The sequence below is a fragment of the Blennius ocellaris genome, assembly GCF_963422515.1.
Source record: "Blennius ocellaris genome assembly, chromosome: 21".
In the NCBI taxonomy this organism is placed as follows: domain Eukaryota; kingdom Metazoa; phylum Chordata; class Actinopteri; order Blenniiformes; family Blenniidae; genus Blennius; species Blennius ocellaris.
In genome coordinates this window covers 11,506,310-11,625,244 of record NC_137670.1, presented here as the reverse complement: position 1 = coordinate 11,625,244, position 118,935 = coordinate 11,506,310, and the positions used below count along the sequence as shown (strand labels likewise).

At 42.7% G+C, this 118,935-nt stretch overlaps 4 protein-coding genes and 1 long non-coding RNA gene across 5 annotated transcripts in view; all 5 read right to left on the bottom strand.

The window, feature by feature from the left end:
• LOC308145787 (melanopsin-A-like) overlaps positions 1 to 15,954 on the bottom strand; it is a gene marked incomplete at both ends in the record, with an annotated part of 23,846 nt that extends 7,892 nt beyond the window's left edge. Inside the window, 5 exons of the mRNA XM_080517348.1 lie at positions 1,068 to 1,239; positions 6,364 to 6,567; positions 10,055 to 10,188; positions 10,814 to 10,950; positions 15,832 to 15,954. Of these exons, the coding sequence (XP_080373474.1) occupies positions 1,068 to 1,239; positions 6,364 to 6,567; positions 10,055 to 10,188; positions 10,814 to 10,950; positions 15,832 to 15,954 (770 nt within the window). The remainder of the gene's footprint in view (positions 1 to 1,067; positions 1,240 to 6,363; positions 6,568 to 10,054; positions 10,189 to 10,813; positions 10,951 to 15,831) is intronic.
• A 34,383-nt stretch (positions 15,955 to 50,337) lies between these two features.
• LOC308145326 lies at positions 50,338 to 52,904 on the bottom strand. The gene is made up of 3 exons (XR_013937079.1): positions 52,791 to 52,904; positions 52,433 to 52,572; positions 50,338 to 50,549 (listed from the first exon to the last, which is right to left on the bottom strand). It is a non-coding gene; the product is annotated as an uncharacterized lncRNA (long non-coding RNA).
• A 290-nt stretch (positions 52,905 to 53,194) lies between these two features.
• Positions 53,195 to 54,779, bottom strand: LOC308145589 (uncharacterized protein; the record flags this gene model as incomplete). The annotated part of the gene is made up of 4 exons (XM_080517054.1): positions 53,195 to 53,218; positions 53,262 to 53,389; positions 54,183 to 54,709; positions 54,754 to 54,779. 4 exons carry the CDS (start codon positions 54,777 to 54,779, stop codon positions 53,195 to 53,197), a joined length of 705 nt encoding a protein of 234 aa, XP_080373180.1.
• A 92-nt stretch (positions 54,780 to 54,871) lies between these two features.
• On the bottom strand, positions 54,872 to 98,542 carry usp54b (ubiquitin specific peptidase 54b). The gene is made up of 15 exons (XM_080517527.1): positions 98,336 to 98,542; positions 89,059 to 89,151; positions 82,159 to 82,293; positions 78,965 to 79,078; positions 78,767 to 78,849; positions 76,835 to 76,940; positions 72,977 to 73,123; positions 68,166 to 68,315; positions 67,314 to 67,503; positions 66,896 to 67,078; positions 66,350 to 66,566; positions 64,761 to 65,141; positions 64,319 to 64,446; positions 63,953 to 64,111; positions 54,872 to 55,003 (listed from the first exon to the last, which is right to left on the bottom strand). The coding sequence occupies exons 1-15, from the start codon at positions 98,489 to 98,491 to the stop codon at positions 54,972 to 54,974; spliced, it is 2,274 nt and encodes a 757-aa protein (XP_080373653.1). The 5' UTR covers positions 98,492 to 98,542; the 3' UTR covers positions 54,872 to 54,971.
• Positions 98,543 to 111,624: 13,082 nt separating this feature from the next.
• On the bottom strand, positions 111,625 to 117,350 carry myoz1b (myozenin 1b; the record flags this gene model as incomplete). Its single annotated transcript, XM_080517856.1, has 5 exons — positions 111,625 to 111,859; positions 112,664 to 112,850; positions 112,965 to 113,034; positions 113,116 to 113,282; positions 117,266 to 117,350. The coding sequence occupies 5 exons, from the start codon at positions 117,348 to 117,350 to the stop codon at positions 111,625 to 111,627; spliced, it is 744 nt and encodes a 247-aa protein (XP_080373982.1).
• Positions 117,351 to 118,935: the final 1,585 nt, after the last annotated feature.

The window sequence follows — 118,935 nt, the reverse complement described above, 5'->3', positions numbered from 1 at the left end:
TTCTTCTTCTTCTTCTTCTGGGTTTAATGGTCATTTGCATCCATAAAATTGCGTTACTGCCATCGTCTGTTCTATCGACATTGTTTGCCAGCGCTCTCGTCATCCACGATGACTGTTTCCCTCTCTCCTATCAGCAGCTTATTTATCCCTGATGACTGTGTCCCTACTTCTTCTTCATTTGGGTTCAATAGCAGCTCGCGTCAGTGAAGTTGCACTACCACCCCCCTGCTGGTTCCAGCTAGTCTCATACAGACTAATTTCTCCTGGCCAACAGTTTCAATCGCACTCTTTAAGAAAAAAACTCCAACATAGAATTTATTCAGTGGTTTTAGTCCAGAAATGACTCTAAACAGCTCATCTTGGCTACTGCTACTGCCTGACTTTGTGTACTAATGACCACCATGATGGGGAGCTGCCAGGCTATTATGGCGCTGTGCATGATGTTGGCTAAATAAATAAACGTGATCCAAACACAAGTCAACAGTGAAGAAACAGAGAGACAGAAACAAAGGTATCTTAAGATAATTTTGGGTTCAGCAACTAGTCCTACATGCATGTTTCTGGACGAACATGCAAGGGCTACACTGAAAGCCACACAAATGTGGCACCATATAAATAGGAAACAGTCAGACTTTGCTATAATATGAGATTAAATTCCAAGAAGCAATGTTACTATAAAGAAATATAAAAAAACAACAACCCACAAATACTGTTAGTTTATGTGCATGGTTTTCCTATGAATGTGACATAAAAGCATAATGATTGAATGGGCCAGTAATGAAAGTCAAATCCATCCCTATGTTCGTTTTCCTCTAAGTTTATTTTCAACCTGACTGACGCGGACATGTTTGGCTCTAGCGTGGTGTTTTCATCACAGGTACTGACAGGTTGTTTGAACATGAGGCGCTGCCGTTTACGTTGGGCGCGACATTAGTGGAAATCGATGGAAGAGCCCAGACACGCCGTTCATCAACGTGACAACGTGTCAACGCAGCGCGCAGTTCTGACATTCATGTCTTCACTGATACAGACGAGAAAATGGTGTGTGTGTGTGTGTGTTTACCAACCGCGTTGTGCGTCGGATGGCCCTGAAGATGCAGCAGTAGCAGAAGATGATGACTGACAGAGGGATAAAGAAGACAAAGGTGAAGAGCAGCATGGTGTAGGAGCGGACAGAAGGGGTGAAGGTCATGTAGTCCCAGGAACAAGACGTCATCAGACCCTCGGGGACGTAGGCACCTGTGGGAGAGCAAACACACTTTGGTGTCCCATTCAACTGAGGATGTCACATTTTGTCATTGTATAGCATCCTGTTCTTCACTCGCACAACAGCTTTCGCCTACTCGCTCTTTGTTTTCCCAACACTTGTGCGCCTACTGCCATATCTATTCATAACCTCGAAACTCTACTGCTTGATAAATCTGTATGAAAGCTATTAGACCAGTGTATGGCACAAGAAAAGTAGATTAGTAGATTATCCAAGTATCTGCAGTATCTTAGATTTATTTCCCTTTATATAAATATTGCACTTATAGTAACAAAAAAAATGTCTCATGTCTTGTTTTGATGTGGAGGATGAAGAGTTAGAGTGAAAGGATTAAAGCATTTATCCATCGCAAGGCTGCTGAAAGTCACAAATACTAAAACTTCCTGTTTTCCGTCCTGAAAATAAAGGTTTCGATGAGAATTCATGGCGTTTCTTAAAAAGTCCAGACAGTTACCGTTTGTTCCAATGAAAAAAAAAAGTATAACTCTTTAATCAAAACATTTTTAACTGAATATTAATAACTATAGGGGCTACACAGCAGTACACTAGTGAGCCCACCAACCACACTCAGAGTAAGTCTGTCTCATCGCATTGGTTTTACATAATGTTTAGTCTTTGATTCACATTCTGAAGAACAATTGTTTTTTTGGGGTTTTTATACCACTTATCTCTTGTAGTTCGTGCTTTCATGTCATAGCAAGATTATCCTCTTCCGGAGTAAAGTATTCATATTATCGTCTCTGTGTTTGGTTTGCATGTTCTGCCTGTGTTACATTTTTCTGGGCGCTCTTATTTATTGACACAGTGAAAAGATTTGCATTTGAGGTAAATGAGTTACTCTAAAAAGCCCGTGAGTGTGAATATGTGACTGTTTGTCTCTCAGTGAAGCACTGGTGACCTGTTCAGAATGTAACCTGCCTTCACTTAACCTCCTGTGACATTCAGCTGGATAAAGCAGTACAGAAGATGGAAAATGGAAGGATTAATCCTCTTTTTTTGTGATACTTTTTCAGTTTTTTTTCTTTTAACCTCATCTCATTTTCACTGATTTCTTGTCCTTGCTTTTTGTGTCTTACCACTGCATGAAAAGTGCTATCAACAAAGACAGATTTATTGAAGTAATATGGATTTGTAAAGAGTTTGGAGGTCTATTATCCTGCTCCAGTGTCGACTGACAGCCGCCTTTAAAAAAAAAAAAAAAAAATTGTTCCCTTCAGCTGCAGGTATGTTCCTCAATACACTTCTCGCTGCTGATATGTCACATATTGAAAAATGAAGTGGAAAAAACATCAACATTCCTTCAGTAGAAACCTTTTTGCACCAGATATCAATCCTTGTAAGATTTCTTTTTTTTTTTCAATTTGTACACAGTGTGCAGCTGTGGTGAGGCTTTGCTTTGGAACCCATTGTGGGCAATCGGCCATCTTACATCCTTTAAGATCTCACTTGTGTGATATTCACATTGAAATCAAGAAGCCTTTTTTACTGTTTATTTTGCTCATTTTTGTGCATTGAATGTGCAAATAGTTAACCTGAAGCCTAAAGACTTGCTACTCATGCACTTCACACACAGAAAACACAGCTGCACAAGAAAACTGAGACACTGACTAGCAGCCCGTGCGCACAAGAGTCTCTCCTTTGGGACAATAAATGCCTATTCAAATTTTTATAGCAACATAATTGCCTTCTGAAGAAAAGAAAGGGTGATTAACATGTGCATTTCTCACGTATATGTAACACCACCTGACAAATGCAGGCTTCCGTATATAATAAAATGGGCTTCAAGTGCACTTGGAGCCCTCTCATTGTTTTTGTTATGCACACCACGTGGTTATTCTGTATGAGAACGCATCCCTTGTTCCACTTAAAGTCCACAAAGAAAACACAGGAAGACACACACACACTTCACTGTCTCCACTTATACATTAGCACACCTCTAACTACACACATCGACTCTGAGCTCTGAGGATACACTCCCTCACCTTTTCTCCAGACACGGAAGGAAGCTATAAGTCACTTTTATTACATGTTACTTTGGGTTTTTGTGCCTCTGGAGGTTCAAAGCCTCCAGAGGTTTCTTAGTGGAAGGCAGTCACTGCGACAGACACGATGCAAGGTGACAGACAGAAGAAAGAGCCGTGACCAGCTTGTGAGCAGCGGCGTTTCTGTTCGAATAGATACAAAACAGGGCCGAGCTTCTAACAAGGTGAATCGCTGTCGACACCAAAGTGGTAAGGAAAGGCCTATTATATGAGATGTATATAAATAGAAAGAAAAACATCACTAATTGTGTAAAGCGAAGTACTGAATTACACAGCCTGCACTGTAATGATGCTGCACATTATACAGTATCATTCGTTACTGTAATGCCAGATAATAAGGTAAATGCCGGAACCCATTTTTTGGGCACTCGCTGAAAAACAAAAATAAAACATGTACACAATCATGAAACATTTGCTAACCATAAAATATGTAGGGAAAGTAGAAAACTGTGCAACATCTCATATTTCATTATTTACAACTTGGCAATTTCTTACTGTAGTTTTTATTGACACATCTTCTACAATGTAGAGGATGTGTAGAATCTACATGATTCACTCACATCCTGTGATATGTTTGTCATCTGCAACACAAGTTGCTAAACTTGCCCCATTGTATCTCCTGTCACTTAGTTTTACTGTTACGATGATAAACAAAGTGTCAAAATGTTTAGACTTGTGTGTTCCAGTATAATAGAATTACAAATGGAAAAAAAATCCAACGCAAACAGCACCTTTTTTTTTTTTTTTATGTAATTATCTTCTTCAGAGATTTCCATTAAGGCATTCATTGTTAGTGAAGAAAAACATGTTTTTGTCATCAGGTGAAAATACGTTGGCTGCCCTTATTGTGTACGAGTTTCTTTCTTCTTTTTTTTCTTGCTTAGTGTCAGGTTGCATCGATTACTCTGTCATAGAATAAATTAGACCATTCTTTTTTATTGAATACTCCTGTTTTTCCGTTTCTGCAAAACTGATTGCCACATAAAAGTATAAAAGCAGTTATGTTGACAAAGTTTTAATTTTTTCCTGCATATTTAAAGCATAACCAAGCCATTAGGGTGGATGTTTATTAGATTGCAGCTAACTACGTAGGCAGGATACACATTGCTAATCTATGACATGGCAAATATGTGGGATATATACAGGGAGTATTCATAAGATACCCATATTTACAGAAGTAGTTGGCCAAGTTCAGCTAGGGAGAACTGGCTTCAGGTTCATTCCAAGCAATCCCCAATGGGGAAAAGCAAAACCAGTGCAGAGGAGACATATTGACATGAAAGGAAAAAGAAGACAAAAACAGGCAGCACAGTTTACAAAAGCTGCGTCCATTGCCAAACAGGCCAATGGACTTCCTGGGAAAATATAGTGACGAAGAAACTCAGCTGGAGAAACAAAGATGGAAGGACCTGGAATGACTTTCATCAAAAGAGGCACGCACAATAACCTACCCACCCGCCAGAACTTAAAACAATGGCTTGGAGGAGACCCAAACTGTTCATTGCGTCAATCTCCAGGATCAATAAAGCACATCCTATCAGGATGCACGATAAGCTTCTCTCACGGATGGTACAACATGGCGTCACGGCCAAGTGCAGAAACAGCTGGCCTCAGTGTTGGAGCAGAGGTGAGTTGTGAAGATGAGACTGAAGGATCAGAAGCTGAGAGGGGTTTACCTGCTGTAACAGGTGTCACCGCTGAGTCCTGCACTCCTACTGCTACAACCATCATTGCTTCCGACTCACAATCATTTGGCATTTTGCAGTGTTCAAAAACACAGATAGGTATAAAGAGAACCAATGGGAAGCTCCTTTTTCTTTCCTGGCGACCATCTCCATTCCCATGCCAACATCAGGTGTTCTGACTCAACAAAGGGACTGAAGCGTCGAGTCCGATTGGCTCCATACATGCATTGGAAGAATGTGCAAAGCTCTCAACGTCCACCACAGACATACATTATAACACACAAACGCAAGAAAAACACGAAAGAAAGATCTTGAAAATGCAGAAACGTCTGCAATTCATTTGCGTCTTTGTATAGAACAGACATGATTGGGCCATTGTAAAAGCAAATGAAAAAGAAGCTAAACAAAACACATAACTTTAAGAAAAGCAGAGAAAAAAGAAAATTTGACCTTGGGTTGAAGGCATCTAGTGTTTGTGATGTTTGTGAAAAGGAGAGCTTTTCGCCTCATGGCTGAAAGGAATCCAGATTACCCTGGTGACAGAGCAGATTCACTGAAGTAACAAGCTCTCCATATATGGGCTCAGTTATCAGAAATGTTGAATACCCATCCAAAAATCCAAAGTAACCTGTGGGAATATCCTTCAATGGCCACTTTTTCAGGACGAGTGCAGTTGAAGCAGTATGTGATTGTATGCATTTTATTATTAAAAGTTCATATTGTAAAAATACTCATAGCTTGTTTCTCTACGCTTATTTTTTTACTTGCTGTTCAGATTTCTGTCTGTTACTCTCATCCTCACTCTCCATGCATATATAGGGAATCCATCAGGCTTTTCTGCAGGATTAATGACACAGGTTATGGCTCATATGTTGGACTCACTGATCCCCCGTGGTTAAGGTTAAGCCCTGTGTGGACTGGTGTCCCGAGTTTTATAAAGTGAGGAGCTGTGTCCGCTGAGCTGCATCACTTTAAATGATGTGTTTTGTGATTTGAAGTAGATAAGAGGACTGACCTAACAGATGCTGAATTTGTAACACCGGCAATCACTTCCATTTGGGAGCGCAACCCGAAAAGGAAAGCCTGAAATCTCCCACCAGAACATGACTCCGGCTCCTTTTCAAACATCGCTGTGCTGTATAAAACAAATGAGTGGACTTCCCTCTGAAATCAGATTTTATGTGATGTGTTTTCTCCTGTGGGTGAAGGAAAAGAAATGTGGGATGTATTTCCCTTTGCTGTTAACTTCTCACCATGAGTCTGACATGCAGACACAACCAAAAACAGAGGGAAAGACATGTTGAGGCCGAGCTCAAGAAACTAAAAACCCTCAGGAGGAATCAGGCTGATGAATAAAGACTCGACTTACTCCAACCGAAGAAGGGGGGAAGGCTCCAGCCCATGGAGTAGACCCAGGCCGCAGCCACGATGCTGAGAGCTTTCTTGCGAGACATGACCCCGAGAGAGGCCAGAGGCCTGGTGATCACGATGTAACGGTCCACCGCGATCACCATCAGTGTCATCATGCTGCAGATACCGAACAGGGCGCCGCAGAAGGCGTACATCTCACAACCTGGGGAGAAGAGGCAGCGGCACACAAGAAAGGTTTGTTTGTGGTATCACTGGCCGAGCGCTTCAAGATAAACACCTGAAAGTGGAAACTGTGCTGTGCAGATCACTTTATGGTCCTAGAGAGACATTTACCTGCAAATGATCCCCATGAATTGTAGACAGAGACAAAGTGCATGCCGTGTTTGTATGTACCCATGTGGCATTCATTAAGATAAAACATGGGGCATATGTTTAAACATGCTTATAATTTATATATTGTGTTTTCAATGTAGATACATCAATTAGGTGAAACCAGCAGCAGCACTTATCTCATTGTTAAGCATCACATTTAAATTGTGTATCATTTGATTGACACAAATGTGCAATTACTGATTTATTACAAGACATGGTCGCATAATTACCAGATATGGTGACTTGCCTGATAAAAGCGTTTACTAGCATGTCAACGCGGCCACAAGCCATTAACTGAATTGCATTGATGGGCACTGATTTTGAAGTGGAAAAAGTCAGCCGAGGAAAAGATTCTGAACAAAAGCAGATAGAGACATCACAGATCGGTCTATACTTTGAACATTCACGACTGAAGCAAATGAAAAGTAATCCCATCATTTGCATGTGTTTAACGTGGCTGTTGATGTGAGGCCTCACAGTTTACAACACTTCTTTGATTCAATCACTGTGCTTCAGAAGTAATACTGAGGCAATACACTGGAGCAATACATTGCTCAATAAAAAGTTGATGGATTTCTGACTTTGATCCACGTCCTCTCCAACAGTGTGTGTTGAAGTTCAAAATAAGAAGAAGAAGAAGAAGAAGAAGAAACACACACATCACACCTTTAAGGATGAGTGAGAATATGTAACGGAAAGAGTTGAAAGATTAAACAAAAAAAACAGATGGAAATTTGAAGGTAAGGTGAAAGACACCAGAAGAAGTAAAGTGTGTGTAAACATAATTTATTTATTGACCCTACTGGAGTACCGCTGATGCATGTTAACATGATGCACATGGATTTCTTCAGAGATTGATGCACACACACACACACACACACACACACACACACACACACACACACACACACACACACACACACACACACACACACACACACACACACACACACACACACACACACACACACACACACACATCAGCTGCTTCCCCTCCAGGCTCTTATTGTTCCGTCACCACCAGCCCTTCACACTTCTCGTAACCACAGCACAAGACGCAATCTGAAGCGTGTCACCTTAGTGAAGGAACCCAAACAAATACTGCTCAGGCTATCAAATGTACTGTATCTCACAATTCCTGGATGTGTGCGTGTATTTGACATTTATGGTACTGAAGCTAATTAAGTCCAGGCTGAGTCATAAAAACGTCAGGATACTAAATTATGTTAAAGTCCAGGGACATTTCGTTGTAACATCACAGTTCCTTATCCACAGTTCTTTGTTTTAGGAATGATTCTCGGGAATGTCTTGAAGTGCAAATGGAAATCCTGGATGTTTTGTAAGGAACATGCAAAAGCATGCATTATGTGGATTTCGCCATAGAAAAATTGGCAAATTCTGCTCTGCTACTGTCAAACAGTTCGTACAAATAATCTACCAATGAAAAGATAACTCAAAACCAATCCAACAGTATAATCGTATCATAGTATTCCTTGCCAAGAAACAGTCTGATAACAAAGAGATGATTCCTCAAACACAGTCTTTTTAATGTACTTATGTACCTTTTTGAACTCAGCAGATCATTTTGCAGCAAGAGGAAAGGACTCTGGAACATGCAACACATCAACTCAAATGGTAGGATCACAACTAAAGGCAGGCTTTCTCTTTTAACCAACAACTGTGTTGATATCTTTGATCATAGCTTAAGTTCTCTGAGCTTATGTATGAAATACTTTTCTGATTTTTCTTATTCCAGAAGAGGTAAAACATTACTCAGATTCAGATTATCCGTCTATTGCCATAGCAAGCTGTTCCTCTTACTGTAAATGCTTTAAGAATCGCTTGATTCAATTCATTTATCTTGCTCCCTGCAGGCACCGCTGGTGTACATAGAGGCCTTCCAGGATAATAACTTTTTCTTTGATATTAAAGTACAATGTAGTGAACGTTACCTCTGATTCAGTGGAGAACAACAACAACAAAAAAATTAGTTTCTGAAACCCAAACTGCACAGGTAACAAGTATTAAACTAAGCTTATAATGAATACTTATAACTGAGACACTAATCTACACTGGTGATATTTACTGAATGAGTGAAAAGACACCAAAATGTTGCAATTCTCCTGCCATTTTTCTCGATGTTTTAGAAATTTTAACAAAAACATTTTTTACATATCCCAACAGCAAATAAATTCCATGTTTATATTATATATACTACATATTCTATAACATGCATTTGAGGTTAATTGGCAACCTTAAATTCCCCCTCGGTGTGAATGTGTGAATGTGTGTCTGTCTCTGTGGGTTTGTCCTGTGATGACCTGACAGCCTGTCCAGTGTGTCTCTTGGATTGTCCTCAGCGCCCCCCGACCCTGCACAGGATTAAACACTATAGAAGATGGACGGATGGATTGATGATGCTGCATTTGTTGTAATAAGCTTGTGTTTCTGCATCAGGGAATCAAGAAAACAAGCAAATGTAAACTAAGTGTTCAATGGAAAAGAAAAAGTGATACTGAAGCAATCGGCGCTTGGTATAGTCTGAGTTGCAAAAGCAAGAAGAGAGGTCAAACAACATATAACAGGTGGTCTTGCTTTGTAATCTTATGTTCCTTGCTTTGTCTGAGTGTTCTGAGAAGGATCATTGGTCAGGGCGGACGGCAGCGCTTAGTAAAAAAGGTGAGGGTGTTCTTGCAGCAAGCAACATTGAGACTGGAGCTGCAGATCTGACAGCAATTGGCTGCCTTCATCAAGGTCAGGACAACTCCTGAAGGAAAACACAGCGCACCGACTATCAGTGTTTGATCAGCCGAGTGTGGAACCTCTTTTATCGCTTCTCTACGTCAGCTCCCCATAGGCTGTGCACTGATGGATGGTATGCACTGGAGTAAACCCACCTTCAAATGCACATTGGTAAAACATGCCATTCTTACGCGCCACTTATGATCGATGGAATTAGGATACTGCTGGGTAAGTACTCTCTGCTCCTTTTTCCCATTGTGGTTAAAAGCAATGAAAGAGGATTGTAGGTGTGTCGGTGTGTGTGCAGAATCTCTATTGAGTTGTACGTCACGGTCGAAAGGGTCGGTCAAAGATACGCGTCCTCGTGGAATTGAAAGTGTGCGTGCATAAATGTTAATAACCTGTGTGCGTGCATTCACATGTAAATGAGCGTGGAAAAAAAAAAAAGATTAGGAGACTGCGCTCCGTTAGCGGTTGCATTAGGAACTAATAACTGGTACCATTACAAAACCGTGCAACTTGTGGTTTTTCTGAGTTGAAAAGTTGCTTAAACAAAGTGCGTGTGCACGTCTTACCTTTCTTTCCAAAGATCCAATGTTTGTGCATGCTTGTGATGAAGAAGATGGGTGTCTGGGTGAGACACATGAGGAAGTCTGTGACCGCCAGGTTAATGATGAAGATGTTGGACGGGGTCCGTAAACTCCGGCTCCTGCACGCAAGAGGCACGAAAACCTTTTCAAATATTTTGAGAATAAGTCAGTCCTGCCATCATCCATTTTAGTTTCATCCTGTACTTATTGTCTACGTTTTATGTTTGTTTCACTATAAAATCTCTTTTTTTTTCCTTTCCTTATATAAAATTAGCTCACTCAGTCATGTCACATTGAATCCATGGTTACCAAACTTTATCAACTGGCAATATCCAGGGCTATGCATTTTTACATTCAAACTCCACAACTTTTCTTTTCATTTAAATGTTTCATAAAAACTACATATTAAATGGTTCAAGCAAAGTTCAACAGTTTAACTATTAAAAGTGAATCATGACTCACACTTTTTTGTGACTTATCAAATTTCAACTTTCAGTTGCATTGCAAGATTCATATCTGTGTGAAAAATTGGCTTTTAAAACACAATTAAAGTCAAAGTCCGGATCTTGACCATTCCAAAGACCCTCACCTTGTGCTTACCTGGACTATGATGCTTTTACCTTTGACCTTTGCTCTCGTAATATTTGTTAATGGCCACTCGATGTCACAACAGTCGATTTAATCCATCGAGCCATAACTCACTGTGCACATGTGAAATCTTAACCCCAAAAACAAAGGAGTTACCTGCAAAAGGCGTATATGACGAGGAAGTTTCCCAGCATGCCTGTGATCCCGACAGCCAGGATGACAACACCGATGGTGTAGTGAGCGTGATCTGGTACGTCCACTGTTGGAAATGGGTGGCTTGGGACTGTAGAACCCTACCAACATTTAAAAAATGAAAAAAACAAAACAAAACAAAACAAAATCAACACAATATATTCACAGATAGCATTTATATCACAATATCAAGCCGTATAAACGTATTGCTCCAATTGTCAATCTGTCAGGTCTTCTTCTGCTTTTGGGTTTCCCATTGATTCATGACAGAATCACAGTAAAAGAAATGTCTTTTAACGGCAGAAAACTTCAGTAGTCTTGAAAAGTGGAGTGGACACATTTTTCCAGAATTAAGGGTGGGAAAGGAAAATAATAATTGAACATGACGGAACACTGGGTTCTTCAGATCTTATCGCCACGAGCAGATGAAGCTAATGCACGCTAAATATATGTGGCTGAGTTGGAAAAGCCTTGTGCTTCATTTCTTCCTCTTGCCATGTCCATATGTCAAAGAGACACTGAATCCCTGAAGGCAGCCGTTCTGGTTTCTGCGTGAGTGAATTGGTGAGTGTGACAAACAGTGTAAAGCCTACTTGATTGAGTGAAAATGTGAAACGTACACTGAATTTATGTGAAGTCCATTTACCATGAAATCTGGAATAAATTAACACAAGGAGTTAGTGAAGTAGTAGTGAAGTCATTCTATGCAGATCTTTGTGCTGCATTATTTTTGTATGTTAAGTGCTATAGAAATAAAGATGGGATGGAATCAGACGTTGAATAAATGAATGTAAATTCCTTTGATGATGCACTTGGAAAGTGTTGAATTGTTCGTCCACTAAGAGAGAAAAAGGAAACATCTGAGGAAACATCGGCCCTTTACATCCAGCAAAGTCTAAGATAGATTCCTGACATTCGAAATAATCTACCTACTTCATATAAACTGCACAATAAATAGCTAAAGGAAGGTTCAGTGCTCCTGAGGGTCAAAGGAAGCAGAAGATATGCATGTGTTGTTCATTAAACAACTGCTAATTGTGACGATTAAACTGAGAAAAAAACGAATAAAAGGCACATCAATCCCAAATAAAGTGTTTGCGTAGGCTGGTTTTTAAAAAACCCGAAAAGACAGCATTTTCTGAGAATGAGAGTTCTTTCTCTTGACAGAAGGATATTTCCATTTCCTTGAAAAGAGCGGCTGCACCTGAGAGCACACGGCTCCCCGCCAGAATTCATACAAGAAATCCTCACATGCTTTCTCGATTTTCCCTGTTACTTTCAGGCAGAGGCATACCCACCTGCCCACTAACGCACAGGATCACCTCTTCAGCTTGAGCACATACACTCCATTCATTAATCCTGTGTGCTGCATAGAAACGTGTGTGTGTGTGTGTGTGTGTGTGTGTGTGTGTGTGTGTGTGTGTGTGTGTGTGTGTGTGTGTGTGTGTGCGTGTGCGTGTGCGTGTGCGTGTGCGTGTGTGTGTGTGTGTGTGTGTGTGTGTGTGTGTGTGTGTGTGTGTGTGTGTGTGTGCGTGTGTGTGTGTCCCACATCTGCTTCAGAAGTCCTACTTTCCTGCAGAGTCACATTCTCCTCTTGCTGAACGGAGGTCATTTCACCAGAGCTCTGACAAGTGATGGAGTGGTTACGTAAGTAACTGAGTGAAAAGGTCGCGAGGATGTGTTTCCTGAAAGGGGGACAGATGCAGATGTGGAGAGTATTTGTGCGGAATGTAAACACTCTGAGATCAGGTCTGACATCCACTGTCACCAGTAAACCTCCACCCTCCCCTCCCGGCCCGAACATCCTCCAGCCAGGTTTCCTTCACTACCTCTGTTGATCTCCTTCCGTGATTAATTCCTTTCTTCACGTCTTTTCTTCCGCTGACTAAATCTCTGGATCGCCTCCTCCTTCCACCTCTGATGTCTCGGTTCAACCAGCTCGGGAAAGATTACTGACAATCACATGGCAAGGACGCAGAAAGGGCGCCACATCGAGCGGTGTGGCATGGATTTTAAATCTGGAAATAGCAGGTGATAAAATCTTCCCATACTTAATATCTTTCAGTCTTTACGGACTGTTGCCAGGTAGTTGTTTTTTTTTTTTTTTACCTGGCAAGTAGAGAGCAAGTAATACAAATGTAAATAGATTAGTGGTTGTTTTATGCAGAGCAACATGCAAACAGGCAAACAAATGGAGTGAGAGAGAAAAGTGAAGATTAGAAATTAAAAAAACACCAACAAACAAGTGCATAAGAAGACAAAGACCAGAGGACATCCAGTAATTGGATTTGAATTAAATACATGCACAAAACCATGTAAACAAACAGAAGGGCCCGTGTACTGTAATTGGTGGGACTTTGTTTTGTTGGCAACATATGTGTGCAACATTACCCTGGACCAGCTGAGACAAATTTAATAAACATCACCAAGAGGGGTTTCCTCTGAAGGGAAAACACAGAATTACTACAATCAGTGCAACGACTCATTTAGGATGGACATTTTCTTTATTGACGCGGCTTATTTTTGGGAGCCTGTCGTCACTCAGATATCCTGTTATTGAGCAATAAATATTATTCTGAACAATAAGAAGCTGAGATTCTTGGTGCAGGTTGGTTGGAGGGTGAAAAACCAAATTATTTCCCGTGCTTTCTGTTTGTTAAGCTATATATTTTCCAGTGGAATCATAATGCCATCAGCGTTTTTTATGATATGCTAGGTACCAAAAGATGTTTTTTTTTTTTTTAATAACGCTTGCCTAACACTGTTTTGAACAATGTGTGGGACATTATATACCACAGTCAAACCTGTGGCATCACTACAGATAACAACTGATTGCAGTGCAGTGGTTCGCCCCGCAGTGATTGGGCTTAACTGTGTGGCGTTTGCATGTTCAGCATGGGATTGTGCATGATCACGTCTGGTGAAGGATTTCTGGGTAAAGCAGGTAAAAAAACAACACATGAGTAGAGGGCTGCTGTTAGCTGAATATTGTAATTGAAGAAATGGCCGGACAGGATAAAGTGAAGCTTCCTTCAAGATTGACGACAGGTGTTAAATTGTTACAAGCTGCATGGTTGGATAAACCCTGTTCTCCGAAACCGACAAATTAACATCAGAATAGATTAATGTATGAAGATTTGATTACCTCTTGGTTCAATTGAAACCTTTTTTTGTTTGTGTTTGTATCGTCTTACAGTTTTACTATGCCTCATATCAATCACGTTCTGTCACTCAGCCGATCAGCAACTGCTTGTATTGTTTGTCACTCATTTTCTGAAGCGACTCAGTGAATTAACAGCACGGATGAAAGATGAATTAGCTGCACCAAACTTCCACGCCTCACAAAGCCGAACCAGCTTATCAGTGTGTCGGCAGAGGAGCGGCTGTCTGAAAAATTCAAAGGAAAACTCCTTTATTTACCATCAATGTCTAATCAACCTTGCAGGACCCTCAAAGGGCCACCCACTGTCTCAGACCGCAGGGCTGACACACCCCTACACGGTCCTATGCAAATACGTTCATAAAGACAGAACCACATGTTTAATTACCGTGCAGATATTACAAATTATAATGCGACAGTAAAGGGAATGAGTGCTCCAGAGGAAATCTGGAGAGTTTTAAAATGAAAACCAGTCTTATTCCAAAGTGGAAGATCCCATATGTCTTCGCAGAAGCTGCCCTCAGGCGCCTCCATGCTATCAGCTTTCCCAGCACTTCCACCCTGGACACCACACCACACAAGCTCCAATGACTTGGGCCTGCAGGTCTCAGCTTCAAAGACAGACTCCGAACTGAACCATTTGCACTTGTTGAACTCCATTCACAGTAGCGGTGCACCCATATGTTTCTCTGCCTTTTAAACAGCTTTTTCTTCCTCATATCACACTTATTCGTGGTTGTGCTCCTCCAGGGCAGTAAGAGATGAGTCTTTTGTTCTCCTGCTATTATTCAACATGGACAGGGGTGAAGACACCTCTACACATCTGCAAGAACGATCCCCCACATTCCCAAAAGGCTTTGGCTGAACTAATCCCCCTCTCACACAAAGAGGCAGACAGAGATAGACTCACCTTTCTCTGTCACAAGGAATTATCAAACACGCACGTTGGACTTAAAATAAAGTATTGGGGCACCAGAAAGATGGGCTGGAGTTTAAACTGACCTGCTTATGTCACTTTAAATCGGAATAAAGACATTTTCAGGCAGAGAAAGGGTTTGTTTTAAGATGGAAATATGATTTTCACATGAGCTGCTGTAAAAATCCAAATTTAGATCCCTCTTGAGACAAAGTGAGGATATGGCTTTCATTTAATCGTTTTTATTACACACATTTTAACAATGTTTTGAATGACTACCATAAAAGTCAACACATATTCCCTGGGTTGTTTAAGCATTCCCAATGACAGGAGCGGATGTTTTCCCAAACTCCCCATAAAGACTCCATGAAGGCTGAAGTTGACGCACGAATAATGACAAATCAAAGAACCGGTTTGCGCACACACGCGCAAAAAAATAAATAAATAAAAATCTACGCATGATTATTCCAACTGCAACGATCAACTGTCTTCATAAAACATGATGAAAAAGCAGCAGAGACGACGGGATTTGGACTCCCGCACTCATTCAGGTCTGGTGCTGAATGAGCGGAGCGCAGATGCGCAGCGGAGTGTGGCGCGGTTCATTCATTCACAGAGTTACCGTCTCCCTCACCGACATCCACACACAGTCATCATTTGGTTGGGAACGATCCGACGGTGCAATTCACAAAAAATTTAAATAACGACCCACCCCCACACCACACCCACCCACCCACCCACCCACCCACCCCCCGTTTTCCAGCTGTGGTGGTTGAGGTGGATCGGAGTTTGCTGCATTTACGCATCGCTGCAGCGCACAGAAACTCCCCGCTCGCAGCAAAGCGAAGTCTTCCAAGCATTCAAAAACAAAAAAAATTATATATGTTCTCGGAGGAGGCCACTTACAGTTGTGGAGACTGGAGACAGTTCCATGAGCCGAGGCGAGTTGATGGAGCTGATATTCCAGGGTGCGCGGGTGGTGGGGTCCACCGTCGGGATCCCCGCTCCATTTAAGAGCCTTGAATCCATCCCGAGGTCCTGGTGGATACAAGTCGGCCGTATTGGGCAGAGGTGGACTTGAAAGATAGCAAGCCTTCCGTGAGGGATCTAAGAGTCCAGGTGGTCAGTCATCATCGACGCCCTGCTCTCATATCCCACCACACGTCCTGAGCTACTGGTGGTACAACGTCTGTGGAGGGGTGGGAAAGCCTTGCGCGCGCTCTCAATATTTCTCGTCCAATCCCTGCTCCGGGGAAGCCTCAGAGTGTGTCAGTGGGTTTGTGCATGTGTGCATTGATAGAAATGTTCTTTGCTTTTGTCTGTTTTTTTGTTGTTGTTTTTTTTAACTAGAATGAACCACTGGAGCCGTTCATCCTCATACCAATGCCCACTCACCCCCCGCCCCTGCATGAAAAGAGATAAAAACCGATATTATTTTTATTGCTGAGACGTGACTCATTGGGGCAGAGGACCAGATTTCTGACTACATGTGCAAGGAAAGGTCAAACCCACAGTTAAATGTGCACTGCTGCTAAATCTAAAGGACAGAAAGAATGGATGGATAATGGAAGGCTTAAAATCTGTTTACTTTTTGGGTTGATTTGGCCTGGAATTTGTGTGCATTTGCGTAATGTCTTAATCCTTCAGGCTACAAAGAAGGACAGACAGAAAACGAGTTTAAAGAGGCAATAACACACACCAAAAAAACACCTCAGTACACTTCTAGGAGAAAAACACCCATGGAGTTGGTAATGTTTCCTGATGAATCTCAATGAAGCAGCTATACGTCTGGTTTGCACTCATCCATCTGTTTTTCTTCCACTGCTTGGTGCAGCTGGAGCTGATCCAAACTAAATATGACAGAAGGCGGGGAACACACTGGAGATGTCACCAGTCCATCACAGTGGCCAACACAGCAGGGAGATAAACTCCAGAGAAAACTCCACACAAAAAGGCCCGAAGCCGGATTTGAATCAGTCTCGCTGTGAGACGCGAGCGCTCCACCATATGTCCTGGTTTGCATTCACTCCTCGATAAAGCTTATATATGCACCAAACTGTTCAACTGTTCACTTCAGGTTTTAGTTTGCTTTGCTGATCGTGTACAGTGACGTTTGAGAGCTCGCTTAGCGAAATCAACAGGCTGTGATAAAATGAGACAATTGAGGGGGTAATAGGAGTGAACCAAAGCAGCCATTTATTTCACTAGAAAGCTGAACAGCTGACAGAAATATGTATTTGAGCTTTGCAGAGCTGGACAGAAATGCAGAAAAATGTATTTTATGGCAAAGGCAATTGTCTCAATGAAAGGCTGTGGACAGCCACTAGGTAGGATCTATGTGTTGGCAGAAACACTAAGTGAAGCCAAGCACTGGCAATCACAACAGCACTTGTCTTGATAAGATCCAATAGTAGACCATTTCTGTCTTATTATCTGGCATGTGTACATTTATCTTGACTTTTTGACAGATCACCTCCCATCTTGTGGTTTTGTGCTTGCAATTCAATCAGTAGTTGTGATTGCATGCAAATGAACGTGGAGGCAATATAGTTTCCTGCAGATCTCCCTCATGTGACCAGGGTCTAATGCATGCAAACACCTAATTTGAATATTCTTGTATGGGCACATTTCACCTGCAAAAATACATGCAGACTGAAAGTGTGATGTATTTGTATGAGCCTGCATTTTGGCTGCAGGATCTTAGGAAATCAGGTGATGGAGCCAATCCCAGCTGATTATACTGAGCTGCTAAAAGTGTGCAAGAAATGGGCGCTAACTTGATATTGTGTGCAGAGTCATGTGGAAGCTGATCCGCTACTGAGATACACCGAGGATCAAATCTGAGAGATGCAAAATATATTCCATTTGTAAGGTTTGCTTTCATGAACATGAAATATGTGGCCTGTTTATACCAGAGTATGCAAAATAGTGGGAGGAGTTTATGTTAATGAATTAATGTACAATGTGCCTTACGACATCTGAAAACATCTGTGTTATTTATGACGCCGTCTGGTTTGAAAGCTTGTGAAAAGGAAGTGCACATGGGCTCATCCTTGAGCAGAGACACTGCTGTTATCGGGATGAGAGGCGTTTCCTCAGGTCAGTCGCAAAATGTGCACAAATGAAAGCGACATCTATTCCCGTGAGCATGCAGCTTAGCATGCTCTATACACAATATTAGTAAATCGGGCCGTATGGCTGAAAGCAGGACGCATCCTGCACAGGTCAAACACACACAGGGAGAGTCGCATGCAATTGCATTCACAACTAGGATCGACCATAGTCGCCAATTAATTTCAACTGCATGTTTTTAGACTATCAGAGGAAGCCAGAGTCCCGAGAGAAAACACGGACGGAGAAAACATGCAAATTCCAGAAAAGCGCCCAAGAACCGAGGCTCGCTGTGACATGATGACACCGTAAACACATAACATGGAATAACCAACGTTTGAATTATTCTCTTATTCGATCCATTTATTTAATTTTCCTCCTTAACTCCTAATTTATTTCCCTTAATAGTTGTCTGCTGAGCTGCAGGTTGCTTAGAGAAAAACGCGTAATGATGGGAAGTGGTAATGAAAAACCCGCACAGCACTGCAGCAGCAGGAGTGCACTGATTACTCTGTCTGATGATTTCCAAGAAGGTACAACGAGTCGCTTCAGACGCTAGAGGGGGAAACATAGAAAGAGAGAGAAACGCTTTGCTGAAACATGTTTGTGACGCCGAACGCTCCCGGGTGCAAAATAAAGCATTCCTTTGACCCCCCACAGATCCAAGATGACATTTAGCTGAGAGCGTTTTGGCCCGAGGATGGAGGAAAGGGCAGTGACGCTCCATGATAGATTGGGAATAATGGCCGATTGTCAACAGAAGAAGATGGATGTAGAGGAATTTAAGTATGACTGCTTTCCAGTTCTGGTTCAGTCCAGAGAGAGGTGGATGGTCTTATGATGGCTCTCTTACTGCTGATAAAGCGTCTTTGTTTCTCTAACCTCATTTCATTCTCACTACTCTATTTGACTCTGTTTGCCTTGAGGCTTGAGTTTGGTTTTTACACGTTAAAGCACATTGACCCAGTCCCTCATAACCCATTTCATTGTTTACATAACACCCTATTACACAGTCTTCAGTTTTCAACAGCATGTTAATAATGGTGTTTAATGCTCCACATTACAGCCCGACTGCCACCCCGCCTCCTTCAATTTCAGGTTAACAAACTTCAGGAATGCTAAATGTTGCTGTGAGGAAACTCTGGAAGACATCAGCTCGAGTTTAACCCCGTAGGAATTTTCCTTTTCATCCTGTAAAAACATGAAAGGCTGAAGTGAAAATTTGAGATTGTTTGTGAAAAGTATTTACCACCTTTTCTGGGCTTGACCTCTGCATATTTTGAGTCACCATGTCTTTATGCACCAGCCGAATACAAAATCAATTGTAAGTCGCAGATTATTCAAGTATTGAACTTTTATCCTTTTTCCTTCTCAATGAACTCTAAACTAAATGAACACATTCTTCCTGCACAGCGATGCATATATTGATTTTATGTGCCCTGGATGTACTTATAAACGTCATTGCAATCAACGCTGCTGCTGCAAGACCCACAAACGACTGGTCCCATGATGGGAGGGCCTCTGTGATTATTAAGAGGATCAGAATCTGGGTCTGGGACTTACCGTACACAACAGTAGCATTATACAAACAGTGCAACTAATACAAAGGCCAAAACAATGCCACTCTGTGTGATATGATCCCCCTCATCCCTCTTCCATATAGGGACCAGATTTCAATCCAGAACATCCACATAGCTTGTTATTGCTGAATATATGTCAAGATACAATGTGTTTCATTATAGAGCTAAATGAGGCTAATAAGCAACTTTTCGTAAACTTGTATTAAATTGCACATAAACCAACAATATCTCGGCTGGGTGTGGTAACAGTTAAAGGAACGTAATGTGAAAAGGGAACAAAAGGAAAGGAAATGTGATAAAAAAGGAAAAAAAAGAATAGAAGAGGTCAACTGTATCGAAACTAGAGACTTACTGGTAGAAAAAGAAAAACCTGTTGGCAAACAAACACAATATGGGAACCCGCAATTTAATAATCGGGAGGTGATGATGCAAATGAGAAATGTCTGAAGGTCAACGATAACATCACCAGGAGCAGGAAGCAACCAGTGACATGAGGTTAAACGGTACGATGACAGGAAGCTTGAGCACGAAGTCAAAACCAGGTTGAGTTTGCTGCGAGACAAAGGAACAGTATTCTCGTGTAAGCACTGACTGACAATCTGCATCTCCCTCAAAACACTGGTGGGAACCACACATTGTGCATGTGAGGAAATAAAGAGCTCTGAGGGCACAAATTCAGAAAGAGGTTAGATTTTGGTTAATGGGCCAAGTACATTCCAGTTTGATCTTCACTGACACTGTGTGACTGCGGTGAATAAATCAAAAAAAGTTGTTACTACCTTTTGTTAATTGCCCTCACTGGAGCCACTACAGTTATTCTCCAAGCAACAATTTTACTTCCTCTTTCAAAACCCCGGAATCTACAGAGGAACCAGATGATGGAAACCAAAACAAGACTGCTGTTGATTGTATTGACTTGTGACTTGTGACGTGTAGAAAAACCCTGTGGATGTGTGACAGCAGGTCAGGTTGAGGGACATCATAGGGAGACTTCATAGTTAAGTAATACTCAATTCAATCAGTCAGTCAGCTATACATCGTAATTGTATTACATACATCCGGCCCTGAAACTTAATTTGGTTCATTAACCTGGCTGACGCTGTGCTCTGAGTGTGCATCTCCATCAAATGTAATTGTTCTCGTTTTAAAATTACTGCACACAGCTGTCAGACAATGAAGCTTCAGGTGAAGAGGCGAATGCGTTTAATTAATTTACACACATAACGATTTTATTCTATTTATACCTCTTGGCTAGAATTCAGCCAAGTGAATATAATTGCTGTTTATTATCTAGAATAAAAAAAAGAAAAAAAGAAATGACAACAAGAAATCTTGATGGTCCTGACATTAAATTAAATTATTGTGCTTTATGTTTATACTCCAACATAGTGTGTTTCTCATGTCTCCACATATTAATCATTTACGGCGTCAGACAACAAAAGCAGCAAAGAGTCTCGGCAGCTTAACGAATGAGACGAGAGCGCGAGGGTGGACGGAAAGTTTCTGTTTCAAATATTGGATGGGTGGATGGATAAGAACGCGCCTGTGTGCAAAACGTGCAACAAATATTCTACATTTCAACAAATCCAGTCTTTGATACACCCTTAACACAAGTGCAAATATAGGTAACCAGTTTCAATTGAAGCCTTGAATCAATTTACTGAGAAGCAATTAATTACTTTCAAAGTACGAATTAGAATGTAACTACTCATGTTGTGTTTGTTCTGATTTCATGAAACATCGTCGACATTTAACCACCCCCCCAAGAACAAATTGTTCTGCTAACATCTGATTTAGATGTGATAAACCATGCTAATGTGAAGTTCTGTGCAGATCCATCCTGGTATTAGGAGGGATTTTCATGATGCAACCACTCAGGACTTCTAATATCCAAATATGCAAATCAGAGTTTAAGTCAATTGACCTTCTTTTGCAGAATAAATCTGTTTTCAAGAAAAAAAACCCCGAAAAAAAACCCAACTAAATATTCTGGATTTCTACTTTTTTGAATGAGACAAACACAACAGGTTGAACTTACACTGTAGTGGGATGCTGCGCGTGTCCGTATGGTTACGCAAGGGAGCTGGCAGAGGCAGCAGGTAGATGCTGACACTGGTAAGCTGCTCTGGGACCTGGAATCTCTCCAGAACAACCAGCTATACAACGCACCAGTAATAATGTCCAAGTTTCTAGGACACGACAGCTGACACAGAATTTCCTGTTCAGCTCCACACATGTGCGTGTAATCTCTCTATTCTGGCCCCAAACGCAAATTAAAATATGCTTTATTTATAGAAATAAATCACTGCTGTGAAGGAATGCGCTCTGAATTTAAAGTGGCGGTCTCCCTCTTTGTGTTCTAATTGGTGACATTTGCAAACTGCACCTTCTGTTCCTCGGGCAGAAGTTTGGTTTAGTTTTTTTGTTTTTTCTTTCCCGTAAATGTCAGTCAGTTGAGCAAAATATCCAAGACGTCTGGAGGTTTCTTTAATCTTTCATTGCAAACAAAATGTTGAGACTGCAGTAAACAGACGGAGCATTGTGGTCAAACTGAACTGAACTGCCAACAGGTGCATTGTTGTTTTGTGGTTTTAAGATGTGCCGTCATTACAGATTTGATGAAAATCTCTTAGGAGGCCAAAGTTGATCAGCAGCTTTCAATAGCTGTACCACATTGCATTATTGACTTTTTTCTTGTGTAAATAGATGTTTTTGTAGTGACGGGAAAGAACAAGAAAAGAAAAAAAAAAACATTCACAGACTGCAAACTCTGTCAATGAAAGCTCTGTCGGTAGTTCATGAAGTTACATGTGCAAGAAACGAAATATTGCTGTTTAGTCTTTTGTGGACAAACAGATGAAGTTTACCGTTCACAAAAAAAATGGCTGAATTTACCCTCACAGTGAAAATATGTTTGGTTTATTTAGTTGACAAATGTGATATTAGTTATTTAAATTAGACTTTGAACATGATGCACTTCACTAAAATACCACATTATTCAGAGTTTAGGATGACTGGGGTTATAAGAGCAACTCCTCTTTTTCAAGACAAGGTGTCAAAACGCTCAATATTTGTTTTATGTTCAGTCAAGGTATTAGAAACGCATGGAATTGAACAGTCATAGTTACTATTGTTTACTAAAACAGGGGGCATGCACATGATAACGTGAAGACGCGTCGTTTTTGCTTTTTCGATTTGGAAAAGTTTTGCGATTTCCATTTACATGGAAACGGCAGAAACGGAAACGGATGCAGTTGGTGTTGTTAGTCACTTTTGTAATAGAACCACACGCACACACACGCACGCACACACACACACACACACACACACACACACACACACACACACACACACACACACACACACACACACACCCACGCTCGTGGTGTAAGTGAACATTATGTTATGAACATTAAAGATGTTGAGACTCTCGACGATAAAACTACCAAGTCTCAGGAGTCCTGGACAATAACAACAATGGCGGCCATTGTTGTTATTGTCCATCTACTTGTGCATGTGAAGAATAAATATTTACTAAGGCCATAGTAGACGTGTGCAGTCGCACCGTTGCATTTCCCCCCGTGTGCATGGAGACGGAGTTAGAGAACAATTGAAAAAAGGTGTTTTCAGTGGCTCCAATCACCATTGTTGTGTAACTGGACACTAAACACAATATTTTCTCTTTTCACGTAAACAGAGCCATATTTGAAGTTTTCTCGATGCTCCCTGCTCTGGTTCCACCTGCTCCTCCCATTACACATCATCTTCACTTCACATTTGAGGTTCTTCACCCTTTATCGGGATTCTCATCTCCTCTGGTATGATCACCAAGACACCACTGGAGGGTTTCCTGGCTCAGCCAGAAGTTCACTGAGTATATTCACCATCTTGCTCTTGTTTCTGCTGCTGGTATGTAGAACGACAAGAACCCACAGTTTCACTTTTCCAGAAAGAAAGAAAAAAAGCCTGTCTGATACTTGCACCAGTATTGTGGTGCTTAAATTAGGAACAGGACACTTTGTACAGTTATAGACAGAATCTGAACAAGCTGAGGGAATCATTGTTTTCTTCTTCCTGGTGCCACACAACACACGCACGCACGCACGCACGCACGCACACACACACACACACACACGTACATTGTTTGAAGAAATTTAGTTCATCTTTTAAAAAGCAAGCCTCATTCCTTGTCATTTTTGGTACATTCATGATAATTATTTTTTTTCTTTTTCTTTTTTACATTTTAATTGTGGGATTGAACTAATAAACTATCAGACCCACACTTAAAAAAACAAAACAAAACCCCACCCTCGTCCCAGAAATCCAATTACAGGCCCATATCTAACCTTCCCGTTTAGAAAAAGCAGTTGCAGACCATCTGTTGATTAACCTCAAAAATTTCAATCTGGTTTTTTGCGCAGCTCACCGATCTGGTCTGGGTTATAGATGATAGCTGCAGATTATTATTATTATTCTCATTATCATCATCATCTTCGATTAAAGAATCAAATTCCAAATGATAATTGGATTAAACTGATAGTGTGCTTTTATTTTTATTTTATTTTATTTTTCTTTTTTAAATAACTGGGGCAGCAGTGGCCTCGAGGCTCCAGAGGCAGACTGGGAACGGAAGCTCGCAGGTTCCATTCTCACAGCAGACAGGTCACCACTGTGGATCCTTGAGCCAGACCCTTGACCCCCATCAGCTCCCTGGAGCGCCCTAATGTGGCTGCTCACTGCATCCTGGAAATACAATGGCGACATGTGGAAAAAGCAATTTTCCAAAGGGGACTAATAAAGTATGATTTGTTTAGTTTTCACTGCTTCAGGAGTCCCAAAGCACTTCATGTTGTTGGTGAAATTCAAATATTGACTTGTGCGTGATGCCTGTTCATGCGCTGCCACGATTAGTTGTCTGTCAGTGTCGTTTTGTTTTTTAACGACTCTCCAGTATCACAAATGTATTAATGAAAGTACATCTTGAAATATTCTTTAACAACACCAAAGTGTACATTTTTTATGCAGTGTCTCTGCTCAAGGATGAGCCCATGTGCACTTCCTTTTCACAATGTTGCATTTACATGGTGTTGACATAACTAAACATCTCAAGTAATTTTCGGGAAGCAGAAAGTGTGTGTAACCGCTGCACAAATGCACAGCTGCTTCATAATATGTTTCACGGAAAATAGACAAACAACGACCCATCGAGTTATTTATTTTGGTAACTGAGAAAAACATGAAACATTCAGCGGGTTTTTCAACTCGGGAGATCCCGACGTGGGAAACAAGCTTTCTCAATGCTCTCATTTGTTTTAAGTTCTTTCTCTTTCTTCGGTACGAAACTTTTACATCATCATTAACTTGATTACAAATGTCTTATTTTTAAGAAACTTAAAAATCAAAAACTCATGAATGTGAGATTTGAATGATGAAATTCAGTCATGGAGACGTGTTCAGCAATGTCCATGAATTTTGACATTGTGTTGAATATATAGAATAGATAATATTGTACTTGTCATTTTTCATGAAAGCATGTGCGTTATTTGATTAATTGAATTGAATTCTGACTTAAAGTGTTACGATACAGTTTCTCTCACAGATGTTTTGGGATAAATATAATAACTTCTGTTTTCAGAAGCAGAAGGATGATGACAAACTGATCAATATCATCTGGTTTCATTGATAAATAGATTTGTGTATTATCTGCATACAATTCATAAACGTTTTCTGATAATAAAGAAAAAAAAACACGTTTTCTGATAATAATCCTCAAGCATGCCATTCAGAACTGAAGTGTTAACAAAGTCCAGAAGAAATGTCGTAATTAATCTTGTATTAACCCAAATCAGAAACTAAGGAAGTACCTTGCATTTTGATGACACATGCAGCTTGAGGTGGTTGGTGTTGCCAGATTGGGGGGTTTTCCCTCCTTCAAATTAAGGCAAGTTTACGGTGTGTTTCAGCTGTGCTTTCACCTGGAGGGCTCTTTGGAAATCCAGCACCGCTCTTGGAAATAAAGAGAAGCCGTTGAACGGGCGCTCACAATAACGCTCATCAGACAGAAATACGGTACGTTCACTTCACGTTCGCCCAAAACATGAACAAGTTCAATGAAGTCGTTCAGGCACGACACTGAATATGACCGAAACCAGTTTATTGTTGTACCTTTAATCCCAATTAAATGCTACAGGCTGGATGTAATGATCAATAGTATTAAATATCAAGAGAGAGATCAGGACAAAAACAGAGAGCAGAATCTTGTTTCGTTGTCAGTCCGGCCATAGTGCTGATGAGAAACCTGGGGTTATTTTGTTTTCTTCTGTTAAGGAGGAATAGCATGTAGTTTTTTGTGTGTTTTCTTTTAATATAATAAGAAATTGAGTTCGATGCTATTTCTGCTACAGTTTTCACAACTTGAGAGGAAAAACTCACAGAACGAAGTAGAGCGAGGACTCGCTCGAGCGCATGCCTTCGCCGCCATGGAAACCAATAGAGTACAAGGTTATTTGATCCACCACACCGCTCCTTCCATCATTTGGCATGATTGTTTAAATTGCTTCATGTTGTTGCAATGTTTAGGTTAAATGTTCTGTTGGTGTAAAAGAGTGTGACAGTAGGAACTTTAATATATCGCTGCCACCAGTGTACAAAAAAACCCCTTTGGCTGCATTTTATCGATAAAATGTCCTTTCTTCTGGTTTTATCAGAAATCCCATCGGGTTTAATCGGATGCTGGTGTTACTTACAGTCAGAGAGCTTTCATGCAGCAGAAAAGAGGCCTGTTCAGTTGAGGATTTTCACTCCATTAAGCAAGAGTTTATTGTGACAGTATCCGATTAGACGATATGTTTGACTGGTGTTAACGTTAACAGTTGGCCAAGCAAGACAGAGGCAAAGCAGCTGCATGAATGTTTGCAAATGGAAGAATTTCACTCAGATATTAGTTAGCGGTTGCTACAATTATCAGTTTGAATTCGTCTTTTTTTTTTTTAAACAGCGAGTGGCGATAAACAGCATAAACTGAAAATAAAGAATGGGAATATCGGTGAAGCCGACAGGAGGTGAAATGTACGAGAGGAAGAGTGAGGAAGAGTTGGGAATACATGTGAATCCCGCTGAGGTCTCCGGGCTCGTCACCGGGAGCAGCAGGAAGGATCGGGAACACCACGGATTATCCAGCACAATGGCAAAATGGGATGTCTGCGAATAAACAATAATCCAAAGCTAAAACCCTCAACATGTCTGCACTCACATCAAGCCAGGCATACACACACACACACACACACACACACACACACACACACACACACACACACACACACACACACACACACACACACACACACACACACACACACACACACACACACGCTTAGATTTAGTATGAAGTGCAACAAGTACAATTAAATTAACAGGTATGAGGAAAATGTGCTAAAAAAGAAAAATGTGGGGGGAAAAAAAAGAATGCAGGTGAAAATCGTTTCTATTTTCAAGATGTTTGTACCTTCTGCACTCAACCAGGGAACTTCGTGGCGATGTTTTCTCTCCTTTCTCCATTAAGAACACACGACACCACTAATCAAAAGCAGAAATTCAAGCCATTTTTAAAAACCTATTGATGTGACGAAAGGTCTGTTAAACAGTCTGTGGGAAGAGAAACGTGGGTGGCAAAGAAGAAAGCCTGTTAGAGCTTAACAGAACTTCTTAAAAACATATATTTATAACGGTTCACCTGCTGTCTTGGATGTGCATCTAGGATGTACTAATTTCCACAATATGTAAAGTGTTGAAAAGGCATGAATCTGGTTTGGGATATTGTGTTGGAATTTAAACTTGTTTTTTTTTTCATTTTAAATATACAATACAATTGTACAGACGGTAGTAGTTGACATTGTAGTTGACATTTTTCATCAGGAAGCGAGTGACTTCAGCTTCTTGATGCTATGAATTCCCTCACATGGACCAACCTTGATGAAAAAAACTAAAGAAGCTGCTAAATACATCAGCATGGACACCAACTAATCAGTAAGGAAGGTATAATTATTGCCTGTCCTGGAAAACAAAAACAAAAAAACAACGTTATAACTTAATCTAAATATTTGGCATTGTGCAAATGTGCCAGTGAAAATTTGTAGGATCACTTTCAAAACTTTTCAACTTCAAGTTACCTCTTAAAAAAACTGGAATCAGCAACTTAAAGGCAGCAGCTGATTACTTCTTGATACATTAGGATTACTTTAAAAGCTATTGCTCAGTGTCTTTCTTTGAAGAAACATTTTACTTACATAGTCAAAATGGCTTTCATTCCATAAAATCATTCGGTAATTTTAGATTCCAAAAAGATTTTTGCGTCTGAAGTGGATATTTCTTTGTAGAAACTTGACATCCTTCATTGTTCCTGTAACAACTAAAAATCCCACCAGAGGGCGTGCTTGTTATTTTGAGGAGGAATGCGACGCATTTCATAAGTTACAATCTATCTGACCTGAGCGTTTGTTTTTTGTTGTTTTCCCAAGAGCAACGAGAACATGACTTTTCTTAAAAGTTTTCTCTTTGCTGCCATATTATTTAGAATTGGTAATGATGTTTGTATAAGCAGCGTCCTTTCACCTCACATCCATCACGATGCTCCTCAGAGGTGTTTTGCAAAAAAAACCAAGTTATTCCAAAACACAGAAGAGGTCTAGTGCTGTCAAGGTTGTGTTGCTGCAGATCAAATTATACACATTTTTGAGTGAATGATTCTTTTACGCGTGTGCAATCAGAATTCCACATTAAAGAACACACATCTTGACAATAATACAGACACTTCTTGACTTTATGAGATAAAACATATTGGAAGCGTTGTGCCAAGAATGTCGCAGTAAAGGTTTTGCTCAGTGAACAAATGTGCAGCGAACATGGAGGAGCGTGTGAGAAAATTGCAGTATGATTAATTACAGTTGACTATTTACCTGCTCAGTGGGTTATATATAAAAAATAACAATACGTAAGCATGTAGAAGATTGCACAGCATTATATAGTTTGCGTGTTTATCTTCCCATCTTGTGTGGGAACATTAACTTCATTCTGCAGTGAATAAATCGTGATGCTTGACGTGTCTTTATTTAAAAAAAAATTAATAAATAATAAGTAACTGCCCGCACTATGCACCCCTCTTATAAAAGGCATGCACTCTAGATTAAAATGGCACACATCAGATGACAGTAAAACGGCACAGTGGAGGAAAGGATTTCATGCCGCTGACAGATGAGCTTGAAAGACGTCGCGTCAAAACTGCCTGGAAGAGACTCAGACTGCAAGTTAGACACTGAGAATACAAAAGTATTAAATGCTCACCACGAGGTTTGAATCATAATTCAGGTAAGTCTCATAGTAAATTCCATATGTTTATATAGTTCTATAGATAGATAGATAGATAGATAGATAGATAGATAGATAGATAGATAGATAGATAGATAGATAGATAGATAGATAGATAGATAGATAGATAGATAGATAGATAGATAGATAGATAGATGTAATTGACTATTATTTACATATTTTGTCATAAACAAAAACACAACTCAATCTGTAACTGACCCACCTTGGAGTTTTAATGCTCAAGTTGAATATACAAAATGTGCTACAGTCTTGTTTTATGTCTGATTGACAGTTTTGGAGCAGTTTTTGATCTGCCCTTTCAACTCTGAGCGAAAAACAGTTGATTCATTTGTCTATTTGACGATTCATTTCATTCACTCCGACGGAGATGCATGTTGCATGCTAAGCATTTTGTGCTGCAGGAGCCCAGTCATGCCCCCCCCCCCCCCCTGATGAAATAAATAACTTCACAGAGGAAAAGTCATTTGTCAGCTGAAAACGGCAATGTGGGGATTTGCTAACAAGGAGAAGAGTGATGGTGGTCAGTGTGTGTGAGGATCAGATCGGGATTTATTATAAACATAACATAACACGTTCAGCCTGTTAAGTCCAGTTTACAAAATGCACCGTAAACAAGCCTCTTTTGGGCTGGCTTAGTCCCCACACACACACACACACACACACACACACACACACACACACACACACACACACACACACACACACACACACACACACACACACACACACACACACACACACACACACACACGCACACACACACACATACACGCACGGTGTGGAGGTTCCCTGCTGCTCATCCAATTATACAAGTATGCCCTGGGGAGCTGGGATAAGGGCAGTTCAGCTGGTCAGCGATGATGAATAGAAGATAGAGGAAATAAAGAAATTAATTTCATTTCAGAAGTGAGGAATGGGAACTAAGTGCTGAACTAAAAGCCGTATCACTGTCAGATATTCAACTCTATGTAATACGGAGAAAGAAAGAAAAAAACCTCTGCAATGTCCAAAAACTTAACTGAACAAAGTCTGACAAAAAAAAAAACGGATGACTGGTATAAATTCACATGCTGTAAGTGAAAAAAGCAGCTACTCATGCAAGATAACAATTTCTGAAGTTACCATCAACGACAATGAAACTTTTGACTGGGATGACATTTAAAAGTGGATTCAGATTAGCATATATTTATTATCTCCATATTGCTGGGAAATATTATCCTGAAATCGACTGTTCATTTTAAGTAAAACTTTACATTTGTTGCATCTTTATCTTATTTTTCAAATGTATGTTATTCTATTTTTCTTTTTCTTTTGTTTATGTTAAAGTTTCAGCTGTGCCTGAGCCATCTCAATTGAATTTCACTTTTATGGGAAGTCTAAATGAAAAATACTATGGACTTTTGAAAAGGCAAAGGAATGGTGACCACAGCCTGGAGACCAATTAACTGCATCCAATTCATACATCCTTCCAGATGCCACATTATTATTTAAAGTACCTCAATGATCCCTTTGGTGAAATAATTTCTCAGCTGGTAAAGCTACGCCCTCATTAATTCAAAATACGGCGATTGAAATGGGACAATTTTGAGGTTTTTTTCTATGTGGCTATCGGCAGACATGTATAGCTTTGCATATTATTCCTAATTAAATAACGCTACAACTTGGTTTGGACTGTGAGAAACCCAGAATGGATGGAGAACCATTCTATACTATAGAGGTGAATGAAAACATTAAAGTATTCGAAAATGGGGTTTTGAAAATGCGTATAATCGAAAAAGAATTCAAGCTCTTTGGTTGTCAAATCTATATTTGCTAATCATTCTGTTTTTGTTTAAAACAAACCCCCCCAAAAAAACACATCTGCAAATTCTTGGAGTGGTTAGTCGTGTCTTGCCTGGCCCATCCGCTCATTTTGTCTGACATTAAGAAACTAATGGCTTTTTTTCTTCTTCATGTACAGTTTGAATCAATGGCTTGGCTGTATTGTTAATAATGTGTCCTCTGGCTGAGTCTCCACATGAGTGACAAGGAACAGTTAAGCCACCTGATCTGAAAGGATGAAGCGACGACATATGAGATGTTGGAGGGACAAGACGGGGGGGGGTGGTATCTTTAAAAGCGAACAGTCGATGAGTTGATAGATTGAGAGAAACAGGGTGGACTGTAAATGTGCACACCAGTGTCAGAGAAGAGCGTGTTGTCTGAGAACACCCTTAGAAAGAGAACGTAGAGACAGATTGTCAGAATCAAGGATGACAAAAGCCATCCGGAGGTAGGGAAGTGTTTAGCAGGCACTCTGTCACCCCCATTACCTTTAATGCTTCAGTCTGTGCAAGTATAAATCCAACGTAGAATACTTGGCGAGAAAATGAGGGTGATGCGTAGATTGAAAGTGGGATGGACCAAGAGAGGTGAGAGAAAAATGAAATAAAAGCACAAGAGAATAGCTACAGAGACCGCAGGGGAGGAGATCCATTATTCCTGCAAAGACGGGATGGCCTTGGCGTCGAGCATTACTGTGACAGATTAAGGGTTAATGTCCAGCTGTGGGCTTTGAATTGTAGAGACAAATACCTCCATCATACGCACATACAGAGGAAAGTGTGCAGCTGAGGGCTGAAACCAAAAGCAGCCATTCTGGTAACAATGCCCGCACTGATTACTGCTTGATCGCATAACAACCCCCCACCCCGAATCATTATTCCTAAATGTATAATCCACATTAAATGCCCCCCCCCCCCCCCCCCCCCCCCCCCCCCCCCCCCCACACACACACACACACACACACACACACCCCCATCTCGTTCCGTCAGTAAAGTACAGAGAAGCAGTGCTGCAGGAAATGTCACCACAAATCCTGGAAGGTTGTTGTGACTTTTGTTTAGAAACGAATTATGCCGGCGTGTGGACTTCTTTCAGTCTATCGCAGCAAAGTCACTTTGGGAGCTCATTAGTAGATTTATGACTGAAACCGGAGGTGGGGGGGGGGGCTGAAGATTCAAGTCATGGAGATGTGTTTGCACAACAAAAATGAACATAACTGATAGATTTCACCAGGTTTCACCACTTCAAGCTGTCTGAGGTTGCTTCAGCATATGGCCCAGAAGGATCTACATAACAAGTGAGTTGGACCAGAAATCTCCAGTTTTCTCTGTGTAATGGTGAGAAAATGAACAAGTCACATTTCTGCATCTTTCCGATTCAACATACAGTAAAATGTTTTTTGCCTGATATACTGAAAGGTCTTGAATCCTCCCCGGTGCGGCGTGTTTCTCGTCACGATAATATTTGCGAATGCCTGCAGCTCTACAACAATAATTATTTATAGAAAGTGCCTTAAATATGATAAATGTCACGAGCAGCACGTCCACTTGTGTTCTGTCATTGTTTGTTTGGAGGGAATAGTGACGTTACCACATAAATGTAACTCGCCTGATCAATGTTTAATTATGTCATCACAGTTCTTCTGTCTATGACGGATTTACAGTATTTGTCACTGCCACATTGTCAGGAAATCATTTCCAACTGTTCAATCTTCTCAAATGATCATATTCATCAAAGATGTAATAAATATGTTAAATGTCATTAAAAAAAACAACGCATAAATAACAGAATAGATGATGGGGGTGGATATAAACAGAAGAAAAACTTGAGAAGAGTATTACTAGATATTGAATCTCTTCAGATTCGTATAATAATATGAGAAAATAGAATCATGAATTGTGAGATTTAAAGTGTCCCAAATAAATAATATGACAATCAACTATACAACTTCGCAGTAAAGGTCAAGGTTTGTTGATGTGTTTTGTTTAAGAAGCTTGACAACATGTTTTAGAAGCAAGTGAATCAGTTCATTTTACATAATGTTACAGTCTATTTGTCACAGACGATTCAGGTTTGAGTGCGTTTTCCCCTTGAAGTTCAAAGTTTATGATGCATATCAGCAGGACAAACAAGCTCAATCCACTAAACCCGCTCACCTGAACCTCACCTCAACATGCTGATGAACACAGAGCTTCCAGTGACACTTCAGCTTTCAGAGATGAGAATACAACATGTCAGATGTACCATAAGAGAACAGAAGAGGGTCCAAGCTGTTGGCATGTGCTCTTTAAATGAATGTCGAAAATATTAGATTTGATTGTTAATAAAGATCCAGCTATTATCAAAAAGTTCATCACACTCCCCCTTTGGCTTCACATCTTTTATCTTCATATAGCACTCATGAAACAAATTATTTGAGGTGGGGGTGCAGAGCATGTCTGCAAGTCAGAACAACAACAAAAAAAAGAGAGAGAGAGAAACCTTGTGGGGTGGAACACAATTCTCTGCAAATGCAGTACCTTGTGCAATATGTTCAGCTTCTCAAGAGACTGCAGCTGCCCAGCTTCAGTGATGGAAATAAAAAAGCTTTTCTGACCACAGGAAGGATAATGAGGAAATGAATGTGTAAGAAATACCCTCAACTTGTTTTCCGAGTTGCCACATGCATCGGAATACATCTATTTGGTAAGTAAAGTTAAATTACCTGTCATTACATGCCCTTTGGGACTGATCAAGCAGTTGAAAAGCACTTTATAATTGAAATCGATTTACAATTCACCATTCCCACAGTTTGTATTCCGATAATGAATTGATACCACAGTGTAAGGACTTAATTTCATGCTGTTTCATCTAGATTACAGATTCTGCTTATGTTTCCAGAGTGAAATCTTTACACTTTGAACAATTAACCTCAATTTTCACACGAACAAGCAGTCAAAACCGTAACGTAGTCTTTATAGTTATTATAGAGGTCGACGTGGAAAAACACAAATGTTTACAGATGAATGACTTTTATGCAGAGTTCACATGATCCCTCTGTGTGTGTTTATCTATCTATCTATCTATCTATCTATCTATCTATCTATCTATCTATCTATCTATCTATCTATCTATCTATCTATCTATCTATCTATCTATCTATCTATCTATCTATCTATCTATCTATCTATCTATCTGGTTTTTATAATGGGGAACCATAATATAAAACCCCTGGTGCATTGTGGTCTAAACGCGACTAAATGTTTCTCCTTCTCTTGTTTTGAAATCTAAAGCCTCCACATCTTTGCAGCACCACGACGCCGTCGTCGTCGTCGTCCCAAAGCAACAGCAGCAATAAATTACCACAGGACTGAATCGACTTCTCTCTTGACACTGCGTAACAAAGCTGGGATACATAAACAGAATTATTTATTGGATTTCTTACAAATGCTGGTTTCTTTATTTATTTTGCTGGCCACTCTGATGAAGTCAAAGCAAAATGCTGAAATTGAACCAAAAAAAAAGCGTATGAGGGAGGAAAAAGAGAGAATTGCCTTCACAACATGATAATTGAAAGAATGAACAAAAGCATGAATGAGTGAATGAATGGATGAACGAATGAATGAATTGACGTGTCTGTGCACATGCAAGGGAGATGGAGCGTAAGTCTGTTGTCGCTATGGCAACGGTATTGTCTGTCAGGATTGTGCACTTTAACTCTTTGTAGGACTCTGATTGAAATAGAAAGTGAGTGTGAAAATTCCAAGCTCAGGTTGTCAATGAAAGATGTTTGTCATACCAAGATTCTCCTTTACTCTCAGAGTTACAGGAAGTGGCGTCGTGTCAATCTTTAGGGGCGACACGCCACCAGTTTACACTAATCACACTGAGTCATAGCAAAAAAACAAAACTTCTTCAACTTCTTTGAAAAACGTAATCGAGAAGCGAGGAGCTCGCCAATAAAAATAGACTAATAACAAAAAGGTTATGGGTTTTCGCGGAGAAGACGATGAAGCCACGACTGGGATGCAGCACGGGGACAGGAGAGGTAAAAATACTCCCCAAGTTTCTATTTTCTCTCCTCGGTGGTCGTCTGCTGCTCCTCCCCTTCCTCCACCAGCGCTCTATTTTTAGCGCGGGATGACTCTCCAGCAGAGAGCACGAGCGTCTGTCTGCCACCGAGCCGCACGTGAGGCCTCCGCACGTGCGGCTCTCCTCCGTGAGCTCAAGCGTCAGACACAACCCGCATCACCGCCGCCACCTCGGGTTCCGGCACGAGACCAGCGAGAGAAAGAGAGGCGAGAAGCCCGTCTCTTACTTCTCGTCAAAGAAAAGTAATTACACATAAATACTTTAAACAGATTGGAGCCATTTGTTCGTGTACGTGTGTGTGTGTGTGTGTGTGTGTGTGTGTGTGTGTGTGTGTGTGTGTGTGTGTGTGTGTGTGTGTGTGTGTGTGTGTGTGTGTGTGTGTGTGTGTGTGTGTGTGTGTGTGTGTGTGTGTGTGTGTGTGTGTGTATTGTCGGGGGCTATTTTTAGCTGTGTTTAAATCATTATTCAGCATTGTGCAGTGATCGCTGTCACCTCTTTCATTTTCACGAAAACACAATTTATGACTTCTACTAGAATCATCATCACAATGATGAAGCGCAATCGGCCAGGTCGTATTTAACTTCACAACTTAATCTGTGCGTTCATTTCCTGTGGCTACCTGCTTTTAAACTTAGTGGGGGGAAAAAACTGCTGCCGATCCCCGCTCGCTATATGGCCGAATGCAACGGACACAAAGAAAGGTCACTAATCAATCAGAAGGTAAATACAGAGACAGGCAGTCACACATTCACATTCATGCCCATTCTTGTATATATTATTGAGCCAAGTGATTTGGGTTTTTATTACTTACCCTTCTATTTTATTTATCGTAAGCCTCAATGGAGCTGGAGCTGATTACAATTATAAAGGGTGATACCAACTATGTCACAGTGCAGCCGCCACAACAGACATGTATGAACCCAAAACATGCAAAAACTATGGCGGGTCAGAAGGGTCAAAAGTGCAAAAGCGTTCGCATCTTTGCTTTGCCCCTTTTGCATTCCAGTAACAACTTCCCCTCGGAGAAAATGCATCCACTCAATGGAGTGTTTGTGACAGAGAGAGCTGGAAGTCACATGGCTGAAAGAGATCTGGAAGAAGCCTGATGGCAGAGCAGATTCACAGAAGCGAAACATGAACTGTGAAGAAATGTAATGAAAGAGAAACGCAGGAACAGGAGGCACCCAGTGCATGAATGGTGGCAAAGAAATGGATGGATGGATAGATGGATAGATAGATAGATAGATAGATAGATAGATAGATAGATAGATAGATAGATAGATAGATAGATAGATAGATAGATAGATAGATAGATAGATAGATAGATAGATAGATAGATAGATAGATAGATAGTTGGGGAGGCGGTGAAAATCGCCCAATGGAGACTCTTCTTCCTCGAGGTCTCGAAGAGAAACTGGGCTCCCACAGAAGCTCCTCACCGACTCCTCCCACTGTACCGTCGAGGGCGTGGTGAGTTATGGTTTGTACTGTCTGGTCCTCCAGCCGTACTCCAGGAGTGAGGGAAGACCTGCAGAGGATTATTAAAACCACATCCAGAGTCATTGGTGCTCCCTTCCATCTCCAGATGAAATGTAGTACGTCAGTTTAAAAAACGATGAGGTCTGTCTGAGAGGCTGAGAGTCATGAGGGCTGTAAAAGCTCCGCTTGAAGCCTGAACTGGAGACTGTGGAGCCTTTTTAAAAAAAAATTTTTTTTTTATTATATTAACCAACAATGCAGTTTTTTGGTGGTTTTTCACATTTGCTGCTGCTTACATCCACATGCTACTGTTATGAATCATAGAAGGCTGTGACAAGGAACGTTTTCAAACAAAATTACAGCCATGTGCAATGATAATAAAAGTCTTATTTCAAATACGGTAGTAATGGAGGTTTTTCGGTGGTCCTGTCGCAGTGTTGTCATACAGTCAGTGGCATCGAGTAATCCCAGATATTGTGTGTCAGTCATTGTCGTGTGGAGAGGTTCATGGCTGGTGAGGCACTGATACCATCACAATCACATTTACAAATATGTGAATCCAACTGAGTAGATTATCTGTCATTTAATCCACAGCATTTTTGATTGAACATTTTTTTTTATTATGGTTTTACCTTTACTTAAAAGCATGAAGTTCATGATCCGAGAAAAAATGCTTGAACCTTACTCACGTCTGTGTAGAGAAATCAGATATGAAACATGAAACGCATTCAGTGGTCGGGGTGCAGGCTGGCGAATGTAAGCTCTTCTATAGGGTGCATGCATTTATATATCTGAGTCAGAGTCCTTACGTGCCTTGAACCTCTCCGTTCATCACATGAGCTTCAGTGAAGTGAGTTAAAATCCATTTGTCTTTATTTATATTAACCATTTCAGCTGGATAGATTCTTCTCAAAGTGCAACTCTCGAGTTGCATGTTCTACATGGTCTGTTGGTGAAGTGTCATTTTTCACAATAAAACAAACACGTTGGAATTTGAAGGAACCAAACAACAAGAGTAACTCAGCAGAAGTTGCACAGACCAGAGCGTGTGACTCGCCATCTATTCCCTCTGGTAATCACTGGTTACTTTAATTCAAATCATGGCAAAATGGACAGTCGAGCGAACATCAGAGGACGTATCCTTCGATTGAGGGAGACAAAGAGGCTGTTAGCAGCAGTGAAGCAGAAAAAGGACGCCACCAATCACAGCTCTGGTGTTCTTCATCAGCACAATCTGTCATGACATTTGTGGCGACGCGGGATGTCAGACTGCAGCATTAGTTGCACATCCCTGTGTACCCATGCTGTAATGCACAGTGACGAGTCCCTGTACGCTTCCTGTTTAAATGTCCCAAATAATCCAAGCTGTGATGGATTAATCGCGGCAAAGACGAAACAATTATACACGGACGGATGTTTGATGGAATGATGACATCCAGCAATTTGAAGAAGAGGGAAATTGCTGCTGAGAGAATGGATGAATCGTCACATCCGATTTGGTTTGAGCCACATGTATATAACATGGAATAAATCTATTGTGAGACTGATGTAACTTCAGTCTGGTTTCATTAACATTCGACAGGCCTTCTCTAACCTCTTGCTGAACCTGTAAGTAGGTTTCTGCTTCCATTTCACCCTCATGTCACTACATTTAATGAAATGTCGCCAGTGCAGTTTTCCGAAAATGCATTTCTGGGAATCTCTCTTTCTTTCTCACAGCAGCACAGTGAGAATATGTCAGCATTGTAGGTGATAGTTTGATAAAGTTCTTCATCAAGCTATCAGAGAGTTTGCTCCTGTAAATCGGTGATTGTTATACAGTTCACAGAATCACATTGGGTCTGTCACCCCCCCCATACTGCCCGCTGTATTTTACTGATAGTTCCCGAAGCACATGAGTCAATTTCCATTCCAATGTGCTGCACCAACAAGCTGGAGTAATCTAGAAAAAAAACAACATTGGAACTTATTCTCCAAATTGTTGTCAATGATACATGTAATTCCCTCCTGACCCACAGCATAATGTCTCATTTTACTATAATTGTAATTGTATATATTATCCACTGATAAACTTAACTTTGTATTCCCCTTTCTTTCAAGATGCTTTCACAGTAAATATGACTTTATTCCTAATGACCTACCTGATTAAATGAATAAATGATGTTGTGCTATTTTGGTGGTTTGTTTTTACAAGTGTATCTTTTGAAAAGCTTCCAAAAAGAATCATATGGGTGATCTGATTATTTCTCACAGTCCTGAGTATTACACAAGACACATACAAACTTTATTAAAGTGTGTTTATGTGTTTTGTGTTTTCACACTCAAACACAGCAGAAGAGATGTCCAATTGTTATCCATGCTTCTTTATACTTCACCAAGACTTTTGCAAAAGGAGACCATTTAGAAAACAGACAAAAATACTTAAATGCTTAATACTTACATAAAAATATCCCGCAGGAAAGAGTGAGTTGCCTTAATATGAGAAAATAGTTAAAACAGGAAGTTCCTGTGTCCTCTCACTCATATCATTGGGACATTTTAATAGTTACAGCTGTGAGAGTATAAATAAGACATTTTTCATTCATGCAACACAGTTTCTCTGTGACTGACGTAATTGTTATGTGGAATTCTTATTTGGGTGATGAAGTATTTCATGGCCGTTGATAAATCTGTACTATGCGAGGGAAAAGCAAGGCCGTCTAAAAACCTGCCGGCATAAAGGTATTCTTTTAATCAGCTTCATGTGTTCGGCTCCTCAGATATACATTTCATATTGTCATTGCATTACGTTTTTTTTTTTTTTTTTTAATGATGTAATGATGTGTTAATGTGATCATTTTACAATCTTAGCAGGAGATTATTTAGAGGTTGTCATTTGGGCAGAGGTTTATTGAGTTGGGTGAGTTTTATCTTGTGTTTGGGCTTCATACTGCTGACTGTGTGAGCAGCAGGGTGAATGTGACTCATCATGCTAAAAGCACCTTGAGATTGCTGAATCACTGCAAATATGCTGTATCAGTTTATTTATTATCGCTGAGGTCCTTGAGACGTTGTTATTTATTACTTTTCTATTCTCTAAAACTCTGAATCACTTTGAATGTGTGATATTCAAACTTAAGACTCTCTTTTCATCCCGGTTCAACAAAATTCCATTCATCACAATGTGCACATGAGCTAATATCCCGTGGAAAAATAAAATAGTATAATATGTTCAACTAAGGATATTGACCATTTTACCATAGTTGGGCCACAGCATTAGGAGCTGATCTGTGTTTAAAATAACAATATTCTAGTCAAATAATAACAGATCATCTATCAATATGTGAAAACCTGTAGAGCTGCTTACTGAGCGGACTCCATCTGGAGCTTATTTCCATTGAAAAGCAGCTCAAACACCACTTCTGTAACCTCCATTTCAACAATCCTGAATTATTCCAGTCCTACTGACAGATACTGTGAAGAACACTAACTTTTATTATATTGTTTTTTTGTCAAATGCCACCATTGAACAGTACTGGACGCCCACCTGATTTATCACCAAGGTGCTATGTTTTTTTCCTGATATAAGATCATGATTTGCCTCAGACTTTCACTTCACATGATCCCACAAAAGCACGACTGGCCTTCAGCATGCATGCTTTTAAGCCTTGTGTTCACTCCATTCCTACACATTAACATCGTACTGAAACTGTGGACAAACTAGGAATTGCAATGAATGTCATTGAAAGATGGTACTTACCAGTACTATTTATTTTAGATGATTTTTACAATTTTCCCTGTCAGGGCCAGAGTTGGACCACCTAGCAGCCCAGTTTTGACCCGTGGGCAGAATGTTTGATACCCCCGTTCTGGGGTAATTTTATTCCAGTGCTCGGCTGCGGTCATGTATATTGATGTCTTCTTGTATCCCCAGGTGGTTTCCAACCGGAGGGTTTGAGGTGCTTCCTGAGTCACAGTACACATCTCAGTGGAATGCGGTTGGGATTTCATTCGCTGTATTACCGGCATGTTTTGATTCCTAAATCTCTCATCCAGGAAATCTCGCTGCTGATTCATGAGCAAAACCGACTTTCGGTTTTTAGGACTTGTTCATATACAGCAGTTTCCACTCTGAAATACCTGGACGTGTCGCGGTCCTCTGGCCAATTAGGACATTAGCAGGTCATCTGCTTTATGTGCTGCTGTCCGGACAACTTTACTATACAGTGTTTGGTTGTTTCCCACACATCGCCGTCATCTGCATGTGTTTTGTGTTTTCTTTAGGCTGAGCGAGACATTTTAAATTGCAGTTGACTGCAGGAAGTGTGGTCTTCTGCAGCCAAATCCACACTATTTTCACAATTTGTATCCACTCAGTAGCTTGGCTCGATGGCAGGGTTGGGATCGGTCCACCAGTCGAGCCCAAAGGGAAATATCTCAAAAGCTTTCAGACGGATTGTCAGGAAATTTTGTACAAAGATTTGTGGTCTCCAGAGGATAAATCCCTCTGACGCTGGTGATCCTCTCGGAGTTGTCTTCTTGTACTGAAGGCTGACATTTTTGGCATTCAGTGAAATATCCTGACAAATACCGCTAACTCAAAACATCTGTGTGCCCAAATACAGCCTCACACCTGGCATGGCTGAAGAGGAGACATGAACCTCCTACTTAAGTTCCAACATCATTGAAGGTCATCACAGCTTTGGGTTTTGAAATTTTGGCTTCGGCCGTATTATCACTGCTCAGCGACGAGTGTCTTTTCTCAGAAGCTGAACTGCTCTCCATGCATTGATTATCTAAGCCTTTGTGTGACATGGACCGATTCCTGTCTTCAGTTAGTTATGAATGTGATCACGCTTGTTGTGTGAAGCCATTCCTTTCTTTTTGTTCATCATTTCAGGACAATAAATTCTAATGACTGAATAGTCGTGGATGTGTCTTGAGGGAGGATGACACATTTCCTCAGTTGCAAGAAGTTTATCTTCAATGTGCCCAAAGTCACATCAGAGGACCCCCGATGCTGTACAGTGTACAACAGTATAGCCTTCTATTTTCAAGAGTGTAAATCAAGCCATTCGTCTTCCCACCCTCTCAGGTCAACAAAGGGTCGCAGGGAAAATATTGAAAGAAGAGCAATCCCTGACATGTAGTACCTCAAGTACCTCAAGCTCAACTCTGCGGACCTCAAGCCCTTCCCAAGCCAACGGAGAGATATAATCTCTCAAGCAGGGATCTCGTCCCATTTAGCCATGCCTCATATCCCTCCAACCAAAGGCAAACGCACGAGAATCTGAATCAGGTGCAAGGCAAACCTTGACTGGCTGCTCTCAGTCTGAAGGGGCATCAGCTCTACTCCTGGTACCTCCTGGATGGTTGAACTTCTCACCTTGTAATGGAGGGAAAACCGCAGGACCCTACAAAGAAAATTAATCCTTGTATGTCTTTCCTTCATTGAAATAAGGCAATAATGCTTTGTTTTTACACTGGGATTAAAAAAAGAAAAGGTTAAGTCCAATACATCCATTTTAATCGACCTGTAGATCATAAAGGTGAGAGGAGATCATGATTCATTTAAGAAATGTGCCTCTTCTCTCGCTTCCTCTCACACATGCGTATGCAGTTAAAATCAGTGAAAGAGGTTCTGCTGTACCTGTTTTCATTTTAATTGTTGATCTCAGTGATTCTGGGTAGTTGCAGCAGAAGTTGAAAGCTTAAGAAAGATTAGCCTCCAGTTTGTAGATCTTAAGTTCATGTGATTGTAGATGTTTCACCTGATTGACTGATCTGTGACAAATGTGCATATTTAGTTTTTTCCTTGATATCACGTTTTGATAAATATCGATATTTTTAATGTTAAAAAGATTCTTGCAATATAGAGGACTTTGCTTCCTCCCTTGGCTGCTTGTTCTTCGGGGCCTTGTACAGAGGGTTTTTTTTTTCTGTCGCAGCTTCTGGTCAGTATCACAATTTTTACACAATGATTACACAATGATTACATAATGACTAAGTCCCCTGAGACATGAAACCCTTCCGCTCAGGTATATTCTCGACCTATACTATATATATACACTGGAGGCCCTGAAAGAGTCGACATTATATCAACCTTTCAATCTGACAGTGACCAGCTCTGCTTTGTTTTAATGCAAATGACAACGTTGTGCAGCAGAGCAGGTCCAGTGTGACGACACACAGGAGGACGTCGTGACTCATAATAGCTGTGGAAACTATCGTTATCTGTCTTTACAGCCAGAGGAGGATTCGTCATCTCGACACTATAACAGTTTAAACGAGTGATTATTTGTAAGGTGGAGCTGCACAGTGATCCAACACAGTTGATCTCAGCCGTTTTCTTAGAACCCCAAAAGGCTGAACGAAACTCTGACCTGTGGATCCAAACGGTGGGTGATTCACTCTCTGTCAGCATAAAACAGGCCTGCTTGAGATTATATGTTATTCTGTCCCCACAAGTGTCCCTGGACTGCAGATTAGGAACTTATGTCAACCCCCACTTCTATTTCTGGACCTTTTTTTGCATGTTCTTCCAGTAAACATGAATTCCTGCTTCCTCTCACGATATAAGAGCATTGGGTTACTGAGGGGTGAATATCTGTAAAGTGACGACCAGCTCACAGTGTTTCACCAGTGGCTACCACCAGGGGTCAGCTGGGTGCGCATGTGCAGTGGCAGCGTTTCAGAAAAGTTGCGTTTTTTTTTCCTGTTTGCACAGAGATGGAGTTGGAGTGTTTTCAAGCACCGTGCTCGTGTATACAGACAACAACCAAAAACGTTTCACTTGACAACCTCGTAGTGTGAACGGGGCCTCAGTTTTGTATGATATACATGTTAAATTCTGAGAAAAAGAAAAATGTTGTTGACCTACATTGTTGATCTAAAAAACTAAATTACAACTCACCTCCCCAGATCCTGCACGACAAAAATGTATTTCAAAAGGTGTGAATAGATTTTTGATATTAACACAAACAAAATTAGGTCTCAGTTGTTGTTCTTATTGTTGTTTGATTTTCTTTTTCTTTTCTTTTTTTTAAATTTAAGGCAAAATCCAGTTCAAAACTCCAGTGAGGAGATGGAAAAACAGATGACGATGCCTCAACAACAAGCAGCATTAAATACAAAGCAGTTGCCAGCGGTGACCTGAGGCTGGAGCAGCAGACTCAGAGTCTGACGTTTGCAGGTTTAACCTCCACCAGTGCCTCAGGTGCAGCCCACGACTTGCAGAAGTAAGATGGACAAAATGGAGAGAAAGAATTTATCCATCAGAGATCAATAAAGTATACACACAAAAAAAACAACGAAAGCTGCGAGGGAATAATAACTTTCTTTTCTCTCGGCCCTGAGAGAGAGAACAAATTTCTCAAATTTTGTATTGACCTTCACTGACGTGACGTCGAGAGACATTTGATAGAGCCGAGCCATCAATAATTCAACCCCCTGCTGTGGCCTGTCAACATGTCACACTTGGGGAAAAAAAGATCTGCGGTGACAAACATGCTCTTATCTGATGTTAAATCTTTTGAAAGCTGGAATAGAATTGTCTTTTTTGCTGTCTGGGATTATGAGCGGCACTGCACTGTTCCGCTGCCTTTCTTGTTTGGATGCATTCAAACACTCGTTCTGACAGGTATGCTGATGACACTGGATTCCAGCACAGGTGTTAGATTTGATGCGAACCTCTGCAGCGCTACATCACACCTCATTGTTTGACCTCCTACAGCGGAGTTGGCGCAGTAATAACATTTCTTTCAACTCAACTGGAGTTTCTGATTGTCTTTCTTAAAAAAAAAAAAAGAAAAAAAAAGTCATAGCTTCCATACAACTGGACTCATTTCACCCCTTTGTGACGCCCTACATCACCCGGCTTTATCCAGTTTTCAAGCACCATCAAGCCTCCACATTGGTGATGATCATGTGCAGCTGGGCGCTGGCAGCTGTGTTGAATTTAGATTTGAAGGACTGAAACAGCCTTGAACACTAACTTTTCCTTCAGTATCCCTCCTTCATTGCATTTATCAGTTTTCTGAAACAAACACATGTTTTGTTAAGAACAGTTAGTTGCTTTTTTGGGGGTTTTTTTCAGTTTGTCCCGCGGCAGCGCTGGATATTTAATACTGCAACAGTCTACGTTGTGACGTCTTCATCATCCAGGCAACGAAAGTCTTCAAAGACACTTTGTTGTGTGAAAGTGAATCCTTTGTGTTGTTATCTTTGTGTAACATCTGTATTTATACTGTTGACCCACTTTCAAAAGAAGGTGTAGCTATCTGTATCTTTCCCCTCACCATCACCTGCACTGTGTTTCTGAGCAATTCTGCAACAGAGAGAGACAAAACCATCCGTTTGCCCTCTTTATGTGTGTTTTTTTTAATAGATATGTGTATCATGTATTTCTTTTATGTCCATTTCACGATGCTATGTTTTAATTTATAATTTATGTTTATGTTATGAAAGGAAATATTTTCACATTTATATTTATATCCCACTTATAAATAACTCTGTATGTACAGCAGGTTAACTGCAATAATATTGATATTTCTATAATTTTTGTATTGAAGACACCTATACAGGGATTTTGATCATTATGGGCAGAAAATAGTTGAGGGATCATCTAGTTTTCTTCCTGTTCCTTCTTGATTTATGATACATACAGCTTTGTGTATATATGCATATTAATCGAGCAAGACTTTACTGGTGTTTTGATTATTTTCTATTTCTCTCCAAGCATGTTTGAACTGTTCATGAATCAACGTGTTGTCCTCGTTGCCTTTATGGCAGGTTTCATGTTCATTCTTTGATTTTTCTAGATTTTTTTTTTCTCCTGCTGTCCTATTATGCTCCTGTTGGCTGACTAATGAAGATAGCATTTGTGAGGAAGAAGTACACTTCACTTAGCAACATCTCATCAATTAGATAAGAAATGATCCTGCCCACTGGCTTTACTTGTGTATCGTGCCTTTGTACACATATGGATTGATCTTCATGCTTCTCTGTACGGATGTGGGGGAAAAGAAAACAACAACAAAACAATTGATTACACATTCTTTTTCGTGAAAGCTCAGAGGTGTTTGTGTGCATTTTCCTACAGAATAACATCCATTTGTACTGCTTGCAAAAATGATTTTCTCTCTTGTCCTCAGGTTTTGTACTTTATATCTGCTTCAGACACAAACCAGCTGCAGGCTTTGCTTCTTTTTTTTTTTTTCATTCTAAACAGCACTTGAATGGGGGAGAAGATATGAATAATGAAAGCAATAAGTACTACGGAGGATCCATGGAGTAACAGAAATCTTGAACCACTGAAATGAACTGGGAAATTCTCTGGATGTTGTATTCTTTATTTATTTATTTATTTTTGGTGGTGGGGGGGGGGGGGGGGGGGGGGGGGGGGGTTGTTCATGAGAGGTTAACGTTCCACTGCTGACATCTTGTGGCCGATTTGGTGACCTGCAAATCATATTGCATTAAATTGCTGGTAATCAGCGACTAAGACTCATTTTAAGAAGCCTATTCACGACGTATCCAGAGGAGGCAGTGTATGTGGGTTATAGGATATCACACGTGTTCTACAGTAGAAATATGTCATATGGGACTTTATAAATAATAATAATAATAATAATAATAATAATAAACGATACTGCACAGAAGGTGTTTTATAACTGAAGTAAATGATTTGTCAGTCATGGATCTCCAGCTCTCTGTAACCTCAATTTGGACCACGCAGGTATTGAAGATGAATGACTTCATTCACCGAAAGACTCTGCTCTGAAACATTGTGCGTTGTGTTGCATTAAGAAATAATTCAGGTGAATGCTTCATTTTAATCCCCAGATGGTTGATCTCTTTTTCCTTCATGAGAAAGAAAATTACTGCATCACTTGCCCTTATAGCAGGTTGGCACAGAACTGATTACTGCTCAGCTTCTGAAGTAATTTCAGGAAATTACAATTTTAATAATACAGGTCCCCCCCCCCCGCTCTCATTACAGTTTCCTGAAAAGAATGAGCCACATTTGACCCAAAATATGGTGATGAGTTAAATCACATTCCTTTAATATACTTTACTATTGTGAGACTATTCATTTGGCATAATTGTAGAAGTTTCCAGCTCAGTAAGCTGCAAAGGTATCTCATTAAATCCATTTTCAAAGGGAGCTGCAGCAAACTGTCATCTTTGTGAGTTTAAGAAAATACCAGCAGGTTTGTAATTACAATACATTTCCATGATTGCAGTTGAAATGAGTCTGCATCACTATGATAATTATCATGCTAAATGTTATTTGGACAACTGTTGATTATTTCACTTCATTACATACTCCTCTTTTTTTTTTTTTAAAGCAAACTGAGAAAAACTTTGATTAACATTAAGTTGGATGGTGTTGTCAGTGATAGTGGAGGTTCGTGCACCTTGTATTCGATTATATAGTACAATGTGACATCAAATGGAAAATTACGGGGCTATTATTGAAAATGGAATAACGTCACGAGGACGCCGACTTACTGGAGGTTCCTAATATGTCTAAATGTAGAAGAGGAGAGTGCTTTCAGCTATCAAACCACTTCTCGACTTTAGGATCAGGCTTCAAACTTTCCGAATCAAACAGGACTGAAAAACCAGCCAGGCCACTGTGGACTACTTTCTTATTTAAGCTGTGAGGTTCAGACTGCTGGGAAACTTATTCCAAAAGCACTGAGTTTTTCTGTGTCGTCTCCTCACACATGGATCTGACGCCTCCATGTCCACCATCCCCGCTCCGGTCCAGCCTGCATTGATATTTTGTTGATAGTTTGTTATATTCACTCCGTTATGATCACCTCAGACGGAAGGCTTTCCTCTTTTTCTTTCATCAATGGGATTATAGCAGTACTAAACTGGTTTGTCTTGTTCATTAGACAGATTCCATTTTGCTCATGTAAATGACTCTTCAGTTCAGACGAGTTAACCACGGAGCTCCACAGGGTTCTGGTTTCTTTTCACAGTATACATGTTCCCTGTAGGTGATACAATGAGGAATCACCTTCCATTAACTTCCATTGCAGGAGGGAGGTTTTCCTTTCCATCGACTACTTGCACATAATTGATGGTTATTCTCTGTAAAAGTATCTTCAGATGTCTGTGTTGTATTTGATTCGATATGAATCCAACTGAATTGAAATGGAATGTTTGGCGCCAGTATGGATTGTAAATGTATCACATGACAACTTTGCGAATCAGTGACTCTCACTGACAAAACTAAACTGCTCAACTTGATTCCATTCTTTGACTGTTTTTCTTTTCGGTAAACTGAGTTGGCAGTTTACTGCAGTACAAATGCAAGGCTCATTTATCGTAAAAGGAAAATCAGTTTTGTCCAAGTTACACAAAATCACAACTGAAGGCAACAAGATGAAATTGAGTGTTTCCTCAATTAAAGATGAGGCCTAAAGTCAGCAGGAGCTCCTTTTCTTCCCAGCTCTGTCTTAGATTATTTACTGCCACTTTGGCTATTTTGGGTTCACGAGTTTGATCATGCTGTCAAGTAATTCAGCATGCAGTGCACTGGAACTGTCTGGAGGTTGTGCACTCAGCAGCTGCCACCTTCTCTCAACAGTAGATGGAGAAACAAGTCATTTGTCAGTGGAAAGATAATGATGTTCCAACGTCCACAACACACAAAACACGCACAATCAGCGGTTTGATAAACACTCATTATCGACACGCAACATTTGCGGAGGTGCAGTGAATCTCATGCGGCCTCGTCCTTTCCACACAAATAACCGATAAAGCAGGCGCAGTACGGTGGTTACGCCCCCTGTGGGAGTGCATTGGTAATAACTTTATTGCAAAAATACAGGTTCCCTCTTTCCCCGAGCAACATCACCCCGGAACTGACACACACAGTCTACACACACCCACAAAAAGCCACGTCCGGTACTTTTAACTCTCCACCCGTGTCCGTCTCAGGCCCTCATTCACAAACACACACTTTCATCCTTTAGTTTGACATTCATCCAGTCTCTCTCTCTCTCTCTCTCTCTCACTCTCTCTTTCTCTCTCGCTCTCCACCTCCTTGTTGCTCTCTTTTTGCATTTTTCCATTGGTTGAAACATAGCAGTTGATGCAGACCAACAAAGTTCGACCAGCAGCATTAAAACGTGAGATCTTCTCCTCCTCGGCGTGTCTCTGCCAGAGTCCATGAGAGCGCCCGTGGGTGTGTTGGCCTCCTGACTGTCTCTGTTACAGGATTGTGAGGGAAGGTTGATTTGCATAGCGGACTCATGCGCTACAATTGGCTACATTCTCTCACATCCTTAATCCAAACAAAAAACAACAACACCAACGACAAAAAAAAGAAAGAAGAAGAAAGAAAGAAAGAAAGAAATGAAACTAAATGAAATATAAAAACAACAATGTTAAATACGCTCTCTGAGTTAAGTGCCAACCTTTGGTTTAGTTACAATGATCAATCAGTAAAATCTTGAAGAACTTTACATTGGCCGGTTGTTTCATGATACTTTAAGTTATATGATATTTAATAGAATAAAGCATATAATAAATGTAATCTACACTGTCAGAATGCTACTCAATAAAGGGGGGAGTGATGAAAGTCATACCTGTATAATACCTGTTCAGACAACTGAGAAATGGTTGACATCTCTGAAGAAGATAGCTCACTGGCTGAAAATATACCTCTAATACGTATATATCATATAAAGCATATTCATATTTGACAAGTCACTGTCTCAGGCTGAAGATGAGCATGTTTCTATTCACATCTGAGGTCTCCAAACCAGTTTTCAGTGGGAGGGAGAAACAATAAAGTGTGAAATTTTTAAGTGCCACTGAAGTTCACCTGAGGCCTTTTAAGTAAAACGAACACCACCGACTTCTCTGCAGCTTCTTTGTCAGTCACATAGCCTTCGGAAAGTGCACTTCTGCCAAGTCACCTTGCAAAGTGCACTTGAGTCATCTGTTTTCATTGATAAAGCCTAAGAGAAGGGTTTTCTTAACCTACATTCTCCTGTTCCGTCTCCACATTCCTCCCCTGCTGGCCTATTTCTGGTGCTACCGTTTCCTGTTTGGAACAAAGAAAGCAAGCGAGAATAGAAGAGGGATCCAAAGAAATAGGATAAGGAAAGAAGCAGAGAAAAGGAAGCGCTTTTCTTGTTTAATCTCCCGGTAGAAACGGGAGAGCTGTCATTAGGTCGGCGAGCGGCTGGGAGGGAGGGGGGGCGGAAACTCCAGCTAGACACTTGTGAAGTGCACTCCACTCCTATTTGAAATGCAGACATGAGGAAGTACCACTTTTAGTTTATCAATATTCGTTAATTATCATTATCAACATTCCATAAGGTCTTATTAATTAACATACAGGTTTCATACATGAGTTTCTGTACATGACTTTTAGTATTTAGAGAGTTCAGTCTCGGCGGATTTACTGTGCGCACACACAGGAAGGGAAACACAACCAAACCCGAAAAAAAACAAATAAAGAGAAAAAAATATGGCTGTCCTTCTGAAACAGTTCAGCTACGTGTGCGTCCGACAGGAAATGCCCGTGAAGAAAGAGGAAGAGGCGTGGCTACTTGGTTAGTCTCCCCCTGAGTCGAGGGTCCGATCGGGTGGAGGGAAAGTCCGTTGAGAGCTCCGGTCCCAGCCAGAGCCGCACGAAGAGGGACGGGGGGGAACCCTCTGAGAACCCAGGGGGAGACGAGAAACAACAGTCCCGGGAAGTAGGGGGGGAAAGGTTGAGGTTGTAGTTGGGGGGTCAGAGTGACTGCATAGACAGAGTAGTAGGTCAAGGGGCAGGAAGGAGGGCGGAAGGCCAAGAGGGGCGAAGCAGGGTGCTGCAGGCGCTGAGGGGAGGCTCTACGTCAGTGCAGATGTGCATGTGTGCGTGCATGTGTTTGCGTGTGCATGTTGATTTGAGAGAGGATGATGAGGAGGAGGAGGAGGAGGAGGAGGAGGAGGAGGAGGAGGAGGAGGAGGAGGAGGAGGAGGAGGAGGAGGAGGAGCAGAATAGCACGTGATCCGCCAAAACAAGGTCTGCCTCGGCGAAGGTTGCTAGGGACCTGCTGGCACTGCTGCCCCACGTGGAGGTCGGGCCACGGCGAGATATCAGTGAAACAGAGCAGGACTCCGGTCCGACGACAGCTTGACCCCCGTCAGACACAGCCAGAAACTTCCCGCTCCGCCCGACAGCTCCTGGAGGAGAGGACACCAGGAAGTACCGATCTCAATACAGGATTTTTGGTTCCTTAGATATCAGCGGAGGGATTTGTGTTCTACGGATAAATGATGTTGTTATCATAAAGAGGCAGGTTTTTGTGCAGCGAGCAGTGAAAAACAGCAAAGACAACACATACATGAACACATATAACAAGAACAAAAACAAGATGTGAAGACAGGAAAGTCTGATCCTGCAGGAAAAACAACATCAGGGGGTGTCAAACATAAAGCCCACCAGCCGACACAAGACTGCAACTTGTGTAAATATGGTCCAGGGATGACGTCACAAAGTGTGAAAATAATATTGGAAATTGATTGAATTCATATGATGAGAGTAATCGAAGATACTCATTTTTCAACTGGGGGTCGTACAGTTTCTGTAAGAGCAAAGGTCATAATGAAATACTGAAAACAGGAAGTGTTGGCAGTGATTAATTTCGTTAAGTCAATGTTTGCTTGGGCAAATCCATTTACGAAGCAAAGTGAATAAATTAAAGCTATGAGTAATGAGCTTCATCTGGTTTGTCTCACCAAAGCCCATTCAAAAACCTGCCACTTTAGTAAAACATTGATGAGTCTGTAAATAGAAATATGGACAAAAGAAGAGAATATTGGCAATATCATGGAAGTATACAAAATTACTAGTGCTTTGAACAGAATACTAAAGTATTTTGCTGAGTTGTATGAAATATCTAAACATCGGGCCAAGTATCCTCATGTTGGTAAAATCTCTCACTTCTCATAACTCAGGATTTCTGGAAGTTTTAAAATGTTGCATTTCAATTTAAGGTCCAATTAAAAAAAAACAAATGTGCAATGCTGCACCAATAAAGTCAATGTGTAGAAGCATCATGCACAGAGGTATTTATAGTGTGTTTGTGGTTGTACTGCAGAGACGGGGAGTGATGTCTCGGGATGCACGACTTGTAATACGACCTCGGAACACTAGGGGGTGACTGATTGATTTATCAGTCAGGAATGGGGACCAACACCTTGACGACTCCATATTTATATTAAAAAAAAAAAAAAAAAGTTGTGGCCTACTCCATGCATACACAGAAGTGCTTTTTGTTGTGGGAATTGGTGATAATTAGGGGAACTATGCACTCTGTTGGTAGAATTTTATTTGTGCTGATGCACCAGCTTTCTCATTTAACGCTGCCCCTATTGGTTAGGAGTGTGATTAAACACCTTTCACGTTGAATTTTTACACTTTGTAAGGTCATTCTGCTGGCTGGATGGAACCATCTTGTGATCCAGTTGTGGCCTTTGGGCTGTATGATGGCCACGCTGTCACGGAGTAAAATCATTATGCAGTTATAACCAAGCACAGAAACAATAATCTCTCTATGAGAGTGAATGTTGGTGTGCGAGTTGTGCGGCAACCTTCTGTAAAAAAATTTTTTTTTTTTTTTTTAAATGCTCTGAATCAATGCGTAGCAGCCTCAGCTCCCACAGGGAGGTGTGATGTTTTGTACCGCGGAACTGAAGAAGGTGTAAAAACCTGAAGTGACGCCTCGGCTCGTCAGGCCTTTTCAAAATGTGGCAAAAAAAAAAAACAACCCTCTATTTTATGTGTTGGTCTTTCAGGGTGAGAATAAAGCCCCACTCAGTTTTAAATAACGACAACAAAGAATCCTTTCATATGCGGCTCATTTGTGACCAGCTTGACGCATGCAGGATAAATCAGTGGACATTCTCCATAAATAGTTATGTGAAGCGAGGCTTTGCCCACTTTTGTGCCAGGCAAGTCCGGACTGCCCAAAGGGTATGGTTAAAAAAAAAAAGAAGTGGCTTCCCAAATGTGGATGAGTGATATCCCCTGAGTGATGTAATATGAGCTCAGTATCAGTGTTTACCTGTGAAGCAGTGGAGGGAGGTGGTGATGAGGAGGTGTTGGTGATGAGGAGGATGAAGGAGATGATAGTGGTGGAATAGCAACAGGGACTCAGAAGAGAGGAAGTAAGCAAGGAGAGGCACTGACATCAGCCTGCTTCACCTTCGAGAGAGACAGGAGAGACAGGCAGAGAGCAGGAGGACAGATTGAAAACAGAAAAGCGGGACAAAAGGCAGAAACGAGACAAACAGCGGGGGGGGGGGGGGGGAGAAGAGCACAGGGAGAAGCAATGTGTAAAATGCCACCGCGGGACGTCAGGCAGATGCAGTTCAACAGCACAGCCACAAGGATGCAGCAGAGGACAGCGGGTCCAAACTCACAAAGCTGCGGGTGGCGGTGAGGCGGCTGCGGCGCGAGGTCACCACGGTGCCGCTCAGGCTGCGTCCAATTCGCCTCAGGTTTTCCTCTTCGTCAGGCCCCGCCCCAAGACGCATTTCCCGCAACGTCATTGGCTGCAGCAGAGAAAGCAAAATGTCAGTCAGATGCTGGGAAGTGGATCCAACCCGTCGGGCCCGTTTACACCTGGACTGAACACGCGTTTCGGATGATCAGCTCACACGTGGCGAGCCCTGACGCCGGCTGTTTACATTTGTGCGTATCACGCGTTGCGGGCTGACCGCTTGACTTTGGATTCTAATACTACCTCTACGTCACTTCCGTTAAAATGTCAAAAGGCACAATGGTTTTTGAGGGGGAAACGCTTTGGTGGCCGTTCACACTTTGATCACCCGAAACGCAACGCGTAAGCCTAAACGGATGTGAGGGCGCGGCTAAAAAAAAGTAGGCGTTGCCTTGTTGAGGTAGGTGGGGGTGCTGGTGCAATCCGCCCCGTACACACTCCTCTCCATGTCTGCGTTGGGGGTCTTGGAGCGAGCCTGCCCTCCCACCCTGGATATGAGCCTCTCCGACGGGCTGCAGCCTGCCAACACACACACACACACACGCAGATGAAAACGTGAACATGTCATGTTCTGCAAAAAGTGCCAGGAGTTCTTCGTACAGTAAGATATTGTTATACTCGTTGAAAAGACGAGACATTAAAGTACTTTACTGCCATGATTCACACACTAAATATCACACCTGTACTTGGTTCTGGAAACACAAGCATCAAGTTTAATAAGAAATAGCTCAAATGACCTTACTAAGAATAAATGTGTTGTGCACAGTTTAGTTTGGTTTTTAATTGCAATTTCTGTCTTGTTTTTAAATAATTGTCTTGACTCATACTTCCAAAGTGTTAAATAGAAATAAACTTCCCTTGGCTTTTAAATTAAATCTGAAGTTAGTTCAGTCTTTTTCACATAGATGGCAAGGATGATTGGCAAAAAAGAAGAAGTGGAAAACAGAAGATTTCCTGGATCTGCTACATAAAACTTTTCTGCAGAGGCAATCTGTTCTGTGTCCCAATTCCAGATTTCACTCAATATATGCTATAAAATCTGTGCAATCTGTACAGTTTTTAGGAGTTGGCAGAGAGGGAATCACCCACCTCGCTGATTTATCTAAACAGAAAAGAAAACTTTCAAATGGCTCTTGAACAGACAAAAAAAAAAAAGACATCTGAAAAAAAAAAGTCAAAACTTTGCTTGAAAGCAGAACTAATCGATTAGTATTCATGGCATAATAGTTTTCACATTTTGATATTCACTCATTATTAACTGCTGTTAAAATCCACTGGAAATTGTGATTCATTTTGTGAAGCTCGTGTTTACCTGGTTTTCCAGCCAGCAGACTGGCCTGGTAAAGGGAGTCAAGCTCGGACAGCTCGGCCTCGTCGCGGTCACAGCAGGGATCGCTGTGTCGCCCCGGGGCATGCTGGGAGCTGTAGTGCCCCGGGGAGGACTGGCAACTGTAGCTGTAATTCTGACTGGACGCCTGCGGCCTGATGGGAACGCAGCGGTCCGGGGGCGTGTCGTACGGCGTCACCACGGCGTCGGGCCGGTCCAAACTCCAGGAGGACCAGTGGCGGGTGCCTCCGTCGAAGGCGGCTCCGTGCCTCGGCCAGTGCTGGCCGGCGCCGGCCGGAGAGGGGGGCTGCGGCGGCTGCCAAAGCGGTGGATGAGGCTTGCTTTGCCCGGAAGCTTCCAGTGGGGAGGATGGCGGAGGAGTGGAGGGCGGCGGGGGAGGGCGTGTGTCCGTAGTTTCAAGGTGTTTGGAGTGTGAGGTGTGTGCGGTATGTGTATCCCAGAGACGCAGAGGAAGCGAGGGTAGAGAGATGGCTAAGTGCTTCCCCAGGGGTCTGACACTCACCCCCCCGGCCTGCAGCAGCTCACACAGCCTCACCCCCGTCCCCTCTCGCCCATCCTCATCGTCCTCCCCTCTCCTCCCCACACACCCGCCCACCTCCTCCCCTTGGCTGGAAGGCGCGTAAGGGTGAGCGATGCTGAGGGTGAGTGAGGGTCGAGGAGGAGCGGGCCGATATGGCGGAGGGGGCGGGGCCTGGCCCAGAGCAGCGTCCTGGCTGGGCGTTGCCTGGTCCTCTTCCTCCTCCTGATTGGGCGTCAGCAGTACTTGGACCGGGCCAGGCTGTTCACTGGAGGACAGGAGAGAGCGAGGGTGTCAGTCAGACAGCGGCAGGAACAGGAAAAAAAAACTTTAAAAAAAAAAAAAAAAACCTCAACCCCCCCAAAAAAAAAAAGATCTGCTCTGACGTCAGGTGAGTTACTGCATCGAGGGAAGGTCACAACAGCACATCAGGATAAACAAGTGCGCACACACACACACACACACACACACGCACGCGCACGCACGCACACACGCGCACGCACGCACGCACGCACGATGATGCAGCCCTGTGCAAGCAGTGCTTTGTGTATGGGGTTTCACAGCCATGCCGTACACGAGTCGGGCACAACAGCTCAGCGCCTCTGACTGATAGATCACAAACTTAACTGTCTGATCTCCACATTTCCATCTCAAACAGCCAAAGATCTCCCTTTAATCAGGTTTTCAAAGCGGCACTCTGCACTTTGCCGCACTGTGCGTTGGTGCAGTTTATCAACACTGAAAATAAATGTGGACTTCTCCAATACGGACTAATTCAATCTCACCGGGCCGCTCTATCACTTTATTGATTTACATACACTGATAGCGTGGCAGATATGATGTATGTTGAACATTAGCCGATCCTCACTGCAGAGACACCGCACACACTCTACGTGTGTGTGTGTGTGTGTGTGTGTGTGTGTGTGTGTGTGTGTGTGTGTGTGTGTGTGTGTGTGTGTGTGTGTGTGTGTGTGTGTGTGTTGGCACGCGTGAATAGCGAATCCGTAAATTTGTGTGTGTCCATGTTTGTGTCGAGTCCACGAACGTATGTGTCTGTGCGGGTGCCAGCCCCCATCCCCCCACTTTAACTCTCCTGTCTCTTTTCAGCCTTAGTAATTACCCAGCAGGCTTTGCAGCAGCGAGCTATAAATCAGAGGCTTATGTTGATCAATAGAGGAGAAGAGGAAGGTAAAAAGAGGCTGAGTGCTGAGCTTTACCTCCTCCTCTTTCACCTCATTCCCACTGTTAACAGTTTGTGTCTAAAACTTATTAATATTCAATTTTGAACCTGATTAGGTTGTAATAAAACAAACCAAAATCAAACTTAAGAAGACTAAATCAACACGTCTATGTCACCTCTACGTGTTTAATAGTTCAGAGCGCAGCAGCTTCCTTAAAAGATCTAATAGAAGAAAATTTTAAGTCGATGAAACATTAGAATCAAACTTTATGATTGGAATAATTTGCATTTGGATACTGTCTCAAGACTTAATTCTAATATATTCACATTTAGATCTATGCTTTTTCCTTATTATTATTGACATTTTCCCATTTTGCACTTTATGCAATGTGCATTTTTACTTTTAGATCAGTGATATGTATGTGTTTCTTACATAGTGAGAAAATCCAGAAGAGAAATGATCTTTATTGAAAAAATGTATATGTATGTTTTTTTCTCATCTACACTTCAGCAATATCCTCCTCCAGACTGGAATGGACCCTATGGTGGGCTGGTTTATCATGTTTGACACGCGTGGCCTATGGGGTCAATTGCAGTTTCAGTGTTGTGTTTATTGAATTAAATTTTTTTGCTTGTTTCAGTTATCAATACTTATCAATGCGTTATTATGCCATTGCTTTACTGGTCCAGCCTTATTGAGGTCAAACTAGATAATTTAACAAAATTAAAATTAGTCTGACGTCATGGACCTGTGATAGTTGCTTTTATTTTTATTGACGTTTGAGAGTCAGTAATTAAGTTCTGGTCTAACTTACATAACCAGAACCGAAAAGTGCAGTGACATGATACGACAAACATGCGAGAATAAAATGTTTCACATATTCTTAATTCTGATAGCATTTCTCAGTTTGTTAAATATCAATTTGACACTGTTTTCACTCGAGAAACTCCATTTACATTTCTCACACAAGAGAGCCAACACATCAACAACACCTGACTTTCTGTAACACAACAACAAAGCAGCGAAGAGCAGAACACATCTCCAGTGCAGGGTCTGCCAGACACACGGGACACAGGGACAGAGTGGCGAGCTGCAGCTTTACGGTGCACAGAAGCACAGATCAGTGGCACACAAAGAGCAGAGGGAAGCCTTGGCAGCACACAGCTAGAAAGAGCAGTGCAAGCAACAATGAGGGGAAGCGATGAAGCACAGACGAGCAAGAGAGAAACTCTGTCTCTTTTTCTTTTCTTTTTTTTTTTAATTCTCGATGGCGACACGGAGCCCAGCAAAGCAGGTTTTTACCGCACTGCAACAAGCACACAGACACAGAGGAGGATAAGACGTTACTGTATATAGTTGAGGGGGTGTGCTTGAGAGGACACACACACACAAAAACACACAGCGGGATGTGAGAGTGCAGTGCTCGAGGGATGGTGGTGGTGGTGGTGGTGGTGGCTGGGGGGGGGGTCACAGTAACAGAGGTTGGCCAGCCAGAGCTAAAGACACACACACGGGGGTGCTGAGGCGTTTTAAGACAGCCAGCACCCAGAGGACACACACAGAGGAATCCTGAGGTGGGCTGGAGAACGGTTCAAGCTGTGGACACACATCGAGTGAGGGAGGGGGGGAAGAAGGACCGCTGTGGACACACAGAGGAGGAAGGGGGGGGGGTGGGGGTGGGGGGGCAGTGGTGGTACCTGCGAGGCCCCTGTGGGCGGGCGCTTGCTGTCTCCCGTTCCATTTCCTGATCCTGCCTGCGTTTGATTGGGCCCCCAGTGCTCCTCATGCACGCAGCTACAGCCAATCCGCTATGAGCGTTAGCCTCATGCAGGGGTCTGAGCACAGCTGAGGATGTTAACAACAGAGCAGGAGATAAAAAGGGAGAAAAGACAGAAAGATATAATGACAGAGTGGCAGTGGCAGGGGGGAAAAAGCAAGGGGGGGGGGGGGTAAAGAGCGAAAAGATTAGGAGAGAGAGGAAAATATGTGGATGAAAGAACAAGTGAGACAAAAGGAGACAGAGAAAAGAGAAGCAGAGCAGAAGGAGTGGTTATGAGGGGGCCGGCATGCATTACGCTTGTCTACTGGAAGTCAATGTGAGCCTATTTCATTCCTGTGTAGAGTTGCAGAGTGGGAAGTTTTTCGTTTTTTCTAAAGCATTCGTTAAATCAGGCCTGTAAAATTAATTGCCGGCTCATAGGCTGATGATCATATGTCTTATCGAAATGGAAGTTTGTTTTTGTTTTTTTAAGTGTTCCTTAATAGCGGCAAAATGACTTGGATATGCACTCAATTTTATTAATATCTGTATGCGGGTATCGATTTTTTTGTATCTTTTAATGACTTTTTTGTGATTTGGAGGTTTTTCAAAATGTATATATATTTGTATGCATGTGATACAATTTGTATTGTTATATAGTTTGCGCAAGAACCTGTTTGTGTATCTGGCCTCAGGCACAAAACTTTGTATGCCTGTAATGTGGCTGTGTGAGTGTTCCTACGAGGACCTGGAAATGTCTCTGTCTTCACTTTAGCAGACTGAAATTTGTTCCACGTTTATTTGGGTTTCTTTGCCTTTGTTGCAGACGAGCAGACAATTTTCTTTAGACAGACAGCCATCATAATCCAAAGGAGAACCGCAGGCTGACAACAATCAGTCTGCAATCGGCAAAAACAACCCTACAATGACAATGTCCCAGCAGAAGGGCAAAATCAAGATGTACAAATCGGCAGAGGCGAAGGTGAAGACAGAGACATTAACAGGTATTTGTTGAGATGTGCACACACACACCAACCATATTGAACATGTAATCACACATGCAATGTTTTCTTTTTTTTTAAACTTGTGTCATAAATCTGTGTTTGCTTCAACAAATCTCACCACAGACAAACATTTATCAACACGAGCTGGCTGCATGATATGAGGTGAACATGCAGTACTGTTGAGTATTGCAATCATGATATTCATTTGCAATTAATGCACTTAAGCCTACAATAATTATTTTTTGTTGTTGTGTGTGCTGCGATTTATTCTTCCTGATAACTGTCTTTATTCTCTTGCCCCTAATTAACACCAGCTGTTTTTTTTTTTTTTTTTTTGCACGTTTACTTTGTTTGCTTTTCAGAGCACAAAATGCACGCAGCATGGAAATATAACTTTTGCAGTTCTCGGTTGCACCTGAGGCTGGGAATAAGACCACAGTCTCTTTAGGACGGGCTACCTGAGGCAGGACTGCTGCCTGGTTGTTCTGTATAAAGATTACGAACGTTTTGCACCCCGTTCAGCATCTGAGGCAGCATCAGCGAAGTAACGAAGCTGGAAGGATATCCATTTAAATCGGAGGGGCCAGCGAAGTGGGACAACAGGCCAGCGGAAGGCCTCTGGGCGCTACTAGATGCCAACATTGCGGCGTCTCTTAAGACGGAAAACCGGCTCGCTGTGTAGAATCACACACCGGGGCGGCATTAAGCTTAAGTTGGCTCCGTGTACAAGGTGGAGCGCTGACGCCTGTGTTACAGCACTGCTGCTGGATCTCCGTGTGAACTGGAAGAAGAAACAGCACTTTCATTTTCTTACAAGTTAAAGTTAAGGTTATGAGCAATAAACTCGTTCTCAGTGTAATGCACTCCTGTTTTACTACAACAGTCCTCGTTGGCCGCTATGATCAGGAGCTTATGCTGGCTCATTTTAGAAGTCTTTCTTTCTTTTTCTTTTTTTTTTATTGCCGCATAGCAGATGTTGCTGAGTCAGGGTTTGCAACTTGTTCTACGGATAAAGTCAACTTTACCATTTGCAATTAAACTCCGATTTCTACTTGTGCTAACACTGCTAACCCCGAAGAGGCCATGTGACTGTGTTTTAAAGCTTTAAATATTAGCAAGAGAAAAGGTTTGTGAGGAAAAACGCTGTCTGTTCCCGCTTTGCAACTCTACAGTGAATGCATCGAAATGTAAACCTGTACTGTAGTTAGTCAGAAAGTCAACAATGAGGAGCAAACTGAGGCCACGTGCCTGAATGCACAGAAACCAGACAGAGAAAGAAGTGCTCAGTTCTGCTTTGTGCACCCCGAATGGTATTAGTCAGTTAATTATAGGGAAAAAAAGCTGCATAGGAGGAAAACAAAAGAGGAGCGTTCAGGCGGCCTGGCTCTCGTTTAGAGACTTTTGATTGATAGCGTCAGAATAAAGGGAGGTTGATGGCAGCTCGGTTGTTGTTGTTGGCTGTGACGTCCTCTAAAACACTGAGGCAGACTGTCTGGAGTCCGGCTGAATCCATCGATAGGGATGTTGGAAACCCAAACGCTGTTACATAATCACACTGATAGTGATGCCATCTGCTCATTCACAAGTCGTCCTTTCACTTCATCAAGGTTGAGTGTACTCAAAGGCGTGTGTGTGTGTGTGTGTGTGTGTGTGTGTGTGTGTGTGTGTGTGTGTGTGTGTGTGTGTGTGTGTGTGTGTGTGTGTGTGTGTGTGTGTGTGTGTGTGTGTGTGTGTGTGGTACATGAAACTGAACACACGGACACACACACAGCAGGACAGCCAGGACACAATATAATAATTCCTGATATAGTAGATTTAGTTAATGTTCAGTTGGGGGGGGGGACTTGTACACCTGCAGTTTATGCAAAATGCTCTCACACGCAAACACACTCATATTGTGAATTCAGGCACGCAGGAAAAAAATGGGGCATTGAAATAGATACACATGGGAGTGTATTTTAGGATCAGACAAAACCCGAGATTATTTACTGCCAAACTCATTGCTTTCATCCTTTTATGCACCGGACGTTTAATATGCACACTTAGAATATTGTGTTTAGGCGACGCCTGGGAACTGATTATGCCGTTGTGTGTCACTAACATAATGACGGTAAATAGCTTTAAAATAAAATTGGAACGATATCTTTTCGGATTCATGCAAGTTAATCGACACATCTTTCCTCGGAATGTTGAACAGCTGAATCAAGTGTTTCTGAAACCGAGGTAATTGTACTCCCAAGGGCACTTTGAGGTATTGCAAAGCCAAAATAAGATTTTTTTTTTTTGTGTGTGTGTGTGTAATAAAAAAAATTAAAATAAAGACATGATTCTTACAATAGTTATACAATAACCCAGGGGGTGACACAATGCACCACTGAGCCATTAAAGATTAAAGATGCCTCGTTGCTAGTAAACTAGCCTTATATTAAGAGCCATGCTGTCAGGGCGAGTTTGTAAAAGCATTCATGATGCAACAAGTTCAGCAGAAATGCTGAAAACCATGTAGTTCACACGTAAGGCCACGAGTTGGTGCTGGCGGTTGTTTTTGTAAAGAAACCACCCACACGGACATTTGCATTACACAGACAACAAAGTTAGATTATTACAAAGACTCTCAGCCAAAATATGGATTGGGAGTCATAACACTCTGGAGGCAAACACTGTTGTTAATTCTTCCCACGCATGTGCAAAAGATCTATTTACTAAGGACCAAGTTGGTTTGACTGAAACACATTTTTGTTGCTAACTTTTTTTGGGGGGGGTTTAACATTTTCAAAATGCAATTTGTATTGTTTTAGCTTTCGCAGTGAAACAAATACAGTTTGCAGACTTGAATAAGACGGATTCGAGACGCCATTCCTTTGAGCTTGATGTTAATAATATGCTGCTGTTTCTGTTCTGTTATCCAACTCAGCTGCTACAGCTTGCATTTACTTGCCGTCTCACTTACTTCTTCTTCGTAAGAAATGACTGAGGTCAGACTGCAAACATACCATCTCATGGCAGAAAGGGTTTCTTTTATAATAAAGACAGCTTGTTTTATTTGTATGAATTAAAACCAATTTAATATTCCTCTTAAAAAATCACCGCTTATGCAGCCGCACAGTGGTAAATCAAGTTGTATTGGCTGTATATTTCAAAGCATTGGTGAACACCAAATTCTACTCTAATGAGTCCCACAGTTGCCAGTATCTTTAACAAAAAATCATGGATTAGTTACTTACTGGTTGTACTTTTTGGTTTGCAATGTTTTTAAATATACTATTTCGCATTTCCATTGACAAAAATGTGAATATCCATTTCCTGCTTGTCCAAATCTGCCACAGTGCATGCCTCGTGTTTGGATTAATACTAATATTTGAAGTAAAAGTAAAACTGAACATGGCTTCTCAGTTGCCGATGGGAAAAGCAGTTACGCATTTTTCCTCTGCGGCTTGATAAAAGCAGGTTGTATAAGATTAGTTGAGCTGATAAAAAGACAAGATAACTCACCGTATGTGTTTGAAGTAATAAAAGTGTAGAAATATACAATTATTTAAAGATGGGGGCAAAGAAACGTTATCAATAACCGAAATAAAAGATAAGGAAAAGCACACACGGGATCCTTTTTTCAAACAGAGGAGCAAACACACATTTGTAAACTCTGGAGTGTGGCTGGGACGTCTGGGAGTCTGAGCTCGAAGTGAGTTTGTGATTTGTGTTTAAGCGGGAATCACCGAGAAAACAGTTCTCTGCTCTCCGCTGGTCAGTAAACGTCCCGCAGGAGTTTCTGTGTAAGTAAAGTCTGTTCTGACGGGGAGTTGTTCTCTATTCTGTTCACCTACACTGAACACAGCTGGAAGGTTGGAACACACACACGCGCACGCACACACTGTTACTCTGGCATAAAATGTGCTAAATTAATCGAGAAATTATAAAAAAAAAAAATACCAACGGAGAGAGACAGATGGAGAGACGGACCGACAGATGGGAACGAGGACAAAGATGAGGGCAGACAGAAGCACGGACGTACAAGTCGTCGTGACCGTTTGACTGGGCAACAGGTGATGAGGTGACCTTAAAGCCGCACATGGTGACATTTAGGCAGGACATTACTCTTCATCAGTCTGCAGGGCAACGTTCTACAGCGTCAGGACACTGTGCAAAAATTAAATGGGCTCATAGTTGTGTGAAAAGTCTTCATCATCTGCATTTTTCAAGACAAGCTCATGGCAGCTTTCAGTGTCTTCAGACCGAGGGTGTCAAACATAAGGCTCGTGGGGGAAAAGCAACACTATCCAAATACAACACTAAAACCTGGAAGTGAACAGTATTGTGGGTAATAAGTGGTGAAGGAACTCGCCTTTTTACTGCGAGCAAATTGGTCCACAGTTTTCCCGCAGAATTTGGCTATTTTGCATATTTATTTTCTACATAATCGACGTTAATTACAGCTATGGCTAAAGATCATAACTGACCTTGTTTGTTCAAATGTTGCTGTCAACATGAACATCTCACCAAAGACCATTTAAAAATCTGGAACAGACTTTAAACATGAAGAAACAAAGGACTAACATCAAGGTCATGATGTCACGAAGGGAACCACTGTGGCAGATTTAGGTTGCCAAATGAAGCTAAAATTCTTTTTTTTTTTTTTTATTATTTTTAAATACTTTACAGTCATTCCAATTTGCTGTTTATAGAGAAAATAGAAAAGCCCAACATATCCACATGAGCAAGCAGGTGTGTTTGCGACTGTGGAAAGGAAAAACTCCCTCAACAAGGAGAAACCTTTGCAGAAACCAGACTCAGAGGTGGCGGCATTCTGCGGACCGGTTGGGGTGAGAGGATAGAGGAGAGGAGAGGAGAGGAGAGGAGAGACAGAGAAAGCTAAAATTGAATGAAATGAAGCTAAAATTCAAGTAATTTGTTGCCTTATTGGTTGCCATAGAAATGAAAATTGTTCGGTCAGTTTAAGTCCAGATTTCTATTGGCTGTACGTGTGGCTCCTGACATGAAGCGAGTTTGACACCCCTGAACCACATCACTTAAATCTACACCCAGAACATATTTTCTCACTGATCATCGTGGAGTCCGGCAATGAAAATAAACCAAAATCTATTCCAAGCACCTGCATTAGTGTAAATGCAGGAATCTCAGAGACACATTTAAAGCTACAAATCTCTCGAGGTAAGAGAAAAATATGTTCACTGAGTTTTATCTCTTTAATTATCAGCTCCTTCCCCACCATTAGGCACTTCTAGCTCCTGCTGTCATTCCCATTTCATGCATACCCTGGTGTTGGAGCTGGTCCAGGTCCATGAATTTGCTGGGTTTGGGGTTGAATCCCATGGCCGCCTCTCGCTCCGCCTCTCTCCGCTTCTGCTGCTCCTGCTGGCGGGCTCTCCTCGCCACCTCCTCCTGCAGCTCGTCCAGCTCGCTGCGACCTGAGCCTGGAAACAGATGAGACGGGAGATAAATCGAGCGAATGCAAGCCGCAGCACTGCACCGGTAATGGAGAGATCGGTAAGTAAATCCAAGTATATTTGTGCAGTTTCAAGTCAGAAACAAAACAAGAAAATGAAAAGAAAAAGAAAAAGAAAAAATCCCATTCCGGTGAGTTTGTTGTTTTCGGAGCAGGAAACTCTCACAGTAACTACCTGTGTTGGTGGCGCCACCCCAGCTGGGTGAGGGCAGCTCCTGCAGGATGGCACTGCTGCTCTTTGACTTTGGCACCGAACGCCATGAAGGACCCGACATCAGCACTCGCTTCTGTTGCCCCACCTCTCTGTGGAAAAAACAAACAAACAAACAAACAAACAATGGAAACAGAAGAGGAAGACAGCAAGAAAAATAAGAGACGAGTGTAGAAGTGTTGATAATGCAGACACAGCGGAGAGACAGACGTGTCCATTGATTGATTCATGGCGATGAACTCGTACTTTTGGTGTCGTTTGTTCTCATTAATGTCACATTTGTATTTCATGCTGATGAAGTGAAAGTGAGGAGGACAACAGCCGCCGAGGAACCGGGAGGGAGAGACGTGATGAACAACAGAAATCGAGAGCAAGCGACAGTAATTGTTATTTGTGAGTTTCTCACCTGTCAGGGCTGCTGCTGTTCCTCTCGCTGCTCTCGTAGCCACTCTCCATCCTCTGAATGAGACGTGGCTGGTGCTCCACCCCTCTCAGAGGTGGAGGGGCAGGGGGACCCATCGTCCGGCCACCGCTCAGAGTCCTGGGCTGCCCGACCAGCCCAAAGCCCGACTCCAAATCCCCGATCTCCCTCCCTTCTGCTTCCTGCAGCCCTGGCTGTGGAGCGGGTCCGGCCACAGGGAGGAAGTCCTGGGGCTCCGGAGGGAGGGAGGGGCCGGGGAGAGTGTTGTAGCCCAAAGAGGAGCCTCTCTGTCGGGTGAAGATGCTGTCGATGTTCAGGGCCTCTCTTCTGGGCCTCCAGGTTGGCCGATAGCGGCCTCCAGAAGAACTGGAGGACAAAGGGAGACGTTACATATACATATCCACGAATGGAAAGACATTAAACTGGAGATGTTGATGAAAGAAAGCAGGAAAACTAGTTTTAGATGGCAACTAAATATGAACATTTCTATTTGGCCGTGCAACTTTACTCTCTAGATGTTAATATGACATTACAGGCTCAGAAAGACATGATAGTGGGGGAAACGCACATCAAACAAAATTCACAGTCAAACACTTGAAAGATCAAGTCTGTCGAGTGCCTTTCTGGTTTAAGGTTCTTTATTATCATTGAGGGGCAATTTGCTGTATGATTTTTCTTGTGTTAATTTTCTCCTCCGGTACTAAAACGTGTCTTTGAGGCTATTAGTTGCTTTTAGAAATGCACGTGCCTGTGAATGGATGTGATTACGGATGGCAGCTGGGAGGTGAAGCAGTTAACCAGGTGGCAGTGAGGAAGCTCTTACTGTGGAGAAGAGTGCCAATGTGTGCCAGCTGACATCCCTACCCGCTGTTAGACATTCTGATTCTGGTCGTATGATATTGGACAGTAAAGGAAAAGTGTGATTAAAACTGATTTTAGAAGCTTGTTGTTTTATTGGACTCTTATGTCATTCATAGGTTGCAGCAACATCTCAAAAGCACATGTGAAAATGAATGTGCTAGAAAGTAAAAACCTCTGCAGGCATATATTTATGCTCTTTTGAATTATAATTGCCTGGTAGTAACAGTAACTAGTCACTGCTCAGCTTAAGATGTATTAGAAATGAACAAGTATAGATCAAAAACAGTTGTTTACAGCTTGTGAAACTTCAAAAAAAAAAAAAACGTTTAGCTCCTGGACATGTTTAGTCCCACCAGACACACATTTCGTCCTTTGCTGCTGTGAGAAGTTTTCATATTCAGGAAAGCAGGATCTTGAAATAAAAAACATTATCGTTTGTTCTTGCTTTGTTCGTTTCTCTGAACCATTAATCATCTTGCTGTATTCTACAGCCATTCTGCACAGTAAACTTAAACAAGTTTATAACCAATGTGGCTGTAAAATATTGTGCTTATATGATGTTCTGCTGTGTGTAAAATGTAAGCTGTGGGGGTCATTTAACTGCAGAATATGTACTTTTTATTCAAGATGCTGAATAATTGATTAAAGTTGTTTACAGCGTTGAGCTGTGAACACAGAGGCGGAATGTTTTGTGTAATTCTGTGGTGCAGTACCTGGACTTGCTCTCGCTGCTGGTGCTCTCATCCTCCCAGTGGGGCCCTCCAACCCCGCCCTCGCAGCCCCCCACTCCCGACGAAGAGGAGGAGAGCGGACGAGAGGAAGAGGACGAGGAGGTGAGAGGCCTGCGGGAGGAGAGGAGGAAGACGGCCGTCTCCTTATACTCCTGCAGGGGAGGAGAGGGAGGGCGAGGAGGACCCTCCACTGCTGACTCTGAGCGTGGGAAAAAGACAAAAAAGGAGCAAGAGAAGGTAAACCCCCAATTAATTTTTTACATTTTTCCGACAGGGGGGAAATTACGGCGGCAGCCGAGCAAAAGGACGTGAGCGTAACGACTGGAGAGGTGTAGAACTTGATGAGTCAACAGCAGTGAAGCTCCGTGACAAAGACTTGTCTTCTTTTCCACTAAAAACTGAAGAACTAGCCCCCGTTTGTAGGACTGCGCTTCAGCTCAAACGCACCGGTGACTTGTGTCTGTAAACCGATCACCGTCCACGCTTCGCGAGCAAAGGCAACTTTGCCTCGTGACTCATTAATATTACCTCCAGCGTCAGCGCCGAGCGACGGTGTGCCGATGTCGTAATTACAGACCACGGTGGTCTGGGACTCGCTGGAGAGGTGGCTGCCTGTGGACTGGTGGAGCGGCCGGCAGCGAGAAGCGCGGTGACTCGAGCTGTCCGTCGAGGAGTCGGTGCGGGTGTCGCTGGATATGGACGGCTCGCGGCCTGAGAGAGGACAACGGCAAGAGAGAAAGAGATGACCTTTCGGGTAATCCTCCATCTGAATATGTTGTCGGCGAAGAAAGACGGGAAGTGAGTTGGGTCTCTGCAGCACATGGAAGCGAAGGGTGGATTACAGGGTTGAAGGTCAGAGCTTTAGAGCTGTAACCTCGCACGCCACCACATGATAAAGACAAAGTAATCTGATGTGATTTGTAGCAGTGTTTCATCTTGGCCGTACCAGAGTCTTCGCTGTCGTAACCAGCCTTACTGCAGTGCTGGAGCTCCAGCTGCGGGTTGGAGCTGGTACAGGGGTTGGAGCTCTCCTGCAGTATCACCGGCGTCCCACGGGGGTCAGCGTAGAGCAGCAGCAGGGGCTGATAGTGGCCTTTGATACAGCGAGACACTACGTCCTTCCACTTCGGGCCGATCTGGGGGTGCAGGAGGGGGAGCACACACACACACACACACACACACACACACACACACACACACACACACACACACACACACACACATACAGGAACACATTAACATACATATGAGCACACACACACACACACACACACTCACACACACACACACACACATAAAGAGAGATCCAATCTATCCCTTTCAGGATATAACATTACGCATATTCTACCAAAAGCAGAAGGTCAAGTACATTCTGTGCAGCTGTGTGCCCTCATTCATATCATATTATCACACTGTCATGAGCGCAATGATATAATATGACTCACGCTGTGAACTGTGACTGATGGAAGCGCCAAGGACATGTAGAATCACTTCACAACACGCGCTCAAACGGTCTATCCCTGTCCATAAAATTCAGCTCTGTGAAATGCTCACTTTATAAAACCCGACAACAGTTTATCACATCAAACAAGACAAAACAGTGAGAGAGTCCCAAACAACCCTCATCCGTCACAAGGCACCGCTGCTGCAGGCGAACGGGACGGTGCAGCACTCAGAGTAACGCGCAGCCCAGTTCGTGTCATTCCGTGCTCTCGCAGGCACAAGTGAGGATGCAGCAGACGCCGTGCAGCACATCCGTCCTCCTGCTGCATCGTGCAGACTCCGAACTGGGTCTCACCTCTTTGACGTGGGCGTCGTCGAAGTACATCCACTTGCGTATCTTGGTCTGGAAGAAGAAGGTGGAGTAGTGCTTGCCGTAGTAGCACACCATGCCCACCAAGTAGAGCTCCGCCTGGCGAGCCCTCTCCTCTGTCACACGGTAGAACAACTACAGTGCGAGAGAGAGAGAGCGAGAGAGAGAGAGAGAGAGAGGGAGAGAGATAGGGAGGGGGAGGAGACAGGAAGGGAGGGAGAGGGTGCATGCAGGAGAGAGGTGTGCAGTAAAGGGGAAGGTAGAAACACAAGAGTTAATGTGAATACAAGCACATTTTTGCTCACCTAGTATAGATGCTGTATGCAGTAATCCCTCACACACTGCCGTTCCTCACTTCCCTCCACTCGTAAACTACACACACCGTAAAGTGCTGCATACACACTGCAGCTTTTCATGCAGGAACTGCACAGACCAGACACCCATTCCCCCTGTAAGGTCACCTGCCGCACACGACACCGCCGCTGCACGCGTGTTTTATATAGACGCTGACCATTGTGACGCAGCTCCTGAAGTTGTCGGTTCAGGAATATTAGTATAACCTTCGATATAATCCTGACTCACTGTGCACCATCTTCACCCACTGCTGCAAGAAGCCCACATGGCCCAGTGCAGCACAAATAGCAAATCGTCAAGCCCTGTACCCAACATTTGCTTTCTAAAATGAAGTTATTGATCAGCTTGTCAGTAGTCAACAGGTTTTTGCACATACTTAAGATTGATCAAAAATCCGAATCTATTGAAAATGAAAGGTTTCATCACAGGAAACTGGTAAGAAAAAGAAAAAGAAAAAAGACAACAGTACAGGAGAAAGAATATGAGGTGGCTGAAGAGGAGAAAATCTAATCGATGATACCTCAGATTGGTATCTAACTGCTGGTTTCATCCCACAACAGCAGGATGGAAAAAAACAAGTCGCAGCAGCAGGATAGAGGGTAAAACTTGACTCACTATCACACATATTCATATTCACCAATCCATTATTCATGGCTATCACTTCAGAATGCGGCTGCAGATGATACAGTGGCATTAAAATGCACCGACATTACTCAGTCATGACACGGAGTATCAGGGGTCGAACGCTTATCGCGTTGCGTGTGCTATAATTTGTGGTTTTTTCAGACTAAGCATGCACATATTTGAATTCTACATTGTGTACCTACGCACTCATACACACACCACGCATGCGTATATGTATGTGTGCGAGGACGTTTTCATGAGCATCTGTTTGAACATACTTCTGGGTGTTTTGCCCCTCAAACCGGGAGGATGAGTTGCGTGTGTTGTTTGTATGCTGACGGTTAGCTACAGAACAAAATGAAACTTCAGACTAAATACTCGCAGGGATTTTTGTAGTTGTATGTGGATTAGCTGCCGTATGGATATCCGGTACAGTATGAACTCAATGGACTTGGCAGACAACCACTCCCACTGTCACTGATTACAGTTGCTTCTCTTAAGATGAATTATTTCACTAGTTGCTATAAGAAACTACCTGAAAACGTAATCTTGTCTACCTTTACTGCTGTTTTATTGCAGTGCCGCTGTGGTACAGTAGCTACGCTCTGTGGATCAGTCAAAATGACAGTAAATTGGATGTCAAGGCTTCTTGAAAGGAATGTATGCGCTATTGGAACAGCTGAGAAAAGCTATAACAATGAAAATATTACATCTTTGCTTAAAGGGGTCATATTCTACAGCTTTCCAACACTTTCTCATGGTCTCGTTGGTCCAAAAACCTTGTATTCAAGGTTTATTACCCCAAATACAGCTTTTCCTTGATTTTCAACCATTAGAATATTGGATCATAGGAGCTGCATTCAGAATCTGCTGTGTCTGTGTGAGCTGGACTGGCTCCACCCACACATGCCCTTCTTGGCAAGAGGAGGAGGAAATACTTCCTCTCGTGGTGCCATGTGCCAGAGCAGAGCTGCATAATGGTGGGAGGAGTCAAAGGCAGGGCCTTAATTGGGATTGGCTAAACCCCTGATGACACTATATAGGGTTTGATTTCTGATTCGCTCACTGGAGCAACACACTTTTTAAAAATTGAAACAAGCCAGGGAGAGAGAGGACAAACTTTGTTCACTTCTGGGGCGTCGTTCTGGGTATGTGGATGCATATTACTGTTGGAAAACCATTAGAAAGTGAATTTTGCAAAATATGACCCCTTTAAGGTACAGGGCAATGCTGACCTTACCTACAAAACACATCAGATAAGTATATTTGAAGCAAATTTTGATGTAGGACTTTCTAACAAACTTTATATTAATCGATTTTTCTGGCAATAAAAAGCAGAATATAGGAGGCGCTAATTGTTGGTTTTAATATTAGAATGGAGACCGGGTGAGTGAGATTGTTACAGGCAGTGGTGGCGGAGTAAGAGAAGTCAGCTTGTGTTCAGAGGTTGGCAGGTTCAAATCTCACTGCACAAGACCCAATTATTATCTGTGACACTCGCTCTTGTACACTACAGCTTATTCTTTAATTTTACCATTAAACTACAATTATTCCTTTACAGACCCATTTCTGGTTCCTTCACAGATCACGCCATGTGTGTGACAGAGTAAAGAGTAACAAGCTCACTTTATTGCCACTGTTAGTTCACAATGGATCTTAACACTGCTCTCAAGAAATAGTGCCGACGCTGTCAAAAGTAAGTGTGTAAGAGGAGGAAGGAAAAAAAACAAAACACTAAGGAGAAGAATGGGGGCTCATTTTAGGTGTGTTTACAGTGTTTGTGCCACGTCCCTGCAGTAGATGATGTACTACAGTTTTAACTGTGTGCTTTCGTATTTGGGAATACTTTATTGCTGCCATAATCTTTTAGCCAGGGTTGTTCATTGCACGGGTCATTTTGGTTGAAAGATCTGTATTTTACAATAAAATACTCTTTAGTGTTGGTTGATATATTTTAGCCATATGCATTTAATTGATGCCTCATCTCTGTGGAAACACAAGCTCTCACTAAGGAATGTATTTCAATTGAAAAATACATTAATTACAACATCAATCACTTTATTTTCTTTGACTTCATTACTCGGCAAATGCTCAAAAGTGCAAACTCGATACTTCAACGGAATTTCATTAAAGCCAAAGACGGTGGTGTTGGTGCTCGCTGTTTGTGGCGGTAATGATGTTTAGTTTGCCGAATTGCTCGTTGACCTTTTCTTTAAATGTTGGGGAATCCTTTAACTTAGTGCAAAAGATGCCTTTGTGTTTCGGTCCACTGCTTCGTACGTAGCTTCGGGGTGTTATTTGTTACCAAAACGGGGTGAATTTCCCTCATTTTAGTCTTCCCCCTCCTGCTAAATGATGTTTACTCTCAGTGAGGACAGAATCTATTCCTCCCTCTAATGAGGAGTTGGAGTTTCCTTTAAACCTGCATGAACTGTGTCCGCTTCAGCCAGTAAATATTTTGACTGATTGGCCTACAAGTCGTACTGGATGCATCCTGAGTTTAACTCCACAAGATCATTTATTTGTAGTCGGATTGCCGAAACCATGCCCGTGATCGTTGGGATATTTCCCCTCTATCTTTGTCTTCTGGCCGCTCCTGTCAAGTGATAATCTGTATCCATCTCCTCCCATCCCCTGCTTCCTCTCCTGCTACACCAACCATCCCCATGTCTCCCCCCACAGCAGCCATTAATCTCCTCGGAGGTCTGCCTGTGCTCCTCCTGCCTGGCAGCTGCATCTTCAACATCTTTTGTCAACTATACCAGCCACCTTTCCTCAGCACACGTCCAAACTGTCTCACCCCGCCTCCTCCAGTTCTATTCGTGAACTGCTCAACCCAAGATGTCACTGCGATCTGTCCATTTTTAATCCCGTCCATCCCAATGAAAATCCCCTCCTCCGTGCCGCCTCCAGATCGGCCTCCTCTTTTAGACCTACACTTCTGAGCTCTCACAGCCGTCTTGCTGTCGCATGTCAGGCCTGACAATCGTCCTCAACTCTTCCCTGCCTGCACTCTCTTCTTCACCTCTTTTCTGCACATTGCTCTGGATGGTCGACCCCCGGTAACAACCACAACTCCTTCCATGCTCCATCCAACTTCACACCTGCCAATAAAGTTTAACGTCAATGCTTCTTGTTTAAAGTCACATGTTTTCACGGCAGATAAAAATCTTTTCCCCGATAATTTTGGAGTATTTTTGGAGTATTTATGTCAATGGACGTTCAACTGCTCAGTAAATCTACCAACTATAAATACAGCTTTATTTACTTAAAGGTGACATGAGTCTCTCCTTTTCATTTGTACTATGCCAGTTCTTAACGTATTCTTTATTTGCTTTATTTTCTTTCTTTTTTTTCATCGATGTGACTGCTGGTTGTGCAAATGAAAGAGTCGCCTCATAGCCTTTCTGTGTGCAGTTTGCATGTTCCATCCATTCATGCAAGCGTTTTCTCCCACAGTCCAAAATTCAGGTTAATTGGCAAATACAAACTGTGTGTGTGTGACTGTTGCTGTTTGCCTTGTGGTGGATTAGATACTTGGCTGGGAAAAGATGCATAAGAGAAAAACAGATAGAATACTTTTCTAAGCACTACAAGCCAGTGCTCTGTTTTTGTAATGTGAATACTAGTTTGTTTTTTATTAATACATATTTATTGTTCCGACACTGTTTTGTGTTGTTTCTTCACAAATTCTTTTTTCTTATTGTTTTTTTTTTTTGTCTGGTACTTGTATCAACGACTGATATTCTAGTTTCGTGACACCCCTGGCAACATATCGGCGCGAGCATGCGATGTGGGGTAATAAGCGATTCTCTCACATCTCCCAGACGCAGGCACGTTCCCAGGCTGTGTATGACGTCCTCTGCGAGGTCGGAGTGGTCCGAATCCCACACCAGCCCGATGGACACGATCTCCGGTGAGTTCATCAGCACCCGGCGGATACGCAGCACCTCCCCGCAGTTACTCTGCGAGAAGAAGAGGGCAGAGGCAGAGAGTTTGTTATTAAGCGGGTCTACTTTATTGTGCGTTACGGGGCAGAGAGTGTGCACATCACTGAAGCCATCCCTTTGTTTGGCAGCAGTGAACAGAGGCATGCAGACACGCCGAGCAGTTGGAGAATGAGGGCCAGAGATAAAAGGAATGAAAAAAAAAAGAGAGAGAGAGATGATGAAAGGATTATAAGAGAGAACGACAGAGGAAGAAGTGCTGTGCTGAGTTGTATTTGTCCCTTGGGCCTTCTGTTGAGTTCAGAACCGCGTGTTCTGAATCCTTCCTTTGAGTCATGACCCACCGCAGAGCTGGTACACACACACACACACAACACACACGCACGCACGCACACACACACACACACACACACACACACACACACACACACACACAGATGCGTGCGTGAGCATGCACGAAGTGCTGGCAAAGCGGGTTCGGAAACAGCCTGAGAACACCCTGGCAACCAGACACTTTGCCAAACACAACACACACATACGCGCACACGCGCACACACACACACACACACACACACACACACACACACACACACACACACACACACACATATGAACAATCGCACACAGAACTCTCCCTTTGTGGGCGGCGAGCCGTCTTGCACTGGCACCAGAGATGGCAGGAAGGTATTTTGCCAGGGTCTGCTTCTCAGTTCCTCAGAAAGGGACACAAACACAAGCCAGGCGGTGCAGCAGCCAAGCAGCCCAGCACCGAGGCGGCACTGGGGCTATCTGTTTGCTCAGGACACATGGACAGGACACACGGCTCCGGCTCGCAGTGGCTGACAACACCATTCATCAAATCATCCTGCAAACAAATTCACTCAGCTTCATAATACAACATTGATCGGCGCAGTAGCATCTCTGAATTTCATATGCAAAGATTTTTTTTCTCCCCAACCCCCCTCCCCACCATGTTCTCTGTGGGGTTTTTTTTTTTTTCCTCGTTTGTTTGTTTTTCGCTAGACGGTGAGTTGCGTAACGAGGCTGCCGGTCAAATGATACTGAAGGTTTGTAATAATGGTGAGAGAGAAATGAAACAAGTTGATGGAAACAATTGTACAAAGCACTGAAGACACTCACTGGCATGTCGAGCTTCAGAAAAAAAAAAAAAAACTCACAATACGGGTGGAAATTAAAGAAACTGCTCCGATCTCAATGTGCTGTGACAAATTGCAACCATGATTCGTGAAGAAGCAATTTCCTTGCCGAAGTCACAGGGTCTCGGAAGTGTGGAATTTTGAATATGCTGTTTTGCAAATGAGTCTCATAGTTTGCGTCTCGTATCCATCACGGACCTTTCTCAATTGAGTTTCAGATAAATAAAAAGCCAGATGCACCTTCAGGTCGTCAGTCTGGTCTTCATTCAAGTCAGGTTCATTTTCCAGCAGCTTCTGAACTTTCACAGGCTCCAGCGATTGGTGGACTGGAGAGACAGTATTTATCAGTTTACACGCCATCTAGAGCTCTGAGGGCTTCTAATGAAATGTGCTAACGCATCCAAAGAAACGCGATGAGAAAAACATGTTGTGATTGAACATTTTCTCTCAAGCTTTGGAATAACCTCGAGCTGCTTGAACCACAGATTAAACTAACGACAAAAAAAAAAAACAACAAAAAAAACATCTGTCCGAAATGATTCTTGACGCCAGTTGACTGCAACTTTTAGTGACACAGCAATTTTATCATCTTTGTTCAGTTTCATTGAGTAATATATTGTATATTTGTATAAGTTATAAGTTATAAATTATAAGTTTTGTTTTTGAATGTGATTTATGTATAACCTTTGATGTGATTTGACTTATATGGTCATGATCTATAATTTTTCTAGAACAAATGTCGTCACTGCTAACATAACACGCAACATTCGTGCGGAAAAGACTATACTACATCTTTTTTGGTGAATTCGTCAGACAATTATACGATCAAACATTTTGATACATGTTGATCAAGTACATTTATTTAACTTTAAGCAGAGAGCACACTGTCCCAAGCTTCTGAAATTCAAAATTTGTTTGTAGTTCTTCATAATGTGATAATAACCTGAATAGATTTCAAAGCACTAGTCAGTTATTTGATAACCTATAATAGAAATCCTAATAATAAAAATCAGTGTAAGTAGATGTAATTCCCTCAAAGGAAAATGTTTCATGTCTACTCTTCAGCTGTACAATTTGAACTCACTTTAAAAAACTACTTTACAGATCTTGCGTGAAAATAAAGGGTTTTTTTCTTCTTGTTTTTTTAAATCAGCTGCACTTTTACTGACGCTTCAGTGTCTAAGCAAACCAAAATCTGAGGACGTTAACCAGTGAACAATCCCAAAAACGCTCATCTAAACACCATCACTCTGGGACAACACGGTAGCATTAACAAAAGCTGTGAGCTGCGAGTGACGGAGGACAAACACGGGCAGGTTGTGTGCGTCCTGCAGGATTGTGCACACACGATGTCAACGTTTGGACGGGCGAACGAGTCGATGGTGTATTAGTGTTGGATGCGGTGCGCTGTGAAGGCTGTGAAGGCTGTGAAGGCGACAGAGGAGGCTCTTTGTGCAGACACTTTGGCAGTGAGGGCTGGGTGTGCAGGGCCAGACTGGATCCATTCGGACTGCGAGCTCCTTCCCATGTGGCGCCACAACACACAAACCTGCAGCACAAAGGAATCACGCACCTTCCTCTGTTCTGCGCTCTCAATGTCTAAACTCCTCTTTTTAAGAACTATATGTTTTCCGGTGATAAGTACAGAGGAGAAATGGGGGGGAAATTTTATTTAATTGTCAATAAGCTGTTTGTGTTTTCACGGAGCAAAAAAGAGAAAAACAAAAAACAAAGAGATGATGAAACTAACATCATCCTATCAACTCTTTATCTGGAAAGTGACCATGTTTGGCGGTCGTGCTAAAAAGGTGCAATTTTGGTGCAATATTTCAAATAAAATAAACACCATTCCGTGAAGCTTAAAGATGCACTGAAAATTACTGCAATGGCAATATTGGTTTTTAAACATTCACTGCATTAAGTCAAGTGTGTCTTATAAAGGTTTTTTTTTTTTTAAAACTGACATTAATTTGATCTGCCCAGTAAAATGACAGCAAATTGATATATGAACAACAACATCTTTAAAATCCTTTGTTAGTGTACAAAAAAATTCTCATAGAAAAAAAAAGAAGCCATTTTTACAATGTGTACTGGAAAAACATATCCGCTATCTGCATTTTTCGTCTTTCAGTTTTGTTGCGAATCTTCTCTGTGAGAGTGAGTCGGGCTGATATTTGTCAAAGTCTGATGATTCTCAAGAGACACAACGGACAGTTTACAAATTCACCCTGAGTATGCTGATGGGACTTCGACAACTGGGGTTGAAATGACAGCGATTCTTACTAAAATTGAAGTTTCTATCGGAATTTTTACACTTTCTAAATCATCCTGGAATTTGTAGACCCAAGAGGCTCCAATCCGGCCAAAGCACCAAGCAAAGTGTTTTTTCTTTTCAATCTGTGTAATTGTGGGTCTCTTTCACACCCATTGGAAAGAGACCTGATTCTCCTGAGGTACAGAAATGTGTTCCTTCCAAAAAGCTTCAACGATTAGCTGCAGCCATTCATCGTCTGAAATAAGGAGTATTTCAAAACGCTTGGGTTCATGTATGAGAAGGTGTGTGAGCTCTTACAGGACAGTTCCGCAGGTCCCCCATGTTGCTGGCGTTGCGGAGAAGTTCTCCAAACATGTCCGGCGTGGGTTTCTCTCTGCACTCCAGCATCCTCACTGCCTGGTTACTGCAGCACACGACACACACACACACACACACACACACACACACACACACACACACACACACACACACACACACACACACACACACACACACACACACATACTGAGTAAATACATCCAAAACAGTAAACTTTTGTTCACTGATGAAAAGCGCATCGTCAAACCCGGATCTGACGATGTTTCTGTTCTTCAGACTCATTGAATTTGTTTGTTCTTTGCTCTGCCGATGCTGGTGTTTGCGGTGACCAGCAAACTGCAGAATCAATACATTTCTAACTTAATGTTCAGCAAGAAATACAAAGGGAAATGAAACAATTGTTGGCAAATTAAGTCGACCGCTGCGGCCCTTTCAGACGACCACCGAGTCCGTCCCACGGGCGATCGCTCATAATAAAAAAAGATAAAACAAAAGGGACGAGAAAGAAAAGTATACGAGGGAGATTATACGGCGACAAATTAACAACTTTGATCATTTCTGAATCCTTTTTGACCCCCCCCCCCCCCCCGGGATCAGATTGCATGCTAATAAACCAACAAGAAAATGTTAACGGTTATTATTAATGTTGAAGGTGACGGCAGAACAAGCTTGTTGAAAGAGTTTTACGAGTACGCCCCAACTACGTTTCAAGACAGATTCTTACAGCAAAGCTTGATGCAATGACAGTTCACTGCTGTGTTCATCCCTTGAAAGAATAATTTCCCTGTGAAGGACAAACTCAGATATACATTATTATTCTCTGTGAATGCGAAATTAACTTGAGTTCATCTCAGGTATAGGGATTATAACCGAATGAAGTGCTATTGGTTTTTTTTCTTTTCTTTTTTTTTTTACCGCACTGGTGACATTCCTTTCAGAATTACAATCTTTAAAAAGAACTCTCCTCTCCTCTCCCCTCGTCACCCTGTCCATTAGCCCCACTTGAACTCAACCTCTCGTCTGTAGTCTCTCACTCCATTTCAGCCCTTTGCCCGCCCTCTCAGCTTCAGACGCCCAGCCAGACTCAAGGCCGGAGGAGCAGAAAATACTCTGGTACTTCAGTGTACTTGTGTCTGAACTGTGTTTCGCACCAGGCATTTGTTTGGTCTTTTTGTTCGCCCTCTGATTATCGTGCTCATGTTGACTTTTGCATATTTGGCCGTCCGGGCTGTAAACAGCAGGCCTCACTCGGGGTAAAAATAGCTTGGCAGTGCTAACAGGCACAAACATGGAGCGATGACACCTCTGTGCCCCACAACTACCTTGACGTAGTGTGTTTATTTGTGCTTTTGCCCCCCCCCCCCCCCCCCCCCGAAATCATTCCTCTATTTCCTCCGCTGCGTTTAATTTCCAAAAAGGCATACGGAGGGATATATCCTCTTATTTCCTTCTAGTTGGGTCTTTCCGGCCCACTGTTCCACTTATAGATTTATGTTGCCCCCTGGGTCTACTGAATCAAACACCTGATTGATTACTTCCCCCTGTTCCTTACTTCATTGACTCAAAGCGCGTGCAGTTTTTATGTAACAGCGGTCAGCGTGCGTGTGCGGATTCACCTGCGTGCGAAAGCCACACACGAACATCCACCTTTGCATGAGGGAGACATTATGCCCGAGCTCACCTGCTCTTGCATATGCATGACCGTACACGTGTGTGCGCAATATGTGTGTGTGTGCGTGCGTGCGTGCTCGTGCGCCTGTGCTCACGGCTCAGCGTTCAGCAGGGACCCGGGCAGTGAAAGCAGAGAACACACTGTACCTTCCTTTACTGCCACCCAGCCACAGCTTGCTGCCAGATTTACTGCAGTGTGTGTGTGTGTGTGTGTGTGTGTGTATGTGTGTCTGGTCTTACCAGAGGGATGTAGTGGAGATGTAATGAACCATCTGAATGAAGGGTAAGGGGTCTGATGTGGCTCCACAGCTGTTACACACACACTGCAAAAGAAAAAAGAAAAAATCCAAACACAGTCTATGAGTTTCATCGTGGGACATCCTGACCGTGGTCCTCAGAGGTTGACTTTTAATTACTGTGGGGGGGGGGGAGTCGTACCTGTTCAAATAGAGTCATGGCAAACTTCTGGTGCGGTATGCAGTGTTTGGCCGTGCAGATGTCCTCCCTGCTCTCCGCGCTGATGTGGAAGTGGATACGCATCAGGAGATTCTCCTGATAAACACACGGGGAAGACGTCAGGAAACGTGTGCGTGAAAGAAGGAAAGTCCGTGTTGGGATGGAGTTGTTTGTTTATATAAATGCACTGTCTGTGTGTGTGTGTGTGTGTGTGTGTGTGTGTGTGTGTGTGTGTGTGTGTGTGTGTGTGTGTGTGTGTGTGTGTGTGTGTGTGTGTGTGTGTGTGTGTGTGTGTGTGTGTGTGTGCGTGCGTGTGCGTGCGTGCGTGCGTGTGTGTGTGTGTCTGGTCGTTCTTCTCTGTTGGTGCTCCTGTTAATCTGACCGTGGGAGCAGCATCTATATTTCATAAGAAGCCGACGGATTCCCTGACTGAACACATTTACTGCCAATCGATCAGACAGCGCCTCACAGGCACACACAACACACAGACACACACGCACGCACGCACGCACACACACACGCACACACACGCACACCCCGGTCTTTAAAGCCGGAGGAAAGAGGCAAAGAAATCAGCTGAAAGTGGTGAAGGGAAAGCAACAGGACTGGGTCGAAGAAAGAAAAACAATAAGACATTACAGCAATAAAACCTGCACCTAATAGCAATTTTATCATCTAGAAAATCACGACCGGAATATATTAAGAGTCCTCTTACCATAAAACTCCAATATTGTAGAAAAAAAACTCAACACGGTGAGACGACTAATTCTTGTTAATAGAGCAGTAAGTGTTGGTGATTCTCACAAGGGATCCATTGGATTTCAAGATGATTTTAACCTATTTAAGAATGATAATCGGATACATGAACCTCACAGCACAAATAAAGGAAAAATAACATATGCTTATGACTTGTAGCAAAGCATCACTCCCTTATTAATCTTATCTATACTTATAAGTATTGTTTCATATTCCTGAAAACATAATCATGTTTTGGGTTTTTTGGGGTGATATCTTGTGATAATCTCCACACTCTCAACTGCTGTGAAAGCAGAAGCGAGGGGGTTTTTGATGGATGCAACAACAATATCATTATTACTCAAAAAATAAGGTAATGCAATGACATAATTCAGACAACATGAAATGTCAAATTAAGCAATGTTTATATTTTCTAAGTAAAAGTTTCTAGCTGTCAAAAATCAACAAATGTGAGTTATTTCTTATGGGTCTGCTGTTTAAAACCATAGTTTGCATTCATAGTGTGAAGCGAACAAACAAAATTAGACAATGAAATATGTCTCTTCCTGCGGTAAAAATAATTCAGAAGAAGAACAAAGTATAGAGCATAGGAGGGGTTAATCCCTGCCAGCTAATATTACCTTGTGCATATGACTCTATTGTTTACTCTGTGTACACAACAATCAGTATTTGTACTTAAAAATATACAATGATGCTACATATTTCAGGAAAGTTATGCTTTTTAATGTAAAACTACAAGTTGAAGGGGAAGTCGAGCCCACAAATATCAGTACAAGAATAAATTATAATAATTAACCACTGACTGCATATAAGTAAATGTAAATATATGGGTAAATGAATATTAATGGCATTACAGCGCTAAATACACATATGTGTTGAGATGAAGTAATAATTAAAATGATATTATATAGGGTGTTATATAAGATTTTTTTTTAAATCCAAAATATATATTGTTAAGTGGTTCCAATTACTCCCTGTAATCTTCCATCGTTGTGTTCTTGGTTGTCATGGTGACCAAAGCCTGTGTTTGTGTGATACATCTCACAGTTTTCATAACCGATGTGTGAGCTAAATAGGGTTTATTTAAGTAAGTCACAGGGACTGTTATAATTGATAGATTTGAAAATACATTTCGGCTTCATGAGGACAGTTACCACAAAATATAAAGATGCACGTGAGCAACAGCACTAAAATAAAGATATGTTTTGGCAGCGTCACAATTATTCTAGTTGAGCGTCACAATTATTCTAGTTGTACAAAAATGATTTTAAACACTTGATAAGAATAGGAATTAATGAAACAATAGTGTGCCGAGGTTACAACTCTTCTTGTTGTAACATGTATCTGTCACATGAATTATTCAAAATGAAAAGAAAGTATTCAAATTGTACTCCAATCAACAACAAACAAACAAACCTTTTCATATTTACATAATTTTGTCCAGCCCAGTTTTTCCTGGTTACATGTGCCTGCAGTTTCTGTATGGGATGAGATAGAGGGGATCTTTTATTGAACAGACCTTGCAACACAATATGGGGTTTATCAAATTGAACACATTGTTTAGTACTCGTTCTGGACATTTCTGCGTGAGGACTGCATGTTCTCCTTGTGCCTATGTGGGTTTTCTCTGGCTGGTCGGTGTCTCGGCGTTTAGGATTCACAATATGTGAAAAGAAACTGGAGAATTCACGATGCTCAGTGCCGTTGCAGTTGTTGACTCCTTTTAGAGATGTGAAGCACTTTTAAACTGTGCTTCTTCTATTGCAGAGGTGGTTGTGTTGTAATTGTGGTGATTCACGGGGCATTTTATCGCACAGGTTTTACAAGTCGACAGCATCCTCTAAAATTCGACTTAAAAAAAAAAAAAATTATGATTCCAGGTTAAAAGCTCGCCTCCCTCGTCGGTCGCCTGATCTACTGCTGCTCTGTGCGGTTCTCCCGCTGTATATTGTTGGGGGAGACGGAATGACCTGCGGGGGGTCGCGAGGGGAGCAGAGCACATCATAAACTCACCGCTCAAGACCGGCTGCATATTGAAGGACACATATCTTACACTTGTACCGCCTACTTAAGCTGCTAAACGTTTTGCCGTTGACAATAAATTGGATTCTGATTCACTTTCAGCCGTTTAAAGATTAAAAAAAAAAAAAGGAAAGTACTAAAGGATACCTCTCAACATACTGCAGTATAACAACCCAGAAACACACACCAACAGCAGCCAAACACACACAAAAAGATTGCACTTGAAAGAAACACTTGTTTTGCAGGCCGCTGTGCCGGATACCCTGGGCACCTTGAAGATTCCTGACTGCGGCGAAGATGTGGAAGTTCCTCGTGTACTCGCTGAAATCCGCCTTGAGGCATCCGCCCCTCACCTCCAGAGTATGTGTGCGTGGGAGCGAGCGTGCGTGCAAACTCACGAAGCACTCGGCCGCGTCGTCCATGATGCCCAGCTGAAAGCGTTGTTCGTCCTGGAAAGTCTTGGCCAGAGCGCTCCGCAGTGCATCTGACGGCAGGACGCGCTCGCTGCTGAACTGGAACTGAGCGAAGATACTCTGTAAACATGGAGAAACATATAGAAATGCATTAATATTTCAGTTCACTGCTGCAAATACACCCTATATGCATTTAAAACTTTTTGCTTTCTTTTTTTTTTCCCCCCTGGAAGACCGCGGCGTTATCAAGAGTGTGTTTCTGCATCTGTGTCTTCACGTCGCTCAGGCTGAAACTGAGACGTCTAAACATGGCTGTCCTGTAAGTGGCCCCCGTGTTCCTGTCAACTGACCCACAAAATGCAGCTTGTGAGGCCAGTTTGTCAACGTGTTGGGAACAAAAAGTGCCGCGCGGCGAAACCCTGCGGCTGGACTGAAAGGAACGCCGTGGCTGAGGATCACAGCGCGGCTGCCCTCAATATCAGGCCGTATCAATAATGGATGCCACTTGTAGTGCACTTTTCTCCAACAAAAACAGGTCTGAGAGAGATTTGTAGCAGTAAAATAGAAACCAAATCAAACTGTTGCACTGCGGTCGGAGAGGGAGAGAGAGAGAGAGAGAGAGAGAGAGAGAGAGAGAGAGAGAGTTAGGCCACTAAAGTGTGTTTCGAGGGCAGCATGCGGAGACGGAAGAGGACAGGATGGACTTTTAACTCTGCAGTGAACCCGAGATCATGAACCTGCTCGGACATGTCCATTTCGCTCTTCAGTTATATTCATAAATGCAGGTTTGACCACAATTTCAGGGCCACAATATTAAAACATAGACTTTTTTTTTTTTTTCATCTTTCTGCTCTGTCCATCTTTTTCTAATCTGGTCAACTCTTTAACTATATTTAACACTTCAGAGATTCAAAACACCGGGGCACAAGGAGAAGAACATAAACCAAGCCTGTAACAACTCACATGAAGGGTTTTCATATGTAATCTGCAACCGTCAAAACCGCACTAAAGCTAAATGTGTTCATTTAGCTGTTTCACTTAAAACAATCATTTTTGAAATGTGTATTTTACAGGAATGATAATAAATCTAACCTCAAATCATCATGATGAAGGAAAAAATGCCAGTAAAAGGCATCTCACTGGCCTACAGCAGCATTAGAGAAGCAATATGACCAATTTGTACTCCACTGGAAAGCCTGCAGTATTTATCCTCATATTTTCTCCCAAAATTCTTGCAAAAAAACAAAATAAAAGAAAGAAAGAAAGAAAAAAATATATATATATATACAGACAACATTTGCAATTCTGAGCCACTGACTAAGGCATCTCTCAAAACAAAGGTATCTGCTTCCATTGAAAATCTCATATCTTCACAGGCTGGCATCAAACTCTTTTCTACACACTTGCAGTAACAGCAGTAATCACAGTTTTGAAAATCACAATCACAAAACAATCACATCCAAGCCATATTTCAGTTCAAGCACAGGCAGAGAGAGTGACTGTTGACTGAGCGGCACAAAAAGAAGAGAGAAGCCATCATTTCCGGGCCATTGAGCACACCTGAATAAAAGCTGCACCAAATTTAAAAAGAAAAAAAAGATGAAAAAGAAAGGTCGGAGTTACGTGATGCACCTGAACGCATCAATCGTGGATCAGAATGAAGGTCGTTAACCTGGAAACCTCCATAATTTATCCGCGTCGTTGTTTAAGCCACAGGGTCCGAAGCGTGTGAAAAAAGTAGCGACTTATGGTCCAGAAATTACAGAAATAGCATAGATGGCTTTCTAATTGTTGTTTGTTGTAAAAAAATAAAATAAAATCTGACTTGGCAAGAAAATAACTCATCAAAACCTAATTTTGAACACTGATAAAACTGTCAAAAACAAAAATGAACAAGTTGGTTTGATGCGTTCGAGCATCACAACTACCGTAAAAGACACTAAAGTTATTAGCATGCGCAATGTGAGGAGGTGGAGCTCAGCACTGGAGTGTCTTGTGTTAAAGTCACGCCACCACACATATACATGACTGCTGTCAGGAATATAGAATATTTAACACCTGGCCCATAACGTCCCTTGACACCAGTGACTCCTGACATGTATTTGCACCTCAAAGGCTTTTCAACCTGCGAACTGAATCGTAATCAGAGTGACTCCAACTTGATTCATTTTTTTATTTATTTATTTATTTATTTTTTATAAAGGATGTTGAACAGGCAAGTGTATAGGTCCAGCAACATGTTTTTCATCGAGAGCTGTTTTTCACTCGACAGTCTCTTGTTTGAGCCGCTTTATTTCAATAACTTGCAGCTTCTGCGTCACACACGAACGAGACGCTTGAGAACTGCAGATGCAGATGTGGTCAAACCTGCTCGTCTCTACGGTTTCCCATTTCCCTCCATTCAACACATCAAAATGTTCAGTTGTTTAGTAACACATCCCACCCATTAATAGATATCGAGATGATCGGCGTTATTCACTTCGATTGTCACTGTGTCAGTAGTCATAATGTTATGGCCGATTAGTGTTTGTCACATGAAGATTCTATTGAGTGCTTTTTGTCTAAAAGTGTGTTTCTTTTCCTTTTCTTCCTTCCTTCGGACCAACAAACTGCCCCTCAGGTGTGATGACAGCATAAATTCACCTGGAACCAAATCAGGCTTAAACGAATGTAAGATCTTCAAACTTAGAAGCAGATTATATCTGAGTTGGAAGTCCAAATCTGCATCTGATCTAAATAAGTCTGGTGTGCTCGGCTTTTTAACTTCAGGTTCCATTTATGACGCTGTGGAAGCAAGATGGCTGTGATCCTATGGAGAGAACATGTTATAAAACAATAGGACGGGTGTGTGAGTGTGTGTGCGAGCCGAGGCCTGGCAATGGGAAAGGTAATGCAGTCGTGCTGACAGGAGTGTGTTAGAGTGTGTGTGTGAGTGAGAGAGAGAGAGAGAGAAAGAGAGAGAGAGAGAGATGGAAAAGGGAAAGTGAGAGAATCAGAAGAGTAAGAGCAATTGTGTGTGTGTGTGTGTGTGTGTGTGTGTGTGTGTGTGTGTGTGTGTGTGTGTGTGTGTGTGTGTGTGTGTGTGTGTGTGTGTGTGTGTGTGTGTGTGTGTGTGTGCTGACTGCAGCAATGCGCCAAGGAGAATGGAGGGGGAATATACCCTACAGAGAGAGAGAGAGAGAGAGAGAGAGAGAGAGATGGAGGAGGAGGACAGGGAGAGATGAGGCAGAGTAATAGAGGTGTGTGTGTGTGTGTGTGTGTGTGTGTGTGTGTGTGTGTGTGTGTGTGTGTGTGTGTGTGTGCGCGTGCGTCTGCGCGTGCGAACATGTGTGTGTCTGAAGACAGGGCCAATCGACACCAACTCCCACAACCATTCATCTTTCTTGCTTCGTTTTCTCCCACTTTCTCCTCTTTTTCCTTCTCACTTCTCCGCTTCATCGTGGCCTCTCTCTGTGAGTGTGTGTGTGTGTGTGTGTGTGTGTGTGTGTGTGTGTGTGTGTGTGTGTGTGTCACAGTGTTTTGCTGTTGAGAGAGATAAAGTGTTGCAGTGATTTCTAGAGGGATAGCCACAGGCAGACTCTGAACTTCTGTTTACTACAACGGCAGGCGTCTTTATCTGCTGCAGATAAACCCGGCGAAATCGCACACAATCCGGCCAGAATAAAAGAATCCACAATTGTCATTTATCTCAGTTCCCCTAAAAATGGATGTCTGAAAATTGAACACGCCATTAAAGTTCATTTGCTTGGGTGTCTCGCTCGGTTATTCAGAGACTTTTATCTCCGCGTTGCTGTGGGGACGACGTCGAGCAAACTGTAAGAACGTCGTCACATCTGTTCTCTGGCAGGACGGATAATGAAAAGTGACAGGAAAATATGAACACTTAACACGGTGACAATACCTTTGATTTCTACGCCCACAGCTGACTGACACGCCGCACACCTACTGTCACCGCACGGCGAGAAGGATTTGCGAGCGTCTTAAGGTGCATGCGTGTAGCAGGCTGACGTGTTCGGCATGCAAGTAAGTGTGTGTGTGTGTGTGTGTGTGTGTGTGTGTGTGTGTGTGTGTGTGTGTGTGTGTGTGTGTGTGTGTGTGTGTGTGTGTGTGTGTGTGTGTGTGTGTGTGTGTGTGTGTGTGTGTGTGTGTGTAGCATCCCAGCGTGGGCTCTGCTACCTCAGCGCTTTCAGTCAGCCAATTAATTACAGAGAAGCGCTGGAGACAGAGCAGCATGTAGAACCCACACATCGACACTGCTACACACACACACACACACACGCACACACGCACACACGCACACACACATACACACATACGACGACGCCACAGCACATTACACACAACACTTCCCTTCGCTCAGACACATATTTGTCACCATCGACGCAACAACTGGTTGGAACAGAGCTGCATGAGGCTCGTTCATTATGAGGGTTTCTTGACGTTAAAGATCTTACTCGGTTACTTTCTGTTCAGCAGCTGGCAAGAAAAAAAAAAAAAAAGAAACACACAGAGCAGTGATTCAACCTGTAGCTATGTGATGACAGCAGTTAAATGGACGTTTTTTTGTTTCCAATTTAATTGAAGTCTTTTTTTCCCACCAGGGAGAAAGACAGGGAGATGAGAATTAAAGAGAAGAAGAAGAAAAAAAAAAACTAGGGTAACACAGGAATAACAGAAGGGTACAAAGTGTCGGACAGCCGATAGAGATTAATGGTGGGTGACCGCTTAGTGAGGCAATGAGTAGCTTTGAACGGCACATGGTGAGTTTGTTTGCATGCTGCAGCGTTTGGCTTCTCATTGGAAAGGTCAATGAGGTTAAGCTGGACTCTGTGCAGGAGGTCTCACAGAGGAGGATGAGGTGTCAAGTGGGATCCATCCGTCCCTCTGGAGAGGCAACTCCCATCTTTCCTGTAAAAACTACTTTTTACCATGTACTTCTATTTGTATTTATTATAGTTATCTGTGTGTAATCGTATTCCTTTCTGTTATTCTAAATGTCATCATGCATTCTGGGCTGCACCTTAGCGTTTCCAAGAGATTATTAAAGCACTCCTGTTCCGTTGTCGTCGATTCTATTCTAACACAGTTAACAACAACGGCTCGTAGACTGACGACAGAAGGAGCACATCAAGATGGATTTCATAGTTGAATTATTTCTGCATCTGCGTATTCCAATCCCTTTGTGTTTCACGCGTAGAGACGTGTCCAGGAGAAGAACCAACAGGAAGTACTGTGACATGCAGCAGTTTTGGGCAAAATAAAGTTCTCCGCAGTTCTAAGTACCCTTCGGGGTTAACTTCCTCCTCAAACCTCCTCTATTTGGGGAACCTTTCTCCCCCGTCAGTACACAAGCCGGCCCTGTGGTGAGTTAGCGTTCAGTCGCTGGGCAAACACACAACTCGAGCGTGGAAAACCACAAGGTATCAAAGCCTACCCAAACCATAAGGGGAAAAAAAACAACAAAATAAACAAAAAAACAACTTCTCAGTTGGGAAAATTCCCATGAGCACCTTCTGTCAGAGCTTAAATACTTTGATAACACAAACAAAAACCATCTGTCTGCCGCACGTCTCCACAAGCAGCACGAGAGCCTCAATGCATCATGGGATGGGAAACGGCATCAGCGGCCGGCAAAGTTCAGGCTTCATTAGGACGTCAGGATGAAAAAAAACACGGAAAAGCCTTCCAGGATATCGAGCTCAGCGCTTAGTGTCTCATGCAAACCCATATGGAAAAGGAAGATGCTATTTTTACAGGATATACACGTTATTCTTATAAGTTTCATGTTGTAAGACTTTGAAACTTCCTTCCACAGTCTTGAAACGAGCCTTTGATATATTGTTATCAGTACCTATAATGTCTATCAATGCCCTCACATACATTTGTATAGTTATCAGGAACAGAAACACAGGAGATATTAATCACTGTTAGAAATGCAATTTAAAGAGAATTTCTACCTCTTCTTCCAAGTGCTGAGAAAAATGCATGTACAATAATTACCTTCATTTAAATATCTCACTCTGCCTCCTCGATTTGTGGAAGCATATATAAACAAAGCCGCTTCTGTTATTTTAAATGGAAACACCTTTCTTTGAACCAAGTAGTCGAGGGTTGCGTAATCAGCACAAACGGCAAAAGCTTCCCTGCTGTGTTTATTAGCAGGCAGGTCTGTCCAATTTGGACTTGTATTGGCTCAGAGGATTGTTTGAACGCATTCAAGAGACCAAAACACAAAAGCTTGTTTTGTTAAATGCCTGAGATTAATAACAGTAAATCACAAAACTGCCTATACTTTTAATTTAAAATGCACTGGCCCATTTTGTAGTGTTGTTGTAACCCCCCCCCCCCCCCCCCACATGCCATGTTTAGTTTTTCTTATCATTTGCATTTTATGGCCCTGAGGTTTGTCTTGTTGCGTGTTTCTATAGCGAGTTACTGCAAGATGTCATGTTGTGTTGTGTTCTTGCACATTCTAATCTTTATGCATTTGCTTTGAGTTAATGCAGAATGACAATTTTAATAACACAGAACAAAGAAAAAAGCAAATGTATATAAGAAAGGCCATCTTATATCAGTAAGTTCTTTAACCCTTTGAAGCCAAGCCTATTTTTTCTTTGATTTGATGTGTACTATTAGAGCAGAGCTTTACATCTTCCCCTTATTTCCATCCCCCGATATTAAATTATCATCCTATCATTTTGTTTACATCCCTCGTAGTGGATTAATATTTCCATTTTATAACAAAGTAGAAACAAAAAAGAGGCAGAGGTGAGTAGTGGTCCGCAATTAGAAATGGTAGAAATGATCCCCCCCCAAAAAAACACACACACTTAAGAAAAGCAGTGCCACGCACCGAAATGATCAGCAAAATGATCGCAGTCTTACCTTCAAGGCGCAAAAGACGCACGAGTCCTCCATGCACTTGTGAGTGGTCAGCTGTCGGAAGCTTCTGCGGAAGATGTCGAGGTGCCACAAAACCTGCAAAATAAAGCGCAAGTTCATCCTCTAATTCCCTCGTGCCACTGGAATGATGTATCTGTCTCTTCCCCGTTCCTAAAGTTTTGATTTATCTGAACAGCCTGGTCACCCCAAACAACCTACAACACGAGCCGCTGCTGGTTTTTTTGCTCAAATAAACTGATTCACCTGGAGGTGTCAATGTATTAAATGCAACTCTAAGTATTTTCACTCTGACCTGCACTAAGAGGGAGAATAATTACTCAACTTTGGAGGCCCGAAATGAATGTGGTGTTTCTGACTCGTGACTTTAGAAAAACATCTCAAGAGCATGCCAAAATGTAAAAAATGGATTTGTATTGTCTTAATAACTTTAAAAAAATGTATAAGATAAATTTTCAAAGGAAAAATCCATTTTCATTTCTATTTTTTTGTTATTTAGTGCTTGAAGTTTTACCAAAAGCACCTTGATTGTGAGAAAAACACATCTGGATGCTGAAACGTAACCACATACATTTTCCAATTTGTTAACTGGTAGCAAGCTAATGTGAAAAAATGACTTAAAGGTATAGTAGAGGATTTTCTTCTTCCGGGTGGATCATCAAAATAACTGGTCCTCCCAATTGTCAATCATTCTGGTGATATATGACGTAAGCCCATCGTACGTGCTCGTCCCTGCGCGCAGCTCACTCTACACGGTTCTCATCATGCTGGTGGCCGACCCGACGCATTGTTCTCTGACATTTTTACACAGTTTCACCCCCTCTGGTGCAAATCTTCTTGTAAAGTGAGCTTATGTGAGCGATGCCGACTTGTGACTCTGTAAACAGAGCGTGCACGAGGAGAACTGGGCTCGTGCATGTCTCTCGCACGCGTTTTAGTAGGCGTTCCGTCTCGGGAGCAGGTACAGCGTTGCGCATGCGCATTTTTTTCAAAAGGTGGAGAGGGCGGTTCTTTCCTAAAATTCGGGAAAATCCTCCTGTATACCTTTAAGTTAAGAAAAGCATGCCTGTCTTAGAGAATATGAACCGTAACATTTTTTTTAAATATAATTTTTTGTATTTTTTCGAATCAATTGAACTATTAGAAAGCCATTAGTAATCGGGCACCTGGCTGTTCGGACCCTAAAGTATCAGAGGCTTAAAATAAGCAGCAGAATTACTACTGCAAATGACAGCAATGTCAACATTAAGCCAATTTTAATAAAACCTTCTGGTGCAAAATAAAGTGAAATGTTAAAAAAAAACAACTCTTATAGCATCTATGTATGGTTTTACAAACACCCCCTTATGTATGACGCCCCGGATCTTATCCAGAAGTGACATTTATTGAATAAAGATATAATTTGCTTTTGATTTTGATTGGCTTGTTCGCAAATTATTGGCAGATTCGGAGTTTACATTGTTTTACCGTCTAAAAGCTGTGAAATAGTAACTTCCAGTGAACAGCTCAGACCGGCTGCCACTGTAGCGCAGCGTGTCTTCTGGCACGTTCCCCTTACAGGCTTCACCCAAGTCCGAAATAACTGCTTACGGCAAGAGTGGTGGCAAGATTTGAGAGGAAAGCCATGGCCATGTGCTGGTTTTTTTTTTTTTCTTGTTTAACACTTGACAAAAATTACATAATACTAAAAAAAAAAACCAAGTATAAATGCCATGTGGCACCAGGGAGCGTGGCACTGAGATCACAAAGAGAGAATCACCTCAGACCGTTTTGTTTTCCAGCCAAAACCAAGTATCAGTGTTGAATTTAAAGTGGCGAAGCTGCTCTAATATTTTTGGTGAGGACTCTTGATGGCTACAGCGGCAGGGATGGACTCCGCTGTTCACTCCACGGTGTGTGGTTCTTTCCTGATTGGGCTTGATTGATTTAATTTCCCTATTCGAGAGCTAAAGCTGCAGTCCTGGTGTCTGAACCACAGCAAACTCGAGCAATTAATGGCTGGGTTGGATGTTCTGACTCACTGCAACGATAAATTGGGGGAAAGAAATTGTCCTCCATCAGGTTTCCTGACGCTTAAGACAAAAAAAACAAAAAAAAAAACTGAATCAAATGACTTCCTGTAATGCAAAATGGTTGCTGAGAATCAACACCCAAGTCTACCGCTCAGTATGGCGTTCAGCCATTTTCAGCTAATTGTTTCCCCCAACAGCTCCCACTGAGCGCGCTTTCTACTTTGTATATTTTCAGCAATGAAAGAGACTCCCGAGCCAGAGATACTGTGGGACAGACAGGAAATTACCAGCACAAAGCTCAAAGAAACTACAAAGAACACATAAAAAGTGGTAGATAAGTGAGGTAAACCTTTTCTTGTCCTTCTCTCCGTCTCTCTCGTGCATAATTAGAGGAAAAAGGCTCTTAGTACATTAATTCAACATGCTGAAAGATAATATTGACACAGCAATGTCCCTCAGGCTTTTACTGAGATCTGCAGGACCACACACACACACACACACTACACAATTACAGTATGCACTGTAGGTCCAATACAGTGTGTGTGTATGCAGCCTATACAGGTCTGTACAGTGTATGTACTGTATCTGTGTGTTAAGCAGAGAATGATAAGTGGAGGAAAGAAGGGGCAGTGGATGACAGACTGCATGCTGACGCTAGTGTATAAGGTCTATCTACCCCCCCTACTTCAACCCCCCCCCCCCCCCCCCTTACCCTCACCCCTCTGTTTCCCCTCCTCTCTCTGTATTTTATTTGGTCGTGATGAATCGGCTCCCTGCACAGCACTGCAGCAGCCACAAGGAGGGCACAGTCGCTCCATGCCCGTCTCTCAGCCTCCATCCATCCAGCTCCCCTTTTCCCCCGGCAAGCCACCTTTGCACAATCCTCTCTTTTCATTCTTGCCGTCTCTCCCTGCTCTCCCCATCATTTGTATCATTTGCTTCACCCCTTTGTACCTTCCATCATTTTGATTTTTTTGGGGGGGGAGGCTTGAGGGAAGAAAAAATAACACACACAAAAAAAAAAACAATGGACGGGCTGCAGGAGCATGCGGGTGAAAACTACGCTACAACTAGCAACAATTTAAATAAATAAATAAACTGAGCTCATCTGCACATGTTTTCGCTCGCTGCCATTATATAAGTAACAGATCACACTTGATGCAAAAAGACTGATTCGGGTTGGCAGACACTTTGGAGGACTTTCAACTATGAGCCGATGTGTCATGTTTGCGCGAGTCGTGACGTCATGGGTAATGAAACGACAAAGAAGGGGATATTTGTCCCAAGACTTTGCGCTTAACCGTTTCCGCGACGGAGATCAGAGTTGTGCTTTGTATCCAAACACAGTGAGAAACGTGTGGAAACGTCTCACGAGACCAAACGACTTTGACCTGCAGCGCTCCGACCGGGACGAGCAGACATGGACGAACCGTGTGTCTGTCTTGTTGAAAGTGCAGTAAACTCAGAAATGTGTAGTTTCGATTAGTCGCGACGGAAAATGTCAAGTCGTTTTGCGTCAAGCAAATGGACAAATGGATTTGTAGTTTTTTTTCCACAAACTTATTTATTAAAGTTGCAGGGCTGTAACTGACTGAATTTGGGATGTTCTTTCATGTGGAAATAAAAAAACAAACAAACAAGGGCTTTGGGAGGTGATACGGCACTTCTTCAGACGCAGGGTTTTCCCAGAGTGCTTCCAGACGAGGCCCTGCCTCAAAGGTTAAAGCCAGGAAGCAACAGATTACACTGATTACAGAAAAGACTGTAACACGACTGCCTGCAACTGCATGCTAGACACAAATACTGTCAGATTTGTATGTGATAAACCCTGTATCACTACTGTATGCAAATATTATACAGTATATTTTGGTGCAACTCAAATGATAAAGAAAATAATCCCATATTTTACATATCTTGTACTACCAAAGCTGTAAAATCATTTATTTTTTTTTATTTTTTTTTACAAATATCCAACAATAGAATTAATGTATCATCATTGTCTTTGTTTTAGTATATTGTTCTTATACGTCTGCAACTCTATGATCTTGCGTTGGACAATGGAAATTAGCCCTGAGCTAAATCCGTCTTATTTACTGCAACCTTGTCTAAACTCATGTGTTCATTAATACGCACTGTCAAATCCAAATACGATAAGGAAGAATTTACATCTCCAGAATTTCGGCAAAAGTTGACATTTTCAGTGAAAAATAATCTAATATCAAATTTACATTTCAAAATACCGTATATTGCTATTCACTCGTTTTCGTTTCATATCTTTTGGTTTCAATGCCTTCAAGAAAAACACACGACTCTTAATTTGTGCTTAAAAAGACAAATCTGCTGGAACATCGTTCAGTATGTACGCTTTCACAAATTCACTCCCGCTGCCTAACTTTGATGGTAATGCTAACCTCACCGACGTGGCTTTAATGTTTAACACCGCTCGCCGACTGAAGTCTCAGTGACTTATTGTTAATAAAACGGTGCAATCCCCAGTTAATAAATATTTAACAGCGGGAATATTACAGCAAGTCTCCGCTTGACAAAGATCCTGCATAAAGTGTGCTCAAATTTTCTGCTCAAGCTAATAGATTGCACTTTCAATGCATGTGAGCCACTCAGAGTAGCACCATAGTGGACATCTCAGGCGAGCACAAAATGAAACGAGACAGTGTGGTGGAGAAAATCGCCAGCGAATAAAGGAATAAACTGTCTCGGAGTTAAAGAGCCACATGTGAAATGTGACAGAGCCGCAAGTACAGACGAGGAGGCACAATCGTGAACGCAAATAATGTAAATTGACAGTAATTATGAGACGCTTTAAGAAAAGGCAGCAGGTGGTTTTTAATGATAAGAAACATCCCCACTGTCACGGAGAGGAATTTTCCTCTGGGTCAGCGGAGCGGTACAAATATAAATCACATTAAAACAAACCCACGACAGCATTCAACGAGGAGGTCTTTCTAATCTGATCAGCGCCGCAGCACCTGCCCCGCTCTGCTGTTTGTGGCTGTGGAGGCTGATTCCTGCCCTCCACGTCCCCGGCTCCTCTCCAATTACCACATGAGGTAACATCATCTCCCCTCCTCTGCTTTTTTTTTCGTGTACCACATGATACCGCTGTCACTGCAACAGCCGCTCGCTAATTTCTCATGCACTTTTGACTTCTGCTATTTTTTTTCACAGCTCCCGGCTGGAGGTTTAACAAAAGACATTATCATTCTGTGGGTCTCCTCAAGTGTGAAATTTGACATGCAGATGACAGAGACAACAAAAGAAATGTAGCGCAATGGAGTTAATGCCGATTATTGTGAATACGCAGGGATTTCTAATTCTACCTCCACCTGACCTCCGCAATTAACCTCTCAGCTTGTGTGCGTGACCCCACAGCCGTTTCATTCTGCAGACTTCCACCCGGAGCAATAGAACTCGAATAGATTTACAAGTTACTTCTGACTTTCGCGGCCACCACTGGCATTAACCAGTCACTATTGGAATCACACGTCTTCTACTGCATGTGCTCCCAAAAGAAGGACGCAGAACCTGGTGCAGCAAGAAAAACAGCTGAGATCAACTACTATGAAGAAGACTGCTGCAGACAGCTGTTGTAAAGGGAAGTTGCGAGGTTTATTGAATGTTAACGGCCGCCATGGGGAGACAGCAGCTTTACCAGCGCGTTACAAACAAAAACGCATTACTTTCTTCGCAATATTGTCGTTGTCTTCCAGTCGCTCCCTTCCTGCATCCATCTCACCTTATTCCCAGGCGGAGTATTCCAAAATATATTGTGTTTTCAAGTTCAATAGAGTCAAAAGTGAGTAATCCTTAGATTATGTGGCGAAGATAAAATATTGTAAGATATGAGAAAACTACAGCAAGTGCCTTATGTAAGTGTTTCTAACTATCACATGAATACAGACCATCAGTGATGTAATTAAATAGGGAGCTCAGCCAGAAAGTGGATGTTTATTTAACTGCAGTGCCATCAGATAGCTGACAACAGTCTTTACAATGAAAATCATTTCTTATTACTGTTCAATTTCCCGAACCCAACATCAACAATTACAGAAACCAAGCGCTGTAAAGAGTCGTGGGACGAATCAAGACTCCCAGAAATGCTACTGAACGGCTCTGTTTTCTCCAATAATGCAAACTCATTTCTGTTGTCCCAATGCTTTTCTCCCACTGCAGGAGGCTGCAGCTTTGTATCAACGATTTAATAGCAGCCTTGCGAACCTCTGCTCAGTCAAACCCAATGCAAAGATTCTTTTGGTTTCTCTCTATCGTCCTTCAAATTAAGCAAAATGACACGTTAAAAAAAACAAAAACAAAAAAAAACACGAGGGTAAAACATGGATGAATATCAAGTTAAATTGTTGTGAAATTTGCAGAATGAGGGGATGAGACACTGCCTCTGTGCTGCTGCTGCTGCATCACACACAAACACACCGACACACACACACCGACACACACACTCACACGGCACTGCCTTATGAGTGAACCCATGTGTCCCAGCTTCATCAAAGCCAGTGCACTCTGCTCCTCCTTCGGCTGTTTTCACCTGTGTCGACACGCTGGAGAGCTGCTCGATCCTTCTCCCTCGTTAAACCACACAAACTCGCACAGAACAAACAGCCGAGGCTGCTGATGCTGATGCCACACAGCAGCTCCACTGCAGCATCGCGGGGTTAACTTCCCTACCCAGAGGGCCCCAAGGGGCAGCGGGAGTGTTTCACTTACTATCAATGCACTCATCGTGAAGCATTACGCTAATTGGTTACGGCAAACTGATGACCACAGACAGCAACATTTATGCGAGGACGATGATTAAAAAGTGATGTATAAAAGGGGAACGCGTCCGCTGCTTTTTGGTTCGGCGGTGCTTTGCTGCATTGTGATGGAAATTGTTCTATATTTTGGATTTGTGAGATATTGGCGCTTTCAGTTTTTATTTGCATTTTTCAGATCAAATAATCAAGACAAATTATGAAGGAAAGTTCTCCATATTGATGGCTTGACCTACTACAATCAGTACAGGGAGAGGGAGAGAGGGAGAGAGAGAGAGAGAGAGAGAGAGAGAGAGAGAGAGAGAGAGAGAGAGAGAGAGAGAGAGAGAGAGAGAGAGAGAGAGAGAGACAGAGAGAGAGACATACTGCACAGTTCTTTAATGCTCTATCGGTTCATCCTCACTTGTCTGTCCTGTAAAACATCTTACTACTCTTTGTGTGTGTGTGTGTGTGTGTGTGTGTGTGTGTGTGTGTGTGTGTGTGTGTGTGTGTGTGTGTGTGTGTGTGTGTGTGTGTGTGTGTGTGTGTGTGTGTGTGTGTCCTTGAAGTGGCCCACTTCTCTGGCCACTGTCGCTGCTTTGCATCCCTTTGTTGAGGCCATTTCTTCGTTTCGCAAATAAACTTTCTGTCCTTCGATTTGTCTTTTCATCCGTCTCCCAGTCCCTTACACCAGCGCCACCCTCCATCCTTTCATCTCTCTCTCTCCCACTCTCCTCTCAAACGTTGGGTTTATTTTTTCTCTCCTCTTACCTTGCTGGACTCTTTAGCTCCCGCCTTTCTTCCTGCAGTGTCCCCTTCAGTCTTCTCTTCGTTTTTTTCATACTGTATACTCCTCATCACCTCTTTCTTCTTCTCTCCTCTTCACATTTATTCCTCCGCTCTCTTCGACTCTCCCTAAGCTTCTGCCCCATCGCATCCCCTCCCTCTCCGGCTTACTCCAACCTCACTCACTTCTTTTCTCGCTCTCTCTCCCTCTCTCTCTTTCTCTCTCTCTCTTATTCACGCCAGCAGTCAAGAGGCAGTTATGTGTGTGTTTGTGTAGGTATGTTTGAGCCAGCTGGAAGTCTTGGGAGAAAGGGACGAGAGTGTTTGTGTGTGTGTGTGTGTGTGTGTGTGTGTGTTTGTTTGTGTGTGTGTGTGTGATAGGAGACGTAGCAGCAGCAGTGCAGTGCGACCATGTCCTCTGGACACAGGCTGGACGTCCCGTCCACACGGAGGCCACGAGCTGCCAAAACCCACCGACAACATGCGAACACCCGTTAATGTGGCACTAATCTCCTCCCTGTCACGTTTTAATAGCAATTTACTGCAGTGTGTGAGGAGGAGGAGGAGGAGGAGGAGGAGGAGGAGGAGGGGAGGGATCGTGGGTGTATGTGTTTTAAAGTAGAAGCTGTTTTCTGCACAAACGTTGCTATAACAAAGTTTTACACCTAATTAACACAAAAGTACATTAGGATTGATGCAACATACAACAAAGACACCGCCTCTGCAGTTGTGATAATACTGTAATGTAATCTCAACCAATTCTGTTGCACTTCAATTGAGTTTATTTACACCGTCCTCACTTCCGCCGTCCCATAATGCCGCTGGTCATATTCACTCTTTCACTCAGACATTCACACACCAATGGAGACGGAAGCTCAGGTGTTCAAACTCCACCTGGACCGACGGAGATCGGGACAACTGGCTTTCTCTCTATGTTCTGCTTCATTATTTTTACTGAATCTATCTCTCCATCTTCCATCCCACTTTATCCAGTATGGAGTTGCAGTGAAGCTGATCCCAACTGAGCATGGGCAAAGGCAGGATACACACTGAACGGATCACCAGTACATAACAAGGTAAACACACACACACACACACACACACACACACACACACACACACACACACACACACACACACACACACACACACACACACACACACACACACACACACACACACACACACACACACACAAAGTCATCATCATTTTGGACTGTGGGAGTTAATTGGTGTATCTGGATTCTGAATTCATATGTTGAGACATTTAAACTCACTGACTGAGTCCAGATTGTCAATATGATCCTTTTGTCTTCAAATGTTGCTGTTATTGTTGCTGTACTGTTCAAGAAAAAAGAGATCTCTTAACTTATTAAATAAAGGTAATTTTCCGTTGCACTCTGGCCTTTCGGGGTCTATCAAGCCACTTTAGGATCCAGGCTGAGCAAAAGTGTAAACCTCAAAAGTTTCTGAATACTACACATTATTACAACAAAGCCTTTGAGCCTTTTTTGGTTGAATTGGCTTGGACACGCTCAATTCTAAGGAACTGACCCAAATGCGTAGATTGGAATCAGGTGGTAAAGTTGACCAGCTGAGACCGCAACATGGGTCTCGACAATCCCCACGAAAAACACGCTCGTCTGCTAATACCTTGTGATTGCCCTGCGTCTGTGAGTGTGTGTTTATCCAACTGACCTGCAGAGCACTGTTGAGGAAGCAGCTGTTCTGTCCCGGCTCGTTGCTCAGGCCTTTGCTGGGGGCGATAGAGGTCATGGTTCTCGGGGTCACCAGCCCCTGTGCCCCACCTACCGCTCCGCCGCCGGACGCAAAGTAGTTCCTCTTCCACGACATCACTACCTGGACGCCCCCGTTTCCAGGGGCGGGGCGGCAGACCAAGCGATGGCCTCTATGTCACTCCCATGAGAGAGAGCGAGGGAGAATGAGAGAAACGTGGAGGAGGAGGAGGAGGTGGAGGAGGAGATGGGCGGAGGAAGAGGAAGGAGGTGGCGGCTGCGGGTTGTGGAGATGCGGCGTGTCTTAGAAGGGGATTTGGCACCCATACAACCCCTCCCCCTCTCCAGTTTTGACTTAAATCTGTCCACTTGTGAGAGCCAGCGGTTGGCTGTTTTTTGTTTTTCTGTTTTTAGCTCCCCGGATTTAACAGTTTGTGTTTGAAGACATAAGAGCGTTTCCAAAGCGTCCTTTGGCAGATTCTGTCAGATAAAAGTGGATTAGACACCGTTGCTGCTCCCATGTGGGGACTCCTTCCACGCTTTCCTCCCGTCTCTCACTTTGCCTGCAAGACATAGAGACCAACCTGTTAGGCCACGGAAAACAACTTGCAAGAAATTAAAAAAAACCTTTAGCAGGTTTACACAGAGAAGGACAACAGCGGTACACAAAAAAAAAAAAAAAAACCCGATATCACAAAAACCCACAAAGAGTATTTTTGAGACGTCAACAGCATGAACAGCGGAATATATGCGGTGACTTCCAGCCGTCAGAGGCACTGCTGCAGAGCAAGGCTTATCGCACAGGGTTCCATGATAACACACTTCAACTCACAAACATTTAAAGGAGGCTGAGTTCTGGTGACAAAGTGCCGTCGAGGTTAACATAGTAAAGGCCAAAGCTCTTTTCCAGATGACACCTCTGCTCTTTGATATAGTTTCTGTCGGGAAAGAGATAGAAGGAATTTCGTCATGGAGTTTTAGATCCCAAACGAGTTGGTTGACTTTCATTTCTCGCGTGACACAAGGACACAATTAATGGCTCCTTTAATACTCTTTGGCTTGCCAAGAATTTATGCGCACCAGCGCTATATCAGAAATGATAAATAATGATTATGTGCAATGGGAAAAGGGATGCTCATGGCAAATTCATGGCTTCATGCCTTGCTAACTAATTGTTTCGAATTCACAATGGGATCACAAGCGATCCATTAATACAATTTCTGCTCACGTGTGTGTGTGTCCAAGAAAAATTGGCAAATGACAGCAGGGGAAGAGGAAATACTAAGGAATTTGGATTCCCTATTTTCTTCCTAAAAACAGAACACTCAAACTAATTTAAAAGCTTAACAAAATGGGGAGTTGGGGAGTTGGGGGAGACCAAAAACTGAGCAAAAAGGAAAGTGAACACGGAGTTTGTTTCGGTGGACAAAAACACCGTAACAATCCGAACGTTGTTGTTTGCTGCCAGCGTTTTGGGCCCATAATGAACTGCTGCAGCCCAAAATGTTTCACATTGGTGGTTGCTATGCCACTATGACTCATGCACATTATAACATGCACATTATAACATGCACACAACGGTGTCTGTCAGGACAACATTACACCAGTGATACGACTCGGGAACCGCTGGGAGAGATCTGTTATGTCATTTCATAATCAGCACTTAGGGACATTATGAGGAGCTTATGGTGGCTCCAGCTTCACTATAGGCGCAGCTCCGAAAAAGAGTGTGTTTGTGTGTGTGTGTGTGTGTGTGTGTGTGTGTGTGTGTGTGTGTGTGTGTGTGTGTGTGTGTGTGTGTGTGTGTGTGTGTGTGTGTGTGTGTGTGTGATGACGATAATGAAAAAAGACAGTTGGTGTGTGTTTGTCACCCCACAATATGTGTGAGTGGATGTGTGTGTACATGAAGTTGCATAACACCACGGGGCAGTAGCTAACAGATCCGCAGTGCCCCATCCAACCTCCCTCCCTCCCTCCCTCCCTCCCTCCCTACATCTCTCCCTTCATTCCCTTCCCCTATAGCTTCCCCACTTTTGGCAAAGCTCCCTCGCCTGATTGCCGGGCTGCATTATCGCCACGGCGCCCCTTTTGGCCAAAGGCCAGAGGGCGTGGGGAGGCTGCGGCGTGTAGGTGAGCCGTGTGGCCTGTGGTGATCGCCACATGGGATGGTTGAAGGTGAGGGGGTCAAAGGTGAGCAATGAGGCGGTTGGAGGGGGGGGGGGGGGTGGTCAGGAAGCAGGCAAAACACATCACAGCAAATGTGAAAGGAAACATTAGGAAACTGTTCGGCTACAACATTGCAATGTCAGTTCATTTATTTATCACACAGCAATTTAACACTATCGATCTGTCTATCTATCTATCTATCTATCAATCTATCTATCTATCTATCTATCTATCTATCTTCTGAATATACATTCATCTGTTAACAAGCAAATCCAAAATGACAGGATTTATAAAGAGATTTGGCTGGCATGCCCATGTGTGCCACTTTTTTTTTTCCTCTACAGTGCAGCACCCTGAGCTTCTGTCTCAGCATACAGTGTGTGTGTGTGTGTGTGTGTGTGTGTGTGTGTGTGTGTGTGTGTGTGTGTGTGTGTGTGTGTGTGTGTGTGTGTGTGTGTGTGTGTGTGTGTGTGTGTGTGTGTGTGTGTGTGTGTGTGTGTGTGCGCGCGTCTCCCGCTGAGCCTGTGAGAAGTGTGTGATCACACATCCTCCTCTCTGACTGCACCCTACAGCCACATACAACTGAGATTGCTCTGGCACAAGCAATCGCAACACAGTGTGTGTATGTGTGTGTGTGCGTGCGTGTGTTTGTGTTTGTGTGTCCGCATCTTCGGCTAGTTACCATGGAAATAGGCCAAGCAGCAGGCACGCGGGGGGAAAAGCCGAACCATGTGATTTAACAGAGAGACACACTGTGCTGCACTGGTAGAGAAAGCGTGTGCACACACACACACACACACACACACACACACACACACACACACACACACACACACACACACACACACTCACTTGGTGATGATGATGATGTGTATTGATGGTGGTGACTTCCTGGAAGCCAGACTGAGTCAAGGCATAAGTCAATCAAATTCCCTGACCCTGCACTCGCAGGCATAAGGAAACCAGGACCTGTGGCTGCAGCCCAGACAGTGAACACACGTGGTTGAGATTATCCACATGTGATGCTGAGGTGAGGCCCATGGCGGCGGGTTTGTGGCGGGCACTCTCACCTCACAGATATGCATTCAATTCTGTTTTGAATATATTTACTTTTTTAAATGAATATGCTCAAAATACAATTTCTTTATGTTGGAATTAAACATTCTGTAAAACGGACCCACAAGAGCTTCTTTAACAAATGACAGAGATGTTTGATGATGTTACCAGTTTAAAGTTGATTACTAATCAAGCCTTTCTGCCACGACTGAGACACGCGAGGGATAATTATCGAGAGACAATTGCGAGAGTGGACGAGAGCGTCTGTAACGGTAACGAGTTCGGAAACTTTGAAAAAGCCCTTCATAAAGGCAAAAAGAATCCACCAGCTTTACAATGACAAGACTGGAGGTGGAAGACTTGAACGCTGTGGCTCGTGTGTGAGTGTAAGTGTGTATCAGTGTGACAGCAGATGATTACTTGTGGATCGATAGCAGTCGGTGGGGGGGGGGGGGGGGAACAGCTGGGAGCATTGAGGACGCACAGCTGTCTCTCATATGATCTCACTGTAACGCTGCTCTTAATACGAATCTCGCCACTACGGCAACCAGGGTACGATATTATCATTATCATCCATCTTCTATCCCACTCGGGATCTGGAGCCATTTCCAGATGACGATCGGACGAATGCGGGGAAAGTACATCCTGGACAGACCAGCACAGGTAAAACCCTGATCAGAAACACATCCTATTGCTATCATTTGTGCATGTGTGCATTTTCCCCACCTCCCTTCTCCCCTGCTTTCCTTCTCTCACCCCCCGTTGCTTGACCCCCCCCCCCTCCCCTCGAGTTCACGCGGTGACATGCAAGAGTTTATCTCAGGACAGAATCTGAAGGATGGCTCCACAGCCTGTTTGGTCCCCGGTGCACCGTGGCGCCTCCTCTCTGATTCACATCGCCGCGATTAATGTCAACGTTTCGTTGAAAAACACCCTTTCATACGGGCCTGCCATCCCGCCTCTCCATCAGCCGAGGTGGTGCACATGACACGCGGATGAAGCCGCCTTCACACGTTTCCCCCCCCCCCCCGCCGCTCGTGTTTCCGAGCTCTCGCTTCCACTCCATTTACGCCTCCCTGCGCTTTTGGAGGGCGACACAATCGAGGTGTTTCCGTTTTCGATTTTCACCGTGATTTCGCGTGAAAAGAGTGAGGTTCCTGTATCGGCTGTAAAAAAAAATCTGCATCATATTCTCTGTTTCTCTGCATCCTGCACAGTGTTCTAGTCGGACTTAGGATGGTGTATTATTCAAATTAAGAAAAAAGAATGTTCATCATTAATATTTCATTGGCACAAACATTTGTTTTTTTGTTTTTTGTTTTTAACTTCCCCGTATGTTACGGTTAAAAAAAAAAAAAAAAAGCAATTAGGGATAAATAAACAGTTTATGAAAGGAAACAGTGCATGTTCCCATTTGTTGTGCTATTGATTTATGCCGCAACCTCTGGGGACTCCACAGCCTGAGTTACTAAGCACAGCTTTAAAACGGCCACAATTATGAGAATATCACAGCAGTGTGACATTTTCCCTGCATTCTTCTTCCTCCACCAACGAAGAACGTTAATGTTCCGCTGTTACGGTATTTATTTATTTTTTTTTCTTAATCTGGTTTCAGGCTCTTCATATTTTGGATCCTGGCTGAAGAGATTTGTTCCCATTCAGCTGCAAGAGCATTAGTGAGGTCGGCCACCGCCGGGCGACGAGGACTGGATCGCCGCCATGACGAAGGTGTTGGATGGGATTGAGGTTGGGGGTTGTGCGCGGGCCAGGTTGATTCTACCAACGGCTTTTATTTTGTAAAGAAGAAAGAAACTACTTGATAGACAAGGATGTCTTTCAATTGGATGATTATATTTCGTCCGTTCATATGTCGGTGTCCTTGAGCGAGACACTGAACCTCAAAGTTGCAATGGATAGACTAGCCCTATATAAGTGAACTCTGTTGACCATATATACAGATTAATGTTGTTCCTCTAACATATACTCAACTTTATTGCTCATCCCACAAATGCATGTTCCTCATCTGTGTGGGACCATTTAAAAAGCAGGCTTAAGGGCGTGCAAAGAAGACGACCAAACACACATTTTGCTGAAATCATATTGCAAAACACACAAAAAGCAAATGGATGAATCTATACGAGTGGTTACGGTTTTGAAATGTTTGTCTTATACCTTCAAACGCACACGTTTTCCTTGTTTTCTTTCGCCGCCTCGGCTTGTTCAAAGTCCTCTACAGTAATTCCTCAGGTCAACATCATGCCCAATCCTCATTACACCCATTTGTTTCCCATTCTATGACCCTGCTTGATTCTTCTCTGCCGTGAGGAACGCATTCCACAATTGTAACCCCAGAGCAGAAAGGAAAATAAAATGCTACTATTTTGGAGTTTGGATGTCATGCGGACCGTCTCTCTCTTTCCCTGTCACTCTGCTGTTTGTAAGTGTGGATTGGTGACAGTGACGCCGGTGTCAAGCAAGCCGAACAAAGAGCCGATACTGTCCCTGAGGACAATGGGCCGTCTCTCCCGCCCCGCCCACCACCTCTCTCCAGCAAACAAAAAGGCGAGAAGTATATTTATATATATATCCCTGCAAAAGAAAGAAGCTTTGATCCTTCAGAAACTGTGGGCGCTCGCTTTGTGTCTCGTTTCTTCGCCTGCACTTTCTCCCTTCTCCTCTCATTCACTTAATTCCTGCCCTCTCTCTCCTTCTCTCTCTCTCTCTCTCTCTCCTTCTCTCTCTCTCTCTCACACTTTCTTCCATTGACCTCTATTTTCCATTCTCATTCACTCTCTCCACTCCTTCACCCATTCATCTCTGTCTCTTTTGCTTCAGTTTCCAAAAACTTCACATGCATGTGCTCGCACACACACACACACACACACACACACACACACACACACACACACACACACACACACACACACACACACAGACATACGCACAGTGGTTTCCCTCTAACTGGGTTATGTGTAACTTCAAATAGCCCTGGCTGACAATAGGGAGAGCCCAGAGTTCATCCTCCCCTCTGTGCTCCTCGTTCTTCCCCCGCTCTTTCCCACTTGGAATTTCAGGAGAAGTCATATTTGTGTGTTTCGTGAATGTGTGCGAACAATCGCCAGACACACGTGCAGCGGCATGTGTGAGCACATTACCGAGAGTGGGATTTTTTTTTTTTTTTGCAAGCAAAGCTTCAAGGTCATTCCTGCACTCAGACACTGTAATATTAAAATATACATGCGAGAACACACATGTAATTGCACGCATGCATGCTCTCACGCTCAGACACACACACACTCACACACCTCGTGCGTGTGCATATGAATATGGAGCACATGCACACACACGCACATAACCTAGATGCAAGCCATTATAACGGTGATACACAGTGCACACGGAACCCTATTAGAAGAAAACAAAAAGAGGAGTGAAAATTTGCGTAATATTTTGGTTATTACATAACCATCCTGATTTGTGATGCACGCTGAAGTCATGGGGGTTTTGCAGTTCATGTTAGAGTTTTGGGGTGATAAAGCGGTGGAGAGAGGAGAGGAGGGGAGAGGAGAGGAAAGGAGAGGAAAGGAAAGGAAAGGAAATAAAAAAAATAGACGATCAAGCTTAGAAAACAAAAAGAGGACAAAAATGACCAACAAAGGAAAGTGGAGGGACGTAAAGAAGTGGAAAGGATGGAAAGGTAATAAGTGGCATAAATTGGATTAAACAAACAACCACTTGTCAAAGGAAATCGCTAACGTGGAAGGAAAGAGCGAGCACTCCGACGGATGTTAAAGGTCAGAGGAGACACGTGGCGTGAGCGCGCCTTTTCATTTCTTCTTCTTCTTCTTCTTCTTCTTCTTCTCCTCCGTCGTCTGCTTAATCTGCTCCTCCGTATACCTCGGCCCTTTTATAATCCCGTGCATGTGGACCCGGCCCGATCCGCTCAGGCAGAAACGCTTTAGCTGAACTGGCAATACTTCTACACCAGTGAAGAACCCCCCCCCCCTCCCCCGCAGACACACCGACCCGCCGCCCTCGAGACTCCAGTCAGGATCAGTCATACACGACCAGCACGCGTCTGAAGAGCAACACTCAGAGGATTTAAACCAATTAGTGAATTTAATAGACTTGTCTTTCAAAGTGTTTCATCACACGACAATTTATCTGCACAAAGTGAATTGTCAGGTTTTATTTCCAACCAATAGCTCAGAAATAAAACACGGCTTCTTTGTGAATGCTGAATAGTCGCTGAATCGTCGCACCCGAGCAGAAGCCGCGTCTGTGTAAGATGCATCATGAAGAAGAAAAAAAAACAAACAAACATACAAGTTGCACTTATTTCCCTGTGCACAGAAGAAACTGCACCATCAGTGACGTCCTGTGGATTAATTCCTCAGCTTTTAGCCCATAAGCAGTCTTCTTCGTTTTTTTTCATCACCGTTAACAGTTTCTCTGGATTTCTGCAGCAAACCTAACAAGTTGTTTTTTTTTTCACAAACTACAATCTTTCTTTCTATTGTTCAGTTTCAGGTTGATGAAGTTTTATCACTTTTTTTGGCGATATTTAGCTCGCTGTCAGGTAGACACAGTAATGGAGGAGGTTTTTTTTATGGGACTGTAGCGTTCTGTTGACATATAGTGACATCTAGTGGTCCTAAATGGTGTTTTCTGTTCTTTTTTAAATCTGTATTAAGCTATTTTGACCTGAAGAACCGGAAGCACAGTCTGGAAAATGCGGTAAGCTGCCCTAATTGATTTGCGAATTCAAGTAATACCAATCGAAACTAAATAACACTCCCATAAGGAAGTCAGGCCTCGGTTCTGGCATGTCTTTGCAGCTAAAATGCAGCAGGAAGAGTAGAAAAAGTGGTGTTTTTAAACTAAGCTGGCACACATATACACGGACAAACACCTATTTGCTTTTACTAACCCCCGTAAAGAAGCTCCAGTTCAATGTGCTGCTTTCCAAAGTGTTTCATCTCTAAAACTCAACCTGATGAGAAGTCCGACTTAAATGTCAAGGCGACATTTGGGCTCGGTTTGGAGGACGAGGGTGCAGAATCGCGGCCGCGCGCCTCGTTTGTATTCTCCGCAACGTCGGCCCATCCATCCTACAAGGTGAAGCCTCTGTTTTCGTGGGTTGAGACTTTGGTTCGGGGTGAAGGTGAGAACTCAAAGTCAGGACGAGCCTTCACGGGCCAAAACAAATGTAGGATGGTGTGGAGTGCGAATACCGATTGCAGCTGATGAGTGATTTGCAATTTTCGAGACACTGATCATCATCCAGTGCATGATTTCGGACTGAGGGAACCAGAGGAAACCGATGCACTCACAGGAACAACATGCAAACTCCACACAAAGTTTCCAACCACCGACAAGCTCGTTTGAAAGTAGCAGTGATGGAGGAAGCTGAAATCTGCCTTTCCAAAAGAAAAATGACATGAAGCAGCGTTTTCAATTAGGGGGGTGCCGATTTGAAGTCAAACACCACTTTAAAGAGCTCAAGCAATCCAGCAGGGTTTTGACCTGGTCTTGATTTTAGCTGATGATCTGATCTCGACTCCAAACCGTGATGTAATCACACACTGGGACTGTTGGGGACCTCAGCAGGCTCCTCAGCCCCTCTGTAGTGGCTCCCCGCAGCTTCAAAGAAGCTTATTTCTTCTTCTTTCTTTTTTTATTAACTTCTTTTTCTTGCACAGCAAACAAACTCTCAGAGAGACTCCTCTCTGGCAAACAGCGTTAATAAATGGTGCTTTGAATGTTTTAATATTACATATAGTCAATAAGTCCCCTTTCAGAAAAAGACTGATTTGACAATGACTTTTTTTTTCTTTTCTTTTTTTCAATGCAACATAAACTTCGGTTTTGGCTTACATACAAGTTTGTGAGCAGGGATTCGTCTTAATTTTGAAGGTTAAATGGATTACATTTGATCGTTCGAAACAAACAAAAAAAAAAAAATGGCTTGAAAAGGTTGCGGACCTGCAGAGTGGCCTCCCATCGATCTCCATTTGCTCTTCTATCCACATCAGGGGTTGCACATTACGGGACAGGTCACCGGTTCAACAATGGTTGACACACACACACACGTGAGAAACTCATGATCACCAATCAGGACTGGGGAAGAACGTGGAAACTCCACAAAGGGGGGGCACACACCCACAGTGCAGCCCGCAGACAGGCGCGTCAAAAAACACCTGAATGGACATTTCACAGGTCTGGAGGATTGTTTCTAAAAGAAAGCATGAGGTGCATTGATAAGAGCGTTTCAGTGAGCCTCCCTTGTCTTGATTAATGGAAATGAGGGGGCGGCTGGCACGCTCCTTTTTTTTTTTTTTTTTTAGAAGGGTGCACGTGCGTGCGCCGGAGGCACGCAGCAGAGAGCTGTGTCACCGTCTCTATACTGTGACGGCGCGGGGGGGGGTGTGATGGTTGGAGGGGGGGGTTCTGGATGATGATGCGGGCCAAAGTCGTCAATCACGCGGATCGAAGCCGCAACATTAAATTACCACCACCGGAGCGGCGTCCCCCACCCACAACCCCCAACCTCGGGGGAGCGGTGACAGCGGCGCGTGAATCCGCCGCGGTTAAAGGCTGCGGTCTCCCCGGCCATCCATCAACAAGTCCACCAAAACAGTGCCAAAAGCAGAGACGCACACCGGGGGGGCAGGAGTGGGGGGTGGTGGTGGGGGGGGTTACAATCCTTAATAACACCTGTAACTGCACCGTGCAACGGGGAAGGGTGGGCGACGTAAAGCGGCAGCACGAGGGAGCGCAGCTGCGCAGCGAGGAATTACCGACCCGAGACCACCTGATAGGCTCAGGGAATGAAAGTGACAGCGCACGGAGCAACGGGGGGGGCGATCCCCGGCTCCCCCGCTGAGGAGAGCGGCGATCGTCACCGTTATTATTACAGAGATGGAGAACAAATCCCCCCCCCCAAAAAAAAAAATGACAGCCATCCTCGTAGACTGTCACCGGAGCGCATCTGGAGAGGTGGTTCACATCTGGCCGACACGCTGCCTGGCCCCCCCTCCCTCACACACATTTTTAAGACACACACACACACACACACCTACTCCGTCCGGTGCGCTCACATGTGAGTCCCCCTCCTCATGCCCCCCCTCCTCCTCCTCCTCCTCCAGAACTCTGTAAGCGCGTGCGGTGTGTTGCGGTGCGATGCGTGCATGTTTTGTGTAGTTTTTAGTTCCACTCACCCCGGCTGCTGTCACCGCCAGTCTCCGTCCGATCGCGTGTCCGACCGTGTGATTTAACGGGAGAAGAGGGCGAGCCGTGGACTCATCCAGCCCCCACCAGCGCCATCCATCCAGCGCTGCGGTCGCTGCACGCGGCTCTCGCGATACCGTGCCGTACCCCCCCCCCCCCCACCCCCCCCCTTTCCTCTCTCACGCGCACACGCACACACGCACGCGCACATACACTCCACTCCCCCCCACCACGTGTGACGTCGCTGTCTTATCGGCCCGGTTTGTCCGGCCCGATGCCGCCGCCTTTCGGGCGCGATGCAAGAGGAGTGCGAGCACACGGCGGTGACGTCATCCTGTTCTTTACCTGAGCGCGTGTGCTTGTGCGTGTGTGTGTGTGTGTGTGTGTGTGTGTGTGTGTGTGTGTGTGTGTGTGTGTGTGTGTGTGTGCGTGCGTGTGTGTGTGTGTGTGTGTGTGATGTTTCTCAATGTTTTTTAGTTTTTTTTTTAACATACAGATCTTGACTGTCACATGTGTCCCGCTGGCAGCGACGTGCAGAGGACATCTGTTCATGTTCTGCCAGCTCCAGTTTGCACACACTCACTATTCATAGAGCAGGTGAGAGGTCATGCAGACACCATTTAGCTGAGCAGCATGGGTGCAGAGGAGAGAGGAGAGAGGAGGGGGGGGATCTCCTGCATGAGCATGAAAATGTTTATTGACATTTAGTCAAGGTCAAAAATCTGTTAATTGCTTTGGCAGGTGGAAAGGCTATAAGCACAAATAATTATGGCTGCCACTGGGTGCCATTTGTGACGAGAGCAAGCAGGTGATGTTTTCTTTGACAACAGTGGAGTGGACTGAAAGGACATCAGATAAAAACCAATAGATCTATTGATCGATCTGTTTTATCCAACTGGACCTGATCCCAGTTGAACTGTGGGTGAAGGTAAAAGGTGCACCTTGGACAGGTCAGCACTCCAGCACAGGGCAAACACACACACGCACACACACACACACACCCACACACTCACCCCTCCAGAGTAATAAACAGGGAAATAGACCAGACTGGCTGGGAAAAGAAAACACACCCACAGAAAGAACAAACAAACAGGGAAAGTTTTACCGGCACAAGAACTGTTGGAAAATTTCTGGTAAATCCGTTGAATGTTTCCAGTAAATTTCCATGGTAAATTATATTAGCTATTAAAATCTGTTTTGTCGCTGCATCAATGCAAAATTGTCCATGTCCGCATCACGATGCAACATAGAAGGAGTTCAAATTAACACCCTGGACATTTATATGTCTTATTTGTAAGTTAAACATTAGGAATACCTCAAATGCGTTAAATATATTACCACAAAAAACCATCAAAACTTTGTCCACACGGACAGTTATTGTGCAACACACGCTATATTAAAAGAGTGTGAGATTAATAGAATTTCTTTTTTTAAATGTATCTCTACATTTGAATCCCAACTGACAGCTCAAAGTTTGAAAATAAACTAAAATCCTTTCCTCAGGCAGATAAACAATATTTGTGTTCGTCACACATTAAATTTGTATTCAATGCAGTGTTTATTTCCAAAATATTTCATTTCATTTCTAGTATTTGATACTATTTACTTGACTGGAGCATCAGTGAACATGCATCACGAGGATCCTCATGTCAAACCCCTGTTTCCATACAATAATCACATAGGTATCCATTTGTGCATTTTTTTTTTAAATAAATATAACCAGACAAGTCTCTAAGTATGTTTCCTTACCTGGTAGTGCTCGGGGTTGAGTTGTGACTTTGTGAAAAGGCTTCCCGTGGAAACATTCGTCTACAGTTTAAGCTGCCAAGGCTCTCTGTACAGTAGTGACACCAAATTAACACTTCCAATGTAATGAATGCAAGAAAATCCACCATTCAACCAACCTGTGCTGCTTTGTGTGAGGAAAACAGAATGCAAAACTAACCTATTGCATTGACTTAAAAGACGCACGTATATTAGAAATCGAGTTGAATATATGTCATCTATTCAAGGCTTCAATTTGAATTTAATATATTTGAGTTGTTGTTTTGGGCCATATCTTTGTTACAGTCGATTGTCAAATGTAAAAGTTCCGGGTGGTAAACAAGATAATCTGTGGCTCGAGATGCAATCATGGGCTTTTCGGCGACTTTCAAGCTCGTTCAGCTTTTCTTTTCTTTATTCATCAGCAGATAAAGTCACACAGCTCATGATGCGCGGAGGATTTTACAGTCCAGTGAAATGAGGACAAGCGAGTGAAGTCTGATGAAAGAAAAACACTAACAAGGGACCATTTGAGACGCAGTCGTTTTCCCACAGTTATGAATTCCCCAGGATAAGCATGAAATGAAAGCTGCTGGGCGTTCTGTAAAGGGGGAGGTTTATTGCACAGATACATTGTTTTAAGAGTGCAGAGTGCTTTTTTTTTTTTCTTTCTTTCTCTTTCTTCTATTCACACAGTGCATACATGAGTTCATAATGAGCAAAAACCTTAGTGAGCCTCATACATATTTATTGAGGGAAAAGGGGACGGCGGGCACACAGGAGACTCGGGGAAATACTTCACTCCATCAGGTCGTTTCAGAATAACGGCGCTTAATTTAATTTCCATGCAAATAAAGTACGTATCAGTGTGTGCTCAATGATGCCTCAGCAGTTCTTGCACTGCTTATATTATCGTGTCTTTGGTGTAAATTATGATCTGCCTCTCGTTTTCACAGAGACACTCGCATGTCAGTGTATTCTTTTTGTGTGTGTTTCAGGCTACTTGTGCTGTAAACGCGCTCGTGCCTGCATGCGTGTTCACAGGTCATCTGTCTCTCCGTCGAAAGGGATGGCGTCCAGGTCCATGTGGATGTGTGAGTTGTCCTCGCTGCAGATCCAGCCAATGGGCGTGCGGTTGAACGACGGGCGCGAGCGGATGTCGGCCTGCAGGGAGGGCAGAGGCTCTGGCTCCTCGGCGGTGGCGCTGAGCTCTGGGAGCTCGAAGGTCAGCATCTTGGATGCCTTGTCGTAGCCGCCGTATGGCAGCGCCGTCCTGCGTAGGGAAGGAGGATAAATGGGAGGGAGCGGTGGATTTGCTCAGGATTTGCTCACGGTTTGCATCAAACAGGTTCGAAGCGTTACAAATGCGTGATTTTGATTTCGTCATTATTATTTAGTCTGCAGCTTTTACGAGCAAAAGAGTCATTTTCCACCAAATCGGATTTAACTGGAAGTGCAAACCATGTTTAGCCTTTAGGATGAGGGTTAGGCTGACGCGCCTTATAAAGTCTCATATATAGTTTTGATACACAAACAAACACAAACTGTGTCTTATGTTGTATTTAGGAAGCTTCAATTACAAGTCAGGATGCAAACGTTTCATTACATTTGACCTGTTTTTATGCCTGATTTTATCAGTGTCACTCCTCTTTTTCAGCATTTCTTTATAAGCGTATTTAACATATTAGCTGTTTTAACAATTTTGTACATTTTTTTTTCCCCATTTCATTTATTTCCTTTAGAAACTCTAGTATTTACAGGGTGTTTTTTTTAAGCCATTTTAGAATTTTTTTCATTTATTTTCACTGTGGGAGGAAACCAGACTTCTTAAAAAAAACATGCACTCTTATCCAGGAAGAATATAAAAACATAACGAAAGCCCATATTTTAACTGGAGACTTTCTTGCTGAGTTCTCCCCGTAATGGAAAAGCCTGCTTATTCAGCAATCTGTCTTTATGAATGGCAACTTTTATGATCGGGGCCAAAAATAGTTCCCGAAATCACTCTTAATTCTTTCCTACGAAAAGTTGCAAGCTGAAATGTTGAAATGTGACGTGTGTTTGCGTGTCTCTGTACTTGTTGAAGCTCTTGTACTCAGGCAGGTCTGGGTGGATCTGGATGGGTCCCGGCATGGAAGCCCTCATGGTGGCTTTCAGCTCCTCGTTGTCCCTCATGGCCTTTTCCCACGGCGACACATACGTGCGTACGTACTCCTTCCTCCTCTTCTCTCTATCTGCCCCCTCGTCCACGATTTCCTCCACCTCTGAGACGCACGGGCATCGAAAAGCAGGGGGAATAGATTAAGAGAATAAAAGCAAACCTTAAACAGATTTGAAGAGCAAAAAAAAAAAGAAGAAGAAGAAAAATCTGTTCCTACTTTCTTCTTTTGGCTTCTCGGGCTTTGGTGGAATCGGAGGAGGGGACATCAGCAGGTTTTGGAGGTTCTGCTGGAGGATAAAAACGAGATATAATCTGATCTGAGCGCACGCGACACAACAAACCGCTGCATTCGAGGTCGGCGCTCTCACCAAGTTCTCGTTGGACACAATGAACTTCTCCACCCTCTGCTGCCTCATCTTGAACATCTTGGACCCCTTGTTCTTGAGCAGGGTGAGCTCCTCCAGCATCACATCCTTGGGTGTCTTGATCTTGGTGCCCAGGTTGAGTTCAGAGGCCTCTGGGTCTGACTCGTCATCTGATGGAGGAGGAGGAGGAGGAGGAGGAGGAGGAGGAGGAGGAGGAGAAGGAGGGTGAGAAAAGAGAGACGTTTATTCAATACAACGCTATTCGTCTCGTGTTATTTGTACACAACCTTCAGATCAATTCTGGATCCTACATGTTGGATTTATGGGCTCACAAATTCAATGCACACAAAAAAACTGCCATAAACTCTGCCTTTAGTTTGAATTGTCTTTGCGGTTTTATTCAACACAATTTCAAATTTTGAGAATTAGACTTTGTGGCATAAGCTATTTCAAATTGTTGCCCACTCATTAACAAACTTGAAATACAGTATAAAACAAATAATAATAAATAATAATAATAATAATAATAATAATAATACATAAAAATCAGTTCCTTTTTAAAATAAAATCCACAAATGTGCAGGGCATGCTATCACACCCTGGATGCCATACCTACCTCCTCCCACAACATTATAAAAGCAGCTGTTATGTTACAGAGGCAAATTTGACGACCCTGCATTAACTTCAAGGATCATCAGTAAGCCATGAGATCGATCGCTTCTGGACATTAATGCAGGAGCGACTGCTTTCAATGGTTTCAGCATTACTGAATGGCTCATTGATCTTATTCCTGCTCCTAATATTAATGACAGACTTTATGTAGAGACCACCACCAGTGAACATTTCTTTTGTCGTGATAACCATACACAGGATGGGCTGAGGAGGACACTTGTAAAACACTACTACACTTTCATTTAGTTATGTCTTAAGATTTTTATATGTGGGTATTGTGTCTTTTTAATTAAGTTTTTTGTGGATATATTCTTTCCTTCTCCAATTTTGCTTTTGCTTTGTCACTTCCTTATATTTTAGCCTGTTTATCTTTGTTGAAAGACTTTTCTATCTACACTTTCATAGCTCATTTCATCCCTGTATTTTATGTTTTTTCTATTTATCTAATGATCATATTGTCACACTCCCTTTGAATCATACTTACCTACAAAGAAGAATTGATACTAGTTTTATACAAACAGCTTCATTTATTGTATGAAAATGATTTATAATGTAATGTAAAGAACATATAAATATTGTATTACTGGTTTCATGCTGGACTCAAATATCTGAACCTTCCTGCTCTACTTTGCTCATGTAATAATCAATACAACCACTGGAGGTCCTCATAAAGCGTTTTCATGCAGTTGTTCGAAAATACCTTATATCTGCTTGCAATGGTCATTAAATTAAACTGGCGCTGTGTCATTCAGGAGATGTAGTGGTTTGCATTCTTGCCTCACAGGAAGAATGTCCCCCGGTTTGAGTCCAGGTTGGGTTTGAAGGGTCTTTGTGTGAGCTTATATTCCCTCCCTGCTCACTTCCTCCAGCTTTTCTTCCACGGCCTAAAAACATTCGCCTGAGCTTGATGCAGCAAGGATACATCTAAATCACTATATAATCACCTACACATTATTGCTATTTATAACTTTTCTCCTGAACCACTTGAATAAAATAAATTGCACTTCCAGTGAAGATTCATGCTGTGAACCATTTCAGAGCAATAAAGAAACAGAGGATTGGAGGTTTTTTTGCAGCACTGTCAGAGCCCATCTGGTAAATTAAAAGGTGTGTTTACGTCCCTCCACATCTCCCATGTTGAATGACGGATGTATAAGCTGGTAAAGGGCATGCTTTCATCATTTGGCGTCCGGGTCGTAGGCGCGGTGATAAATATGAGTGGTGGGCCTGCTGTGAGATGCTGGAAGTTGTGATCACATGAAACCATGGGAGTTGTCTGCATTATTGGGCCAAAGCAATATGTAGGAAAAGTCACAGCAGGTTTTCTGTTAGACCTGTTTATGGGGGGAAATCCTTGTAACACACTGCCCCCCCCCCCCTCTCTCTCTCTCACACACACACACCTCTACTCTCTTACAGTGATGGAGAGATCTGATGGATTTTACTGGTCCACAGAGCTCCTCATAAAACACTCTTCTCATCCACCACATACACTCTGATATCACTCATAACACCTGGAGTTCAGCCATAAACCCATCTACACACTCACACTCGCACACACGCTCACACGGACACGTCTATAAAGCGGGGAGTTGGCAATGCAATGCTGCAGAGAGCTGTTAGCAGTACCTCATAAATCAGACTTGTACAAGTAGGTGTGTGTTAAGTGTGTGAAAGAGAGGGGGAGAGAGAGAGAGAGAGAGAGAGTAATCGAGGTTACTGAGGAGGGCGAGCTCTCCCATGGGGATATTGATTAGAGTGTTAATTCAGAGGAATGTGTAACCAGAGCCTCCTGCTGACTGGGAGGAAACTGGACGGACTGACGGAGGCAGGGACCGGACACTCAGACTGACGGTGGCGCGGGAACAGCAGTGGAGATGACACCGAGGCGGCGGATGATGATGGATGTGTGTGTGGGCATTAACTGGAGCAAAATGAGGGATAAGCGGGATAAGCTCCGGAATGAGTGACTGGATACAGATGTGCCAATAGAAGGAGAGTTGATAGAGAAAACAGAGGGTAAAAAAAAAAAAAGCACGCATGGAGGAAGACAGATATTTCCTGTTCAGAGATTAGCAAGGAATATATTGTGGTGGGCTCTCAACGTGACACATTACGCAACAGGTGCATGACAATAGAGAAAATGTACTGGAGTTGTTGCGATGCTTTTTCAAATACGCCGCATGGCAGCACATTCAGGATAACCTTTTGTTTGTTTGGAATATCTCTAACTTGTGTGTACTTGTGTGCAAGGCTGTGTTATATTTCCTGGACACAAGCGGCCCAGTGGAGGTTACAGCATCTCAGCCTGCAGTCTCATTAATATGTGTGGGCAGTGTTTTATTTGGTGTGTGTTTACTCCGCTGGATAATATGAGTGTCCCAGTGTAGGTTACAGCAATTTCACAGGGTGTTTGATTAATGCGCTTTTAAAAACAAGTGAATGTGCCCAGTGCTTCATTTTGTGCACATTTACTGTGCATGATGATGCGAATGTCATAGTTTAAACATTTAGCAACAATTTAATCTACTGAATGCTTAATATTTCGATCAATCTGCTTTTAGACCCATCATGGTTATTTTTTTTAATTGTTGTTGTACATTGTGTATGTTTAGAGATCACCACTATACGCTGCAGTCTGATAAATATGCTCGTAGACGTGAGACACAGTGAGATGTGTTGTATGTCAATTTCACACTAAGATGTAGAAGTAAAAAAGATACATAAATCTGAGAAACCATCTTTTCATCTATTCAAATTACATCCTCAGTTTTCTGTCTCCTCATGAAAACTTGGGGCTTTTTCTCTATATTTAGACGCGGTGCACTTTGAGATTGAACAATTTTAGATTGCGCAGCAAGACTTTGAACAGATGGACCAACTGGTGGGTCTGGCAGAAAGAGCAGCATTCAACGCTGTGTTTCTCACGAGATCGTGACTCCTCCCGACAATAAGTAAAAATAAATAAATAAATATTCTGCTGCACAAGATGTGACTTTGGAAGAAAAAAAATAAATAACGGAAGAAGCTTGTTCTAAACATAAACAGTCATTGTAGCCAAACAGAAAGACCACATATTGTAAAGGAAGGCAACAGGCAGTCGGAAAATGTGTTAATGTTCTGAAATCTGTGGCTGAATTTAGCTTTGCGCTTTAAGAGTTTAATACCGAGCCGTGGCTACATTTTTACTACTTGTATTGCTTCCAGCTCAGTGCTGCGAACACACAGTGTCAAACAAATTTAGTTGGCGGCGGCGTCTGGTATTCTGTGCGGCCTATGATGGTGACAGATTTGTGGCCGCTCTGCCACCTGATAATGACCCTCACGACTGCAGGACATGCCACTTGCATGTTGGATATTCTGTCAATACTTGTTACAAGCATGTGCAAATGTGCGTTTCACAGTTGTCGCCATACAACCACATGCAATAGGTCAGGATGTTGTTTTATGATTTAATTGTGTTGCTGTGATTGTGTTTTACCGTTCTGGCTGATGTGGGTCAGGTCGGTGATGATCTTGCTGGCCTTCTTTCTTTTGTTCGGAGGGGCAGGAGCTGCGAGAGGCATGGCTGGAAAACACAATGGACAGATGATTTAGACTACTAAGTTTTGGAGGTCTATTTATATATCAAATCAATAACAAGGTAACTCAATATGAACGCTGCATTATATATTTTGACGATATGTGTATACGCACCTGTTATTCATACGTTACAGAGTTAAAATGTTCAAGAATACTGGGATTTATTTGACGTGCAACTATTATAACGGCAGCAAATTGAAGCATTGGCAAATATCTGCATCAAGAAAAGATTTGCACGCATCATTAATGAGAAAACTCCGCTCGCATCTCATTTGTGAGACGTAAACGTTTGCAACAAAGATCCATTGATCTTAGGGAAGAAAAAAATGTACATGAACCACACATTTCTGGAATCACTTCACTTTCTGTATCAAAACCAAACAATTAGGACAAATAACTGTTTAAATGCTTCTATTGTGAAGGCGATTCTTTATTGTTATGTAGTTATCAACAGGGTGTGATTTGTGCTGCAGAAGCAGAAAGGAAGGGGAAGGAATGCAACTTAAGGGTATTAAGTAGACGGAGGGTAAGTATAGCATCAATTTAAAACAGACACTTTTCACACACAATTTCACATTTCTGTAAAAACCCATTGTATTGTAGACAACACAAGGTGCAAGATCATGATAAAGGGTACAGGTGTATTGTTTGCAGAGAGCATTCATCAAAGTGTAGTTGTACAGGGAGAAAGAAAGTGTGAGTTAAGAGTTAATAGAGTGAGTTTCACTCTCATTGTTTGAGTGTTGAAAACTCTGCTTCACTCAGGCTCCTCAAATGAAAATGCAAAACCTACGCTACTCTTTGGGTGTCCGTTTACATGAGAATGGTGTCCAGAGCCGCTGATAATATAACTTTTTGAAAATGTTCTCACTCCATCTCCTTGGAAATGGGGGGGAAAACCCAACTTTTTGAAAGCATTCCGACTCCGTCTCTATGTAACACCGTTTTTTTTTTTCTGAAACGCTGGTACTGTGCAGGATGTGCACCACGGTCATAGTCATTTGTTCTTTTACACATGCATGAGGAGACAGATAATAACAACAATGGAATTCTCCAGAGTGCCATGACTCCCAGTCGATATTCTCCTGGGACTTGATAGTTTTATAGTTGAGAGTCACCTATAATAGCTGTCCAACTTGGTTGTCCGTCCATATAAATGTCCGCCTACTCACCATTGTTAATGTTTATAGCGTATTGTTCTCCGCGTGCATGTGTGTGTATGTGTGTGGTTTCATTAGAAAAACAAACAACAGCATCCACTACTGGCCCGACATATGTACTACATCATTTCCAGTGGAAGCAGACATAATTTTCAAGTGTTGTCGTGTCAACGTGAAACTTTTCTGTAATGAAAATACAGAAATGTTTTCACATGTAAATTGATCTTGATTTTCATTGCCGTGGAGGTGACAAAAATCATTTTCCTTGTTCTTGTGACCGCATAAACTACCTGTATTTTTCAACTGACCGGAATCCCTTCGGTTTGCTTGACCTGTTCGCTGTGTGGCAAAGAGCTTGGCAAATTTAGCAACACGACAGCGACAGGCAGTGAAATGTGACACAACAAAG

Bases quoted from the DNA above. Each gene is read 5' to 3' on its own strand.
- usp54b (XM_080517527.1), bottom strand. From the start codon at position 98,491: ATGTCGTGGAAGAGGAACTACTTTGCGTCCGGCGGCGGAGCGGTAGGT. The intron at 68,316-72,976 runs GTGAGAGAATCG...CTCGCACTGTAG, and splicing joins CGTGCCTGCGTCTGGGAGAT to TTGTTCTACCGTGTGACAGA. The intron at 65,142-66,349 runs GTACTGCACCAC...TTTGTCCTCCAG, and splicing joins AGCAGCGAGAGCAAGTCCAG to TTCTTCTGGAGGCCGCTATC.